Source organism: Dama dama, chromosome 20, assembly GCF_033118175.1.
Source record: "Dama dama isolate Ldn47 chromosome 20, ASM3311817v1, whole genome shotgun sequence".
Taxonomy (NCBI): domain Eukaryota; kingdom Metazoa; phylum Chordata; class Mammalia; order Artiodactyla; family Cervidae; genus Dama; species Dama dama.
In genome coordinates this window covers 82,727,570-82,871,748 of record NC_083700.1, presented here as the reverse complement: position 1 = coordinate 82,871,748, position 144,179 = coordinate 82,727,570, and the positions used below count along the sequence as shown (strand labels likewise).

The following is a 144,179-nucleotide window of genomic DNA, read 5'->3' as shown; positions in this document are numbered from 1 at the left end:
TGCTGGGAGTAAGTTTAAGGCAATGGGGAACCCCTGGTAGCTCTGATGATAAAAAATCCACCTGCAGTGCAGGAGACCTGGCTTTGATCCCTGGGCTGGGACTACCCTTGGAGAAGGGAATGGCAACCCACTCCAGTATTCATGCCTGGAAAATTCCATGGAGAGAGGAGCCTGGCGGGCCGAAGTCCATGGGGTCGTGAAGAGTCAGACACGACTGAACAACTAACACTTTAATGACTGATCAGTAATTTTTTAAAATTACCTCTCTTCACCAGAAAGCTGTCTTGATAGAATTGCCTACCCAGCACCACACCAACAGAGCCCACTGAGACAGCCAATCACCTTGACCAGATCCTAGGCTTTGCAGCCCGAAGACCTGGATCTGCACCTGGGGGTACTCTCCTCCTGCCCTTTATCCTAACTAGCTGTGCGGCCACCAACAATTTTGAAACTTGCTGTGCTGCAGTTTCCTCATCTCCAAAATGCAATTTATAAACACGTTTCAGAGGAGGGTTGTGACAGTTACATTTGATGGGGCAGAGCAGAAAATCATGATAGGGGTTCAATAAATGAGAGCGAATGTGGATAAAATGTAAGCTAGGCTGAGCTGTGTGGTTGCTCAAAATATATTTAGCAAAGGTTTTCCAGTGTCCCCAGAAAGCAAGCAGAAGGTGTGTGTTTCAGTGAATGCATGTGAGATATAGACAGAGAGGGAGGGAGAAAAAGGGGGGGGGGGGGGAAGAAGGGAGGGAGAGAGTGAGACAGGGCACGAGGTCAGATGAGCTGTGTGTATGTGAGAGAGAGAGAGGCTCTCAGGTGACATGCATAGGAAGCGCAGTGTTCACAATATATCTCAGGAAAGAGTTGAGAAACCCATATCCTAACATCTTTTCCCCTGCCTGACAGTTTATAACTTCCTTCCAGTAGTAGTCAGCACTTTTGAGATGCTCACTCATGACAGCACAATGCAGAACAAGGAGCCGCCTCTCACCAGGACCAGAGCTTAATACTCCTGGGCTCTAGTGTCATCTGCAGCAACTCCCTGGTGTCCTCAGGCTGGAGACAGCTTAGTCAAAGGACCATGACTGTGGACTCAAGTATAGGCAAGAAGTCCAACTCCTGGACTTATTATGTGTGTGACCTCGAGTAATTACTGACCCCTTCAGAGTTTCACATTTTCATCATTTGTAAGAATGGAGATGTGGGTGCATGCATGCATGCTAAGTCACTTCAGTTCTGTCCCACCCTTTGCAACCCTATGGACTATAGCCCACCAGGCTTCTCTGTCCTTGTGATTCTCCAGGCAAGGATACTGGACTGGGTTGCCATGCCCTCCCCCAGGGGATCTTCCCAACCCAGGGATTGAACTCACATCTTACATCTCCTGCACTGACCTGCTAGTTCTGTACCACTAGTGCCACCTGGGAAGCTTTTGTTTTCTGTCAACAAGCCTTCACCTAGATGGGGATCCTATTCTCTTTTCTCTTGGCACATTCATTCTTTCTGGGAACCATTATGTTACTGACCAGGTATCACTGAGTGTGGAATCTACCTGGAAGTATGGAATTCTGTTCAATAAGCCATGGCTTTCTTCCTCACCAAGTTTAGCAGTTTGAGACTGAGTATTCCCCAGGTTGATATAAGATATCATATTGTTGTGGAATCTCAGAGAAGGACTGATATCATATCTTATATCAACTTAGAGAATATTCAGTCTGGTCAGTAACATAACATATTTTGTTTTTCAGCATTGGAAATGGGCCCAGAGAATCAAAGTGATTTCCCCCATCACTGTAGAGCTCAGAGTCACGATATCAGGCTGCCTTCTTGCTTATAAAGAAATAGGTTATCATTCAGATGGTAGTTCAAATACTTAAGAGACCGAAGATTAAAGTCCAGCTCTTCTCACAAACCAGCTGTACTCAGGCTGAAACTCTTCAATGCCTTTACTCACATAGAATCCCTTGTTACTGTGGGTCATTGTGACACAGACTTCGGCTTGTCATAGGATAGAAAGATTCTGGCTTTCAAATATAGTGATGAACTAATGAAACACAGTTTCCCTAAAGGTAAGATGGATTGAAGCTGTGCAGGGCATCCTGTGTATTCTCTGTCTTGGCCAGTATTTCCCAGTGTGATTGTAGAACATGAATCTTTTGGATGCCTAGTTATAAAAAAAGAGAAGTTTTGGAAAGGCTTTTAAAGTGTATTTTCCCATTTCCTTAAAGGTCCACAATGAAAATTAAGCATATTAAAGCCTCCAGTTCTAAAGAAATCTGCTCTAAGTTTGTACTTAGTCCACTCCATGTTTCCAATTCATAACTGACTATGGAACTTAACAGAAAACTGTTAACATCCCATAGAAGAAATGTTTTATGAATTATCTTTCTTTGAATTTCTGACATGAACAGTGTTCTGAGTACTTTATTGGTTTTCATGTTAATCTTTGCAACCAGCTAGAGACAGAGACTGGAGAAGGAAATGGCAACCCACTCCAGTATTCTTGCCTGGAGAATCCCAGGGACAGAGCAGCCTGGTGGGCTGCCGTCTGTGGGGTTGCAGAGTCAGACACAACTGAAGCGACTTAGCAGCAGCAGCAGCAGTGACGGAAACATTGTTGATAATCTTTTTATGATGAGAAAAGTGGAGCTCAGAAAGGTAAAGGGATTTGCCAGTTTTGCACAGTCAACGTGCCCTGCTTTTCACTTTATTTTGTTTATAATTTTTAACTCCTGTTACCTTCCCGTGTCTTTACTCATAATGTAATCAATGCCCAGGTTTGGGCTCTCACCATTTCCGGCTGGGATACTTTCCTTATCTTTAAGACCTGGGTTAGAAGTCACTTCAGCTGTGCTAAGCGCTTCTCCCTTGGGTTCTCCCCATAGTTTTTTCTTTTCCTTGATCTCAATATTGTCCACTTTATTTTGAAAGTATCTGCTTATGTGACTCTTCTTCCCAGTAACTTGTAAGCTTCTTAAGAGCAGGTGCTATGTCCTCCCTCTTTACTGTATACCTACTTCCAAGCTCAGTGCTTACTTTAAAGTCATACATATTTATGAAAACTCCTATGGTAGAGATTCGGCATCTCTCTGTTGCACTGAATTGATCTGAGCTGAACCAAAGCCAGTTCTCTCTAACTTCAAAGCCCCAAACATTTCCCATTATACCTCACTGCCTCCCATTCCAACTATAAAAGTTCTATTGCAATGGACCTATTTTTGTTCCCATGGTATTTGGTAATGCTGTAGAGAATTATAGGGAGCAAATTTGGAAGGAGAATAGTTACCTTAAATGAAATTTATGTTACATCACAGGTCATGTTAGCATTCTGTGTATAAATCCCTTAGTACAGAGCAAAGAACAAAGAAAGCTCTAAGCAAAAAAAAAGCTATGATTTAAACTATTGCAATTTCAGAGAATAGGTTCAGTCATTATCAATAATACTTTTATTTCATGCTTTGAGTTACAAATTATATTCCTGTATTTTTCTTGATAACTGTCTTGGCTGTGTAGATTCAGCCTGAAAGTTAAGGTTCTGGTGCCCAGAGCAGTTATATATAAGTCAAAAGCCACTAGTGGGAAATTACTGTGTCGATCAGTTCAGTTCAGTTGCTCAGTCGTGTCCGACTCTTTGCGACCCCATGCACCGCAGCATGCCAGGCCTCCCTGTCCATCACCAACTCCTGGGGTCCACCCAAACCCATGTCCATTGAGTTGGTGATGCCATCCAATCATCTCATCCTGTTGTCCCCTTCTCCTCATGCCTTCAGTCTTTCCCAGCATCAGAGTCTTTTCAAATGAGTCAGCTCTTCGCATCAGGTGGCCAAAATATTGGAGTTTCAGCTGTGTAGATAGGTGGGTTGCAAACCAATAATGAACACTATACCCGCAGTGGAGGTATCATTAGGACTTGGACAGAAGAGCTATGCTTGGAAGTCAAGTTAAATTTCCCTCTTTTCCAGCCTTACTACCTGTGACTAGCACTATCTACCCTATAGGCGAACAGGAGAATGAAGCTTAAGCTTACTTGTTTATTTGGCAAGTTTGCGACCTCAATTCTTTAAGAATAGGGTTATGGAGTTTTAGTGTTTGTGTCTATGTGTCTCTTTCCCTTCTGTTGAAGGCTTTGAGGTGTGCTCTTCAACCCCCACTTCCTCTCTCCCTATATCTGACATAAGCCTTGAATGTTACTATTTGAATAGCCCCCACATTTATCTCTGGCTTCTTCATAAACTCACCCTCTCTGAAAAATTGAAATAGGCTCTTGACTTGTCTTCCTGACCCTGGTCTGATTAAATAAACCACACCAGTTCCATGCTTCAAGATCTCCCATGAAACATAAGAACTACTCGACTCAGTAGGCTAAATTCCTTATCTATTCCAGTGACTCCTCAAGTCATCTCTCTTATCACTTGCCTCCTTCTCCCTGTTCAGGTGCCCAGTTGCACATTGGATTTCTTAACCATTCCCATCTTGAGCCTCCATGCATTTCCACCCTTAGGAATTCTCTTTTACCCCATGTGTTTGGCATTTCCTAGTCATGCTCCAAATATTCCCTCCTCTGTGAAGCTGTTCTTTCTCCTCAAATAAGTGTGCATACTGTTCCTCTGAGCTTCTGCTGCACTTTGCCCCCAGTCTGTTGTGTTTTTTTTTAATGTTTATTTATTTTTGGCTGTGCTGGGCCTTTGCTACATGGGCTTTCTCTAGTTGAGGTGAGTGGGGGCTATTCTCTAGTTGTAGTGTGTGGGCTTCTAATTACTGTGGATTCTCTTGTTGTAGAGCACAAGTTCTAGGGCACACAGTCTTCAGTAGCTGCGTTGCATGGACTCGGCAGTTGTGGTTCCTGGGCTCGAGAGCACAGGCTCAATAATTGTGGCACAGGGGCTTAGCTGCTCTGCGGCATGTGGGATCTTCCTGGACCAGGGATTGAACTCATGTCTCCTCCATTGGCAGGCAGATTCTTTACCACTGAGCTACCAGGGAACCCCTTCTATGTTGTATTGACACAGAGTTCTCGCCCTTTCTTTAGCCAGAAAGAGAGTTCGGTTGTGTGTGAAGGACCGCCTGTTGGAGGAACAAAGGGGTCAAGATAATTACTTGCCTGGTGACACTCTCTCCTCCTCTGTGAGAGTCGCTCGGTCATGTCCGACTCTGCAACTCCACGCACTTATAAAGTCCGTGGAATTCTCTAGGCCAGAATACTGAAGTGGATGGTCTTTCCCTTCTCCAGGGGATCTTCCCAACCAAGAGATCGAACCCAGCTCTCCCGCACTGCAGGTGGATTCTTTACCAGCTGAGCCACCAGGGAAGCCTCCTCTGTGGCTGGAAAGTAAAATTTAGGCTGGATAGACCTTTTCCTAAGGAATTTCCAAGAGGGCTAGGAGGGACTGGGTGACTACCACGAGAGACTGGAAATGGGGAAACCAATTCTAATTACTTGGGCTTGATCTGGGCTCTGTCTTAGAGTTCCTCCCTGAAATTTATTCCATATTCCTTATTCCATATGGAACCTATTCCAGCTCCCTCGAGTAGGTGAGGATTCAGATGAAAGCCATGGCAAGGAATAGCCAGGATGCATATGGTTGGCATCTTTTATGTTATATTTTCTCAGGAGCTTGATGTGACTAAGCAGGCATTTGGGATCCTGGCTCCATCACAAGCACACAGTATAATACCTAGTACATTGAATGGTACATTTTTCTGTGTCTTTCTTCAGTGTTAGACTGTGAGCTTTTCATGTGCAGGGCCTAAGCACATGCCCTTGTTCCAGTCCTGTGCTGGGCCTTGTAGCCATCTCAGCAAAACAGAGTGGAGCTGGCCTGGAGGCTATTGGGGTGGACTTCAGAGACAGTCAGCTTTGCTTCAGATCTCACTTGTACCACTTAATGGCACGTGACCTCAGGCAGGTTATACAGGCATTCTATGCCTTTGTTTCTTCCTGCATCTAGTGAGGATAAGAAGTATCTTTCCTACAATTTTGTTAAGATGATCCAATGAGCCATGTATGGAAAATTTGTGTCTGCCACCTAGCAGGCAATGACTAGATGCTAGTTATTCATAAATTTCTTTCGTTAGTGCATGGCATTTTATCAGCATGTAGTAGGCATTTAATAAATGTAAGCAAATAATGAAGCATTGGATAAAAGTTTTTCAAGGCACTGTATGTATTGACTTGAGGCAGGGTGAAGTTCTACAAAGAGCATGGGTTAGGAGTCTGAATGATGAGTTTGAACTACAGTGCTGCTACCTCCTACTTTCATTAACATGGACAAGTCATTAATCTGTCTCAGCCTCAGTAATATTTAATCCCAGAAGTAGGTGCTATTTTCACCTTCTATTTTATCTGTGTCTCTGCATGGTGTCTGAGGCCCTGTTCTTTAGATAGAGAGCCACTTCCTTATGAATTGAAGCTTTGAGACAGGGAATTCTAAAGCAGGGAACAGAAGTGAGGGCTCTAAGAAGTCTCAAATAACCAGGACCCCACCGCTGAGGACCCCTGAATTCTACCTTCTAAGTGGATATGCTTTGTGTGATTATGACTCATGTTTTTGATTTGGTCATTGGTTTTTACTAAAATAGTAAATAAGACTTGTGTTTCTTACTTGTCTCTATCATTTTGGGTATTTGTGACACCACTTAGAAAAATTAACTGCAATATATTTTGATAAAGGCATTTTGATTTAGTTAATAATCTGAATTTTGAGAATTAATTAATGTAGCTATTTTAATTTTAATCATATTCACAATCCCAGGTAGAGGCTATTATGGGATCTATTTTGATGAAGACTTGAAATAGTTAACACTACCTGGGGCCTGGTAGTAAGAAGTGGGCCGTGGTTGGATGTTAAAGTTTATTGAGTGCTTATTTTATGCCAGTACTTTTCATTATCTGGCATGCTAGTAACTAGCCTATTAAGCATTATTAGACCCATTTTATAGATCAGGAAAGTGGCACAATATCAGTCATGAAGAATAACAGTTCCTGAATTTGAAACCTGATTCATGCTCTTTGGGCTATGATGCTGTTTCTGAAGCAGTAACAATGACTCCCAGACAGGACCTAACAGATACGGCAGGCTCAATAAGCATTTCTGGAATGTTGGATGGATGGGCTGATAGATGGATACATGCATGCATGAATGGATGGAGGGACTGATGGATGGCTGGATGGACTAATGGATGGATAGATGACTGGACTGATGGATGAATATGCCCAAAATTAGCAGCAAGGGAAAATGTGTTAAAATCACTGGAGGTCTGAAAAGGTTTAGGTAGGGTAGGGAGGCAAAAATTGTTTCAGCCACTACCTTAACTGTCAAGTGACTGAGAGGAGGATGGTATCAAATTCAACAAGTGCTGAATGAACCCGCACACATCTGTAGGAAAAGGAACAAGTGTTTCAGATGCCTCCAGTCCCAATTGCTGAGTTGACAAGTTAATTACTCAGCGATCAGGAGATAACTTGGTAGCAGTAACACATGTAACTGTGTAATTATCAGGGGTTCCAGTAGTCGCTGTGTAATTATCAAGTAGTTTTCATGAAACAACATGTGTTTGCTTGTAAATATACAATTAAACGGTGTTGCCACTGTTAACTATAAAACAAAACCAGCATCTGGCACTTAAGGTACCAGCTGTAGGTCGCCACAATTAAACTTTTCTTTAAATAGGATTAACTTTTTAAAAGGCATCAAATAACAAAAACTCACAGTAGCACATTGATCATTCTCTTTTGCTTAAAATGAGACTTGCCTCTTTTCTCATCACACTTTTAAATTTTTTATCTGTTCTTTAAGGTCAAGCTCAATGCCAGTTCTTTTCCTTGTATTATGTAGATTCCTTTAAACAAGATGTAAATTCTTTTTCCTTAAATTCTCTAAACCTCTTTGTATCTCTCATGTCTTTTAATACATCCTACTTAGCTGGGAATTTTAGGCCTATCCATCTATCAATAGTGCCACAAATATTTATTGGGGCCCCAATTATGTACCAGGCCCTGGGCTAGGTAATGAGAATGCTGCTCCTGCTAAGTCGCTTCAGTCGTGTCCGATTCTGTGAAACCCCATAGGCGGCAGCCCACCAGGCTCCTCCATCCCTGGGATTCTCCAGGCAAGAACCCTGGAGTGGGTTGCCATTTCCTTCTCCAATGCATGAAAGTGAAAAGTGAAAGTAAAGTTGCTCAGTCTTGTCCGACTCTTAGTGACCCCATGGACTGCAGCCTACCAGGCTCCTCCGTCCATGGAATTTTCCAGGCAAGAGTACTGGAGTGGGGTGCCATTGCCTTCTCCGAGATAATGAGAATAGTTTTCAACAAAATAGATATGGCCTCTGCCACCACAAGCTTTACAAAATAGGAAGAAAGGCATGCACAAACAAGTAATTGTCAGTATGATATATTTTGTAAAAAAGAAACAAAGTTTAGTGCTATGAATGTTAATTCTCATTTAATCTAAATCAGGGGTCCCAAACTCCAGGATCTAATGTCTGATGGTCTGAGGTAGAGCTGATATAATAATAATCAAAACAAAGACCACAATAAACATAATGTGCTTGAATCATCCCCAAACCATCCTCACCACCAATCTGTGAAAAAATTGTCTTCCATGAAACCAGTCCTTGGTGCCAAAAAGATTGAGGACTGCTGGTCTAAGTTACTTGAAGGTGGTAGCCCCAAGTCCTTTTTCCTCATGTATTCAATAATTATCTATTTAGCAGGCACTTTGTGCAGTTTACTGTGTGTGTGCTAGATATTTAACAGTAAATAAGATGGGCATTATCCCTGCCTGCACTTGATACTCCCAAGTTATCTACCTTTGGACCTGGAGCCTGCCTATAAAGTACTCTGTGTGCATCTGTTCTTGCCAGTGACATTAGCTAACCATCTTAGTACAGAATTATTGTCACCCTTGTCTTCATGCTGTCCAGGAGACTCTAGTGACATATATTGTGAATATTTTTATAGTGTATATGATTATATACTATATATATAGTATATATGATTATATAGTATATAAGATATTGCCCCAGAAGTGAAAACTTAGCTCTATAATTTATTTGCTACTATATTTTCTTAAAGTCCATGTACTTATTATAGAAGTCTTTGACAAAAATTAGGAAAATATACAAAATAATCACCCAAATGCTGCCATTCAGAGGGACCTGATTTTTCTCCCTGATATTTTTAATTTATAATTTTTTCCAAAGGTAAAAATTTTGTGTCCTGCTTTTTTCCATTTAACATTATAGCGTGAACATCTCTGTATATTATTAAAAATCATCTCGGTTTTGACTAGTTTATATTCCATCATAAATACACTATAGTTCTTAAACATTTCCTTAATGTCTGAATAGCATTCATTTATTCAGTCTTTTTGCCTGATGGGCTTAATGTCTGAATAGCATTCATTTATTCAGTCTTTTTGCCTGATGGGCTTAATGTCTGAATAGCATTCATTTATTCAGTCTTTTTGCCTGGTGGGCTGCCGTCTATGGGGTCGCACAGAGTCAGACACGACTGAAGCGACTTAGCAGCAGCAGCAGCAGCATTCAGTCTTTATTTAAAGACTACTTTCAGCATGGTTCTGAGCACTGGAAATATGGTAAAAATGAAAACTGAGAGGGACCCATAAGGAGTTTAGATTCTGAAAGATAGATAATAAATAAATAACTACATGTTAAGGCTGGGAATATGAAGTAAAAGAAGGGGAAGAGGATAGAGATATGGGAGAGACATTAATTTCCATAGAGTATTCAGGGAGAGTATCACTGATAAGGGAATCTTTGAGTAACACCTGGAGGAATGGAATTCACATGAAGGAATCTGGAGCAACAGAGGGAAAGCAGGTGCAAAGGCCCTGAGGTGGGAATGTGCTTGACTTGTTCATATAATGGCAAGGAGGACATTATGACTGCAGGAGAGTTAGCAAAGGGGAAGAGCAGCAGTGAAATCAGAACAGGTGATAACGATAACCCTATATGCAAAACAGAAAAAGAGACACAGAAATACAGAACAGACTTTTGAACTTTGTGGGAGAATGTGAGGGTGGGATATTTCAAAAGAACAGCATGTATACTATCTATGGTGAAACAGATCACCAGCCCAGGTGGGATGCACGAGACAAGTGCTCCAGCCTGGTGCACTGGGAAGACCCAGAGGAATCGGGTGGAGAGGGAGGTGGGAGGGGGGATCGGGATTGGGAATCCATGTAAATCCATGGCTGATTCATATCAATGTATGACAAAACCCACTGGAAAAAAAAAAAAATAATAATAATAAAAATAAATTAAAAAAAAAAAAAAAGAAGTGACAGAGGTATATGGATCACCTAGGGCCTCGCAGGCTGCTGAAGGTCTTTGGGTCAAATAGGAAGCTAAAATGCCAACATTTTAAAAGATCACCCTGGTTGTCATATTGAAAATAGATTGTAGGAAAAAAGATTGGAAAAAGAAGCCCACTTAGAAGATTGTGAGCAATGATGCAGAACTATGTTTTTGGTCTTTGAATTAGAAATAACTTTCAAAAATCTTTATTATAGCATTTTTATAGAGTAAAAAAAGTAATACGATGAGCTCTTATACTCTGCTTCAATATGAAAAGCACATGAGTAATTTTTGTTACCTATACTCACACCTATTACCAACCCCCACACCTTGTTGGATATTAAAAAACAAACAACAACAAAAACTTCCAGAATACAGTATCTCTAAATAAGGGAACACTTACTAAGTAAACTTAATTAAAAAAAAAGAGCAGTGAAGAAATCCCAAAGAAAAATAGTATAGCATTTCTGTGGTCTCGAATTAAATGTTCTGGACATAAAATAACATAGTTGGGAAAGTATTAACATGAAATATATAAAGTTCAAATATACAAAGTTTATATTGTCATATGTAAACGATTCATAGAAACTGATAAGAAAATTTTACTAATACAACAACATACATATGGACAAAGGAAATAAAAACCTTTTTAAAAAAGAGGTAAGAAGATGACACCAAAAATTCTAATCACAGAAGAAATCTAACACGAATAAGCTAAAACCACAAGATACTGCCCCCCGCCCCCCACTATAGCATGCTCCCCTTTTGGAAAGCAAAAGGTTTAGTGGGGAGTGCAGGAAATCTACATTCAAGCACTACTAGAGGGTAAGAAAATTGACTCTATGTCCAAGGGCTGTGGAGTTACATTCTCTTTGCCTCAGTAACACCACTTCCTCTGATATCCATTCTAGTACTAGTTAGAATACAGAAAAATTAGAACCAACTTTAGCACTCAGCTGTGGACCAGAAGCTTGGTTATTTCATTCTGTTAAAAACTTCTTTGAGGCTTTTTTCTTTCTTTTTTAAAAACACTTTTTTTTGGAGTACAGCTGATTTACAATGTTGTGTTTAGCCTCAGGTGTAAAGTGAATCAGCTAAACACATACATATATCCACTCTTTTTTTAGATTCTTTTCCCAGATAGAATACAGCCAGTACAGAGTACTGACTAGAGTTCCTTGTGCTATACAAGAGTTCCTTATCACTTATCTATTTTGTATACAAAAATGTGCATATGTCAATCCCAATCTCCCAATTTATCCCTCCCCCTCTTCACCCCCTAGTAACCATAAGTTTGCTTTCTATATCTGTGACTACCTCTGTCTTATAAATAAGTTCACTTGTACCTTTTATTTTTGATTCTGCATATAAGTGATACCATATTTGTCTTTCTCTGATTTACTTCACTCATTTTGACATTCTCTAGGCCCACCCGTATTGTTGCAAGTGGCATTATTCCATTCTTTTTTGTGGCTGAGTGATATTCCATTGTACATATGTACCACATTCTTTATCCACTCCCCTGTTGATGGACATTTAGGCTGCTTCCCATGCTCTGGCCGTTGTAAATAATGCCACAGTGCACACTAGAGTGCATGTATCTTTTCTTTTTAAAAATATTTATTGATTTGACTGTGCTGGGCCTTAGTTGTGGCATGCAGGATCTTTAGTTGCAGTATGCAAACTCTTGGTTGTGCATGTGAGATCTAGTTTCCTGACCAGGGATCAAACCCCTGGGTCTCCTGCATAAGGAGCTCGGAGTCTAAGCCACTGGACTACAACAGAAATCCTGCGTGTAATCTTCTTGAATTATGATTTTCTTCAGGTGTACGCACAGGGGTGGGATTGCTGGCTCATATGATAGTTCTAGTTTTAGATTTTTAAGGAACTCCCATACTGTTATCCATAGTGGCCTTACCAATTTACAGTCCCACCAACTGTAGGAGGGCTCTCTTTTTTCTCTTCTTCACCCCTTTGAGGCATTTAGACTTAATGTTGAATCACATATATGAACAGTAATTATATTCTATATAATGTTGTTCTGATTCTTTCCTCTATCTAGATAGCTCTTGTAGTCAGTCCCATCTCATTCACAGGACTGTGCCTTCTCTGGAGAAAGTTGGCTAATATTTGGCTAGGCCTATGAAATTTTTGTTTGAAAATTGATCTATGACTGTTGTTTCTCTCCTTGTTTCCAAGATACTACCTAGAAAGCTGATCATCTCTTGTGAGAATTAGATGGTAAATACATGATAGCTCTCCTCCTGTGAGTAACATGTATCTTTCTCACTTTTGAGCCCTGAGACCTAGCATTCCAGTGTTCACAATTCCATGTGAATGAAACCACCATTTATCTGGTCAGGCAAGCCACAAATCTTGATACTTCTCAGGGCTCCCCTCTCATTCAATCCATCAACAATTTCTGGTGGTTTTACCTCCTAAAATTTTCCTAAATATGCTTACTTCTCTTTACCATTATCCAATCCACTTCATCATTTCTAGATAACCTTCTAACTGGGTCCTCCTTCCTGCATGCATGCATCTCTTCAATCCATTCTTTATATTCTCTCTGGAAGAAGCCTTTAAATGCAAATCCAAGTGTGCTGCTCCTCTGCTCAAAACCGAATATTCAGTGTCTGCCCACTGCTCATGGATGAAAATCAGGGCCTTGACCCAACCTGTGACCTGCCTTCACCTGCCTCTCTAAGCCCAACCCAAGCCCAACCCAGCCAGTCTTGGCTGGCTCTAACCATTCTGCATTTTTTTCAGGCCCTCATCCTGGCAAAGCTTTGTCCATGTAGGAGCTATGCATATATTGACATACTTGGCCTTCATTTAGTGTAAAGGACAATACTAGTACTTCCCTACCTCCTAAGAGCCATTTTTATCGATTCTTTGCACCTTTTTCTTCTGTGCAACTCCTTTGCAAATGATTCCTCTCTGGCTACTAGAGCCACATTGCTGGCAGAAAAGTGCCTGTGTATTTAAACTCCCCTCTCGCAGGGGCCTTTAGCTAATGGCTCTAAATGAGAGTTTGTAAAACCAGCAAACTTGCACAGACAGGACAATTCTGAGGCCAGGCTCATTATCCAGAGCCCCCAAGCAGCATCTGGCTGAGACTAGTCTCTGCACAGCTGTGTCTGAGATCACATTGTTGCCTGGCCTCCTCTCTCTGTCTTACTTCCCCAGCCCTTACCCATATCTCTGTGATAAATCTCTAGTGCTGGAGATGGATGGATAAGGAAGCTGTGGTACATATACACAATGGAATATTACTCAGTCATTAAAAAGAACTCATTTGAATCAGTTTTAATGAGGTGGATGAAACTGGAGCCTATTATACAGAGTGAAGTAAGTCAGAAAGAAAAACACCAATACAGTATACTAACGTATATATATGGAATTTAGAAAGATGGTAATGATGACACTATATGCGAGACAGCAGAGGAGACACAGATGTACAGAACAGTCTTTTGTGGGAGAAGGTGAGGGTGGGATGATTTGAGAGAGTAGCACTGAAACATGTATATTATCATCTGTGAAACAGATCGCCAGTCCAGGTTTGATGCATGAGACAGGGTGCTCAGGGCTGGTGTACTGGAATGCCCCTGAGGGATGGGATGGGGAGGGAGGAGGAAGAGGGGTTCAAGATGGGGAATGCATGTACACCCATGGCTGATTCATGTCAATGTATGGCAAAAACCACTACAATATTGCAAAGTAATTAGCCTCCAATTAAAATAAATAAATAAAATAAATAAAAAAGTAAAAGCTACTGCAACTAACAAAAAAAAATCTCTAGTGCTGGAACCTGTGCATTGGAACTACCTTTAGGGAACCCTCCCTAAGACACCTAGATAAGCATGTCCTCACTCTTTAGGTCTCAGGACAAATGTCACTTCTTAAGGATTTCTGACTACCTGAAGTTTTTTACCATGCCAACTGATGAGCATTTCTTCTTCATAGGACATCCCAATAAAAATTTGATACATGTTGAGAATCTCTGACCATAAGCCACTTAAGGCAAGACCATGTGTGTTTGGTTTATCATTGTGTCCCTGTTGCTTGGCATAGTAGCTCAAGAAAAATAAGTCTTTATTAAATGAATGAATACAAATTGACAAGCTGTAAGTGTGATGAACAAGAGTATAATGACAGATGAAATTTTATTACTCAAACCATTTTTACTGAGCAGCTATATACCAGCCAATGTAGTAACTGTAAGTTTTCATAGGCACTCAATAAGTGTTTGTGAAATAAACAAATACGTGATATATGAATTAATTGTACAAGGAAAGTTACAATCTAGTTGGAGAAAATAAAAACACTGGAATGTTTAAAAGTCATGATTTGTTGACATACCCCAGAGGTTGTCTAGTTGGTTGCAAAGTTACCTTAACAAAGAAATAAAGAGTTTATTCTTTTTGGACTTCAGCCAGATGGGCTACTTCCAACGTTATGTGACTATAGATGGCTGAAACTAAGGTAGCTACAAGAAGCTAAAGATCATTATACCCCAACTATTTTCTGTGTCTATACCCTGACTTCTGAGGTTTTACTTGGCACGATCTCCTTTTACAAGTGCTTAGAATTGAAAACAGTTGAAGTTTCATGACTTTATAGTCAGTTTATTTTTAAAGGGTGTTGGGGAGGTCCTCAGTTTGACAAACCTTAAATTGTAAGATCCCATAACCCATATTTTAGGGTGTTCTGATTGCTGAGAGTTCATAAACGAAAATCAGCATGTTAAGTTTGGAGATACTGTTTTCAAATAGAAACTAGGTTTGGATTTAGAGATTCTTACTCCAATTTCTGCCTCTCCTCCAAAGTTACAGAAATGAGCTCTTGCCTTATAATAACATCAGTATTACAGAGTGAACTCTCCTTCTAAAAGCCCCTATTCTAGGCAAAGACAACCTCTTTAACAAATATTGGTTGGTTTTTTGATGAAGGGTTTAGCACATTTACTGTCCTAAGATCAAATTGCACAATGGAAGGTGCTTGAGGATAAATTCCAAGCCAACTTTTGTTGAAACACTTATTCTGGAATATCCTATATTGCATTAAGAAAAGGTGGCATTTGGCCATCTGAATCATTAGCAATTGCTTTGATCTGTGCTTTATTTTGAACTTTTTGATATGACTCAGATTATGTTTCACAAAGTATATTTCAATCATAACATCAGGAAAAATTATTGGGCATATACTAAATGTAGCACATCATGTGTTAGCCTAGGCATAAAAATAGAAAAAAAAATTCCATAAGATGCATATATAAATCAATCCTACCATGTTCCAGTTTTAGCTATTTCCTCACTAACTCAACTGACTTCATCCAAAGGAGGCTCAACAGCACTTGGTATTTACTTTAGAATCATTTTAGGTTTCTAAGAAGTGCTAGAATATCATGGCTAAGTGCCACTGAACTCTATGGGTTCGGATCCTGCTTCTCCACTATGCTTCATCAGAGTTCAGAGGTAAATTGCTTAATCCCTAATTTCTGTGGGAAAATCATTGACCTTATGTGGTCCCAAGTTTCTTCATCTGAAAGCTGATGATAATAACAGTTACCACCTCAAAACCTTTTTTTGGTAAGGACTAAGTGAATTCAGTATATGTAAAGTGCTTAGAATAGTACCTGCAATAATAAGCACTATGTTAAAGAAAAACTTTTATATACACAAAAAACAAAGCCATGTATTAGCTCACATTTTCACTGACATTAATGTGACCCTAGAGAATTCCTTAATGTTTTTCAATTCCTTTTTTTAAACTGTAATATGGGCCCACTGGTCTCCCCACATTGTTTTATAAGGATTAAATGAGCTAATCTAGCAGAATATCACCTTGCCAGCCAAAGCATGTGGCCTTGTACATATCAAGCATTTAGCAATATTTATTATAAGAATGATTGAGGGAGTTGAGTGAAAGAACAATTAATTTCTATGCCACCCCCATGTCATATTCACTGATTCATTTCAAGACAGTTATTTAGGATCTTCTAGGTGTCAGGTACTTTATTAGATCCTAGGGGCTGCCACAATGAACAAGGCAGTCTCTTGTGGACATTTAGAATCTAATATGAGAGACAGCTATTAGTCAAATAAGCAAGCACTTCATTATAACTGTGACATGTACTAAAAACCATGTGAAAGTAGGATGTGTGTATGATCACATTTATTCAGTACGTTTCTCTCAGTTTACAGATAAAGAAAGATAGGGTGGACTATCAGTTGAGAGTGAATCAAGGTCACAGTGTTAAGGTCTATAGGACTTCCCCTGTGGCTCAGTGGTAAAGAATCTGTGTGGGAGCCACAGGAGATGTGGGTTCCAACTCTGTGTGGGAAAGATCCCCTGGAGGAGGACATGGCAACCCACTCCAGTATTCTTGCCTGGAGAATCCCCATGGACAGAGGAGCCTGCCAGGCTACAGCCCATGGGGTTGCAAAGAGTTGGGCACAACGGAAGTGATTTAACACAGCACAGCATAAGGTTTATAGTAAAATTAAGGGTAAAGTTCAGAGAACTTTCCTTAAACCGCCTTCCCTTACACATTCAAAGTGTCCCCTTTATCAACATTGCCCATCAGAGCAGCACATTGCAATTATTACACTTATGATTGCACATTAACACATCATACTCACCCAAAGCCCTTAGTTTGCATTAAACTTTATTCTTGATGTTGTACATTCTATGGGTTTGGAAAAAGGCATAAGAAAATGTATCCATCATTATGGTATCATGCAGAGTGTGATACCTTAAAGATCCTATATGCCTTACCTATTCATCTCTTCCCCATCCTCCAGCTCCTGCAACCACATTATCTTTTTACTGTCTCCATAGTTTTGCCTTTTTCAGATGTCATATGGTTGGAATCAAATAGTATATAGCCTTTTCAGATTGGTTTCTTTCACTTAGTAATATACTTTTAAGTTTCCTCCATGTCTTTTCATGGCTTGATAGCTCATTTCTTTTTAGCATTAAATAATATTCCATTGTTTGATGTATCACAGTTTATCTGTTCACTGACTAAAGGACATCTTGGTGAGTGTTTCTTTTTTCTTTTGAACTCCATGTTGGGTGAAATTGACAGATGGCTACTTACTGTACCTTAAAAGACAGTTAAATTCTGTTTTCAGATCAAAGTCTGGGACTTAGTAATGAGTAAAAGGATGGGGGCAAAACACCTCAAATAAAAACAATCATGGTTTCCAAGAGTTGACTACCTTTCACGTACTAAGCACTTTATCTCCATCACTTGATTCAATCCACATAACCTGTGAATAAGTATTATTGCAAACTAAGACTTAAAGGGTCTCTGAGCAAGATTGCTTCAGGATCACATGGCCAGAAAGTGCAGCAAGCCCTGTCGGTGTGATAATAAAATTCAAGCTCTTCTAAGATAGCCAACTGTTCTTTGGAACAATTTGGGCTCAAATAGCCTCAGAGGGTACAATCTTACAGATCTTGAGGCTTCAGAATCAGTTCCTGAATTTCTAGTTGATGAAGACTATGAATACTTAAATATACATCCTATTGCTTTCTTCTCTTGGTACATTACTTACTTTTTCCCCTCATGTGAAGCTCATGCTTGACATGATGGGATAAGGAGAAAAAGAAGAAAAGAGAATTAAGATATCAGAGAGCATCATAGAGAAATTGGGAAGTGACCACAGAATGTTTTTTGGTGTTCTAAAATTCCTTGATTTTTCCAGGTACCTCTGAATTAGCAGTCAATGGGATAATACTTCATGGAAATTCCCAATATAATGATTATTAACCAACATTATTTACCATTATTAATGGCCTTTTGAAAAGGCCATTCTATTCTACTTTTCAGAAACTCTATTTCCACTGCATGCTCAGTGACTGAATTATACACAGCTCTTTGTGACTGTAGCCCACCAGGTCCTCTGTCCATTCTTTCCAGGCAAGAATACTGAAGTGGGTTGCCATTTCCTTCTCCAGAGGGGTACTTGATAACATTGGTGACTATGTGTCAGGGAGAGGGTTGTGCTGGTCACTCACCTTTGAGGACTCAAAAAAGAATGTACAAGAACTTTTGCTCTGTAGAGAGCCAAAGCTCAACTGTGTAGAAGGAGCATAGATTAATAAGATATCCATTTATTGAGTCATGGGCTAAGTGTTATGCTAAACCTTTACCTGTATATTACATGGATAACTCATTTTCTCAATAACTCATTGTATCCCCATTTTACAGATGAGGAAACAGAAGCACAATGGAGGTAAATAAATAGTCCAAACAAGGTGACACAGGTGGGGCTGAGAATCAAACCTAGATCTGAGACATTTCAAATCTAGCCTGTTCTTTCCCCATGAGAACACATTCAATTAATATTACTTAGGAAGGAAGACAAATTTGACCCACTGGCTGGGTTGTTTTATTTGTTTGTTAAGTCTGGTTTCATTTTTCCCTACACATTGATCAGCTGCTCCACTAACAAACACAAATTTAAAAAGCTCCTAGAATATCTCGCTTTTTTCAGTGACTGTTAAAAGGACACTGGGGAGGAAGGCAAGAGTGGAGTTTTCCAAGATCCATTACTATGTACAAACTGCTCTGTCCCACATCTCTCTTGAAATATCATCACCCATTCAGTTTCATGCTATTACAGTAACAATAAAGCAGCTCTCTGCAAGATATATGGAAAATTCATCATTCTCTGCTAGGGTAGGGGACTTTAAGTGCCAGCGCCAAAAGGAAGAGAGATCATTGTTGTAACTTTAAGCTCAGAGAAAAAATACATATATGGTAGTGATATTAACACACATTTTATGCTTAAACTTTTAAAAAGATCCTGCCAGTTTTTAAATAGAAGAACATGGTAGGATTTAGTCTCCCTGTTAACCAGATTTGTTTAAGCCTGGAAAAGAAGAAATAAAAACAAACCTAGAAGCAATACTCATGGTAATTATTTTAAATAATGATAGACGCTCAGATTCCGAGACAACTACACATACGTGAGAAAGATTTAAGGTTGAAATTAAATAATTTAAAGTGCCTACAATCGTGTGCATGATTATTATCATGTATTATAGTAATGAGGCATCCATGGGAAGTCATTTAAAATAAGAAAATAATGAGTATTATTTGTACTCTGTCACTTCTAGCATTCCTGGAGTCAGCTGGGGAAAGCAGCAGTCAGGGAAAAGAGCCAGGCTAGGGCGAGGAGGCGGTAGCTGCTTTCTTCTTGTTGCTTTATTTTGCTTTTGAGTGGAGACAATCAGTGTTAACTTACTTGTCTCCTGCCAGATCTGATGTGCTCCACCTGAAGCTGAATCTGAGTGCCAGAGCATGCCCTGTGCCATTTTCTAGGAAGAGTCACACAGGATCCCTGTGATGCTAAGACAGAAAGGTTCCATTCAGTGCCTTAGACATGACTATTTCTGTTTCAGTGGGTAGACATAGGAGAGGTTGGTAGTTCTCAAATGTTAGCATGCACCAAAATCACCTGAAGGACTTATTAAAACACTGGATGATGGGGTTAATCCCCAGAATTTCTGATTATGTCTTGTGTTGGCACATGACTTTATGTTTTGAATAAGTACCAATGTGGTTCTGACACTGATGGTCTGAGGACTACACTTTGAGAAGCCCTGATATAGAGGTTAAACAAAACCACAGGTTCTACTGTTAGACAGACCTGGGTTCCTATCCCAGCTCTTCCACTTGCATGACCCTGGGAAGATTACTATACCCTTTCAAAGAATCATTTGTTTTGCTTACAAAGGGCTAAATACTGTGCTGAGTGTTTTTATGTATGTAATCTCATTGGTACCTCAAATCATCAGTATGAAATAGATACCATCCTCCCCACTTTACAGATGAAATGTGAACTCAAACAGGAGGATAACTTGTTTACTACTTGTCACACATACAACAGACGTATCACCAGGCCCAGTAACACATTCTTTAAAATGACCTAAAGTTTTCTTCCTCAAATTTTTCTTAAATATTTGAAACATGTTTTCCATTGGGTTGGGATTAAAGCTGAATGTCAAGAGAAGAGAGGAGAGGACTTCATCTTGATCAGAGTCAGGAAACAGAGTCTCCTCTTTATCTAGAAAAGGACTAAGAAGTATCAGTGTCCTTTGGTAGCTCTGCTCACTGTGTGTCTGAGAAATAGTTCTGAAAAGAATACATCTTTTATTAGATTGTTTTGCTTAATTCCTTGACATTTGATTTGCCTCAAAGTCTTCCATCATCTTCTCACCATTTACAATATTGGATATAAAAATAAAAAATTTTATTGAACCATAAAAATGCTCTAATAAAGTAGAGGTGGTAAATCCTAAGTGTCAGCACAGAAGGCAATTCCATGAGAGCCAAGAGAATGGGCCTGCATCAGGAAATGAAATCCTAGTTAGGGATAATATTAAAACTTGTTTTTTAAAAATAAAACAAATAGAAAACGCTTACACATTTAGACTTACAGAAGAGATATAAAGTGCTGTCTGTGAGAGATTAACCAAGACCCTGGAAAGTACAGACAAACCTCAATGTTTCCACTTGTATGTGTCCTGCACTGATGCTTGGCATTCAAAACTATCTAAAGTCACTTAGGTGAAGGAATTTATGATTGGGTGGCAGGCTGATTGAAATGCATCTCTGCAAATATACTTGGTGTAAACTTACCTGTCATAGACAATGGCACTGTTTTAGGAGGGTTTTCAGATTCATCACAGTCTCCATGGTATTTTCCTTTAATAATGCATCTTGAAAAATAAGACGTTTAGCTAAGGCTGCTAATTCTATGAAACGCTAATCATTTAAGCTGTCTAACCTTGTTCAGGGTAATTATTTCTATCCATTATCCATCATGCTAAGAAATGACAGCTCAGGGACAAGGAGACTTTTCAAGCAAATGCTTTAAGACAGTGTTTTAGTTTGCAGGCACTGGCCAATGTTAATTAAATTATATAAACAATGACTCATGGTATAAATAGAGTATGGAGAAGCTTGCAAGAAAAAATAAGAGTACAATAACTTTAAAACTACTTATTCTTTCCAAAAGAAAATAAAAGGAAGCTTTTATTCTCTGGACTTTGTTTACCTTTCTAAAATTCAGTGATTCAGTGTTGTCAGAATACATTGTCTCTGAAAGTTCCACTTTAGCAGGGGAATCTTTCTGGATTCTATTTTAGGAATCTATTCTGCATTGGAGACATTTTTTTTTTTCTAAAGGGGAAAAAATAAGCTTCTTTGGAACCATAGGACCATGAGTTAAGCCCCTAGACATTTGCAAATAGGAAAACAAATCCCAGTGGATGGGCGATGTAATTAATATTAGCATATACTACTGTAACTGCCAATATTTCTCTAATACACATCATCATTAAGTATAACTGCTAGCATTTCTCTAATACGTGCACTCCTTTCTGTCAGGTTTTGGAAGGTTATGAGTTTTTGAAATTTTGGCCACCAAGTTGGATAATAACCTCAGAATCAATGGCATATATAAAAATGTGGAAATATAACCAGCAGCTATTGATCACGTTCTTTACCATGAGAGGAAAAATATATGATAATATTCCATGTCCTTTAATGGATTATAAAATCCACAGCTTATCAACCTCCTGGAAATTTAGAACTTTGAATTCAGGATGTTGAATCTACATCTTTAAAGAGAAAGAAGCTGCTGAGGTGCCCTTAATTTCTATTTATCTCCTTTTATCCTGCTTCCCTGGTAGCTCAGCTGGTAAAGAACCTACCTGCAATGCAGGAGACCCTGGTTTGGGATTGGGAAGATCCCCTGGAGAAGAAATCAGCTATGCACTCCAGTATTCATGGGCTTCCCTGGTGCCTCAGATGGTAAATAATCCACCTGCAATGCAGGGGACCTGGGTTTGATCCATGGTTTGGGACGATCCCCTGGAGGAGGGCATGGCAACCCACTTCAGTATTCTTGCCTGGAGAATCCCATGGACAGAGGAGAGGAGCCTGGCAGGCTACAGTCCATGGGGTTGCAAAGAGTCGGACACAACTGAGTGACTAAGCACACACAACACATCCTTTTGCCATTCCTAGTAGAGCATAGGAAGAAGTAATGCATCATAAACATACTAGAGACCTTTACTATATGAACATATCCTGCTAATTTAGGGGATTTGGCTAAAGAAGCTTGCAAGGTATGGTCACAATACCTCAGGGACTTCTCTTCCCTATTCTGTCAGTAGTAGTAATTCATCCATGTTAGGCTCAGCGACCCCATGGACTGTAGCCCACCAGGTTCCTCTGTCCATGGGATTTCCCAGGTGAGAATACTGGAGTGGATATAGCCATTTTGTGGATTCAAGTATGCCTGGAAGTAGTAAGAAGGATTGCCCACAAGACTGTACAGTTTGAGGGCTCAATAAACTTAAAAATAACATTCTAAAGAAAGAGAAATTAAAGATCACAAGTTGGGTTAAAAGTGTTGAAATAGAAAAGTAAGTATTATTTCACTTCTCTCATTCAGATTTTCTATTCACACAGTTCCAATCAGTTCATGGTTGAATCCCATCTTTCATTAAACAATGACAAATAAATAATCAGACAAATAAGTGAACAAATAGGTGTAAATTACAGTGTGAACAGAAACTCCTGCAATGAGAGGAAATGATAGCAGTGGCTATGGCAATAATGAAAAATAGAGCTTTTGATATGCAACTCAGCACCCTCAATAGCAACCTTGGCACAGATCTCAATGAGCTGAGCCAGCAGTGGGTAGAGGGATGCAGACAGACTGCACGTTGGTGTAATCAACATCAAACACCAAACCTGGGCAATGTTCTTGATGATGATTAAATGTAGTGTCGGTCAGCTCAGCAAGGACAGAACGTGACATACTAGAGCCATTTCCTTTCTCTTCCCTCATCAGCTCCTTTTCTGCCTTAAAGAGAAGAGCATCTGAAAGGCCAACCATATTATCTTTTCTACTTATGATAGCATTATTAAATTAAGGCAGTGCTATGGGCTGGTATATCTGGATTTTAGCTAGGAGGTTCAAATTCTTCTTATAGGCAACATGGAGAAATACATCTTGGTGATGGTAAAATGTTTGAACTCAAAGTAAAAGGCCTCTAGTGTCACAATTATCTCCATAACAGATTGAAGAAATTTGTGGGAAGGAATCTCCCAAGATAAGAGGGTCATGGTGTACAAATCTGTTTTAATGGCAGAGAAGCAGAATCAAAGAGTGAATGATGTCTGAAAGATGTTTATCAAATAGTGAGGCAGCTGAGAGTAGAAAATGACAATGAAATCAGATACAAAAAGTTCCCATTGCCCAGGACCTTTGGGCTGAATTTAACATAATGAGTGAGGTATAAGTGAAAGAGTGCCTTTTGTTTTTCTAAATATGTAGGATGGAATATTAAGAATTATATATGTTCAAATAGAATAAAGCAAGTTACATTGCACTTTTTTATTATATTCTTAACATTAAATCAAACCTACTTCTCAAATAAATTGCAGATTGTATTCAGTTTGCTTTCTAATTCTTAAGAGATGAGTATTTTCTGAGATAATAATGTAAAAGGATGAAGAATTTTTGTTCTCTATATGACAATCAGCTGTTGCATAGTGAGTCACACTGGTGAAGAAGGATAATTCTCAATTGGAAGTTATCAGCCTATCGGTTGTGAAATTAACACAAACTATCCCCTATATTCTTAGGGTTTTTTTCCACAAGCATTTGCCTCATAAAAACTTCCAAATGTTTGTGGATTTTTAAGATACTGTTCCAATACTGACTTCCAGTTTAATTATGTTGTGGTCAGGGAAGATATTCTGTGTGATTTTAGTCTGTTGAAATGGATTGTGACTTATTTTATTGCCCAGTTGGTTAATAGTGTTGTTCAACCCTTCTAGATCCTTACTGATTTCCTGTCTACTTATTCTATCAATTATTGAGAGAAGGTGTGTTAAAATTTCCAACTATAGTTGTGTATATATTTATCCCTTTAGATTTCAGTTTTTGCTTCATGTATTTTGAAGCTCTGTTGTTAGGTACAAACATTTTAAGCCTGTTACATCTTCTTGATGAGCTGGTGGTCCATTTATAATTATGAATGCCTCCTTTCTTTCTCTGGTACATTCTTTGTCTGAAAAATCTACTTTGTTTCATAGTAATATAGCCATTGGGCTTCCCTTGTGGCTCAGTGGGTAAAGAATCTGCCTACAATGTGGAAGACCTGGGTTCAATCCTTAGGTTGGGAAGATCCCGATAGCTATAATATAGTCATTATAGTTTTCTAATTATCCTTGCATAGTATATCTTTATCTATTTTTACATTTTATTTGATTTTTTTATAGTTAACATGTGTTTTTTTTGTAGACAATATAAAGTCTTGCTTTTCAATCCAGCTTGACAATGTCTGCCTTTTAATTGGAGTTTTGATCATTTTCATTTAATGTATTTATTTAAGTCTAGTATCTTGTTGTTTTCTACTTTTTTTTTTTTTTTACAGTTTTCCTTGCTACATTTTACTGTTTTCTGAAGAAAAGTTACAGACATTATATTTCTTCTCCTGTATGCAATATGTCTTCATCAAACCCTTTCCTGGCTTCTTTTAAGATTTTTCTCATTCCTTGGTTTTTAACATTTTGATTATGGTATGCATTGGTGTGATTTTGTTTGTCTTTCTTGGGGTTTTGATTTTGTTTTTGTTTCTTTAGCTCCTTGGATATGTGGTTTTATAAAACTGATAAAAATTGAATCGTTATTGTTTCAAATCATTTTTATGACAATCCCTTCTCATTTTTCTGGGACTTTAATTATATATACATTACTATGCTTAACATTGTCCCTTTTGTCACTGTAGCTTTAATATTTTTGTGTTTTTTTCCTTGTGTTTCAGTTATGACACATTCTATTGTTATGTCTAAAGTGCTCTTTTCTTTCACAGTGTCTCCTCAACTGTTGACCTCATCTAATGATTTTAAAAATGTTTCAGATATTATATATTTTTAACTCTAGAGATTCTCTTCTATATATTAAATTTCTCCTTATTATGTTTAAATTTTCTTTTAAGTCCTTAGTCACATTTTTAATAGCTGTTTCAAAGTTCCTATCTGCTAATTTTATCAGCTCTTAAATTTCTGAGCCTATTTCTGTTGACAGTTTTTCTCTTGGTTATGAATCAAATTTTTCTGTACTTCTTACACACACTGTAACTTTTAATCAGATAGTTAATTTGTGGATATAACATTGTTGAGGGTATGGGTTTTGTTGTCATTCTTTAAAGATATTACAATTTGGTTTTCATAGGTCATGAAGTCCTTTGCAGATCAGCTTAATTCTTTTGAACTTTAAGATTTTTAAAAAGTGACCAAAAGTATAATTATAGGTCTAACTTAGACTTACTACATAGTCATGATCCTTCTAAGATCCTACTGAGTGCCCTAGGTTCAACAAGGTTTCTGCACTCTGGATGGTTAGAACTTGAAAGTCTTCCAGCTCTGTTTGAGTCCTGGGAATTGTTTAGCTACAACCTTGTAGTAATTGCAAGAGATGTGTGCAGGAGATGTGGGTTTAACCCCTGGGTCAGGAAGATCCCTTGGAGGAAGAAATGGTAACCCATGCCAGTGTTCTTACCTGGGAAATCCCATGGACAGAGGAGCCTGCCAGGCTATAATCCATGGGGTTGCAAAAGAGTCAGACATGACTTAGTGACTAAACAACAACAAAAACAACAATTCTCTTGTTATGCATGTGTTACTCACATTCAGCCAAGTTCATAGAAGTGCATGAAGATTTATTGGGCTTTTTATCTACCAAACTCCTTCTTTTTCATTATTTTACCTTAGAAATTACATGCGCATCAGTCTCTGATTTCTGTCCCCTTTCAGAGAGACCAGTGTTCTGTTTGGATTACTCCTTCCTGTACAGAAAATGCCTCCAGGCAGAAAATTGGAAAATTGCAGGACTTACCTTGTTTGTTTCCCTTTATCAAGGATCACTGTCCTGTGTTGCTAGCTCATCAGTGACAGAAATCAACCATTCACGTAGTTTGTCCAGTTTTCCAGTAGTGTGCTATAAGAAATTAGCTATACTACCAGTTACTCCATTATGATTGAAGCAAAGTTGACATTACAGTTTTTAATCCCTTATCTTGATGTAAGTTTTTCCATTTTCCCATTCTCCCAGAACAAACATATTTTAAAAAAAGCATAGGTAGTTTATTCCATGTACTTTTGACAGTTCTGTTAGGAATACCATACTTGTAAGTTTTATGAATTTCAGTACTTAAATACATCCAAGACTCAGTATTCTTAAACATGAGAATAATATTACTAAGCTCATGAAAATATAAGTAATCAGATATATAAAGCTTGGACTTTAAAGGAAGATTGATAAATGGTTCTTTCACATCATTAGCAGTCACAAAAATTGTCTTAAAAAGAGGCAGAATTTTATAGTTACTTATATTTGTCTCAAGTCAATTGTAAAATAATCCTTATCTCTCCTATAAATCAAACAACCAACTAGATGCAAGTTAAAAACAGTGATCTCATATTACCGTATTTTAATTATTCCCCTGTATCACCAAATAATAAACTGGTTTCCCTCTGTGCCAAAATTTAATTGACTACTCAGGTCAATAATAGTTTTATATAGCACCTTTCAGAAACCACAAGGAATTAAAAACTACACATATAGGATCACTTCAATTTTTTTTTTTTTATCCTTGGCTCTTGGCCACCACTGTATAGCTTGATCCCACACAGGATTCTAAAATGATATTCCGATTTCAAAGCCAAGATACACATGCCATTCTTTTTCTTCATTAATAGGACAGAATACAGACCTCAATAAACCAGTCAACAAACATTCTAAATGCCAAAACAAAACTTATGGACTTCCAGAATAACTTGGCATCCTTATTCTGTTAGGCTTGCAAAAATAAAACCCAGTGAAGATGGAGATGTACTCCAGGGCATGGGAAAAGTGTACCCTCTTCAGTGAGGAAGAGTTTGGTTCAACTTAATACATAAATAACCCAAGAATGTTTGAGATGACTAAAATCTTACAGATTGCCTAGTTCTGTGCTTTTCAAACTGTACATGAAGTTTGGACCAGGTAGGGATGGGGCAAAAGGAGAAGTTAAATTGGCAGGGCCCTAGGTAGTCTCATTTTGTCATGCAGAATACTCCAGTATATTATTTGGGCTTTGCAGTGTGGTTTAGTTGGAAAAAAAAAATAGTGATGTTGCTAATCAAAATTGTTGACCAATCATGATTTAGTCAAATAACCTCATTTCGTAAATGGAGAATGACACCCCAAACGGACTTTATGCAAGTTTATGAAGTTAGTTAGTGGCATTGCTCTGACTGTAATTCAACTTTCTGAACTCCCAGGCTACTGTTTCTCACAGAGAAAAAGGAGGTGTCTAGAGGGCAGGTTTTCCAACTGTTTCTTATTTGTTTTTCTCACTATATTCCAGTTCACGTGCTAGGTTCTAGGGAAATAAAAATAAGGTTAATTTCAAATAGGAAAAAAGCATACCAGAAAATAGCAACCCACTCCAGTATTCTTGCCTGGAGAATCTCATGGACAGAGGAGCCTGGCGGGCTACAGTCTATGGGGTCGCAAGAGTTGGGTACAGCTGAGCGACTAAGCACATTAAAAATAGTTATAATACAATGTTGTGAGTGCATTTTGAATGTAAAGCAGGATGCTACCAGAAGGCAGAGGAGGGACATATAAATCTTACTTGGGGGGGGGTGAGAGGGTAGGTAATATCAGAGAAACATCTTGATGGATATTTAGATATTGGCAGAAAAAGATGAGAAACTTTTCTTCCCGACTGAGGGAACAATATGTGCAAAAGCACTTAGATGAGAAAAAGGTTTGGTATTCCAGAGTGGTGATGTCAGTGAGGGAAGAATAGGAAGCTCTAGACCCTCCTTCACCCCTCAAATACACTGATTGAACAATCAACACAACACAGTTCACTTTGCTACAAATCCAGAAACAGTTGAGAGGCTACTGCACCCAGGGTGAGTAGGAAATCAACCACATCAAAGCTGGTAGGAAAAGTTGAGATGCTCCCTCACAATAATCCCTCCCCCAGCACAGTATTACATGATTGAGGGAAGATGCCCAACTGCCAGATTCTCCCTGGAAGGGGAAGAAGAGGACTGGACCAGAGTCCAATGTTCTGATTTTTGTGGAGGATTTCCAGGGGACTGGTTTCTGTCTTGTCTGAATCTGAGCACTGACAGGAAAAGATCCCAAATTGAGAATCTCTGAGAATATATATGGTGGCATGAATAGCATGTAAGCACTTGTCATGGCCCCTCCCCCTAGTTCAGCACACAGCAAGAGGTAAGAAAGTCCAGATGGAGATCTTCTCTCTAGGGAGAAAGAGAGTTGGACCATGTGTCTAATGTTCCAACTTTCCCAGGGACTGTCCAAGGGCGTGGATCTGTCTCAGCATGCTGATAGGACCTGGTATATTCTAGATGACTGGCAGCAGCTGAGAACCACACAACAGTTTGGACTATCCTGAGAACACTCATGATAGTCCATCCCACAGTCTCAGCAGTGAGCAAGAGAATTAAAAACCACAGGTCACAGATTCTTCTCAGGAAGAGCATGAGTTGGACTGTGCATCCAGTGTCCTAACACTTCGGGCATCTGCCAGAATATCTGAGTCTGTCTCCCCAGTCTCAGAGAACTAACTGCACCTGCTACACCCTAGATGACTGAGGGGCACTGAGAACCAAGTGGAAGGTTTGGACCAGTACCCAGTCACCTGCCAGAGCTCCTCTTTGGCCAGACAGGGATGTATTTAGCAAGACTCCCAGCCCCTGGGTTAGTCCTGGGAATGGCAATCAAAGATTGAAATATATGATGGATGTTTAGACTTTTCAGATGGCTTAGGAACTCGCTTCAGTCTCTCTACTGTCAGAGCATGGAAAGACAGCATGCTCCAGATGTCTAAGAGCAACTGAAAACAGAAAAGGAGCTGGAGGCATGCTTCCAGTTCCAAGGACTCATGGTGTAGCAGACAGACATCAGTGGTGGTTGTTTAGTTGCAAAGTTGTGTCTGACTCTTTTGTGACCCTGTGGACTGTAGCCCTCCAGGCTCTTCTGTCCATAGGATTTCCCAAGCAAGAATACTGGAGTGGGTTGCCATTTCCTTCTCCTGGGGATCTTCCTAACCCAGGGATCAAACCCTGATCTCCTGCATTGGCAGGCATTCTCTTTACCACTGAGCCACCAGGGAAACCCACATTCACTGGAGGGACCAAGAAATTACAAATGACTGAAAGAAACCAGGGAATTTCTTCAACTGGTAATTTATACACACGTGACCAGAGAAAACACATATATAGAGAAGGTTTGAATGGCCCCCAGAATCTTGGGCCAAACTGACTGATGAGGGTGTATTCCTGGATGGGCTCAGTCTGTGCAGATTGAGTGAGGTGGCTGTTCCTTCCTAATGTACAGATAGAAACACAAAGCATGGAATGAAGGAATGAAGGGGTGAATTAATAAATGAGTGAATTAAAGAAAGGAAGGAAGAGACAAGAATGAAAATGGATTCTTATTTTATACCATATTTGCAGACCATACATCTGATAAGGAGTTAATACTTAAAAATATATATCAAATCCCTGCAACTCCATTACAAAAAAAATAATTTAAAAAATGGGCAAAGGACTTGAGTAAACATTTTCCCAAAGAAGACAAATCACAAACAGGTATATGAAAAGATGCTCAACACCACAATTTATAAGGGAAATTCAAATCAAAACTATAATGAAATATCATCTCACATCTATTAGGATGACTATTACTAAAGAAAGAAAAAAAGATAGGTTTTTGGCAAGAATGTCCACTATTGATGGGAATAAAAAACAGGCTCAGCAATTATGGAAAACAGTTTTGAGGTTTTCTTATAAGTAAGATAGAGCTACCATATTACCTGACAATTCTACTACTAGGTATTAGTCCAAAGTAATGGAAATTAGGATCTTGAAAAAATAATTACATGTTCATTGTAAATATTCACAATAGCCAGGCTGTGATTACAATATAAGTGTCCATGGAGGGGCTGATGAGTGTATAAAGAAAATGAGGCATGTGCACACAACAGAATATTATTTAAGCTTATAAAAAGAAGAAACCCTGCCTTATGTAATAACATGGATGCACCTTGAGGACATTATGTTAAGTAGAATAAGCCCAGGACAAATACTGCATGATTCTACTTAGATGAGATATTTAAAATAGTCAAACCCAGAGAGGCAGAGATTGGAACAGTGGTTGGCAGGGGCCATGAGGAGGAAAAAGTGGAAAGTAGCTGTTCAGAGGATGTCATTTCAATTATGCAACATGAATAAATTCTGTAGATCTGCTACACAACACTTTACCAATAATTGAAAATATTGCTTTCTACACTGAAAAAGTTTAAGAAGAAGGTAGATCTCATGTTAAGGGTCCTTACCAAACACACATGCACACATACAAATTTTATTCCAGGAATGGCAAAAAAAGATTAGTGAAGCATAAAAGCAGGCTACAAGGGAGGCAGTTGCATGACAGATGAGAAACAAACAGGTTAGGTCACACAGACCTTGTATCTTTCAACTCAAAGGAGCTGAGGAAGGAGCCACAGTCACCAGAGGTGTCCCACTCACCCTCTCTGGACCCCAGAGTGATGGCCCAGCCCTGGCTGCCCTCACATATTTTGATCATCTGCCTCGTAAGAGATACATCCTATTTCCAAGTCACTGCCTACTTACCCAATACACTGCCTCTGCTCTATTGCTCTTAAGGGATCTTTCTTTAGCTGTCATCTTGAAACAGCTGCTCAGTGAACTCTGGAAAGAGGGTTAAGAAGTATGGAACTCAGATACTGGACTGGTTTCCATCGACCATTCCTCTGCTTGATCTGTAAAAATATTTCAAGGAAGTGGAAAAAAACAGTGAAGGCATGTGTATTTGTGGACAGCCGAGTTCATGTCTTCAGCTATAGAGGCAATGAAGGAACTATTCTGAATCAGGGCTCTTGAGGTGCCAAACAACAGCAGCAACAAAAACACAGGTGCTGAGGATAAGATTATTAATAGAATCAGAAAACCTCTTATAATAACATGTATATCACAGCAATGACATTATTGCTCCCAGTAGAAAAACATGTACGTACTTATCTACACACACAGATGTTGTTTGACTTTATTGCCAAAGGCAAATCACTATGAGTTGAAAAGTTTTGTTTCTCTTTTACTCTGGCTTTGCCATAATTCTGGAACTCCATGATCTCCAGGGTGAAATGTGCTTTGGGTTACAGCTTTGCTTCTTGCTAACAATGTGTTGAGAGGTTATGTAACACTTGAAATTTCAATGTTATGTATGGATGATTTACTTTGCTGTACATTAGAAACTAACACAACATTGTAAATCATCTATACTCAATAAAAATAAGAAAATAAATTTCAGTGTTCATATCTATAAAGTTGAAATAACAGTTAATCCCCTTTTTCCTGAGAAGTAAATCAAATCCAAAGTGGCTCAGTGGTAAAGAATCCACCTGCCAATGCATGAACCACAGGAGATACAGGTTTGATCCCTGGGTCAGGAAGATCCCCTGGAGGAAGAAATGGCAACCTACTCCAGTATTTTTGTCTGGGAAATCCCATGGATAGAGGATCCTGACAGGCTACAATCCATGGGATGACAAAGAGACAGACACAACTAAGTATGCATGCATTTCCATTGCATAATCTTGAGTTGTGTTTAAATTGACATTACACACCAGAAAGTATGGGATTAAGACTCAACTATGTTTGTTCTGGAACTTGTAACTTGAAAAGTGAAAGAAAGTGAAAGTGAAGTAGCTCAGTCGTGTCCGACTGTTTGCGACCGATGGACTATAGCCTACCAGGCTCCACAGTCCATGGAATTTTCCAGGCAAGAGTACTGGACTCGGTTGCCATTTCCTTCTCCAGGGGATCTTCCTGGCCCCAACCCAAGGATCGGACCCATGTCTCCTGCATTGGCAGGCAGGCGCTGCAGGCAGACACTTTACCATCTGAGCCACCAGGGAAGCCATACTTGTAATTTGAGAGCTGGTCAAAACTAATCTTTCTACAAAGCTGACTCTTGAATCAGTATCCACATCCCTCTCTCTGGTGCTTATGACACTGATTTCACTGACACGTTAAACCTGGCGGTTTGGACAAGGCAGCTGAAGGAATACTACAACCATCAGTACCATTAAAAGTGGAGCTGTAATTTAAGTGAGAACCCCATGACATGGCCTGGCACCAGAGGTCAATGATGGATATATTATAGAATCTGAATCCTTTGCAACAAGATAAAAAGAGTACTTGGTCATTCACTAACTTATAAACCTTAGATAATTACAGATCCCAGAATTCCGAAAAATTAAACATCATTAAAAATGGGAGAAAGTAATGAGAGCTATTTGTAAGGCTTCTGAAGTGCTTTTCAGCAGCCCCACATAGAAGGACTGTAGAGATCAGATCTCAATCTTGTTAATGTGAACATTTATCACTCAAACCTCGGCTCTGTTAGCTAATTGAAACCATTTAAACAACAGGACAGTTAAGGCTAGAGGTGTGTGTGTGTGTGTGTGTACATGCACACGTGCTCAGTTGTGTCGGACTCTTTGTGACCCCCATGGACTGTAGCCCACCAGGCTCCTCTGTCCATGGGGCTTCTCGGGCAAGAATGCAAGAGTGGGTTGCCATTTCCTCCTCCAGGGGATCTTCCTGACCCAGGGATCGGACCCGTGTCTCCTGCATTGGCCGGCAGGTTCTTTTCCATTTGTGCCACCTGGGAGGCCCCTAGGCTGTGAGATTTACTGATGAAGTTCAAAGTAACACATCAGGCTCCTTTCTTCCCGAAGATTATAGAATCTTTGTGTTGAAAGGGATATGAGAGAGTCAGGTAGCTCAGTCACCCACAAACACACCCCGCTATAATACCCATTTCTGTGCTTTGTGACCTTTTTTCTTGGGGGGATATAATTTTACAGATACAAAATTCACTAACTTATAAGACATTTTTGCCAGTACCAATTGTTAGAAAAATTTTTCCGTAGTTTATATGACATCTCTCTCTCTCTCTCTCTCTCTCTCTCTCTTTTTTACTTCCATTCATTTGTTTTAGTTTGGCTCTGGACCACAAAACACACCTGCCTGCTCCAATGCGAGTAGCTTTCAGCTGTCTGAAGACATTTCTCAAGTCTTCCTTGATCCTTTCTTTTCCCAGCTAAAGATGTCAGTTTTCTTGGATGTACCTCATGAGATGTGAGTGCATGTGCTCAGTCGCTAAGGCTCTTTGCAACCCCGTGGACTGTAGCCCGCCAGGCTCCTCAGTCCATAGGATTTTCCAGACAAGAATACTGGAGCAGGTTTCCATTTCCTACTTCAGGGGACCTTCTCTACCCAGGGATCAAACCGGTGTCTCTTGTGTCACCTGCATTGGCAGGCGGATTCTTTACCACTGCGCCACGTGGAAAGCCCCCACTTTGTGAGATAGAGTTATCATATTATTCTCCTAGCTGTCCTCTGCTCAATGTAGTTCAACTTCTCAATGTAATAATTTCTCAAAAATGATCTTAAATAATGGAACATACATGTGACCTCTTCTATACACACTTTTTGTTTGTTTGTTTGTCTTTAGTTTTTATATCGACCTGTTGGTTGCTCACATTTCTGGAAAAGCAAAAGTCAGCTCTTGGTTAAGTGAGCAATTATGTTACAAATCCTAGATACATGCCCTTTCAAAACCATTATAGAATTTTTCTGAGTCAACAATCTAGAAGACAAATGAATATCAGAAGAAATTTAGACAGTTTAATATAGTTGATTTTTAAAATATTGAACCAGCTTTGATTCCCTGTAATACATCTCACTTGGTTAACTACACAATTCTTTTTGTAAGTTGTTCATTTCTATTTGATAGTGTTTTGTTAAGCATTTTTGTAACTCTATTCATGTGGGATACTCTTTTGTATTTTTCTTCATGTTGTCTTTGCCTGGTTTCAGTATCCAGGAAATATGAGTTTTACGGAATAAAATGGGGAGTGTCTTCTTTGTATTTTATGAAAGAGGTTGTGTACACTTGGAGTTGTTCTTCTTTGAAGTCTTTATAGATTTCTCTGGTGAAGCCATCTGATCCTTTCCTCACACTATATTCATAAATTAAATCAAAATAAATCAGAGATCTAAATTTAAGAGTTAAAACTTTAAACCTCTGAAAGAAGATATAAGGGAAAATCTTTGTGACTTTAGGGAAGGCAAAAATTCCTCCAGTAGTAAACAAAAGGTACAAATTTGTTTGTCTCAGAACAATCACTAATGGCAGATTGAACCAATTCATATTGGAACATTTGCTTGATAAACAGAGTAGTTACCTGATCCACTTATATTTAAATAAATGTCATACTTTTGATGAGGTTTCAGTTCAGTTCAGTTGCTCAGTTGTGTCCAACTCTTTGAGACTCCATGGACTGCAACATGCCAGGCTTCCCTGTCCATCACCAACTCCCGGAGCCTACTCAACTCAAGTTCATTGAGTCAGTGATGCCATCCAACCATCTCATGCTCTGTCATCCCCTTCTCCTCCTGCCTTCAATCTTTCCCAGCATCAGGGTCTTTTCCAATTAATCAGTTCTTCACATCAGGTGGCCAAAGTATTGGCTATTCAGCTTTAGCATTAGAACTTCCAATGAATATTCAGGACTGATTTCCTTTAGGATGGATTGGTTGGATCTTTTTGCAGTCCAAGGGACTCTCAAGGGTCTTCTCGAATACCACAGTTCAAAAGTATCAATTCTCCATCCCGATCGGGATGGGGAATACATGTAAATCCATGGCTGATTCATGTCAATGTATGACAAAAACCACTACAATATTGTAAAGTAATTAATTAGCCTTCAACTAATAAAAATAAATGAAAAAAAAATCAATTCTTCAGCACTCAGTTTTCTTTACAGTCCAACTCTCACATCCATACATGACTACTGGAAAAACCATAGCTTTGTCGACATTTTAGGAATCAGCGAACTAAAATGGACTGCAATGGGTGAATTTAACTCAGATGACCATGGACCAGAATCCCTTAGAAGAAATGGAGTAGCCCTCATAGTTGACAAAAGAGTCCAAAATGCAGTAGTTGGATTCAATCTCAAAAATGACAGAATGATCTCTGTTCATTTCCAAGCCAAACCATTCAATATCACAGTAATCCAAGCCTATGCCCCAACCAGTAAGGCTGAAGAAGCTGAAGTTGAATGGTTCTATGAAGACTTACAAGACCTTTTGGAACTAACACCCCAAAAAGATGTCCTTTTCATTATAGAGGACTAGAATGCAAAAGTAGGAAATCAAGAAATACCTGGAGTAACAGGCAAATTTGGCCTTGGAGGACAGAATGAAGCAGGGCAAAGGCTAATAGGGTTTTGCCAAGAGAATGCACTGGTCATAGCAAATATCCTCTTCCAACAACACAAGAGAAGACTCTACACATGGACATCACCAGATGGTCAATACTGAAATCAGATTGATTATATTCTTTGCAGCCAAAGATGGAAAAGCTCCATACAGTCGGCAAAAACAAGACTGGGAGGTTACTATGGCTTAGAGCATGAACTCCTTATAGCCAAATTCTGACTTAAATTGAAGAAAGTAGAGGAAACCACTAGACCATTCAGGTATGACCTAAATCAAATCCCTTACAATTATACAGCGGAAGTGAGAAATATATTCAAGGGATTGGATCTGACAGAGAGAGTGTCTGAAGAACTATGGATGAAGGTTCATGACATTGCACAGAAGGCAGTGATCAAGACCATCCCCAAGAAAAATAAATGCAAAAAGGCAAAATGGTTGTCTGAGGAGGCCTTAAAAATAGCTGTGAGAGGAAGAGAAGCAAAAGGCAAAGGAGAAAAGGATAGATATACCCATTTGAATGCAGAGTTCCAAAGAATAGCAAGGAGAGATAAGAAAGCCTTCCTCAGTGATCAATGCAAAGAATAAAGGAAAGAAGGTCTTGTAGGTCTTCATAGAACTGTTCAACTTCAGCTTCTTCAGCATTACTGGTTGGGGCATAGGCTTGGATTACTGTGATATTGAATGGTTTGCCTTGTAAACGAACAGAGATCATTCTGTTGTTTTTGAAATTGCATCCAAGTACTGCATTTTGGACTCTTTCATTGACTCTGATAGCTACTCCATTTCTTCTAAGGGATTCTTGCCCATAGTAGTAGGTGTAATGGTCATCTGAGTTAAATTCACTCATTCCAGTCCATTTTAGTTTGCTGATTCCTAAAATGTCAATGTTCACTCTTGCCATCTCCTGTTTGACCACTTCCAATTTGCCTTGATTCATGGACCTAACATTCCAGGTTCCTATGCAATATTGCTCTTTACAGCACTGGACTTTACTTCCATCACCAGTCACATCCACAACTGGGTGTTTTTGCTTTGGCTCCATTTCCTCATTCCTTCCGGAGTTATTTCTCCACTGATCTCCAGTAGCTTATTGGACACCTACCAACCTGGGGAGTTCATCTTTCAGTGTCATATCTTTTTGCCTTTTCATAGTGTTCATGGGGTTCTCAAGGCAAGAACACTGAAGTGGTTTGCCATTCCCTTCTCCAGTGGACCACGTTTTGTCAGAACTCTCTACCATGACTTGTCTATCTTGGGTGGCCCTACACCGCATGGCTCATAGTTTCATTGAGTTAGACAAGGCTGTGGTCATGTGATCAGATTGGTTAGTTTTCTATGATTGTGGTTTTCATTCTGTCTGCCCTCTGATGGAGAAGGATAAGAGGCTTATGGAAGCTTCCTGATGGGAGAGATTGGCTGAGGGGGAAACTGGGTCTTGTTCTGATGGGCAGGGCCATGTTCAGTAAATCTTTAATCCAATTTTCTGTTGATGGGTGGGGCTGTGTTCCCTCCCTGTTATTTGACCTGAGGCCAAACTATGGTGGAGGTAATGAAGATAATGACAACCTCTTTCAGAAGATCCCATGCACCCTCAGTGCCCCCAGCCCTGCAACAGGCCACTGCCAACCCACACCTCCGCCGGAGACTCCTGGACACTCACAGGCAAGTCTGGGTCAGTCTCTCGTGGGGTCACCGTTCCTTTCTCCTGGTTCCTAGTGCATGCAAGGTTTTGTTTGATGAGGTTTAGCTCTGATTTAAAGACTTATTTTAGAAAAATCAAGGAACTAAAATCCAATTAACTATTAACTCCAAAATGTTAATTTATACAATATAAGATATGTAATTTTAATATTTTGAGTGGCTCAGTTAATAACTATGATTGTATGCTCATGTAAACACAGACTGTTCACTTAAACAAACTGTTGGTAGCTATGCATCTTAGAAGAGTGAAAATAGAGAAAAAATAGGCTTAGTAGGGCAGATTGTTAAACATGAAAATGTAATTTTCAGTAGTAGAAAGCAATGTTATTAGAAGTAAGAATCTAATTGCCTAGGTGGGAAATGAGATTGCTAAATAAATTAAAAGTTAGGTGGAGAGTTAATCTAGGAGGTAGATGATGATGCATGTGGCAAGAGAGGGAATGTGGAAGAGCAGAGAGGAAGGAAGCATGGGGTTTCTACTTTAAAAAATCTATTAGTAATATTTACCTTTAGCTATGGACTTCCATGGTGGCTCAGATGGTAAAGAATCTGCCTGCAATGCGGGAGACCCATATTTGATCCTTGGGTTGGGAAGATTCCCTGGAGAAGGGAATGGCAACCCACTCCAGTATTCTCACCTGGAGAATTCCATGGACAGAGGAGCCTGGTGGGCTACAGGCCATGTGATCACAAAGAGTTGGACATGACTGAGTAACTAAAACACACACATACAACAAATGGTTCTTTCTTTGATAAAAATAATCAAATGAAAAGGAAGTAGGGAAGGGAGAAAGGTAGAGAAGAAAGAACGCTGTAAAGTTGCTTCATTGCACAGATAATGAAAGTAACCTTGCAGGGTAAATGAACTAAAACTAGCTGAATGTTATGCAAATAGGTATTTATTACCTGGAGTAAAAATTATAGTGACAGCATATTATGGTTATAAAGCAGTCTCACATAACTTAGGCAAAAATAAAATTCCTGTTAGATGATTTCACATTATAACCAAAATATTAGTCATTATTGATAGCCAAGCTATTAGTGTGTAAAATGCATATATAGAAACGAATAGTAACAGTGAACATTTATTTATTTATTTGCCACTTATTATATGCCATGTAATTTTCCTAAATACTTATTTTCAAAACTAAATCTCCATGTAACTTTGGAAATAGTAATTATTATTATCCCTATTTTACCAGTTAGGTGATAAAATGTTCACATTAAAACCTATGACTAGGTGACAGGGCCAAGATTCAATCCCAGGTAGGCTTACTTGGTATTCCATGAATATCAAGTGGAACAAAGCAGTATTTCTAATGTAGCTTATTACTCTGCATAATGCACTATACTATATATAATTAAATTAATACATGAAATATTAAAAGAAAAAAATTTCATTATTTCATCTCCATTCCCTATTTCTCTATTAGAATTTTATTTATTCAAGTAAGTTAAAAGCATTTTGGTTAATGGAGGGTAGGAATTATTACTGGAAAATTCAGATCATTTTTATTTATCATCATTGTTTTTATGGCATATTTGTTAATATAGAAAGTTTTCCTTGACCAACAGCATAAGTTATTTGTTTACTATTATGAGCTTTCATAGCATCCCATACTTTTCCTTTATGACAACTAACTATAACTCAAATTTTAAAATTAAATTGTAAATGTCTGTCTTATTTTCTAAACTATAAGTTTCAGTATCCTGAAAAAAGATAAGGTATACTAGGATACTGTTGCCTAGTATCCAACACTATGGGTGTTACATGGCGTATATTGAACATTTGCTAAATAAATGAAGAAATATTCATGTGAATGTAGTGACATTTTAGCTAATTCTCTATGAAGCTACATTAACTTGCTTTTTTCCTTTGCTATTATATTATAAATAATGCCTAAATGAATATCCTATACATACATCATTTACATTTATCTGATTATTTCCTTATGATCAATGTCTGAATGTGAAATTCTTGGGTCAGGAATGGTGTGCACATTGCCAGACCTCCCTTTTTATTTATTATTAATTTGTATTCCCATCTATAACATATGCATTTGTTAAGGGCAATGTTAGCTGTTTAAACTGATAAACACAAATCTTAGTGGCTTAACAAAAAGGAAAATGTATTTCTTGTTTATATAAAGTTTATTTCATGGTGGATTTCATAGTGAGAGATCATGTAGTCACTGAGACCCAGGTTGATGTCATCTGCCAGTTTTCATATATGGCTACCAAAATCTCCATCGCTTTCTAAATCCAGCCTGCAGTTAGAGAAAGAAGAGAGTATATGTACATGTGTTGGGAGTAGGAGTGAAAAGGACAGGGCCAGTTGTGATCTTGGCCTAGGAGTGGCACATGTTACTTCTGCTAGATGTCATCATTCAATACTCTGTCAAATGGTACCTGTGTGCAAAAAAGAAATGTGACGCAGCTGTTTACACCAGAGGAAAGAATCGCCTGCACTGACTAGCTAGTTGCTATCTGCTGGGGTATGCCACACCTTGTCACAACAGTATAGAAGTGATCTCTTAAGCCTTCGTCAATATGAGGGGCTAAAAGATGACCTGTCTCCCTTTCATTTGTGGTTTCAAAAAATCTCTCAAGAGGTTAAGCCTATTTTATTATGTACTTTTAACCCTTTTTATGTCTTCTTTGGAAATTACTGATTTCCCCCCCTACATTGGACACCCTTTATTATTACTTCTTTACTTTTGCCTCATGTCCACCTTTGGAGTCAAACTTATTCTGATTGTAAAGCCTATTCCTTTCAGCAGCATTATGACCCAATATCAACTGAATACTTATTTCCAAATCCTGTAACTTTGAATATTGTTGACGGAGAGCTTGAATTCTAGAATCAAATTGAAATAGTAGATTTATACCAACTAGTCAGGGCTAGATGATCTGTAGACCTGACTGCTAACCTGATTCTTCAGAGGGTGAAGAGTCAGTACAAAAGATAGCAGATTAACCAAGATGGTCAAAGATAAGTCAAAATCAGGTCATGGATGGTAATGGAAAATTAATAGTTTAGAAGAGAAATGAGGAGGTCCCTGGTCTATAAAAACAAATGGGGCATCTATAAAGCAATTATCCTTCAATAAAAAAATAATTAATTAAAAAAAGAAAAAAAAAATGGGGGGGGTGCTGACTTTCCTTAGTGTGTTTTTACTGGCAGAATAACACATTTAATTTATGAATTTAATTACACACACATTTTGAATTATATAGTATATAAAATAATGGCACAACTTAAATATATTGCTTTTTCCATGCTTACATTTCTTTTTTTTTATGCTTACATTTCATAAAATAATTTTATTAGAACTCTTCACATGCATATTTGACCTAAACGTTTTTATAAATACTAGTGCCATTTTTTCCTTTTCTTAATTTTTCTTTAACCATATTTTAATACTCTAAGCAGCCCCCCAACATTTTTATATCAATTCCACTGGTATAGGAGATTTACATGCTGTTTCTACTATATCAATGGTTCCCTTGTAAGCAGGTATGTTTAAAACTCTGAAGTTAATCTCCCTCCTCTGTTGATAATATCAGATTTTATATGTTGAAGCCCTAATCTCTAATGTTGCTATTTGGTGGCAGAGCTTTAAAAGGTGAAGTGAAGTGAAGTGAAAGTTGCTCAGTCTTGTCTGACTCTTTGCGACCCCATGGGCTATACAGTCCATGGAATTCTCCAGGCCAGAATACTGGAGTGGGTAGCCTTTCCCTTCTCCAGGGGATCTTTCCAATGCAGGAATTGAACCGAGGTCTCCTGCATTGCAGGCAGATTACAAAGGTAATTGAGGTTAAATAGGATCATAAGGGTAGGACCCTAACCCAGTATGCCTAGTTTCCTTAGAAGAGGAAGAGACAAGAATGCGCATGTGCAGAGGCAAGGCCATATGTGGACACAACAAGAAGGTGGCAAACTAAAGAGAGAGGCCTCAGGAGAAACCAAATCCGATGGCATGTTGATCTTGGACTTTCAGGTTCCATAACTGTGAAGAGATAGAAGCCAGAATGAATGAAGCCATTCATTCTGCTCATTTTTTTTTAATACTATTTTTAATTGAATGGTTTTAGATTTACAGAGGAGAAGGCAATGGCATCCCACTCCAGTACTCTTGCCTGGCAAATCCCATGGACGGAGGAGCCTGGTAGGCTGCAGTCCATGAGGTTGCTAAGAGTCGGACATGACTGGGGGACTTCACTTTCACTTTTCACTTTCATGCATTGGAGAAGGAAATGGCAACCCACTCCAGTGTTCTTGCCTGGAGAATCCCAGGGACGGGGGAGCCTGGTGGGCTGCCATCTATGGGGTCACACAGAGTCGGACACAACTGAAGCGACTTAGCAGCAGCAGATTTACAGATAATTTGCAAAGCTAGTACAAAGAGTAGTTCCATACCCCTCACCCAGTTTCCTCTACTGTTAACATCATTCTTTCTTTATATAGTTGAATGTAGTTAAAATATTTACTTTCAGCTGTCTCTTAATATTTTATTATTTTCAGTTAATTAGTATAAAATTCTTTCCACTTATTGTATTTGCTGATTCTCCCTTTTGGTGGTATATTTCCTCTTTATGTTCATTCACTTCTAAAACATTTAAACTATTCTTCAGTGAAAATTGTGTTGCTTGGATTTTCACCTGTGCTTGGATTATAGAAGTAAAACTGTGTGATAGATTTTCACTTGCTTACTTATCTCATAGGTTTTCCACATTTTCCACTCCCGCGTCCCCATTATTTCTCAGATGGGATTTCGCCTCGTATGAGATGTGCAAAAGGCAGGCTTTCTCACCCACATAGTGCATAAGCTTGTGGTTCTGAAATTTAATAGATAATTCTTTTTTTGCTCACTAATCAAAGCAGATGATGTTTCCAGGACACCTGGAATAGGTAAGCAGGGAGCTTGGGTTCAAACTCTACTGTGTTTGAGGTCCCTTAAACTCATGAAGAAATTAAAATTCCAGCTTCTACTTTGACATCCCCCAGCTCAAGCGTATACTTTAAATTTATTATTTACAGTTTTTTCTATCCTTTCTGCTTTTTACATTGGGAATTTGGAAGGTAGTTGAAGCTGGTTAGCCCACTGCTGTCTGTTCAGTTCATTATTTTAACTGGATTTTGAATCTGCTTATTGGTTTAAAGATAATTCCTCATCTGCATAGGAATATAACTTGGACCACATGATAAAAGAGAAGAGTTCATCTTGCTCTCAATATACTGAACATACAGGTGAAGATATATGAAGTATGGTTTAAGATGGCACATTCAGGCCTTGGAGTGGGTGATTAGCATGTGACTAAAGTAATCTAAAGATTAACTAAATCTAATTAGTAAAATTATTAGTAATTAGTAAATCTAACTAGTTTAATTAATCTAAAATAAACTAAAGAACTTAGTGATAAATGAAGCCATTATGACTAAAATGTACATTAATTAATAGACTGTTAACCCATGAGAACAATGACTGAATCTGCATTTTTTACTGCTTTATCCCCACCAGCACCGAGAACATCACTCAGTGAGTGCTCAATATGCATTTTAAAAATATTTCTAAGCAATTGCCCTTATTCATTCCTCATCCTTCATCTCATTTGGCACTTGGCTATCCCGTCTATCAGTGTTGCCCCTTGTTTTCTCATTTTCTCATTACTTACTTCATTGTATTATGCTTTGTATCTCATTCAATGTGAATCAGTAATATAAAGATGTTTATAAGAATTACTGACATATTCATATGAAAAGAGTATTAGATTTGTTAATTTCTAAGGTTCAGTTACAGATAACAGAAACCACTCTATTTTGAACAGAAAGTGATTCAATAATTTTGTTTAGTCACTAAGTCATGTTTGACCTTTTTTGCGACCCCATGGACAGAGAAGCTGCCAAGCTCCTCTGTCCATGGGGTTTTTCCAGGCAAGAATATTGGAGTGGGTGGCCATTTTCTTCTCTGGGGGATCTTCCTAAGCCGGGGATCAAACCTGTGACTCCTGCATTAGTAGGTGGATTCTTTACCAAGAGGCAGGTATATTAGAACAACTCCCTAAAACCACCATACAATTTCTAGCCTTCCATTTTACCTCAGCTATTATCAAGAAGCTGGAGCATAGGGAATCCCTGGTATCAAATGCTAGTTCCAGGATCTTACTGCTTTAGTCTCCATTCAGGCATCTTGAAGTGGCTATAGCCCATTATTGACTCCAAAATAATATCACCTTCACTGCAATTTGGATATCAGGAAGCTTCTACCAGAACAGTTGGCCCTTTGGTCAAATGAGCCTACTGGTACTACAACTTGGAGTTAGATAGACCTGAGTTTAAATTCTTTTCCTCTTTTATCTTAGACATGTAAACAGGGAAATACCATTTTACATCTCGGAACCTCAGTTTTTTCCTCTCCAAAATGAATATTGTAATAATTCATAAGTTTGTCATAAAAATGAATGTGTTCCTAGGAACAATATCTGATATATAATTGATACACCAAATGCAATAGTTACCTTCCTAATGTTGCCTATGCCTTAAGCTTACTCTGAGTGAGTCTTTCTGTGCTTATATTGGCTTCCCCAGTCAGAAAATACAATTTATGATATTTTTCTTCTTCATCCTATAGGTTTATTATGAGAGTCTAGTGAGAGGGTATATATGAAAAACAAAAGACTGTGAACTGTTAGGCAATATTATTTCTCTTATAGGCTGACTGGACTGCTGTAATTGATATGTTTTCTCGTTGATTTTTTTCTTTTTCTTTTTAATTGGAGGATAATTGCTTTACAATGTTGTGTTGGTTTCTGCCTTACAACAGTGTGAATCAGTCATAAGTATACATATGTCCTCTCCATTTTGAGCCTCCCTTCCTCCCGCCACCCCATCCCATCCCCCTACCCCTACTCCATCCCACCCCTCTAGGTTATCACAGCACACCAGGCTGAGCTCCCTGTGTTAAATAGCAACTTCCAACTAGCTATTTCACGTATGGTAATGTATATGTTTCAGTGCTACTCTGAATTTTTCCCACCCTCTCCTTCTCCTGCCATGTCCACAAGTCTGTTCTCTATACCTGCTTCTCTATTCTTTCCCTGAAAATAGGTTTATTACCATTTTCTAGATTCCATATATATGCATTAATATATGATGTTTGTTTTTCTTTTTCTGACTTACTTCACTCTGTGTAACAGATTCTAGGTTCATCCATTGCTATAATTGATTTGACCAACCAGGTCAGTCTGAGGGAATAGTCAAGTTCTTTATAAAATCATTTCCTGTATTGCTTTTTTTTCACTGACAATAAATCAAGTCAGTCAAAATTGTTAATACTGACAAATGTATATACATATATATGGGTTTGTCTCTAGAAAGACAAATAGTAAAATTGTAAGAAAATTATATCTATGAGGCAGGCTTAAAAGAACAGATTGTTCAGCCTATAAATATGATTTATAATGAATCTTTAAGTATAGAGACAGGTCTTATTTCAAGAAAACTCAGTATCTGAACACTGATGTTTACAAAACCCAAATGAGGGGATAATCAATCACTCCACAAGAGGACTCTTCACCTCCCAAACAGGTTCTCTTTCACACAGGGGATATCCCAAATAGAAATCAATTCATTTTATAAAATTTAATTTTCCCAAAATGTTTCAGAAAAAGGAGGTCCATCTGTCTAAATGCCTCTTACACTAAGGATGGTCACCATCTGTTTTCTAATCCCCACAGGATAGCAAATAAGAGATCGAATTCTAAAATGTGAACTCTAAATTGATCTAGGGAAGAATTTCATGTCTTGTTGTTAATCATAAGTGCAGGTTAATGAAGGCAAGGTATGGACTTTGCCATGTCTTCAAAAACGAAATTACCTTCTCTGTTTTCTTTAGGAAACTGACTTAGAAGTGGACCTGTCTAAAGACTGAGGGAGATGCTGCTGCTGCTGCTGCTAAATCGCTTCAATCGTGTCCGACTCTGTGTGACTCCATAGATGTCAGCCCACCAGGCTGAGAGTCCCTGGGATTCTCCAGGCAAGAACACTGGAGTGGGTTGCTATTTCCTTCTCCAATGCATGAAAGTGAAAAGTGAAAGTGAAGTCGCTCAGTTGTGTCTGACTCTTAGCGACCCCATGGACTGCAGCCCACCAGGCTTCTCCGTCCATGGGATTTTCCAGGCAAGAGTACTGGAGTGGGGTGCCATTGTCTTCTCCGTGAGGGAGATGAGATGATCTTTAAGGTTCCACAGGCCCTAGGAGGCCATACCTTCTCCCCGTGCCGAGTATTCAGAGCTATTTGTGAGAAGCATTAAGAGAGACTGTGCCATATGGAAGAAATTCACAATTTGAGATGGTATATAGAAGACAGTGTAAATATGAAGGCAGTTGAAGGGCTGGATGACATCTCTTTAGCAATATGCTTTCTGAAACCCAAGACACCTGTTTTGCCAAAATGGGTAGGAAACCTGGAGGGAACATGCTTTCTTGTAAAGATTTTCCTGGAGATTTTCACTTCTTCCCATCTTCCTATTGAGCACAATTCAGTGTGCACACAGGTACAGAGATTATAGAGCAGAATAGAAAAGCTTAAAGAACATTCTATGAATGCCTAATGTCAGCAACTGAATTCAGATTTGACTTTATTCATTTTCATATTTGATTATTGGTTTAATCTAATGAGATTAGAATTTACAATCATTGATCTTTTCCTCCTGAAAAACCAGCTCTTATCACTGCTTATCTCTGGTGGTATGCTGGTAAATAAATATGTAATGACTGGCTCTCTGAGGGAAAACAGACAAAAAATTTTAAAAGCCTTAATTTTTAGTGTTGGCCAATTTCCTTGGTATAAATTGTTCTACCATGGACAATTTCAGACTACCAAGAAGATGGCCATAAATGGGGAGCTGTGTAGAGTGGCTCAGAATCAGTTTCCCTGAATCAACTACAGATACACTGTATCTGTAGGTGTTTGCTATGCTCATCATTGCCCTGTAGCCTCATGCATGCCTTATCTTGACTGTTCCTTTGTACATATATCTCTGGCTCTTCTATTTAAGTGCTTTTATCTTTTTCTGATTCATCTCTGTCTTCTACTTCTCCTACCACAATGCCTGGCAATCTGACTGCTTGAAAAGTATCTTTTGAGAGAATGGCTGAATGGATGATCTTTTAAATTCTAAATTAAACCAAAGTTCAATGATGAGGAGTCAAATCTTATAATCTTATTAGCATTTTCCTGAATTCCAAAAGACACCACTTCATCAACTCTACTTGTGGTATCTTAACCCTACTTTTGCCCCTATACTGGGCAGTAGTTTAATCAAGAAATACGTACAGCCCCAGAACCAATACACTATTAATAATAACATTTCTGAGATAATTGTTTACAGATGGCATGTGATCCAGTTCTGTCAACAGTATACAGGTGTGAATTGGCTAGGAGACTTTTGACAAAGGTCTCCTCCAATGTAAACAGAGTTGCACTAAAGAAGAGTCCCTAATCTTGTCTTTTCATAGCACATGGGCACGTGATGTTCAGATCTGAGCAGACCCTTGATGTTTTTTAGTGAAATCCAAGAAAATCATAGAGAAACTGATCTAGAACCTTAACACTATTGGCCTGTTGAATTCTTAAAACCCAGACTGCCTGCCCCTTGACTTCTTGTTAGACAAGCTAGTAAATCTATACTGTTTAAGCTACTTTTCATTGGGTATTCCATTATATACAATCTGAAAGCCTCCTAAGTAATGTGCTGCTGCTGCTAAGTCATTTCAGTCGTGTCTGGCTTTGTGTGACCCCACAGATGGCAGCCCACCAGGCTCCCCCATCCCTGGGATTCTCCAGGCAAGAACACTGGAGTGGGTTGCCATTTCCTTCTCCAATGCATGAAAGTGAAAAGTGAAAGTGAAGTCACTCAGTCATGTCCGACTCTTAGCGATGTCATGGACTGCAGCCTACCAGGCTCTTCCATCCATGGGATTTTCCAGGCAAGAGTACTGGAGTGGGTTGCCATTGCCTTCTCCACCTAAGTAATGTACTGCCTTATAAATTCCATAGACTCTGCTACTTTTCTATGATATGCAAGTTCTCCATTTTCTGGTTTCTGCCTACCTTTGCTTCCTTCCTCTTCATCACAGTCCAAGCCACTTAAGGCTTTTCCTAAATGTCTCATCTGGCTTCTTGTCTTTGCTCAAGTATTTTCTTCTTTTCAGAACACATAGCCTAAAAAAGAGAGTCTTAGAGTCAAGAAAAACCATGCACTGAAAATGTTCATAGAGGAATAATAATAATATTTATTTTCAAAAAATGATGCAAATGACATTAGTTTTAAGACCTGAGACATTTCTCACTTCTTTTCAATAATATTAAATTTGATTTGTGTATTAGTTTGCTAGGGTTTCTGTAACAAATTAACATGTGCTGGGTGGCTTAAACAATAGAAATTAATGCCTTATAGTTCTGTAGGCTCGAAGTCCAACATTGTAAGCTTTGAGGGAAAGATGTGGTCCAGGCCTTCCTCCTTGGCTTGTAAAGATGGCTGTCTGCTCTCTAATGTCTCTTCACATTATCTTCCCTCTATGCGTGTCTGTCTAGAGACTTCCCCTTTTCATAAGGATATCGTTCTCATTGGATTAGGACCAACTTTAGATGACCTCATTGTAGCTTGATTATCTCTATAAAGTCTGTCTTCAAGTAAAGTCACATTCTGAGATACTGAGATTAGGACTCTGGCATATGAATTTTAGAATTCAACAATTCAACCCTGATAGTTAGCTAAATGTGCTTAAAAACATTTTTTTTTTCCTACTGTGTCAGAAATGCTTTTTCATGGAAATATTTAAACATATTAGATGATGCTAATGTCATGAAGAGGGTCTCTGGCCATCTAGGAAAAAAGTAGTTGAGGACTAGCGTCCAGATTATGGGAATCACTTGTTACTGATAGGGGAAAGAACTGTAAACTGACTGGAAGCTCACATACTATGGCTTGCCTTCTAAATTTTTTTAGAATGACGCACAAGGAAGAAATACAAATGATGTAATGTTATTTAAAATGATATCAGAATGCACCATAATTTAATTGCATATACTGCTGAATTGAATATACATTAGCACAGTTTTTCTGCAGGCAAAAGTAAGAAAAATCTTTAACAATTTAGAAACATTTCTAAAAATCTTTAGAAATCCCACTTCTGATTTTTCTAAAGAAAAATTAGAGATGTGCACACAGGTGCATATACCAGAATGTTTATTATAGTGCTTTTTATAATCACAAAAATACTAACCATAAAACAAAATGAAATCAACTAAAATGCCTAAAAAGGGGGACTGGTTAAGTGTACATCTATACAATTAACCACTATGCAATCTTTAAAAATCATGTTGCAAAAGTATTTAATATCATATATTGATATATATATGTGAAAAATAGCTGAAAATATTATATAAAATATAATTCTATTTTTGTTAAAAAATTAGAGTAATTATTTCCAAAAGAGTGATGAATTAAATCATTGCTACACAGTGTTTATACCTGACTGTTGGATTGGGAGTGATTATTTTTCTTGAGCTTTTTGTTTTGCTTAAGGCATCTATTATTCTTTTAATTTAAACAAAAATATTGTTTTATATTATGTTATATATTGTATATTGTGACCATTTATAATGATTAATCCCATCTTTTTACAATCATCCTGTTTGCCCCCCAAATCACATTATTTTGGGGGAATGACTTGTGTTTTTAAAGCTATTTCTATTTACTTCCTAAAATATACATTTGAGTCCAATTTGCCTAAAATTTCCATGACATATGATATTATGGCAATAATGAAAAGGTTGTAGAGAATGGAAACATAGAATAACCATTTCAGAAACATCTGTGGAGACAATATACCTCTTAAAGAGAATCTCAGACCACTTGCCTCATTTATGAAAACACATTTTTCCTCTAATTTCCATTTTTCATATTCAAAAAGGAACTAATTAGAACCATTACTCTTTCCCCAAATTTAATAGCCTGTTGTTGCAAATGGTAGGATGATAGTCTTCGAAATTCTAAAACTTCTAAATATATTATAGTTTAGTGTCATCACTTTCTAATCTCAGTGGCAGTGTAATACTATCAAATGATATAAATGCTTATATACTGCATTATAAGGCTTCCCAGGTGGTTCCATGGTAAAGAATCCACCTGCCAGTGAAGGAGATGTGGGTTTGATCCCTGGGTCAGCAAGATTGCCTGGAGAAGGAAATGGCAACCCACCCTGGTATTTTTGCCTGGGAAATCCCATAGACAGAGTAGCCTGGTAGGCTACTGTCCAGGAGTTAGACACAACTTAGTTGAGCATACATACTGCATTATGGTGGTAGTATTTGTAAAGATAGTTCATATATTTGTGCATTTTATGAATTAGAAATATTTTCACATTTATTTCATTTTCTCTTTCATGCAGCCCCCAAGGAGCTGCAAGTTCCATGCTAGAATGTATTCTATATGGTACCTGGGTCCATGTTGGGTAAGAAGCTTGACATTGAAGAGTCAAATGTGCAAACATGTCATGCATTGTCAGCCCAGGGAGGGGGTAGCCACCACTATGCCTTTCCAGTGATGCTGCAGGGAGCACAACCAGGCCTTTCCTCATCTGTATCCAGATCGCAGTGGGGACAGAAAGTGACTTGGGGGTAAGGGCAGGAAGGGAGAAGACAGGCCAGATCCAGAGTGCCTGTGGTCAAGAACCCATCTTAGGGAGGTAGTTGGAGATGGAGCCACATATGATTTGATGTTTAAATCCAGGGCATATGCCCCCTTATACCAGGCTTCAATTCAACACAAATTCAAAGATAAATTATAAGAATTTCAAGAAGGCAAACACAGAGCATTAATCCCTAAGCCCAAGAACTTCCCTGGCTATCCAGTAGTTAGGACTCCATGTTTCCACTACAGCGGTTGAAGGGTTGATCCCTGGTCAGGAAACTAAGATCCCACATGGTACATGGCACTGCCAAAAACAAACAAATAACTCCCAAGAACAGAGCCCTCTTGAGTATGGTCCCTGTATGATTGCGTTGTTCACACGCCCATGAAGCAGGTTCTGCTGGAAGTGGCAGGGCAGGAAATACAACTTGGGTCTTTCAATCAATGATAGCTAGCTAGATGGTTGAGTCTTATCATGTGCCAAACACATTGAGTATATTAACTCATTTAATCTTCACAACCAGTTTATTCATGGAAATACTATTTATCACATCCATTTTCCAAATAAGGAAACTTCCAAATGTTACACAATTTAAAAGTGGCTGAACTTGAACTTGGAGAAGAGTCTCTATTCTTAGCCAATAGGATATATTGCCCAAGAAATCTAAAATAACTTTACTCAACTGCTGAGGAATTTTAATACTGAGCATCCTTATTCTTGATTTTAGGAAAATTCATCAGGATTTGTATCTTATTCCATTTAGTGACATTTAAAAGTTCATCTTTACAAGATATATAGTTTCTCCCAAATCCTTGTTGCTGTCCACATGGAACTGGATAATTATTGAGCTTTATGTTTTTGGTTCCTTCTTCTTTCTGTGGGAGAATCAGAAAGACTAAGCACTGCCTCACCACCATTCCTCCAAGTCTTGTTCAGCATGGTTTTGATTCCTGGAGAGTGGGCACTTTACCAGTCCTCAGAGCAGAATTAAGACACTGCGTTGTGACTGTTATTTTTAATTAAGGACTAGGATCCTGAGTTTAAAAACTTAGGTACAATGAGGAAGAGCTTTGGAATTCCAAAATCCAAAGCTGCTGGGTGAGAGCATTTAGTTTTTTGGGGAAAAGGATCCAGGATTTGCATTCCTTTCTCATGGCACCCTATAGATATGCAGATTTAACTAAGAACTCCCTATGGCCAACTTTGGGCAGACAGTAATAGAGAACTCTGTAACTGAAAAAATGATATAGTCTTTGACACTGAACATTCAAGGTGACTAGCATGGACTGAAGACCAGGATGTTTGTCCTGAATGTTCCAGATGGTGTTATGCTTTCAGGGGACCACCTTGGGTGAGGGAGAGAGCCCCAACCCAAGACTGAGGTGGGATTTAGGCTCAGAGGAGATTAAATGATTGCATAGAAATTAGAAGTATAGTATTGCTATATACCCCAAGTTCCTTAGCACACCAGAGTTATAGGAGGAAGCAAATCAGGTCAGTTGCAGTATATGCAAGCTCCTATTGCCTTTTTGCTTCAAGTTGGCTCAACTTACTGTTGTGAGTATAGACCTGAGAGGATATATCTCACAGGTAGTGATTCCCGTCTGGATGAACTGAAGAATGAATTCCTTTTTTCATTCCAAGTTTTCCATTTCTTTCTATACTTTTTTATTCACAAGGAAAAGCAAACACAAAAACACAGAATTATGTAAAAGCATCAGTAAAATGAAAGAAGGACAGAGGAAATTTGTATTTATGGTGCAATAACTATAAGCAGACACCTGAAGTGCCTTATCTTAATTAATTTTCAAAAGGTATCTGAAATTTAGCTCTTTGTTTTTGTACCCATTAAAAACTTGAGGCTCAGAAAGATATTAGACTTCGACAGAGGTCATTCACCCTGGAGGTAGAAGTGATAAATTCCTATCAGAACCTGGGGGAGTTCAAAGACTAATTTCTTTCTTCTGTTACAAAAAGAAAGACAAAATGAAAACAAAGAGAAGAAAAATCTTTTTGGTGGTAGAGACTGAAAGTCAAAGAAAGACCTGTGTGAAGGACTTAGTGGGATGATTTTAGGGAGAGGGAAGCTGAAGTTTGTTGATTGACTCTTACACTGTCCCCAAGATTCGATCTCTGACTGATTCGCCTTATACATGTTAACCTATCCTCCAGCTCTATTTTGTACAGATCCTTCAAAAAGCCTAATTTCTTGCACTGAAAAATATGAATGCATGTACTTCTTACATGTAATGTTAACAAAGGAATAAGCAGAAATTCAGCTTGCCCCAGCCATTTAATCCTGATCCAATTCAGCCTAGTTGCAATCCAATCTAAGTGCCTAAAAGATGCCCTTACAGACACAAGGCAAAACTTACTTGAAAACAACTTGAAAAATTAAGGAAACCTTACATGTCGGATAGTAATAACTTCCTTCCTCAAGTCATTTCAATCTTAAAGAGCAGATATCCCACAACTCAAAAGGCCCATATATAAAATAGTTAGCCCTTCCCAAGTGACTAGGAAATGTGCATGTAAAAGAATCTTATGCAATTATGTTCAGGGAATATTAAACCTTAATTAACGTATTGGTGATTTCAATAATAAAATGCCCAATGTTTTCTAAGAATAAGTGGGAAAAATTAAACCAATGGTTAGATTTATGTCTGAATAAAGCAAGCACGTTGTCAAATTCATCAGGGAAATCTCTCAAGCTATATGTGTCCTTGGCTCTATAGTACTCCCTCCCAGAATGCCAGAAAATTCTGTCAGTGACGCTCTGCATTTGTAAATTGTGACTATCGCAATACATTTAAATTATAGATGGGGCATTTTCTGGTGAGCTGTGAGCCTGGAAAGTGACCCGAGGTACAGAATCCCTGGGTTTGCCTAATCTAGTCACTTGTGTATATCTGTGCGTGTGCCTCAGGGTATAAGACTAGAGATGCAGTGGGAGTACGGAGGCTGGGGTGCTGGGTTTAGAGGAGGAGAGAAGCAGCTGCATAGAAACATATAAAAAACAAAGAGCCAAAAAAAAAAAGATTTTTTTCTTATGAATATATTTAACGTGTTAAGCAGATTCTGGCAATTTCCTGATGATTCCAAAAGAAGCCTGAGCTGAGATTTTCACAGAGAGTGTTCCAGGCTCTGAATCGTGTACCTCGTGTATTGAATCACATCTGCTACAGAGAGGAAGCAATGAATAATTAACTCGGCCTCCACATCACCGCCATAGATTACAGTCATCTTGACTGCTGGACTGCCTTGCACAACATAAACCATTTAGAAAACTCAGTTACTCTCTTTCTTTCTAAATTTGTCTTGCTATCACTTACCATTGTAGAGGGTAAATCTTCCTCTAGTTTTAATTAAAGCATTTAAAATAATTTACATTGAAATCATATGTGCTTGGGTCTGTCAGAATTGATGCTTTAATAACATGCCATCCCTTTCTCCATTGCCCTGAAATCTGTTAAAATTACCACTAATCTAATTGGGAACAAAGTTGTCAAATGCATGCAGCTCTGACAGTTTGTCTTTCTGCAAACTGCCGACAGATTGCAAGTTACGCATGTGTTGAGCAGATGGGTAAGTTAAAAGGAACACCACAAAAAAAAAAAAAAAGCAATTTATTAAATCACCTGGAACCAGCAGCTCCAGTCCAAAAATAGTGAGAATGAAATATAGCAGGAGCTGGGAGAGCTGGCACTAGAATATACCAGAAGGTACCGGTTACAAAACAAGATAAACATTTGGAGATGCCTCAGCTGTGTTACAGAATAATGAGGAGTTATTTAACCCGATATAGATTACCAGCCAAAATTAATTTAGGGTGCAGCTTTTTTGGAAAATGGTTTCCAAAGTGATTGCCTTAACCCTTTAATGTCTTCTCATTATCATGGGAAGACAGGCACGTTTTCCTTCTCTCATTCTTATAGGCATCAACTCACAGCCACATACATAAATGCACCCACACTTTTGTATACACCACACACTGGTATACATATACACATACATCAAACATATGCATATGCACATCTGTACAACCACATACTAAAGTGTAAGTACATACACATGCATACATGTGATCTTGTGTGTGTATATGTATACATGCCTATGAGATATATGTGTACATGTACATCAGACTCAACCCTGTCATCTTTTATCATGTGTCTATGTCTACTCTATCAATCGATCTACTCTATCAATCTATCTTCTACCATCTATAGTTATGTTCACGAGGGACTGCTTGTGTTACGTTTTCTGAAGCAAGGAGACATGCATGCCTGGGTTATTCAGCCTATAGCTGCTCTTACCATAATTGCTTTCATGTGTTCTATGGGGAAACTATCCAGGCAGGAGATTGGGAAGCTGTTATGTAAGCCTGGGGGAGATTTTTATGAGCGGAGGGGAAGTGGTGCCTAATGTCTTCTTTTCAGTGGGGCTCCATACAACTACTCCATACAATACTTCGGCCACATGATGCAAAGAACTAACTCATCAGAAAAGACTTTAATGTTGGGAAAGATTGAAGGCGGGAGGAGAAGGGGAATGGCAGATCATGAGATGGTTGGATGGCATCACCAACTCGATGGACATCAGTTTGAGTAAGCTCTGGGAGTTGGTGATGGACAGGGAAACCTGGTGTGCTGCAGTCCATGGGGTCACAAGAGTTGGATACAACTGAGCGACTGAACTAAACTGATACAGCTACTCTGTGTGATCAGAACTTTCCAGAGGTGTTTGCTGAAGACGTAGATGACTTAGTAACCATCACATGAAGAGGACATGTTTTAACAAATATTTGTCTCATTTAGGCAACCTGGGCCTGTACAAAAGCATCAGTTCAGTTTTTAAAAGGCAGGGAATCCAAAGTAAAGATATACTCTGTCTTTCTATAGTTCTTGACAGACACAGAGGCCTAGAAAATGAACTCTCTTTCTTTTCCTGGAACAGACCAATACAATTACTTTAAGAAGAGTTTCTTTGCAGGAAATTTAGGTGATTTGTGATGAAGAGCCAAGAACTGTTAGTACGCCCGAGTCCCTGAGAGCAGAGAAGTGGAATTCAGAGACTAAATATCACTGTTCTGCTTGGCTTGCTCTCCACATCCCTTGGCTTCCTAGGGATGTCTTCCACTTTCTTGCTTTGGGCAGCCACATACTCTGATGACTCACCAATCTGTATGTCTAGTCTTTGTTTTTTTCACTTGGAGTCAGAATTCTATATTAAAATATCTGTGGCAATCACTACATGAACATTTCTCAGTTCTCTCAAACTCCATGGATTTGAACTTGAGTTCCTCGGTTCAGTTCAGTTCAGTCGCTCAGTCGTGTCCAACTCTTTGCGACCCCATGAATCTCAGCACACCAGGCCTCCCTGTCCATCACAAACTCCTGGAGTTTACTCAAACTCATGCCCATCAAGTCGGTGATGCCATCCAGCCATCTCATCCTCTGTCGTCCCCTTCTCCTCCTGCCCCCAATCCCTCCCAGCATCAGGGTCTTTTCCAATGAGTCAACTCTTCGCATGAGGTGGCCAGAGTATTGGAGTTTCAGCTTCAGCATCAGTCCTTCCAGTGAACACCCAAGACTTATCTCCTTTAGGATGGACTGGTTGGATCTCCTTGCAGTCCAAGGGACTCTCAAGAGTCTTCTCCAACACCATAGTTCAAAAGCATCAATTTTTCAGCACTCAGCTTTCTTCACAGTCCAACTCTCACATCCATACATGACCACTGGAAAAACCATAGCCTTGACCAGATGGACCTTTGTTGGCAAAGTAATGTCTCTGCTTTTTAGTATGCTATCTAGGTTGGTCATAACTTTCCTTCCAAAGAGCAAGCATCTTTTAATTTCATGGCTGCAGTCACCATCTACAGTGATTTTGGAGCCCCAAAAAATAAAGTCTGACACTGTTTCCACTGTCTCCCCATCTATTTCCCATGAGGTGATAGGACCAGATGCCATGATCTTAGTTTTCTGAAGGTTGAGCTTTAAGCCAACTTTTTCACTCTCCTCTTTCACTTTCATCAAGAGGCTTTTTAGTTCCTCTTCACTTTCTGCCATCAGGGTGGTGTCATCTGCATATCTGAGGTTATTGATATTTCTCCCAGCAATCTTGATTCCAGCTTGTGCTTCATCAAGCCCAGCGTTTCTCATGATGTACTCTGCATATAAGTTAAATAAGCAGGGTGACAATATACAGCCTTGACATACTCCTTTTCCTATTTGGAAATAGTCTGTTGTTCCATGTCCAATTCTAACTGTTGCTTCCTGACCTGCATACAGGTTTCTCAAGAGGCAGGTCAGGTGGTCTGGTATTCCCGTCTCTTTCAGAATTGTCCACAGTTTATTGTGATCCACACAGCTGAAGGCTTTGGCATAGTCAATAAAGCAGAAATGACCTCAATTTCCCCTCAAATTCACTTTTTTCCCCCTACATTCAGTATGTTTATTATTCACATCAGTTTACTCTTTATCATCCAAGCTAGAAACCTAAGAGTAATGCTAAAGTCATCATTTTTCTTCACCAGCCGTTGACAGTCACTAAGTCTCACAAATTTGGAACATCCTAATGTTCTTTAAATTTCTGCTTTCCACTCTGTCTCATCTATAACATCTCCATGTTGGACTCTCCTCATTTTTTACATGCATATGAGCATAGGTCTTCTTTTCTCCTCCAAATCATTTTCCACATAGTTGCTATGGTGACATGTAAAATTCAAATCAGACCTTGTTACTTTTCTCCTAGCTATGCTGGACATTCTGTTTGCCCCACCAGATCTGTTCTCTACCCTGCTCCTTATTGCTGGAGGTTGAGGCAGAGATTGACTATGTCTCTTCCAAAGGCCACAGATCCTGTTGAGTTTTCTCCTTTGCTTATGACTTCAGCTGGAGCCCTCTTCAGGACCTGAGAAGGCCTTCCATCTCTGTCCTTTAAAGCCTGGAGTGCTGTTGTTTCCTCTGTTGCTAAATCCAGGATGCTTTCCCCAACCCCATTAGTTCCTCTTTAACCCTACAAATAGTCCCCTTACTTTCCTCAATTTCGTCTTTACAGGTGCCATCTAATTCCTCCTGGGGTCCCGACAGATACAATTGTCCATTGCCGACAAAATAAAAATTTCAAGTTCATCATATGACCACCAAGTCGCTTTAGAATCTAGTCCTTGACAACTTCTGCACTCTCGTGACCCTGTAGTTATATACCTGGGCTCCCTGAACACTCTGTACTGTTCCACACTTCTGCGCCTCTGCTCTTGCCCTTTCCCTTGTATGGAATGTCCACTCAGCCCCAAATACTGTCCCACAGCTATACTCTCTGTCTCTTGCCTCTTTTTCCTTAAGGATGAAACACAGGTATCACCTCCTCCAGAAAGTCTTCCATGGGCCTTAGTGTTCCCATCCCCAACTGTGGTCAAAAGGTTTTATGGACTCACAATGAATACTACATACACATAAAGGGCTCTGAGAAGTTGCTTGCTAAGCATATTTGTTAATCTATCTAACCCTATTTTTCCCAAAGTCACTTAACCCACCAAATTAACTTTCAGATCTTTTTTTCTTTCTTCCTGCTTTCCTTCTTTTCTTCTTCCCTCCCTTCCTCTCTATTTCTTCTTCCTCTCTCTCTCTCTGCCTTATATTTTTCCCTTTCTTCCTTTCTTTTTTTCTTTCCCTTCCTTTTTTTCTGTCTCCCAATGGTTTATTAGATTATCTCATTTAATTTTGACAATGATTTTATAAGATAGGTCCTATTATTATGACCTTTATTTAACTGAAGAAAATGAAAATCAGGAAAATTGAATGTTCTTCAATGGCAAATCAGCTAGCAAGTAAAGGAGCCAAGATGTCAATGTAAAATCTTTAAGCTCTATCCTTAATGATAATATTACAAGCAAAATTTGGTTATGTATATCTTTCCAGGTAGCGCTGGTGGTAAAGAATCTGCCTGCCTGCCAATGTAGGAGATTTAAGAGACATGGGTTTGATCCTTGGGTAGGGAAGATCCCCTGGAGGAGGAAATGGCATCCCACTCCAGTATTCTTGCCTGGAGAATCCCATGCACAGAGAAGCCTGGAGGACTACAGTCCATAGGGTCACAAAGAGTCAGACACAATGGAAGCAACTTAGCATGCAGGCATTTCTTATAGCATATGTGTGAATAAGTATATATAATCCCCACATATAAATAATAATAACCATATAAGAATTTCTCAAAAGTAAAGAGCCAGGTAGTATGGTTTATTTATTTGACTAAACTTAGTATTCTGCCTGCCAGCCAGGGTTATATTCATGAGCCCTCAATGTGATATTTAAGATATAACAAATTAATAATACTTGCTCAGTAGTTCAGTTTTCAATACGACACTTTCTCACATACAACTTGGAAATAAGAAATATTAAGGTCCCCAATATAAGTATAGAAAAATCCAGAAATAGTAAGCACATATTTTTCAAGAAGACTCAACATATTTTGAACAATGTAGTCCTAGCCAGGAAACTTCAGTTGTCCACGGAGAGAAAGGTGAATTCCCAGGCAGGAAAATGTAGCTCTTCTGAGACCATTTAAGGACAGAGATCACCCATTATTATGAAGATCATCATCATCAACTAAGGAGACAATTTTCTTGCGAATGTAGAGGGTGGTAAAGAAGAAAGTGGCACCTAATCAGCAAGTCACATTTATGGTTTAAATCCTCAGTACCTTGATTGGTGTTTTGTCCACACATTATTATCTACTAACGTTCTAACAGCCAATTAAGGTTAACAGGAAGAATTCCTTGAGGGAACTGAAATGCAACATGCAATTGTAAGACTTTATTATGCTATCCATTAGGGTAATAGGCAGTTAAAAGTCTATATTAAAGCCATCTTGTCACCCACATGCCCACTTGGACATGAATTCCTATATTTCCTAAGCAAGAGTGTACATCAGAATCACAAAGGAAGCATTTTTTAAAATATTTATTTACTTGTTCATTTGGATGGGCCAGGTCTTAGTTGTGGCACATGGGACCTTCGGGCTTTGCTGTGGCATGGGGGATCTTTAGTTGTGGCATACAGGAGCTTTGGTTGTGGCATGTGGACTCTTAGTTGTACCATGATAACTCCTAGTTACAGCACCTGGGATCTAGTTCCTTGACCAGGGTTTCAATCTGGGGTCCCCTGTATTGGGAGCATGGGGTCTTAGCCACTGGACCAGCAGGTAAATCCCCCAGGAAAGCATTTTCAGTTCAGTTCAGGTCAGTCACTCAGTCGTGTCCAACTCTTTGCGACTCCATGGACTGCATCATTCCAGGCTTCCCTGTCCATCACCAACTTCCAGAGAATGCTCAAACATTTTCGATGACATCAAGTCAGTGATACCATCCAATCATCTTATCCTTTGTCATCCCCTTCTCCTCCTGCCTTCAATCTTTCTCAGCATCAGGGTCTTTTCCAATGAGTTAGGTCTTTGCATCAGGTGACCAAAGTATTGGAGTTTCAACCTCAGCATCAGTCCTTCCAATGAATATTCAGGACTGATTTCCTTTTGGATGGACTGGTTGGATCTCCTTGCAGTCCAAGAGACTCTCAAGAGTCTTCTCCAACACCACAGTTCAAAAGCCTCAATTCTTTGGTGCTCAGCTTTCTTTAGAGTCCAGCTCTCACATCCATTCATGACTACTGGAAAAACCACAGCTTTGACTAGATGGACCTTTTTTTTTTTTTTTTTTTGCCAGCAAAGTAATGTCTTGGCTTTTTAATATGCTGCATAGGTTAGTCATAGCTTTTCTTCCAAGGAGCAAGGAAAGCATTTTAAAAAGACACAAATCTGAAATTAACAGCAGAAGATTCTGATTCAATAGTTCTGAAATGAACACTAGCTTTTACTTACTGGAAAATTTCCCTAGGTGAATCTTACCTACAGTAATCTATCTAAAAGGATGGGCTGGGTTATGCTGCAGTAACAGAAATTCCCACCAAAATCTCAGTGGCTTTACATTATTATGACAGTGTATGGCTTGCTCATGCCACATGGAAAGTGTAGGTCAGCAGGGATATTAATCACCCTAGTCACCTAGCGATCCACACTAACTGAAAGTTCATCTAGATAAGTCCTGTTATGGAGCATAACAGAAGTGAAAAGGGAAGGGACAAATCGTGCTCTTAAAGGTTCTGCATGGAAATAACACTACTCACATTCCATGGCTGGTGCAAGTCAAACATCTACATTTAACTTCAAAGTAGTGGAAGACTGTATTCTGCCATGTGCCTGGAATGGGAGAGACCTGGAAATATTTGTGAACAATGTTAATGGATGCCCAAATCTCTGATTAAGGATGATTGATTAAGTTCAGCCTCTTTAGTTTATAAGAAAAAAAAAAGAGAAATTAAGTGAATTTCCAAAATTATACAGTTTATAGGCCTTGAATTAACATAATGGTCTCCTTGCTGCATCTCTTTTCTTAAAGTATCCCAACTAATGTAACCTATTTCTCTTGCCACACATTTTTTTCTTCTTTCCTTCCTTTTGTCAGAAATTTTTGAATTTGAAAAAAATTTCTTCCCTAAACTTAGGGAAGAAAAAGAAAATTTCTTCCCTAAACTTAGGGAAGAAAAAGAAAATTTCTTCCCTAAACTTAGGGAAGAAAAAGAAAATTTCTTCCCTAAACTTAGGGAAGAAAAAGAAAATTTCTCCCCTAACATGACTTAAGGTTTGTAATTTATTTGATGGCCATTTTAAATAAGATGTTTTTAACCCCACTTAGAAACAGTCCACTTTCATGATTTATTACAACTTTCTTTCTCTGGTTAATTAAACTCATTTCTTAGGAAATGACTCATGGCTAATCACGCTAAGAATAAAATTAGTTATATTGCCCTCTTTGTTATAAAATGAGTGTAAATAACCTTTAAAGCAATTTTTCTAAAATCAAAAAAGCATGTAATAGTCCCCAATTCAGCAACATTATGTAAAATAGCAGACTCTCGGGGAGTAGTAAATCCAGATGCTGTCCTATTATTTCATGAAACAGGGCAGAAATTTACATTCCTTTATTATTAAACCAAACTCTATCAATTGACTCTCTTTGTGGAAATACTCTCTTTTAGAGGGTTAAAGTATCATTAAAACATTCCTAGACTAAAACCTGTTGTATGGTTTCTTCGCCCACTGGAGAGATATAAAACCATTATGTTTAAGTATCATAATAGCTAACATATGCTCATTCTTAGAAATGACACCGCCATCTGGGTTAAGGTCCGCTGATGATTTCAAATGATACTCCAGCTTTCTTCAGGTAGAGAGAGGCCAAACTGTTCCAACTTTAACTACCTTGTTGTACTAATGAAAAACAATAAAAGGTTACACTTATGTTTGCCCTACTTACTGGAGATCAAATACTGATTTATTGATAAATTATATTATTATCATAGTAGCTGGAATGCAGAAGACAAGCCAGATAGGTGCTTGTGTTGAGAAAGTGAGTTGGGGCTCAAACTCATCTCTCAAAATTACTCTTTTCTAGCAAGGCAGATCATGGATTTTCCTGGTTGGCAGAAGCACAGTTGTACAGTGAAAAACACCCCCACCCCCCCAAAAAAATTGTGTTCAAATCCTGACATTTGTTAATTGTGGAATATTGAACATGTTACTGAATCTCTCTGAACCTCAATTTTCTCAACTATGGCACAGGAATAATTTTATCGATGGTAGTGGTAATTCTGTGACTGTGGAGTCTCTAGCAAAGTACCTCTTTCACATAGTAACAAATAAAGAAATTATTATTGTTATTATCTTTGCCTCTATCTATTCATCTGTATTTCCTTTCACATGGGCACAGAGAAGGGAATGGCAACCCACTCCAGTATTCTTGCTGGGAGAATTCAATGGACAGAGGAGTCTGGTGGGCTATAGTCCACAGAGTCACAGAGTCCAACTTAACACAGGGATACAGGGGCACAGAGAAGCAAAAAACGTTAGGAACAATGATGCTGTCAGTATGCAGAAGTGAAGTGAAATCGCTTAGTCGTGTCCAACTCTTTGCAACCCCATGGACTGTAGCCCATCAGGCTCCTTGGTCCATGGAATTCTCCAGACAAGAATACTGGAGTGGATTGCCGTTTCCTTCTCCAAGGGATCTTCCCGACCCAGGGATCAAACCTGGGTCTCCTGCATTGTAGGCAGATGCTTTGCCATCTGAACTACCAGGGAAGCCCCAGTATGCAGAAGGAGAAGCCAAATTGAAAGGATGAGAAGCAACAATCATCTTACACACCATGTATCGATTCCTAGAATGGCTTTCTAATGTGACAGAATCCCTGGACAATAGAAACATACCTCTGTAGATAAAGCAATAGCCACATCAGTTTATCTTCATGTAAACCACCTCATCATTGACTATCCTTCAAGGGCATTTGGTGAACTCTTACTGATAAAACCATTTTAATCCCTTTCACTCACTGAAGTCTAACTATATGAGTGAGTGAGTAAGGGTGGGGGTGGAGGTGAGGAGGATGGAAGAGTGGAGGAGGGGAACCCTCTCACCTGACTGCTTCCTCACTGGCCCCTTGCCTATTGTCATGCACACAGCAAACCTTCTGGGCCAATCCATCTGACTGGCTGTGCAGGGAATGGGGCAGCCTGGATAATTGATGGACTCAATCTGACCAGGCACAGGTGGCACGGAGACGGCATACAGCAGCTTCTCGGGTTTGCCAGTGCCATCTGTTGCCATGAGAACATCTGTCGTCAAGGTCACCCTGTCACCCTCTGTTAAAGTTACAGGTTTGGTGAGTAGGATAATGTCACCTAAGAAGACGGGGTATGGAGGTTGGGGGCTGGGAAGGAAGAGAAAGCAAGACCAAGATATACAAAGACAATAAGAAATCTTATGAGAGATGAATATTAATAATAGGGAGAATTACTGGATCAGAGAGTCGAAGGAAAGTACGTAGGATTTTAAAGAACTTCTTTGCAGAAGGTTTGCCAAAAGAGTATTGTCATTGCTCTCTCTAGCTAAAACATGAGCTCATTTTAAAGAGTAAGAACATTTTAACCAGAGGCATGACACACATTTGTAAGAGAAATATGACAAGTAATCACAATAGGATTTACTTGTAAAGACAAGCACTTTTCTCTCTGCTTGCTAACTCTAAAAACCAATTTTTGATATGCACCTCTTGCATAAGTACATTTGATTAAGTGTCTGTGAGTGCATGTGTGTGAGCACGTGTGTGCATATTCACAGCATGTTCAGGGAGGGAACAGTAGAAGGGGCGTTGCATTTATCAAAGTATTTAACTGGCATTTGAGCTTTGCTCTGCTGTCAGGGAGAATGACCCATTTGTTAATAAAGAACAATTAAGTTAATAGACTCAAATGAGCTGATGGACAAAGTACTGTAATGAAGCAAATGCAATATTGGATTTTTAAGCAGTGAGTATTACACGGAGCTGGACCTCCAGCAGCAGTGGTTCAGCTCTCCCTCCCTATGTTTGTTGCTGATGCTTTTTAAAGCAATTTCACCCAGTGGCAAAGAAACATCATTCCCATCTGTTTAGGAAGTGTGGCTTTGCTTATTGGACCAATATTGCTGGCACTGTGGGCTTTCAGGGACTTAATGATGATCGTTGAATGGTGAGATGAGAGCAGGGAGATAATCTGCTTGATTTTATGAAACGTATTCACATCTGCCCCCATCAAACCTAAAGGGCAGAAGATGGAAATTAAATGGTTTTTCAGCAAAAGGGTGGGTCAGGGAGAGAGTAGACAAAAGAGTAAACACCTGTACTTTTTAGTTGGGTCACCAAACACCATAAAGAAGATTAAAATGGGGCTCTTGGAAAGAAGCAAAATCTTTCTGGCCAACTGCAATTCTGGTTGTTGGATGTGTGGAGGGCATGTCCAGTTCTGTGTGTCCCCTGAGTCAGTTGTTTAGTGTTTTGATGGTAGAAATGGGACAGCTGTTTGGTAGTGACTAAAAGTAGCTCTGCCCCTACTCAGTATTCTAGCTCAGACCAGCAGGGGAATGCCTCTCTTGTTATCTCTTCCCGAGCCTCTTCTCCTAGTCTTACAAGACAGGTAATGTCAACTATAGATGAGAATTCAATCATAAACACCGATTGCTATGGTCTGGATTTCCAAATTACTTAGTGATATACACTTGGATCGGCATTACAAATATAGCAAAGCATTATTTCAATTATTTGGCCTCATAAGGTTCACAAAAATTAATTTTCCTTATAAGTAAAGTCTTTTCAGTATAAAAGTTCTTCAAGAGCATAAATAATTTGTGTATGTGCTCAGTCATGTCCAACTCTATATGACCCTATGGGTCGTATCAGTCCCCTCTGTCTATGGAATTTTCCAGGAAAGAATACTGGAGTGGGTTGCCATTTCCTACTCCAGGGGATCCTTCCAATCCTAGGATCAAACTCATATCTCTTGTGTTTCCTGCATTGGTAGGGGAGTGCTTTACCACTGTACTGCCTGGGAAGCCTAAAGTGCTTTAACATTATTCCTTTTATTTCAAGTGGACTCTTTTCTAAATGATGATACAGTGTAAGAGCAAATGGGTCTGGACTGCTAAAGGGACATGTAATCCTACTAAAGTCACTTTGTTTTGGAACGGCTGCCCTAGGTGCTGTGCTTTGCTTAGTCACTCAGTTGTGTCCAACTCTTCGGGACCCCATGGACTGTAGCCCGCCAGGCTCCTCTGTCCATGGGAATTCTCCAGGCAGAAATACTGGAGTGGGTTGCCATGCCCTCCTCCAGGGGATCTTCCCAACCCAGGGATCGAACCCAGGTCTCCTACATTGCAGGCGGATTCTTTACCATCTGAGCCAATGGGGAAGCCCCATACTGTTCATCCAAATCCAGATTCTTCAGTGCAGCTGATTTGCATATGTATATTGCTCCTTGCATAAAAGCAAGTCACATTCTTAGTTTTCCCATTTGACCCCAAAGTCCTAGCTCACTCTTGTTTTGTCAACTCTGGGCCCTAGTTCTGTACTCTGACAGTTGTCTCTGGTGCCTTCAGACCTGCTGATCTTAGCATTTCACTTTCTAGGACTTTATCCTTTGTTAATGGGGCATGTTGGGGAAATAAATGAGTACTGTGTTTTGTGGCATGGACTTCAAAGTTACTCTGAGCACCTGGCAACTTACAGCTGAATGACCTCAGGAATGTTTCCTAACATTTCCAAGCCTTGGATTGCTGTCTGTAAAATGGGATTGAAAATGGTAATCAAGACAGAAATCCTCATCACCCTGAGACCAAAACCAGACAAAGACAACACAAAAAGAGAAAACTACAGGCCAATATCACTGGTGAACATAGATACAAAACTTGTCAACAAAATTTTAGCTAACAGAAGTCAGCAACACATCAAAAAGCTCCTACACCACAATCAAGTTGGATTTATTCCAGGGATGCAAGGATTCTTCAATATATGCAAATCAATCAATGTATACATCATATTAACAAATTGAAAGATTAAAAAACCATAGGGTAATCTCAATAGATATAAGAAAAGCCTTTGAAAAAAATTCAGTACCCATTTATGATTAAAATTCTTCCAAAAATGGGCATAGAAGGAACCTACCTCAACATAGTAGAAGCCATATATGACAAGCCTATAGCAAACATTATTCTCAATGGTGAAAAACTGAAAGTATCCCCCCTAAGATCAGGAACAAGACAAGGCTGTCCACTTTTGCCACTATCATTCAACATAGTTCTGGAAGTCCTAGCTACAGCAATCAGAGAAGAAAAAGAAATAAAAGGAATCCAGATTGGAAAAGAAGAATTACACTTTCACTGTTTGCAGATGACATGATACTGTACATAGAAAACCTTAAAGATAGTATCAGAAAATTATTAGAGCTAATCAGTGAATTTAGCAAAGTTGTAGGATACAAAATCAATACACAGAAATCACTTGCATTTCTATATACTAACAATGAAAAATCAGAAAGAGAAATTAAGGAATCAATCCCATTCACCATTGCACCAAAAAGATTTAAACATCTAGGAATAAACCTACCTAAGAAGACAAGAGAACTGTACACAGAAAATTATAAGACACTAATGAAAGAAATCAAAGATGACATAAACAGATGGTGAGATATTCCGTGTTCCTGGGTAGGAAGACTCAGTATTATGAAAATGACTATACCACCAAATGCAATCTACAGATTTAATACAATCCCTATCAAATTACCAATGGCATTTTTCACAGAACTAGAACAAAAAATTTCGCAGTTCGTATGGAAACACAAAAGAGCCCGAATAGGCAACACAGTCTTGAGGAAGAAGAACAGAACTAGAGGAATCAACCTTCCTGATGTCAGATTAAACAAAAAAGCTACAGTCATCAATAGAGTATGGTACAGGCACAAAAGCAGAAATATAGACCAATGGAGCAAGACAGAAAGCCCAGAAATAAACCCATGCGCCTATGGCTAACATTTTTGACAAAGGAGGCAAGAATATACAATGGGGCAAAGATAGTCTCTTCAGTAAATGCTGCTGGGAAAACTGGACAGCTACATGTGAAGGAATGAAATTAGAACACTTCCTAACACCATACACAAAGATAAACTCAAAGTGGATTAAAGACCTAAATGTAAGACCAGAAACTATAAAACTCTTAGAGGAAAACAGGTAGAACACTCAATGACATAAATCAAAGCAAGATCCTCTATGACCCACCTCCTAGAGTAATGGAAATAAAAACAAAATTTAAAAAGTGGGACCTGATTAAACTTAAAAGCTTTTACACAGCAAAGGAAACTATAAGCAAGGTGAAAAGACAACCCTCAGAATTGGAGAAAATAATAGCAAATGAAACAACTGACAAAGGATTAATTTCCAAAATATACAAGCAGCTCATACAACACAATATCAGAAAAACAAACAACCCAATCAAAAAGTGGAAAAAATACGTAAGCAGACATTTCTCCAAAGAAGGCATACAGATGGCTAACAAACACATGAAAAGATGCTCAACATCACTCATTATTAGAGAAATGCAAATCAAAACTACAATGAGATATCACCTTACACTGGTCAGAATGGCCCTCATCAAAAAGTCCACAAACAATAAATGCTGGAGAGAGTGTGGAAAAAAAGGGAACACTCTTGCACTGTTGGTAGGAATGTAAATTGATATAGCCACTATGGAAGATGGTATGGAGATTCCTTAAAAAACTAGGAATAAAACCACCATATGACCCAGCATTTCCACTCCTAGGCATATACCCTGAGGAAACCAAAATTGAAAGAGACACATGTATCCCATTGTTCATTGTAGCACTATTTACAATAGCTATAACATGGAAGCAACCTAGATGTCCATTAACAGATGAATGGATAAAGAAGTTGTGGTATATATACACAATGGAGTATTACTCAGCCATAAAAAAGAACACATTTGAGTCAGTTCTAATGAAGTGGATGAACCTAGAACCTATTATACAGTGTGAAGTGAGTTAGAAAGAGAAAGATAAATATTGTATTCTAACACATATATACAGAATCTAGAAAAGTGGTACTGAAGAATTTATTTACAGGGCAGCAATAGAGAAACAGATATAGAGAATAGACTTATGGACGTGGGGAGAGGGGAGGAGAGGGTGAGATGTATGGAAAGAGTGACAAGGAAACTTACATTACCATATGTAAAATAGATAGCTGACGGGAATTTGCTCTATCGTTCAGGAAACTCAAAGAGGGGCTCTGTGTCAACCTAGAGGTGTGGGATGGGTTGGAAGATGGGAGGGAGTTTCAAAAGGGAAGTGATATATTTTTACCTATGGCTGACTCATGTTGAGGTTTGACAGAAAACAGCAAAATTCTGTAAAGCAATTATCCTTCAATAAAAAATAAATACATAAAAGACAGAAACCCTAAGGATTAAATGCTTGACATATTGTCTGACATATAGCAAGTGACAAATAAATGGTACATCTTAATATTAGCAATCTTTAGCTTAACCTGTTTTTAAAAACTCAATGACATTATTTCTTGAATATAAATATTTTAAACACCCAACTTCACCTCAGGAATCTTGCATCATCTAGTTCCTTCCTCAGAGCAAGAGTTGGGTCAAACTTCATTCTCTAATACATTGTGATTGATTTAGGTAAGCATGTCTTTTCATCCATAAGCCTAGAAAATGAGGGGGGGCAGTGCTCTCTTTAGTAGTTCTCAGCCTGTACTCTGAAGAGTCTCAGCCTCCACAGAAGGGACATGCTGTTGGTCATACTTCATGGGGAAAGGGTGAGCCTAAAAAACATCCATGCGGTTCTCAACTGTAGCTCCCCTCTCCCAGTTGTTTGGCTTATGTATAGTAGACCACCTGAAATACTATTCTGTGGCTGAAAGATTTGATGGTACCCAAAATTGCCGGCAAAAAGAGAAGGGGTGACAGGATAAGATGGTTAAATAGCATCACTGACTCAATGGACATGAATTTGAGCAAACTCTGGGAGGAATGAAGGATAGGGAAGCGTGGTGTGCACAGTCCATGGGGTGACATGGAGTCAGTAAGTCAGACATGGACTGTCTGACTAGTGACTGAACAGCAACGAGATCTCATTCCTCATTAATAGTCTGATTTCTAGTTCAGGGGTCCCCAGCCTCAGGTATCTAATGCCTAATGATCTGAGGTGGAGCTGATGTAATAATAATAGAAATAAGGTACACAATAAATATAATGCACTTGAATCATCTCCAAACCATCCCTCCCATTGCCAGTTCATGGAAAAATTGTCTTCCACGAAACTGGGCCCTGGTGCCAAAAAGTTTGGGGACTACAACTCTGGACAATGACCAAACAGATTTCAACTAACCTATCAGAGGAAGCAAACATACTGTAATGAAGATGCATATCTTATTATTTCCTTGGTAATTCAAGGGGCTGATTATGAGCACTGAAGTTCTGAAATGTTGTGAGGAGAGGACATTAGGCTATACGGGGCTCCTTCTTTCCTATAGCAACCAGCCTCAGCATGTGTGTGTCTTCAAATGTTTGTGTCAGTCAGATGTTTGTCTGCTTCCTTTTTGCCATCTTCCTTCTGTCTTTTAATTTGCTTCTTCCGGTGTGCTGTCAAATGAGACATTAAATAATGCGAACTGTTAGTTGTATGTGCAAACTGAGAGTAATGTCGTCCCATGAATGAGGACATCAAGGTTTACCCTTAGCAAAACTGTTGCATGAATTTTGCTAATTGACTGTATATTAGCTTTATTTAAGGGACTTATTTTCTCTAGAGAGGGGGCAAGCGGACAAATACTTAGTTATCAGTTGGGACTGAGGGAGCCCTAATTTGCAGAATTTGTTGATTTCTGTGGTATAAATAATCCCACTGTAGCTGTCATTGTGGTGTGAACATATACTTTGTTGCACATGGAGTTGGGGTGAGATGGGCACAAACTATCCCCAACCATGATGCTCTTGAAGGGACTGTCACCTGAGAGCTTTGTGTAAAGTAACCTACTACTCTGCTGGCATTACCAGTCACTGGAATATTTACAGCTATTTGATGTGTGGGACCTCAGAAAGACCATAGCACCCTTATACAGAGATTTGCTTCTTTTTAAAAAAAATATTCATTTGTTTATGACTGTGCTGGGTCTCCATTGCTGCAAGGGGTTTTCTCTAGTTGTGGTGAGCAGGGGCTCTACTTTGCAGTACGTGTGGACTTAGTAGTTGTGGATCTGGACTCTAGAGCACAGGCTCCATAGTTGTGGCCCACAGGCTTAGCTGCATCTCTGCACGTGGGATCTTCCCAGACCAGGGATTGAACCTGTGTCTCCTGCATTGGCAGGTGGATTCTTTCCCACTGAGCTACCAGGGAAACCTGAGATTTGTTTCTTTTTAAATTTTAAATTTATTGATAGTTTATACTTACTGGACACTATACTACACACTTTATGTGAATTAGCTCATCCAAACATATAATAATCCTCTGAAATGGGAACTGGGGTTAGCCACATTTTGAAAGTGGGGTTTAGAATGGTTGAGTAACTTACCCAATATCCCACAACAAGTAAGAGATGGGTTAGAAATTGGGATCCAGATAGTCTGGCTTGAAACTCCATGCTTAACTTTGAAACAACAAAGCACATCCAACTGATATCATTTTTTAACCAATAAACATGTGAATACCTAGTAGATGATTATCCAGCCATTACTAAACATAGTTTCAACATGTAACTTATAATGATCTCATTAGTACAGGTCCACGAAAAAGGCCATATATAAATATTATTATTTTGGCAAAGGAAAAGAAGAGAGATGTAAATATTTAAAACTTTTAAAATTTTATGTTGATCCTTTTAACTGTCTCCTCTTTTCTGTATTCCCTCTTCACTTTTTTTTTTTTTTTATTAAATTTGCAGTCTCTATTACTATGCAAGTTACAAAGTATGCCCAGTACAAGTCAATAGATGTCACCATGTAAAAATGGAAATAAAAACAAAAGAGAAAATTAAAGTTTGATTATTTTCATCCGTGTTTATTCATTCCAAAGCACCATCATAAGAATATTGGTCTGTAGATGTTGTGCTGGTGACCCTCACACAGTCGCATAATTTAAACAACCATGAATACAGTGTCACAGTATAGAGGGCTTCTAATTTAATTGAGTTTAAAGTAGGCCAAAGTCGGTCATTTATACTTCTCTGCATAGCATATACTTACAATTAGTTCCCAGAAAATAAAAACAAAACATAATACTCAGAAGGATGAGCAGTCCCTTCTAAAGATGAAAATATTCCCCCAATGATGTATTTCAATGTGAATCCACTGGAATGAAAAATTGATGGAACTAAATGTCATTTATATAATCAGAGAATAAGAATACATCTAAGTTGATAAAATCAATTCCTTTTACAGGTGGCTCAGCAAAATGGTTGGCTTTTACATGATGCAATTTTTCTCCCTTGCCATGATTCTCAATAACCTGCTTTCCACAAGTATCAAGGAAGCAAACAAAAACTAGGTTAGTATGGATCTTTCCACGTATACCACAGCCATTTTTAAATATATGAGGGAGGGTGTGTGTGTGTGTGTGTGTGTGTGTGTGTGTGTGTGTACTGGCTTCACTTTTGCCAAAATTGTAGAACTCTAACCTCAGAAGCACACACCAGTTAGCAGGGTCAGAGACAGTTCAGATGGTGAGGGACTACACCTTTTTCCCTCTTATCCTGCCTCCTCCCAGCCCCAATTAAAACCAGGTAACCCTATAATCTGCTCCTGGTAGTCTCAAGCTAATTAGACTTTGACAAGAATGCAGACAATGCTCAATTGCAGAAAATTAACATACACATTTCCCTACATGTACTTGGGGGAAAGGGAGAAATAAAGCCACATGCACAATCTTTCCAAAAACTCAGCCAGAACTCATTCATAGCCACATACTTCATGTCACATTAACTCACCCAGCCTGACGCCTAGGGCAACACCCTCCAGCTGACTGGCAAGGTTAGGCTTTAGCTTTTTAATAACCTTCTTAAACATATAGACCTTTATATCCAGGATCTAGGAAGCACACAGATGATTACTGAGGATTAATGGATCATCCAAAGTGCCAGTTGGCACGTTTTGAGTAAAAAGTGTAACAAATGCAGCTGTTTACTAATAAATAAAGCCTCAGCTGTAAGAGAAATAAATTAGATGTGTTTAATTGGTAGGCTGCAAAACTCCCCTCTTTATTACAATGCCGCTTCTTGTTATTTTATGATGTCAGGGTAGATGGCAGACTGACAGAGTGTTTATGAATCACAGTTTGCAGATGGCACTCTTGGTTCTCGGCAGCTATGAGCACAAGTAGCATGAGGCCTCAATAGTGGTTTTTGCCAAAGACGACCCCCTGAGAATTAGCTGTCTCCATTTCTCTCGTGCCCATCTCTTTCCTGGCAGAGCGCTACTTTCACAAACCCACCTTCAATAAACTGACTGCCTGGCAGGGAACTGAAGAGCATTCATACTCAAGAATGCCCTCGTCTCGAGATGATTTCTTTTTCATTGTGAAGGGGGCCTGGGCAATGGTTCTCAAAGCAGGCTTCCTGCAGTTTCTTCCAGGGAAGATGACTGAGGATTCTGCAGGAAACAAACCCTTCCCACTCACTGGGCTTTCCACGCCCACCCTCCCCCAGCTGACAGCAGTGATTTCCCATCTCGCCAGCACAGCATAAGGTCGTTGCACTTGGGATTCTGAGCTCCCCTAACTAATGACAGCTTTGTCGTTTCACAGCTGGGGATGGAGGGAGGAGGGGTCATCCCAGCCCATGGAGCAGAGGCTTCACAGCTTCTGTACTCCCTGCATTCTCCCTGGTCCAGAGACTTCACAGCTTCTGTACTCCTTGCATTCTCCCTGGTCTCCAGTCACTTCTATGATTGGGGCACAGCACACAGGAGACAGGCAGTCATCATTGTCAACAAATTTGAACATTTTTTGTCACCAGTAAAACTCATAATGGATTTTATTCTATTGGTTTCTTTCATTAGAAAATTGGAAATAATCAAGCCCTTTTGGAGAGAACAGACTGTAGTCTCTGCACATACTAATTGTAGTGCTAAGATTAATGATAATAGTAATAATATCAGGAGCTACCATTTATTGAGATGGGCTAAAACCACTGTTGTAGAAGTACCTGATGATAGTTTAAAATGCATCAGCACTATTTCTGCTTTATCTTCTTGTTTCCTTTTCCTGCCTTGCAGTGTTCATTAATGTGAGCCCTGGCCATGTGTCCACAAAGCCTTGAGAGAAATCTGAGATCACTGCCATCTCCCTTCCTTTATTCCATTGTGTCTGGTGGGGATCTGATGGAGGGATCTCAGCTCTCCAGCTGTCTCATGAAGCTTGAACTAACATGGCTCCTGAAGGTCAACTTGGGCTAGGTAGAGAAAGCACACAAACAAAAATACAATTTGTTCCTTGGTTCAATTCAGTTAAGTTGCTCAGTCGTGTCTGACTCTTTGTGACCCCATGAACCACAGCATGCCAGGCTTCCCTGTCTATCACCAACTCCTGGAGTTTACCCAAACTCATGTCCATTGAGTCAGTGATGCCATCCAACCATCTCATCCTCTGTCACCCTCTTCTCCTCCTGACTTCAATCTTTCCCAGCATCAGGGTCTTTTCAAATGAGTCAGCGCTTTGCATGAGGTGGCCAAAGTATTGGAGTTTCAGCTTCAACATCAGTCCTTCCAATGAACATTCAGGACTGATCTCCTTTAAGATGGACTGGTTGGATCTCCTTGCAGTCCAAGGGACTCTCAAGAGTCTTCTCCAACACCACACTTCAAAAGCAGCAATTCTTTGGCTCTCAGCTTTCTTTATTGTTCAACTCTCACATCCATATATGACTACTAGAAAAACCATAGCCTTGACAAGACGGAGCTTTGTTGACAAACTAATGTCTCTGCCTTTTAATATGCTGTCTAGATTGGGCATAACTTTCCTTCCAAGGTGTAAGCATCTTTTAATTTCATGGCTGCAATCACCATACGCAGTGATTTTGGAAACCAAAAAAATAAAGTCTGACACTGTTTCCCCATCTATTTGCCATGAAGTGATTGGACTGGATGCCATGATCTTCGTTTTCTGAATGTTGAGCTTTAAGCCAACTTTTTCACTCTCCTCTTTCACTTTCATCAAGAGGCTCTTTAGTTCTTCTTCACTTTCTGCCATAAGGGTGGTGTCATCTGCATATCTGAGGTTATTGATATTTCTCCTGGCAATCTTGATTCCAGCTTGTGCTTCATTCAGCCCAACATTTCTCATGATGTACTCGGCATATAAGTTAAATAAGCATGGTGACAATATACAGTCTTGATGTACTCCTTTTCCTATTTGGAACCAGTCTGTTGTTCCATGTCCAGTTCGAACTGTTGTTTCCTGACTTGCATACACATTTCTCAAGAGGCAGGTCAGGTGGTCTGGTATTCCCATCTCTTTCAGAATTTTCCATAGTTTATTGTGATCCAGACACTTCATTGGTTGGTTGTTTTCAAAAACACTTTTGGAAACCTTAGGTGGGAAAATAATCAAACTTAGATTTTTCATTTTAGATAAGCCTCTTATTGTTCCCAAGGGATTTATTTAAAACAAAGAGATAGCCTAGTCATCTATGTTATATAAAATATGAGTGAATCCCTCTGAAGATCAAGCACAGGCAAGAATTTTGCCCTTACCACTTTCACATTGTACGGGAGTTTCTACCTGGCAAAAGATAATATATTAATATGTACATGCATACATCAGTTAGTATATAAAATTGGAGGCATCTAGATTGAGAGAGAAGTTATAAAACTTATCTTTACTTGCAAATGACATGATTTTATATGTAGAAAATGCTAAGGAATCTATAAAAAATAATTTTTTTATATGTTATCAATGAACATTCTGAAAATGAAATTAAGAAAACATATTTATAATGGTATTACTCAGAAAAAAACATATAAGAATATACTTAGCAAAAGATGTGCAAGTGTGCTGGGAACTACAGAACACTGAAAAAAATAAAGATCTAATTAAAGTGAGATATGTTCATAGGTTGGCAGAATTGATATTGTTAAGATAGCATTTCTCCTCAAATTGATATACAGATTCAGTTTAATGCCTGGCAAAATACTTAAACTGGCTTTTTTCCCCCCAAAACTTGACAAACTGGTTCTAAAATTTTTGTGGATATGCAAAGTAGAATAAAGATGAAAGACTCATACTTTCCAATTACAAAATTTACTATTAAGGTACAATAACCAGGACCATGTTGTGTTAAAGGAAGATTAATATATAGGTAGATGGAAGAGAACGTAGAGTTTAGAACTATGCCCTTATATTTATGGTTAACCTTTTTGACAAAGGTGGCAAAGCAATTCTATGATCTTTTTAGCAAATGATGCTAGACACTTGGATATACACATGCAAAAGGATTAATTTAGATGTTTACCTTACACTATATGAAAATTTACTCAAAATGGATCAAGGACCTAATTATAAGAGCTAAAACTATAAAACTTCCAGAAGTAAATATAGAAAAAGTGGAGTAACTTGGGAGGAAGAAAGTTTTCCCAAGGAGATGACATTGAGCAGAAAATTTATTTAAATAAGGAAATAAATAATGCACAGTTCTGGAGGAAGAGTGTTCCATGCATCAGGCAGGTAAAATAAAAGTTGTAGAAGGTTGGGAGTGAGATCAAGTGAGAAGTGAGATTAAAAATTATGCATTTTTAAGGAGCAAGAAAACTAGGTTACATAATGACACTGAGACAAAGATCTCTTAGGGTCTAAAAAGAACTATTTATTAAAAAAAGGAACAAATCGGACTTAATCAAGATGAAACGCTTCTGATTTTAGAATGATATCAGTGAGAAAATGAAGTGTTATGCTAAAGACTGGGAGGAAATATTTGCAAATCTTATATTTGGCAAAGACCTCCTATCCAAAATATAAAAAGAATTCTTACAACTTAATAATCAAAAGACAAATAGCCCAAACTAAAAAATGACCAAAAATTTAAAATAGACACATCACAAAAGAAGATATATAGGTGGTCAACAGGTACATTTAAGATATATATCATTGGTTACCATAGAAATGCAAATTAAAGGCACAATGAAATGACTAGATCCACTAAGACAGTTACAATTAAAATGGATTACAAAGTTTTATCAAAGGTTTAGAGCAACTGGAACGTTCATGGATTAACATAGATAGTGAAAATGTAAATACATAAAGGTTCAGCAGGTTTTTATATTTATCAGTTTAGTTCAGTTCAGTCACTCAGTCATGTCTGACTCTTTGTGACCCCATGGACTGCACCACGCCAGGCCTCCCTGTCCATCACCAACTCCTGAAGTCCATCCAAACTCATGTTCATTGAGTCGGTGATGCCATCCAACCATTTCATCCTCTGCTGTCCCCTTCTCCTCCTGCCTTCAATCTTTCCCAGCACTGGGGTCTTTTCCAATGTGTCAGTTCTTTGCATCAGGTGGCCAAAGTATTGGAGTTTCAGCTTCAACATCAGTCCTTCCAATGAACACTCAGGACTGATCTTTAGGATGGACTGGTTGGATCTCCTTGCAGTCCAAGGGACTCTCAAGAGTCTTCTCCAACACCACAGTTCAAAAGCAGCAATTCTTTGGCACTCAGCTTTCTTTATAGTCCAATTCTCAAATCCATACATGACTACTGGAAAATCCATAGCCTTGACTAGATGGACATTTGTTGGTAAAGTAATGTCTCTGCCTTTTAATATGCTGTCTAGGTTGGTCATAACTTTCCTTTCAAGGAGCAAGCATCTTTAATTTCATGGCTGCAATCAACAAATGCAGTGATTTTGGAAACCAAAAAAATAAAGTCTGACACTGTTTCTCCATCTATTTGCCATGAAGTGATTGGACCAGATGCCATGATCTTAGTTTTCTGAATGTTGAGTTTTAAGCCAATTTTTCACTCACCTCTTTCACTTTCATCACGAAGCTATTTAGTTCTTCTTCCCTTCCTGCCATAAGGGTGGTGTCATCTGCATATCTGAGGTTATTGAGATTTCTTCCAGCAATCTTGATTCCAGCTTGTGCTTCTTCCAGCCCAGCGTCTCTCATGATGTACTCTGCATATAAGTTAAATAAGCAGGGTGACAATATACAGCCTTGTTGTACTCCTTTCCCTATTTGGAACAAGTCTTTTGTTACATGTTCAGTTCTAACTGTTGCTTCCTGACCTGCATACAGGTTTCTCAAGAGGCAGGTCAGGTGGTCTGGTATTCCCATCTCTTTCAGAATTTTCCACAGTTTGTTGTGATCCATGCAGTCAAAGGCTTTGGCATAATCAATAAAGGAGAAACATATGTTTTCCTGGAACTCTCTTGCTTTTTTAATCATCCAACAGATGTTGACAATTTGATCTCTGGTTGCTCTGCCTTTTCTAAAACCAGCTTGAGCATCTGGAAGTTCTCGGTTCATGTATTGCTGAAGCCTGGCTTGGAGAATTTTGAGCATTATTTTACTAGCGTGTGAGATGAGTGGAATTGTGCGGTAGTTTGAGCATTCTTTGGCATTGCCTTTCTTTGGGATTGGAATGAAAACTGACCTTTACCAGTCCTGCGGCCACTGCTGAGTTTTCTAAATTTGCTGGCATATTGAGTGCAACACTTTCACAGCATCATCTTTCAGGATTTGAAATAGCTCAACTGGAATTACATCACCTTTACTAGCTTTGTTCACAGTGATGCTTCCTAAGGCCTACTTGACTTCACGTTCCAGGATGTCTGGCTCTAGGTGAGTGATCACACTATTGTGATTATCTGGTTCATGAAGATCTTTTTTTGTAGAGTTCTTCTGTGTATTCTTGCCACCTCTTCTTAATATCTTCTGATTCTTTTAGGTCCATAGCATTTCGTTCCTTTATTGTGCCCCTCTTTGCATGAAATGTTCCCTTGGTATCTCTAATTTTCTTGAAGTGATCTCTAGTCTTTCTCATTTTTTTGTTTTCCTCTATTTCTTTGCACTGATCACTGAGGAAGGCTTTCTTATCTCCCTTGCTATTCTTTGGAAGCCTACATTCAAATGGGTATATCGTTCCTTTCCTCCTTTGCTTTTGGCTTCTCTTCTTTTCACAGCTATTTGTAAAGCCTGCTTAGACAGCCATTTTGCTTTCTGCATTTCTTTTTCTTGGGGATGGTCTTGATCCCTGTCTCCTGTACAATGTCATGAACTTCTGTCCATCATTCATCAGGCATTCTGTCTATCAGATCTAGTCCCTTGAATCTATTTCTCACTTCCACTGTATAATCGTAAGGGATTTGACTTAGGTCATACCTGAATGGTCTAGTGGTTTTCCCTACTTTCATCAATTTAAGTCTGAATTTGGCAATAAGGAGTTCATGATCTGAGCCACAGTCAGCTCCTGGTCTTGTTTTTGCTGACTGTATAGAGCTTCTCCATCTTTGGCTGCAAATAATATAATCAGTCTGATTTTGGTGTTGACCATCTGGTGATGTCCATATATAGAGTCTTCTCTTGTGTTATTAGAAGACAGTGTTTGCTATGACCAGTGCATTCTCTTGGCAAAACTCCATTAGCTTTCTCCTGCTTCATTCTGTACTCCCAGGCCAAATTTGCCTGTTACTCCAGGTGTTTCTTTACTTCCTACTTTTGCATTCCAGTCCCCTATGATGAAAAGGACATCTTTTTTGGGGTGTTAGTTCTAGAATGGCTTGTAGGTCTTCACAGAACTGTTCAACTTCAGCTTCTTCAGCATTATTGGTTGGGACATAGACTTTGATTACTGTGATATTGAATGGTTTGGCTTGAAAATGAACAGAGATCATTCTGTTGTTTTTGAGACTGCATCTAAGTACTGCATTTTGGACTCTTTCATTGACTATGATGGCTACTCCATTTCTTCTAAAGGATTCTTGCCCACAGTAGTAGATATAATGGTCATCTGAGTTAAATTCACCCATTCCAGTTCAGTTTAAATCGCTGATTCCTAAAGTGTTGATGTTCACTCTTGCCATCTCCTGTTTGACCACTTCCAATTTGCCTTGATTCATGGACCTAACATTCCAGGTTCCTATGCAATATTGCTCTTTACAGCATCGGACCTTGCTTCTATCACCAATCACATCCACAACAAGGTGTTGTTTTTGCTTTGGCTCCATCTCTTCATTCTTTCTGGAGTTATTTCTCCACTAATCTCCAGTAGCATATTGGGCACCTACCGACCTGGGGAGTTCATCTTTCAGTGTCATATCTTTTTGCCTTTTCATAGTGTTCATCGGGTTCTCAAGGCAAGAATACTGAAGTGGTTCGTCATTCGCTTCTCCAGTGGACCACATTTTTTCAGAACACTCCACCATGACCTGTCCATCTTGGTGGCCCTACACGGCATGGCTTAGTTTCACTGAGTTAGACAAGGCTGTGGTCCATGTGATTAGATTGGTTAATTTTCTGTGATTGTGGTTTCAGGGTCTGTCTGCCCTCTGATGCCCTTTCTCAGCACCTGCCATCTTATGGGGTTTCTCTTACCTTGGACGTGGAGTATCTCTTCACTTTGCTGCTCCAGCAAAGTGTAGCCGATGCTCCTTACCTTGGATGTAGGATATCCCCTCTTGGTGGCTCACTGCTCCAGCTCCATGCAGCCACCACTCGCCGCTGTATATAATTAAAAATATACTAGCGCGTGTCCCAGGAATTCTAAAACTATTTTCTAAAGATAAATAAAAACATTTCACCCACAAAACACCTGTATACAAATGTTCATAGCAGTTTTGCTCATAATAGCTCCAAACTTAAAGCATTCTAAATATCTTCATCAGATAACTGGGGAAAAACATATTTTCTATTCATACATTAGAATGTTACTCAGCAATTTAAAGGAACAAACTACTGATTCATGCAGAAGCATTAATGATTCCCACCAAATTTATGCTGAGCAGAAGAATCCAGGGTAGATACAGTGTGATTTCATTTATATGAAGTTCTAAAATGAGCAAAACTAATTTATAGTGACAGAAAACAAATATGTGATTATCTTCAGGTAGGGGAATTGAATACAAACTATCTTGAAAACACTTCCTGGGAAAATATTAATGTTTTGGAATTTGGAGAACAAGTAATTACATGAGATTTTTTCATTTGTCTATCTCAGCAACCTGTACACTTAAAGTGTTATAATTTATTATTTTAGAACTAAATCTCAATAAGGGCTTCCCTTATGGCCCAGCTGGTAAAGAATAGCAACAGTTAGAACTGGACATGGAACAACAGACTGGTTCCAAATAGGAAAAGGAGTATGTCAAGGCTGTATATTGTCACCCTGCTTATTTAACTTATATGCAGAGTACATCATGAGAAACTCTGGGCTGGAGGAAGCACAAGTTGAAATCAAGATTGCTGGGAGAAATATCAATAACCTCAGATATGCAGATGACACCACCCTTATGGCAGAAAGTGAAGAAGAACTAAATAGCCTCTTGATGAAAGTGAAAGAGGAGAGTGAAAAAGTTGGCTTAAAGCTTAACATTCAGAAAACGAAGATCATGGCATCTGGTCCCAAACTCTTCATGGCAAATAGATGGAGAAACAGTGGAAACAGTGGCTGACTTTATTTTTTGGTTTCCAAAATCACTGCATATGGTGACTGCAGCCATGAAATTAAAAGACCCTTGCTCCTTGGAAGGAAAGTTATGACCAACTGAGACAATATATTAAAAAGCAGAGACATTACTTTGCAAAAAAAAAAAAGTCCATCTAGTCAAAGCTATTGTTTTTCCAGTGGTCATGTGTGGATGTGAGAATTGGACTATAAAGAAAGCTGAGCACCAAATAATTGCTGCTTTTGGACTGTGGTGTTGGAGAAGATTCTTGAGAGTCCCTTAGATTGTAAGGAGATCCAAACAGTCCATCCTAAAGGAGATCAGTCCTGAGTGTTCACTGGAAGGACTGATGTTGAAGCTGAAACTCCGATACTTTGGCCACCTGATGCGAAGAACTAACTCATTTGAAAAGGCCCTGATGCTGAGAAAGATTGAAGACAGGAGGAGAAGGGGACTACAGAGGTAGATATGTTTGGATGGCATCACCGACTCAATGGACATGAGTTTGGGTGGACTTCAGGAGTTGCTGATGAACAGGGAGGCCTGGCGTGCTGCAGTCCATGGGTTTGCAAAGAGTCGGACACAACTAAGCAACTGAACTGAACTGAACTGAACTGATATCTCAATGGAGTTGATTTAAAAGTAAAATTAAAAATTACCAACCTGAAAGACAAGAAATCTTGAAATAAACTTACTTTTAAAACAGGCACTAAACATAAAAAATTTTATTACATCTCCTAAAAAATTCAATGATTAAATATTTCCTATATTATATAAAATTTCAAGATCAGATAAAAATATATAAAACTTACCAACTTATTTTATAAGCCTAGTAAAATTCTGATACCAAAAATGAATAAAACTTGATAAAAGGAAATGAAATTTGATCAAACTTTTTAATGAATATGCTGAACAAGCTAAAAGAATATCAAATCAAGTAGTTTAATGACAGTAACAGTAACACCAACACGTAGAGTTTATCATCAAAATGTAAGTATTTTTCACAGCCAAAAATTGTTTTAAAATGTAACTTACACCTTTAAACAATTTAAAAAGAAATAACCAAATTATCATTTTAAAGGACCACTGGGAAACATTCAGTAAAATTTAACACAGTCCTGATAAGTTATTTTAGCAAGCCTCCTCCTTCATTCCTGAGACAAATTAATAAGATAAGAAAAAGTAAAAAGATGTTTGAGTCTGTATTACTTCCAGCAATATAGTTATTATTATACACAAATTTAAGAGATTCAGCTAAAAATTTATTAGAAGTAATAAAAGAGTTCAGTAAGTTAGTTTGACATGTGATTGATAAACAGGAGTCACACATTTTCTATCAGCAATGCATTTTTTAAAGTTTAGTAAAAAAGACACATTACATTAAAAATCAAAAAGCTAAATATTACCTTGAATACTTAGGAATTAACCTAGCAAAAAATATGTGAGACTCATATGAAAAAAATTATAAAATTTTCATAGGGGCTTTTCACACAGAACTGAATAAATGGAGAGGTACTTACTCTATTTTGTAAAGCTATCAATTATAACTAAATTCATATCTGAGTTAAGTATACCTTGAAGAATTATTGCACAAAATAGCAGAAAAATTTTTTGCAAAGAAGGCGTATAATTAAAATTTCCTACCAGACTGAAACAACACACACACACACACTTAGGTAAATTGAATTAGTTGCCTAATTAACATTGAATATTTTCTTACTTTTACTAAGGTTAGCCTCTGCCTTACTCAAGGCAATGTGTTCATATAATAAAACACATTTACTAACCTCTCTTGCAGATAGGAGTGGCCAGGTATCAATTATTATACATATTAATCTCATTAGACAGGGATTTTGGGAAAGCTCCTTAAAAGAAGACATGCTCAGATCCATATATGCCTTCTTCTCTTTGCCATCCTTCTCTTTTCTTTGTCTGGAATACAAATGTGATTTTGAGGGTGAAGCAACAATCTTGCAGCCATGAAGTAGTGAAACATGAGGATGAAAACTACACTCAGGATGGTCATGCAAAACGTGAGAAGGCTCTGTTCTTGATATCAAGAAGGCCTGTTTCAGTCTTGAACTCTCAAACTTTTGGCTTCTTTGTTTTTGAGCACAATGAATTTCTCATTTCATTAAACTACTGTAGACAGTTTTCTGTTAACCTGTGATGTAAAGAAGAATGCAATCTCTAAGTGTAAAATGCTTCAAAGTTATAATAATTAAAATATTGTGAATTATGATATTAGTGCTAGAATAGACAAATATGTGACAGTTCATAATTTACATTTATAAATATAAATAATATAGCATATATGCTAGAATATATATACTATTCTTGGTTACATGTTTTATATATATATATATATATATATATAGTCTCGGGTGAAATAGGCATTGAAAGTCTGTACCATATGTGGGGCAGCTCATTAAGAGCAGCCAACAGATGAAAATATATTTCACCAGGACGAATCTGACCATCTTTGGAAGCATCTGCCATGTTCTGAGAGCCTCCCCCCTCCCCCCTTGTCAGTGCAGCAGCACAGTGATCTCCCTTTTTGGACCATGGTTGCTCTTTATATACTCTGCCCTTCACACTGTAGAGCATCCCCAGCTCATTGCCCTCTATTACCTAATTTGCTCATCCTTGTTTTTCATCACTATCTGCCCATGAAATTTTTGTCCTGCCTCGCCTCAAGCTGGTGTCAAACGATTCCTAACATTGGACTTTTCACAATTGGTAAATCCTTGCTGACTAACTCCTTAACTCAAAAGTCAATTTTCCTGATAATATTCAGGATTCCATCCTCTGCACTCCTTCCTGCCACCCATTTATGTTGATTGATTAGGTCAGAAAGCCCAAGTTTTCATTTAGTTCTTTTTAACACCCTTGTCATTTAAGTCCATTAGTATTTGAATAGTGGATTTTAAAATATTATATTAAGTTTTATTGCTTTTTGACAAAGGCAGTTCAAGAATAATTTCTGAATGTCTTATAGAAACCATAAAATGTCAGAGTTACAAGGGCCCTTAGAGATCATCTGCTATTGCCTCTTAATTTACAGATGGAGTAACTGCACTCAGAGAAGGGAGTGATTTGCCCATTGATGAACATCTCATTAGTGAAGGTGCTGAAGATAAAACCGTAGAACTTTCTTGATTTTCATATTAATTTCTAGTTGTTTGGGTTTTCTTCCCTGCTAAGGGCCACCCTACTTCCTTTTTTTCCTATTACCATTAAGTAATTACTCTTTTTCACTATCAGGAGGAGATAGGCTCATAGATAATAATTCCAGTTTCTTTTTCCATCCTCTCACTTGCTTTTCCCAGTACACAAGGAATGATTTATCTAATTGGAGAAGTGGCAAAAACCTAACATCTCTGCTAAGTAGAAGCTGAGTCTTTGAAATGGCATTTCAGCAGTGTTGGCACATCTCTTTCTCATTCTTTTGAACCACCTGGTTATACACCTAGTGAGCTGCCATGCTTCTGCTCTCCATAATGCCAGAGGATCAAACAAGAGACCGAGCTCTGCTCCACCACTGCCAGCTAAAATGCATCGTAAAGTCAGCTTCCTGTGGGTCCTGATTGGTGTCTTTAGAATGGGGGTAGGAGACCTTATCATAATTCTTCCATTTACCTTTACTAGTAATAAAACTAAGTGTACTCCAATCCTTATTTTATTCTTTGTATCTGTTCATGAATGACTAAAGCTTTGAAGAGGAGGAGAAGTGATGTATTAAGCTTCCTCTAATAGCTATTATTTGTTTCTTTGTTTTGAGCACCTAGGCATCAGGTTATACATGGATTTTAGGGCTGGCTGTCAGAGAGGGGAAATGTTTGGAGCACTACAAAAGCTGAATTACTTGGTTAATTACAACAGCAGTCTAAAATGAAAATTTAGATATATTAATCTACTTAAAGTGATTCTACAGATTTCCACGCCCGAGTGTTTTCCAAATGGATTTGAATGCCCTGGGGCTGTACGATATGGTACTGAGAGACAAGAATGCTGTGTCAGAATATCTGTTTCTGTTTATTTTTATAAGTTTCCTAGTTTCTTTTTGAATTTTTTATTTATTTAAGAGATTTTGTTTCTTTTAATTTTTATTTATTTGTTTATTTGGGTTTTGGCTGTACTTAGTCTTTGTTGCTGTACAGACTTTTTCTCTAGTTTTAATGAGCAGGGGCCACTCTCTAGTTGTGGTGTGTGGGCTTCTCATTGCAGTGGCTTCTCTTGCTGTGGAGCATGAGCTCTAGGGTACACTGGCTTCAGTAGTTGTGGCACATGGGCTCTCGAGCATAGGCACAAACGTTGGGATACACGGGCTCAGTTACTCTGCAATATGTGAGATCCTCCTAGATCAGGGAATGAACCCGTGTCTCCTGCTTTGGCAGCAAACTCCCCACCAGTGAGCCACCAGGGAAACCCTTTTTTATATATTTTATAACATACATAATCTATCAGAGCAATCCATGTTAATTTTATACATTGAATATGCATATATTAGGAATGAAAGCCCAAAGCATTGACTCTCAAGGGTAACTGATCGCCCAAAAGTTTGGGGACCTCCAATCTTGTGTTTCAAATTTTTCCTAAGAAATAGCTTTTTTGCTATCAGTTTGACACTTTGGCCTCATTTATTTCCAATCCTCTTCTTTGAAATTGTTCTTTTAATAAAATTTATTTTTTAAACGTCTTATATTATATTGTAGTTGATTGACAGTGCTCTAAGAGTTTCAGTGTACAGCAAAGTGATTCAGTTATATATATGTGTGTGTGTCTATCTATTCTTTTTTGAATGCTTTTCCCATTTAGCACAGGGAACTCTGTTCAATCTGTATTTACTGAAGCTTATTGTGTGCCAGGCACGGTGAGAGGCGATGGAGAACATTACTGAAGAAGAGGAGCAGAATCCTAATCCTCATGGAGTTTACTTTCTACCTGGGGCTTCGGGGAGAAAGGCTGATCCTGCCTTGGGGTCCAAAGAAGTTCTTCTTAAGAAAATGGTATTTGAGTTCAGAGGGATAAGTTCTTTCTAGCCCCCATGTACAATAGCCCACGAGGTTCCTCTGTCCATAGAATTCTCCAGGCAAGAATACTGGAGTGGGTTGCCATTTCCTTCTCCAGGGGATCTTCTCAACCCAGGGATCAAACCTTGGTCTCCTGCATTGCAGCCAAATTCTTTACCATCTGAGCCACCCGGGAAGCCCCATTCCTAGCCATAAGAAATTACTACTGGAAGTTCCTAGAATTTGTTACACTTCTTCCCTGGGTTGGTCCTCCTGTTTTGAAAACTTTCTCCAGCCCCCACACCCACTCTTTCATATAAATTCTCAATCTTATCTAAGATTCTTGTGGAAACCCACTCCATCTCTGTGCTACTTACGTTATGGTACTTACTCCCTATGTCAAAAATTTCTCTGCATATATTGGCTTTTGGCACTAGTCTTGTTTGTCATTGGCAGCACATTTCTTGGAGTATATTATGTTAAATTGAATGCAAGCTCCCTAGTATTCAGTCATATCAAACTATTTTCTGTGTTATTGTACAAAATATTGTCTGTACATGGAAAGTTCTTTCCTATTTACTCATCTGCTTAAAGCTGAGTTACTCCACAGTATTTAAACCTTCTTGGGGCCACAGTAAGTGGTGCTCTTTGCTTTCTTTCCAGACTTTGCAGATGGCCAGAGTATTGGAATATTCTACAGAATAAGTAATTAATAATATTGTAATTATGTGTTTACTGGTCTATTCCTACAAAAAATCATGAGCAAATTGATGGGACAAACATTTCTTACATTTTGTATTTTTTCCTAATATTCAGTTGTACCTAGCACTTAATATGTCCTCAAAAATGATGGTTTGAGTGGAAGAATAAAAGAATGAACATTACTGTCATAACCTATAAGGTAGCTCTAACATCTAATTTCATGTACAAGGGATCAATTCTTATTGCTTATTTCTACATGCTGGAGAGAAAGTTCTCTGTGTGTGCATTTATACGTACGTATATAAACATGGGGTGCCTTCATCTTAGTGTATGACTAAGGGTTAATGATGTACATAATCTGTACTAGTTTTTTCTTCCTTCCTGCCTGTCTCCATTTCTATAATTTAAAGTACACTGTGAAAAAGGCCTTGTCTTATTTTACTACCATGTCTTAGCTCCCAATAATGGCTCATAGTAGATGATAGGTAAAAATTATTTTAAAGGATAAATAATACTTATTTAAGACTTGATATGTGCAAATAGTTTGTCTGGAATCCTGCATATACTTCATCATTCAATATTTGCAATATCCTTGTGTTGCTAATGAGCCAGTTGAGGTTGGGAAAGTGAAGTGACAAGCCCAAAGTCCCCTAGCTGTTAAGTGCTGAGGCAGGCACTCAAACCCAGGACTCTCTGGCTCCAAAGTCTACATTAAAAGTGAAGCCAAATTATCCTTACATTTAAAAAATTGCCCTTGAGTACATTTCTTAATTAATCCCACCTCTGTTTTTAGAGAAAAGAAAGCTGTGAACCAAGAATAAATTATATTGCCTTGTAAACTGTGAACTGCAAACTTGTGAAATAGGGTAGATTAATTGTGACCAGAACATGGTTCCAGCCCAGGCATGGATGGCTCTCACAACAACTTGGAGATGACAGGGGAGGAGAAATGTGTCCACACTGAGCCCAGTCTTTCTCCACTTCATTTCTGGAGGACTGACAGCAAAGCAGCCTTTCTTACGCAGCTGGCTAGGCTGGGAACTTGTCCAAAGGCTTGAAGGTGACTTTGATTCTTAGTGGTTTGGCTTCTAAGGGAGTAGGGGAAGGCCATGCCTTGTAGCACGTGGCCCAGCCTCTGTCTGACTTTGGCATTTTGTGCAAGAAACTTTTTTCTTTCCAAACAACACATCCTCCTTCAGACCTCACATCCAGAATCAGTTTTGTTCCAGAGAAATAACAAGTTTCTCCATGCTCCCATGGCTGCTGACTGTAACCAAAGGCAAATGTGAAAGGCAACTGGATCCTGGGTTGTCCTGTCACTTTTTTGGCCATAGACAGTGGATGGTGTAAGGTTATATGTTGTTTCCTTGGCAGCCTTGAGCCTGGTTAGTGGCAATGGAACTTGCAGATGAATGATTGTGAACATTCACACAAGAGTGTACAAAGGGAGAAGAGCTCTTGAAGCAAAGAAAGAAACTCCAATTTTACCCACTCTTGATCACTACATACATTATCTGATTTGAATGCATTTAGTATGTTCATTTATCATGCTTCAACTCTACTGTATGCATATACACACAAGGAAGTATAGTATATAGTCTCTGAGAACATGTATGTAACAGAAACTTACATGGAATGAGCCATGTGAAAATTTGGAGAGTAGTTACCAGGCAGGGGCAAATGTCAAGGCTCTGAGGTGAGAGCATCTCTGTGTGTTCCAAGGGCAGCCAGCCATCTAGTATGTCCAGAGACGAGAGGAAGAAGGGAATGGTGGTAGGAGATGAGGTCCAGCCAGAAGCCAAGGGTTAGAAAACCCTTGTGCCTACCTCTTAGACTGTTTTCATCCATATAATGGAAAATCCTTGGGAAGATTCTGAGCAGGAAAAGGGCATGATTTGACTTTTGTGCTAAAAGGAGCACTCCAGTGGGGAGTGGAGAATTAACCCTTGGGAAGGTGAGAACAAAAGCTCATGGAGAAGTGAAGAAGCTATCACATCACTACAGCCTAGGAGAGACCAGTGCTGTCTTAGACTAGGGAGTAGAGGTAGAATTGGATGACAAGAAGCTTCAGGATTCAGGAAATGCATTGAATGTAGACCCTGAAGGATTTGCTAATATACTAGATAATGAATGGAATGGAAAAAGAGAAGCTACTGATGACAAGATTTGAGCTTAAATTGTGTACATGAAGGTGAGGAATAGGGTAGGAAAGGTGTGAATCTGGTTTGAAGTGGAAAATCAAGAGCTCTCTTTCAACGTATTAGATTGAAGATATCTATTAACCAGCCCAGGGAAATGTTAAGTACGCCGTTACATATTTAAGTCCTGAATTCAGTTGGGGCTAGAGATAAAAATTTATAGTTAACACTATGTATTTAAAGTGATGGAATTGGATGACATAATCTAAGAATTAAATTCAGGTAAAGAAGAGAAATCTTAGAAAAAAAGGACTGATCCCTAGGAGCTCCATCCCTAGGATGGACTTGGATGACAAAATCTAAGAATTAAATTCAGGTTAAGAAGAAAAATCTTAGAAAAAAGGGACTGATCTCTAGGTTGAATTATTATTCAACCCTAAATAATTCAACCTATCTTTTGGTGGGCCATTTTCTTTGATCTAATAGGAAATTCAAAACGTATAAGACAAAGACTTTGCCCTCAGAGAAGAGAAGCAGGTGAACTGCAAAGAACATTGCCAGTGAGCACTAAACCACCCTGCCTCTTACCAGATGTGCGATGCTGAACAAACTGTGCTGTATTCTTAGTCGCTCAGTCGTGTCTGACTCTTTACAACCCCATGGACTGTAGCCCACCAGGCTCCTCTGTCCATGCGGATTCTCCAGGCAGAAATACTGGAGTGGGTTGCTATGCCCTCCTGCACGGTATCTTCCCAACCCAGGGATCGAACACAGGTCTCCCACCTTGCAGGTGGATTCTTTATCATCTGAAGCCCAAGAATATAGGAGTGGGCAGCCTATCCCTTCTCCAGGAGATCTTTCTGACCCAGGAACTGAACTGGGGTCTTCTGCATTGCAGGCGGATTCTCTACCAGCTGAACTACTAGGGAAGCCTGTTGAACAGACTACTTAATCTTTTTGACTTTTACTATATCTGTCTTAGATGAGATGCTAAGTATCTATGTCAGCAGTTTTATGAGAATTAAGTTACATATCAAGTGTATGGTAGCCTAGAAGTTCCAAGTTCTTTCTCTTCAAGGAATGCTCATCTGGGGGGCACTGTTCCCCCATACTTGTTCTCCCACCTAGTCCAGACCTAAGTTGCATCAGGGTAGGGAGCACTTTTATCTTGTTTTTGTTTCTAGTGTGGTAGGTTCTTGATAATTATCTGAGGAATAAATTAAATGTGAAACCAGTAAGTGCATTTGGATAGGAGTTAAGTGTCTGGATTTTTAGATGAATCAAAGTAAATTTAGTTCCCTCACCTCAGAGAATTTCCATACAGCCCAGGCACTTCAACAGAATGATACTCCAAGAGAAAAAAAGCAAGAAAAAGAATACATCATCCAAAATGAACGATATAGAACTTTTTTCCCAACACTGTGTTTACATGTAGTTCAAACATGCTGCACTACTTTTACATCATTTAGAGCAAGGTAATGCACATAAATAAAATAAGTATATAATTTTTAAAAAGCAGAATTTAAAAAATATTTAATTAAAATCACTACTAATAATGAATAATAATAACTAATATTTACTACTAATAACTAACAATAATGTATTATGTTTTCTTAAAAATTCAGTGGTGACTCTCCGACATAATTCACAGCAAGATCCTCTATGACCCACCTCCCAGAATATTGGAAATAAAAGCAAAACTAAACAAATGGGACCTAATGAAACTTAAAAGCTTTTGCACTACAAAGGAAACTATAAGTAAGGTGAAAAGACAGCCCTCAGATTGGGAGAAAATAATAGCAAATGAAGAAACAGACAAAGGATTAATCTCAAAAATATACAAGCAACTCCTGCAGCTCAATTCCAGAAAAATAAATGACCCAATCAAAAAATGGGACAAAGAACTAAACAGACATTTCTCCAAAGAAGACATACAGATGGCTAACAAACACATGAAAAGATGCTCAACCTCACTCATTATTAGAGAAATGCAAATCAAAACCACAATGAGGTACCATTACACGCCAGTCAGGATGGCTGCTATCCAAAAGTCTACAAGCAATAAATGCTGGAGAGGGTGTGGAGAAAAGGGAACCCTCTTACACTGTTGGTGGGAATGCAAACTAGTACAGCTGCTATGGAAAACAGTGTGGAGATTTCTTAAAAAACTGGAAATAGAACTGCCATATGACCCAGCAATCCCACTTCTGGGCATACACACTGAGGAAACCAGATCTGAAAGAGACACGTGCACCCCAATGTTCATCACAGCACTGTTTATAATAGCCAGAACATGGAAGCAACCTAGATGCCCATCAGCAGATGAATGGATAAGGAAGCTGTGGTACATATACACCATGGAATATTACTCAGCCGTTAAAAAGAATTCATTTGAACCAGTCCTAATGAGATGGATGAAACTGGAGCCCCTTATACAGAGTGAAGTAAGCCAGAAAGATAAAGAATATTACAGCATACTAATACATATATATGGAATTTAGAAAGATGGTAACGATAACCCCATATGCAAAAGAGAAAAAGAGGTACAGAAATACAGAACAGACTTTTGAACTCTGTGGGAGAATGTGAGGGTGGGATATTTCAAAAGAACAGCATGTATACTATCTATGGTGAAACAGATCACCAGCCCAGGTGGGATGCATGAGACAAGTGCTCGGGCCTGGTGCACTGGGAAGACCCAGAGGAATTGGGTGGAGAGGGAGGTGGGAGGGGGGATTGGGATGGGGAATACGTGTAAATCTATGGCTGATTCATATCAATGTATGACCAAAAAAAAAATAATAATAATAAAAAAAAATAATTAAAAAAAAAAAAATTCAGTGGTGAGCAGTATATAGCAACAACACACAATGGCATTTCTGAGGGATGCTTACACATCTGTAGTACCCTAGTCTCAGGGTCCCAGAGACCAACTCAGTGACTCACTTTTTATCCTCTTTCTTTGCTTTCTTCTCAAGCCTAAAACTCTGCTATGGACAAATGACTCCTGCCATCCCTGTAGCTACTTGCATTTTGTTTGTTTGCATTTTGATTGTTGTTTGTTTAAATGCAAATCGATTTAGCTTCCCTTCATTCTCTGAGTGTCCTGCCCTCAGATCCCTCCCCAACTCTTGAGTCTTTATCTTTTTTTAAAAAAAAATTATTTTGGAGTATAGTTGATTTACAATGTTGCATTGGATTCAGGTATACAGCAAAGTGAACCAGTTATACATGTACATATATCCACTCTTTTTAGATTCTTTTCTCATATAGGTCATTACAGAGTATTGAGTAGGGTTCCCTGTTCTATATAATAGGTCCTTATTAGTTGTCTACTTTATATATAATGGTGTGTATACCTACTGTCTCTCTTGATGGAAACCTTTTTTCTTAGGAGTCATAGCAGGGGAGAAGTTCCGTGGCTTGAGCTTGCTCTTATAATCCTATAAGAAAAGTTAGAAAGATTGATTACAGAAGAAAATGCACACTTCTTAAAGAAATGGGATTTAAATCGAACCTGGGGATGTGTCATAATCTCTAAGGGGATGGTAAAAGGGCAGAGGATGTGTAAATGGCCTTTTCTCTTCATGTTCTCACTGGCATTCATTTCCTCACTGTACCAGTCTGCTAGGGCTGCTGTAAGTACCGCAGACTGGCTGGCTTAAAAACCAGAAACGTATTTCTCACAGTTCTAGAGACTAGAAGGCCAGGATCAAAATGGTTTCTTCTGAGGTCTCCTCAGCTAGCAGCTGACTGTCTTCTCCCTGTGTCTTCACGTGGTCTTTCCTCTATGTGTGTGTCTGTGCCCTAATCTCCTTTTCTTACAAGAACACCAGTCATATCAGATTAGAGCCCACTCCAGTGACATCATTTCAACTTAATTACCTCTTTAAATAGGCTTCCCTGGTGGTGCTAGTGGTAAAGAACCCACCTGCCCATGCAGAAGACTAAGAAATGTTTTTTTGATTCCTGGGTCTGGAAGATCCCCTGAAAGAGGGCCTGACAGCCCACTCTAGTATTCTTACCTAAAGAATCCCATAGACAGAGGAGCCTGGTGGGTTACAGTCCATTGGGTGACAAAGAGTTGGACACGATTGAAGTGACTTAGCACACACATACCTCTTTAAATAGATATTAGTGCTTAGATCTTCAACATATAAATTTTTGGGAACACATATAAATTTTGTGTTCAGCTCACATAACCCATGTAGGAGGTTTTCCCCACTGCTGCGTCTGTTTACTTTTCCACTTAGGAAGAAAAAAATAGGACAGTAAATTAAAAAATAAAAGATTGAGTTAGTGCATAGTATGACTATCTATTGGGCCCTGTAGTGGATGGAGGTTTGAAAGAATATTAACTATGCTTCTCACCAAACTCTAATCTCTAGAATTTACACTTCTTATTCACAACTTATTAATGAATGAATGAAGAAAAAGAGAACTTTCAACTCTCTTGGCATATATTTTCCAAAACAATTTATTTCTACCCCTAAATGTCAAGAATCTCTATTACTTTAAAGAGGCTGACAAAAACTTCTCTGTTGAATTGGGAAAATCTCAAAATTAGGCAGCCAGATCCTTCCTTTTGCCTTGAGAAGTTTTGAGGAAGAAAATAGGTCAGCATTAATGAAGGCAATATATTCATCTTGACAAATTGGTCTCTTTGTGTTCTTTGGCTGTACTCAATGACAGAAATTTAAGAACAGTGTTCAGATGAAGGAGGTAATAATCTGTCTGCCTGAAGTTTGGGGTTTGGCTTGCTTCTGCATCATCTGTAAAAAGTGACATTGGCAGAGCAAGACATCTTCAGAGGTTGATTGACTGCAATAGGAAAGGACTGTAAACCAGGAGACATTTAGAATGGTGGAAAAACTGAAACAATATTTTTTTTTTTTTGTTACAAAGGGGCAGGGGCAAAAAATAAAGCTCTCTCTTTTTACATATTTAAGGGAGTCACATAGAGGGAGATGGGAACTAAGACCATGTGTCTTCAGAAGGCAAATTTAGAACCAGTGCATGGAAATATCAGGGAGCAGATGTGAGTTGATAAGGAACAATTTCCTAAATCAGCTGCTCAACAGTGCTTCCAAAGGTAGGAGGAGGGCTATGGTTAATGTTCATTGTGCTCTCAATATTTTTATGCGTTTTCCAGTCTTTTTCTTTGAAGAATTGTAATTGATGTTATAACCAGAGAAGAAAACAAATACATATTGTATTAATAATGTGAAGAGAAGAGAGAACTAACATTTTTTGAGGAGATATTATTTGCCCAGTATTTGACATATGTTACTGGATAAAGCAGTAATAGTCTAAATTTAGTTGGGTATAGACATGAAAGATTTTTTTTTTCTAATCACTCCTCCCAGATGTCCCACTTTTATCATCCTCTATTAACTCTTGTGATGAGTGCTATGATTTTCCAATCACTTTAAATTATTAAAAATTTAGTCCAATATAACATTAAATTTCAAACTGATTAACCATCCCCTCCTCACCTTCTGGTTCAAGTTTGACCTATGGCTCTAGAGAACTACAGCCAGGTGGTATATGTATATGTGTTGGGGGTGCGATCCATGCTTCCACATTTTCATTCCTCACCCTTCTCCCTCCTCTCCATCTTGTTCTGCCTCCAGAGGAGGAAGGGTTTAGAGGAAGTGGGGAAAAGTACTCATATTTAACTAGATCTGCGGTTATGTCTTCTATCACATGTTGTTACTCCTCCTCAGCAGATTGTTCTGTGTGGCAGGTGTCTAAACAAAGGCTTTCTTGTAGGACTTCTATGTATTTTCTTGCACAGTTTTACAGTTTGTATATTCTATACCTACTCTGTTTTTGCACCATGCCATACAACTACACCAATACAACTGGAAATATACTTCACCCTCTTACAGCCAGGTATCCCATTTTTCTCATGCTGGTGTGGAGTTGCCCTCTGGGGTGGCACGGGCATGGGGACTCCAAATCACCTTCTCTGGAGTCTATGGATCCTCAGGAAAGTTAGCCACTTTTATCACATCAAGTGGTGGGTGTAAACCTGTTTGAAGTCTCCGTTCTGCACCCTACCATCTTCCTATAACCCTCTTACTCCTTTCTCAAAGAGGCCCTGGGTGGATCAAAACTCCATCACATGAGCAGTTGTCTAAGCAGGGATGGGGTGCAAGTCTTCCCCCCTTGAAGGTAATCCTATTTCTTGGCACTGATTCTCTTGGCACCTCTCTCATCAGCTTTGGGATGAAAAAAAAAAAACAGCAGTATTCCGCCTACTAAATCAACTACTCAGAACTCTCATGATGCTCACTTCCCCCCCATCCCTTCACCCCCATCATTTACCTTCTTAAATTTGAGGAAAGAGAGAACTGGATGATCATAGGTGATATCAGAGGTATTAGCCTACTTCTCACTGAGCACTGAGAAAGGCCCAGGTGTTGGCAGCTTTTTGGCTGTTCTTGCCCTATAATATCGGATACTTTTCCCCCTCTGTTTGGAGTCCTACTTCCCCTTCCAACTCTAACAGAATAGAAAAATTCCTGCTTATCATCCTTGATATATACCAGATAACATTTTGTTCAGTCGCTAAGTCATGTCTGACTCTTTGCAACACCATGGACTGCAGCACACCAGGCTTCCTGTCCTTCACTATTTCCAGGAGTTTGCTCAAATTCACGTCCATTGAGTAGATTATGCTATCTAACCATCTCATCCTCTGCTACCTCCTTCTCCTTTTGCCTTCAATTTGTCCCAGCACCATTCTTTTCCAATAAATCAGCTCTTTGGCTCAGGTGGCCAAAGTATTGAAGTTTTAGCTTCAGCATCAGTCCTTCCAATATTTAGGGTTGATTTCCTTTGGGATTGGCTGGTTGGATCTCCTTGCAGTCCAAGGGACTCTCGAGTCTTCTCCAGGACCACAATTCGAAAGCATCAATTCTTTGGTGGTCAGCCTTCTTTATGGTCCAATTCTCAGATCCGTACATGTCTAATGGAAAAACTTTGAATACACAGACCTTTATTAGCAAAGTGATGTCTCTGCTTTTTAATGTGCTGTCTAAGTTTGTCATAGCTTTCCTTCCAAAGAGCAAGTGTCTTTTAATTTCCTGGCTGCAGTCCCCGTCCACAGTGATCATTAAAACCTATGAAGAAATACTCTTACCATTTTATTTACAAGGACTTGAGATTCCAAGAGGCTAAGAAAGTACCTGCTGTTGCTCCCCATAAGGGAAAGAGTCAGGGTTTGAACCCAGTCCTGGTTGATTTTAAGATTTTCCTTTGTCTACTCTACCAGTGATGGCCATCTACATACAGAGTTGTGGATGTGGCTTTTGTTTAGAAGGCCCAGTTTTTACCATGACTAGTCATCTCTTCTTGGAGAAGGAAATGGCAACCCACTCCAGTGTTCTTGCCTGGAGAATCCTAGGGACAGAGGAGCCTGTTGGGCTGCTGCCTCTGGGGTCGCACAGAGTCGGACACGACTGAAGTGACTTAGCAGCAGCAGCAGCAGTCATCTCTTCTTAGACTTTGGTTCCTCCTGTTCAAAAGAGACGCAAGTATAGTGTCTATCCTCAGAGGACCAGGTGGTGCTAGTGGTAAAGAATCTGCCTGCCAATGCAGATTAGATATAAGAAATGCCAGTTTGATCTCTGGGTCAGGAAGATCCCCTGGAGGAGGGCACAGCAACCCACTTCAGTATTCTTGCCTGGAGAATCCCATGGACAGGGGAGCCAGGCAAACTGCAGTCCATGGGGTCATACAGAGTCAGACATGACTGAAGTGTCTTAGCACGCATGCAAAGGTTATAATAAACCTAATATGCTTAGCCCTGAGTATACACACACAATGCTCTGGGTTCTCATTCTGCACAGAGTTGGCTCAGGCAGATAGTACTACTGAATACATCAAAAAAGGTCTTCTAATATACAGGACCCTACCCCATAACCCTCTCCCTATGCAAATAGAGGAGCTGACTGACTTCTGCTTATAAGGGTAAGAGCTTCTAGATGCAGCTTCTGTTATCAGCCTGCTTCCATAGAGCTCAGCAATGGTGAGTTAGCTTTCTGCAAAACTACTGACAACCATAAGGAAATGAGCCTTCATAACCATCCCAGGTTTGTCTTTCAGCAAAATAACTGACAAGAGTAAGGAAATGAGCCTTCATAACCATTCCAGATTTGTCTCTCCTTGGGAGTTATAACAATTGCTGTAAATTTGCTAAAAATAGTCATGATCCACATGGTAATGATAGTGATAATATACGTGGAGGATTATACATAGAGCTACACATGAATGTGTTCCCTGTGCTTGGAAAAGGTTTAACTGATGGCTGGATGGCTATTTCCCAACCATCTGAAGAGGGGATTCCAGCACTGGGTCAAAGGTTGAAGAGAGGACCTTTAGGTTTCTATTTAACTCTGGATATCTCCCAGACTACTGTTGACTTGACTTGGTTTGTGTGGATCCAAGCCTTCCTTCTGGGCTTAAACCACTCCACGCTGTTTCCATTTTGAGCCAGCAAATCTACCCCATCCCCAAGGGTGTCCAGTTCATCTACATCACTGAATGTTAATTCTGACAAGAAAGAAAAACAGAGCTCATTCTTTGAGCCAAACATACCACATTTGTTTTTCCCTTCCCCAAATATGCAGACAGTTTATTTAGAGAACCAAGTGGCTCAGCTCTTGTTATATATTATTCCTAATAGACATGTTTGCTCACATCCTGCAACTGCACTGTGGGGGAGCTATGAGATGATTTCTTCCATTTTTCCGGATCATATTTAACACAGATGTAAACCAGATTTTTGGTAGTGTGGCAGAGTGTCAGAATGATCACTTCCTTACACTCTAGAACCAATAGGCATTCAGCCTTGCCTAACAGATGTACTTATTGGATACTTTTGGATTCACCTATCACTATTTTTTACCAAAAGCAACACTGCTCAAGGGCCAGATCAACACAGCCTCATTTCTTTGGGCTTACAAAGACTTTTCAGGTTGGTTTAGTGTGAACTGCTGGTGAAGAACTGCATCTGTGAAAGTTAATGTCCTGTACCTTAGCCCGGATAAATAAATCCATCTTTTATTGGCACCATGTAGACTTTCCATTTTTTTTTGAACATTTAAAGTTCTTTTTTGTGCATTAGGAGCATTTTTCAGCCAAGGCCATCTGATTTCTGAAACAGTTTTTGTATGTTCTCAGTTAAGTAGAAAAGGCAAAGATGAAAAAATAATAAAAAGAAAGGAAAAAAAAGAGAGAGAGAAAGCCAACCAACTACACTGAGAAACATTTAAATCCATTTCTCTATAGGCTAAATTTCCTCAAATACAGAAAAAGCCAAGATGTTAGAAGCTTGTTTTTTTAATTTCTTTTTTTAAATATTAGTATTTTTTCAATTTATTTTTATATCGGTAGATGATGTGAGACTCATTACATTTTATAGGCCTGAACAAAATCTTACATTTTCTTACTAATATTATGCAATGACATAATGCCATTTGTAGAGGTGTCGCATAAAGCAATTGACTTTTACTGGCTTCTGATGGCAGGACTTGCCATTTTAAATTCTGTTTTATGTAAGCATTTTCCAAATTTATCGACCTCACAGGATTTCTCAAGTTGCTTAATTATGGTAGGAAGAAGATATCTCTGTGGCCTGATACAAGAGCCTATTAAAGCCCCTTTTAAAAAAGGAATATAAGAAGTGAGGAGGTGAATGAAGTTAACATGTAATAAATGCTTACTATGGACTGGTGCTAGTGGTAAGGAATGCACCTGCCAATGCAGGAGACGTAAGACACACGAGTTCGATCCGTGGGTCGGGAAGATCCCCAGGAGAAGGGAATGGCAAACCACTCCAGTATTCTTTTCTTTTTTTTCATTTAGTTTTATTAGTTGGAGGCTAATTACTTTACAATATTGCAGTGGTTTTTGCCATACACTGACATGAATCAGCCACAGGTGTACCTGTGTTCTCCATCCTGAACCCCCCTCCCACCTCCCTCCCCATCCCATCCCTCAGAGAATCCCATGGACAGAAGAGCCTGGTGGGCTACAGTCCATGGGGTCACAAAGAATCAGACACGACTGAAACAACTTAACACAACAGACATAGGTTGGATGTTAGAATGTATGGATAAAAGAAGAAGCACCTACCATGAAGTATGTACTGCTCTGACAATACTCTGGAAGGTGTATTTAGTTTCTTAATTTCACAGGCAAACTGAAGCTCGTATTTTATACCCAATGTCACAGCAGCTATTAAGTGGAGGTGCTAGGATATCCACTTAAGTTTGACTTGAAGTCCATGCTATAAAGTCACAAAAGGTAGTCTTGCTTACTTAATAGTGCCTCAGACTCTCAGGGGAACCCTTTGAAAGTGGGCAGATTCTCCCTTTGAGAATTCCTACCCAGAGGATGAAGGTTTAGGTGGACCTATACAGTAGATTAAAATATGGAGATTTTTGTTTATCACCATGATCCCTACTCATTTGTTTCCAAAGTTCAATTAAAGGAACTCTACATCACCCAAGGAAATCAGTCTACATTTTGAAGAATGTTATTAAAAAATTATGCAAGATATGAGAGGTCCCTAAATCTTGATATTCCATCCATGTGTTACTGAATTCCTTTCCTGGAGAGTCTGTCTTTTTCTTTTCAGCTAATCCTGCAGCCTCCACACCTGGCTTAACCAGCTTCTTAACAGAGAGAGGTACAGCAGAAATACTGATCGGAAAAGGAATCCAGGTCACACAAATATTAATGTTCTACCAGACCTAAGAGATTCCCTAATAAAGTTTTGATTTTTATACTGGAAAATTTTGTGGCCCTGAAAGGGAAAATAAAAACCTAATTTGAAGCTTTTGTTGATAATCTTCTATTTATCCATCCCCATCAGTTGGAAATAATGCTTTGCCTTGGATAAAGCATACATGCTTACAAACTGATGGTCACATTGCCAACTGCAATTTCTTGGGAGGGGCCATGGTTCCTAGCTCTCGAGTTTACCACTCTCTTATCAATTATCACAAGGATGTCATGGATCTATCTTGCTAGCATTGACCTCATTTTTTCTTGGGTGTTTCCCTCACCTTCTGCTCTCCTCAGGACCATCTTTTTCTCCTAGTTCAAAAATGAAGCAAAATACAGATTTGGAGAATTTTTCTAATCCTGTGGTTGAGGTAGAGTCTCAAGTTTTTGCATGCATGCCTGCAGAGTCTCTGAGATTAGATAATTCTCAGACATGGGGGAAGAAAAGTGAAAAGGGAAAGTAGTGATTTAGATAGCAGAAGGATACATGGGAGGAACTAGATAAGAATTCCTTTTCTGAAAGACAGAAAGAGCAACTTTCATTGGGATCCAAGGGGAAAAAAATGACAGGAATATAAACAACAGAACAAAGTCTCCTTGAGCAGGGATATTTCACTTGATGGACAGCTTGCCCTTCAACATTACTGGGCATGGTTAGTCCCAGTCAGTGTGAATTGACTGTGAAGAGAGAGGGATGCTGGATGACTTGATAAGGATAGAGGCATGGAGAAAGAAAATGGCCCCCTAGCCAATGTGAAAGTAAGCAGTTGGAGTTGTAATTTCCCTGAGTGGTGCAACAGTGATACCAACATCATCACACAGGATATGCGCCTTCCTCCCTATTGTGAGCAACTGGTGGGAGAACTGTGTCATCCCTGTGTGTTCCCAGCCAGCTGTCGTCGTTTCTCACGTTCAGCAGGCACTTGGGAAAAGTTTGTTGAATAAGTGAGACAATGTATGATGTAATTTGCCCAAATTAACATGGCGAGTTTAATGATCTGACTAGGATAGAACGCAAGCTTCAGACTCAAGTCCAGTAGTTCTTCCAAACATTCCTGGTCTTTTCAGTGGCACAGAAGGATAGATAAATAAAATAACATACAGAATTCCTCTGATGGAAGGAGGGGTTATAGAGAGCACAGTTTAAAATGCATTTTCCTATTTTAACTACTGATGATGCCCAAGGTTAACCCCTCTCAGTCCATAACTCTGGCTCCCAGGAAGTGTAACTTCTTGAGCACAGAATATCTTTATTCAGTTTACACTGACTAAGCCAAAGTTGCATTACGATATTGAAGTTAGATGGTACTTGTGACTTTGAGACCTATGATTTGAGATTTTCTCTTTCTAGGTTTTTTTTTTTTTTTTCCTTTTTCTTAAACAAGCATGTGGTTGCAGAGATGTGGTCAGCCCTAAGGAATTCCAATATCTGCTAGAAGAAATGAGTGTTCCCTGAAGGTTACAACCACATCAGCTAGGCTGATAGTTCAGTTCCTAAACATGGAAGAAACATTGAAGACCATTTGGTTCAGAGGTTCTCAACTGGGAGTAATTTTGCCTCCAGGAGCCATTTGATAATGTCTGTAGACATTTTTGTTTGACAGTTAGTGGGTGGTAGTCCTGGCATCTAGTGGGTAGAGGCCAGGGATGCACAAGACAGCCCCTACAACAAAGAATTATCTCGTCCAAAATGTCAATAGTGTTGCTATCACAAAAATCTAATCTAGTCTTTATATCTTTCCAGAGTAGAATCCATCTACAGTGACTCAGATGTGAATATTCTAGCCTCTGGTTAAGTATGTCAAGGTCTACTGTTCACTGTTTCACTGGCAGCTTGTTCCACTCTAGGACAAATGTTAGTTTAATGGCTTGTTGATGGTGCCCTCAGAAACTGAATGCATATTATCTCATTGTTTCTTAATTATCTGATTAGTACATACATCTCAGGCTTCCCTGGTGGCTCAGCAGTAAAGAACCCACTTGCCAATGCAGCAAAATCAGGTTTGATCCTTGGGCACAGAAGATCCCCTGGAGAAGGAAATGGCAACCCACTCCAGTATTCTTGCTTGGAAAAATCCCATGGTCAAAGGAGCCTGGTGGGCTACAATCCATGGTTTTGCAAAAGAGTCAGATGTGACTTAGTGATGTGTGTCTCACTAACTGGATGGTGAGCTCTTTGAGGGGCTAGGCCTAGTTCATATTTATCTTTACACTCCCAGATTCTGCATGATGCCTGATATCTCCAAGAATTGCTAGGTAAAGGTTCAGTGAGTATGGAAATGAATTAAAGAATTAGAGGTATATTCCAAGCTATACTTTTTCTCAGGAATGAAATTCTCATGCTTAGATTATAGGCAGTGAAGCTCCAGGCAATGAAACTTGTCTCTGGAACAGGAAGTAGGAGAGAAAGACCACATGCTGCTTCAGGTTCCATCTTGCCTTTTGCCTCTAGGCAATCATTGTGAGTCTGGAAAGCTATACATACAAATTCTTACTTTGCACTTTTCTTTCACTGTAAGTAAGTCTATAAAAAGTGCCAACACTGGGGCAAATGGAAAATATTTTATAATCAACAAGTTTAATTTGCTGAGTGCTTTGCATTAAAATCGCAGAAGTAAGTTGGGCTGGCCAGTTCCCAAATTCCATTGCCAAAATGAGAAGCACTTTCTCAATGTTGCTTTAAATGGCCACAAGCCATTGGACCACTGAGCTTGGACAGATTTTAGAGGAAAGGAAAGAGCATGGAAACCAAATCTCCCATGGGGTTGAGAAGACCAGAGTAATAGACCACATTTTTTCAATTTCACTTTAAAGTCAGTGAATAATAATGGTAACTCACATTTGTAAAGAGCTTACATAGGACTCTTACATCTGTCCACCTTCCCAAACTATAATAAATGTCCACCTAGGAGGTAGGGGTTCCAGAAAATATGAGAAACCACAGGACCGTATGATGGATTTTTTTTTTTTTTAGAGAACCAAATGTTTTTTAAAGAAAATGTGGGGCAATTTGTTCTATTAAAACACTAACATATTGTGGAATAGAATCCACCATTGGCCTGGTGTTTTTAGATATAATTATCTTCAAAGAAACTCTGCATTCCTGGTGGGGGTGATTAGAGCTGTATTTCCTGACAATTTTCTCAATTATGTTTGTAAGAAAACAGGGGGAAAGTTGACACAATTTGGTACACAATATCTCTTTTAATTTCACAGCTCATCCTTTTGGGTTTTTTGGACTTTTCTTTCATTCTCTCATGTTCAGTCTTCAAACACATTCTTACACATTCTCCAAGGCTCAACTCAAGTATTTGCTATAGTCTTCTTGAAGATTTCCTTGACTCCTGGCTGGGACTTCCTTCTCCATGCTCCACCTGCCTGCATTGAGTCACTTCTTAAACTGTGGTGTAATTTGCTGTTTATATGTCCATCTTTCCCGATAGACAAGAATCTTCTGGTACGAGGGAACCATATCTAAACCTCGACTCCCCTTATGGTGACATTTTTATAGAAATAATTTGCAATGAATTCACCTTATAATCAGACTATGATAAGCTGCTTTCCAAATATTTCTAAGAGACTCTGACTATAGTTTGCTTTCCTTTTTTTTTTTTTTTAAATTACACACTTTGGGAAGGTTACTTTCCATTTATAGTTATTATAAAATATTGACTATTTTCCTCATGTAGTATGATACATCCTTCAGCCTATCTTGCATCCAAGAGTTTACATCTCCCACTCCCCAACCTTTATATTGCCCCCTGCCACTGGTAACCACTAGTTTGTTCTCTGTATCTCTGAGTCTGCATATTTTTTGTTATATTCACTAGTTTCTTGTATTTTTTTAGATTTCACATGTAAGTGAAATCATATAGTGTTTGCTTTTCCATCTGATTTATTTCACTTAACATAATACCCTGCAAGCTCATCCCTGTTGCTATAAATGCCAAAATTCCATTCTTTTTTTTTTTTTTTTTACAACTGAGTAGTATTCCATTGCATATATATATATATATATATATATATATATATATATATATATATATACACACACACACAAACACTGTATCTTCTTTATCCATTTATCTGTCGATGGACACTTAAGTTGCTTCCATATGTTGGCAATTGTGATTAATGCTGCTATGAACATCAGGGTATATTTATCTCTTCAAATTGTGGTCTCTGCTGTTTTCTTTTTTTAGATATATATTCATGAGTGAAATTGCTGGGTCATATAATAGTTGTATTTTTAGTTTTTTATGAAACTTCCATTCTGTTTCTGAGAGTGGCTGCACCAATTTACAATCTCACCAGCAGTGTAGGAGGGTTCTCTTTTTTTCACACCCTCTCCAGAATTTATTTTTTTATAGTCCTTTTGATGATGGCCATTCTGACCAGTGTGACGTGGTACCTCATTGTGGTTTTGATTTGCATTTCTCTGATGATTAGTAATGTTGAGCATCCTTTCATGTGCCTGTTGGCCATATGCATTTCCTATTTGGAAAATGTCTATTCAGTTTTTCTGACTGTTTTAAAATCATGTTTTTAGGTGTTTATTTTTGGTGTTGAGTCAATGAGCATTTATATATGTTGGATAGTAACCCCTGTTGTACCATTTCCCATTCAGTAAGCTGTCCTTTTGTTTGTAGTTTTCTTTGTTTGGAAAAATTTTTGTTTAATTAGGTTCCATTTGTTTATTTTTGCTTTCATTTCCTTTACTTTAGGAGACAGATCCAAAAAATATTGCTGCAATTTATGTCAAAGAATGTTTTGCCTATGCTTTTCTCTAGTTTTATGCTATCTAATCTTTCATTTGGGTCTTTAATCCATTTTGAGTTTATTTTTGTATATGGTATTGAATAATGTGCTATTTTCATTCTTTTATATGTAGCTGTCCAATTTTCCCAGTACAAGTTATTGAAGAGATTGTCTTTTCTCCATTATATATTTTTGCTCTTTCTGTCATAGATTTATTGAGTATAAGTACATGGGTTTATGTCTCAAACTCTCCTGAATCTTCTATCTAATTTGCTTTTCTTGGTTAATCAATTTGTATTTGAACAATATCTACTTACTGAGATTCTAGTGTGCATGTGACCTTGTGTTTGGGTTTGGTTATATAAAGAATATTTTAAAAGTGTAAGAAAATAACTGAAATAAGTAGAGTGTTTACTGTGTGCTGAGCACCATGGTAGCATTTTGTAATTATCATCTCATTTAGCCCCTGCCACACCTTGTGAAGTACTATTGATTCTATTTTGCAGATTAGGAAACTGAGGGCTGCACAATTAAATCACTTGTTCAAAGTCATGCAAGATGGAATCCTTATATTTGGATGGAAGTTTTAATTTAAGGCAATATAGTATGTCTACACACACAAATGGTTTGTCCTTTCCTTCCACGGTTATTTGCAGAGTTGTTTATTATGTGCCAAAGATGTACCCAAGTAAAAAGAACAGAATTTCTGGGTCCTGGATCATTTTCTGTAACCTAATATCTGTGTGACTTTAAATGTGGGGTAAAGTCTGTTTTTCTTTCTTACGTCCATTCTCTTCCAGCACAGAACATATTCCCAATATCATGTCCTGCCTGAGTCCTGTAAGACTGACTTCCATGGATTGCTCTCTTAGGTCTCTTACTGGCTGCTTTCTGGTTGGGTGCATCAAAGGGTAAAAAAGGTAAGGCATTTCTTCATGTCCTGCTACCTCATTTACTCATGCTAAACTGAGGCTTGAGAGCTCCCTGTTCTTGGAAACTGAATGTCAGGAGATGGCCCTCCTATAGGTATAGCTCTTTGCAGGTTCTGGGAGCAACTCCCCAACCTTGTTCCAGGCAGAGAGGTGCTAATACTTCTCACATTATAAGGATCTCCTGGAGCTTTACTATTTCTCCTATTGCCCTTAACCCTGCCCACACTCTGTAGTTGAATAGGCACCTTCACTGAACTTGCTTCAAACAGCCTATTGAGTGTACCATTTCTGTTAGAACAAAGGCTGAAACATGTCAGGCTGCTTCTTTTGTCTGGATCTCAAGTTTTCTCATCCATAAAATGGGGGTAACACCATCTTATTCACAGGAACTTTGTGAGGGTAAAATATGTTAAAAGTAAACAGAAACTTTGTAGAAGTTGTTGTCATTGTTCAGTTGCTAAGTCTTGCCAACTCTTTGCAACCCCATGGACTGCAACATGACAGGCTTCCCTGTCCTCCACTATCTCCCAGAGTTCACTCAAATCCATGTCCATTGAATCAGTGATGCCATCCAACCACCTCATCCTCTGCCACCCCCTTCTCCTCCTGCCCTCAATCTTTCCCAGCATCAGGATGTTTTCCAGTGAGTGGACTCTTCACGTCAGGTAGCCGAAGTATTGGAGCTTCAGCTTCAGCGTCAGTCAATATTCGGGGTTGATTTCCTTTAGGATTGACTGGTTTGTTCTCCTTGATGTCCAAGGGGCTCTCAAGAGTCCAGCACCACAATTTGAAAACATCAATTCTTCGGTGCTCAGCCTTCTTTTTGGTCCAACTCTCACATCCATACATGACTACTGGAAAAACCATAGCTTTGACTAGATGGACTTTGTCAGCAAAGTAATGTCTCTGCTTTTTAATATGCTCTCTAGGTTTGTCATCGATTTTCTTCCAAGGAGGAAGTATCTTTTAATTTCATGGCTGCAGTCACCACCTGCAGTGATTTTGGAGCCCAGAAAAATAAAGTCTGTCCCTGTTTCCACTGTTTTTCCATCTATTTGCCGTGAAGTGATGGGACCAGATGCCAAGATCTTCATTTTTTGAATGTTGAGTTTTAAGCCAGCTTTTTCACTCTCCTCTTTCACCTTCATCAAGAGGCTCTTTGGTTCCTTTTCACTCTCTGCCATAACTTTACTTCAACTTTGTAGAAGTTTGTAGAAGTACTGCTAAAATATTTGTCATCACAAACTTCTTCTTTTAAATTAGAATTTGCACTTTCATTTTCCAAGTATATACTAAAAATCTATTATCAGTAAGGTCCTGTACTAAATGCTTAGGGAACTCCCCTAAGCAGAGAATTAATTAGAGGTGGGAATAGGCAAATTAGGCTAAGAGAGGAAAGAAGAGTCTTAATAGAGAAAAAGAGATGACATTGCTATTAGAGAGTAGTGGGATTTTTGCTTGTTGAAGTTGGGGATAGGTGTAAAAAGGTGCTGGGGGTGGGGGGAAATGAGTTAGGGTTGTGCAGAGGTTGGAGAGAGCAAGGCATAGGCATATTCAGGGTGAGTGAGTAAATCACTTTCATGGAAGATGAGGCTGGGATAGAGCACTGGGCTAGATTTTTAAGGTCTTTATAAAGTAATTATATCCTTTATCACCTGGATGAATAAGAGGGAAACAAATTACAACATATCTTAATATCTCTTTCCTACCATGGCATCTGTCCTGCGAAATGCTTTGCATCGAAAACTAAGTGATTTAGATGGATTTGGATGTCTTTGCAATGTGATTCGATAGATTATCCTAATGCATTTTACAGCAGATTGAATATTAAAATGGCCAAGAAAGGATTTGACTGAAAATAGATAATTTATACCAACTGGTATCTTTTTAAACATATATTTATTGAAACTCTGCTATGGGACTTTATCTTGGGACCTAAGAAAGTAAAACACACACATACAGAGTTCATTTATTTGGGGCTCCTCATGACTTTATTCCTGCTCTCCCACCCCAAATGCTCCTAGCATCCCCAGTCCAAATGCTTCTAGGGTCAAGCAGAAGACCTGGGGTGTATTTGGCAAAAAACTGAATGACTTAAGATATAATTTATTTTTTTAATAATTTTTATTGGCATATAGTTGATATACACATAAAGACACACACACACACACACACACATACATACATATACATATCCACTCTCTTTTAGATTCTTTCCCAGATCAGTCATTGCAGAGCAATGAGTAGAGTTCCTTGTGCTATACAGTAGGTTCTTATTAGTTATCTATTTATATATACTAATGCGTATTTGTCAATCCCAACCTCCTAATTGATCCTTCTCTCCCTTTCCCTTCTGATAACTGTAAGTTTGTTTTCTACATCTGTGACTCTATTTCTGTTTTGTAAATTAGCTCATTTGCATTAGTTTTCCTTTGAGTCCACATATAAGTGATATTAAATGATATTTGTCTTTATGTGTCTTGACTTCACTCCATAGATAATCTTCAGTTCCATCCACGTAGCTACAAATGGCATTATTTTATTCTTTTTTATGACTGAGTAATATTCCATTGTGTACATGTACCACATCTTCTATATCCACAGAGCTCCCCAACAGAAATTTCTGTGTTGGTAAAGTTTTGCATTTGTGTGTTCAACATGGAAACCAATAGCTTGTTCTCTTTTGAGAACTTGAACCACATCTAATGCAACTGAGGGGCTGAATTTTAAATTCTATGTAATATGATTTAATACAAATTTAAATTTAAGCAGCTCATTTGGTTAGTGGCTACATGCATGAGACAGTGCAGGTCTAGAGAGAAGTAGTCACAAGTGGGAAATCCACAAAAACTTCATTCATCATATTTCCATAACACTCCACAGTTGACAATCCTTTTCCATATAGCCTAATTGCTACAGCTTGAGCCATGATTTGGCATAACGTTCTAGGCCTTCCCATGAGTTCCTACCATGTTGTTCCACTTTTAAAATATTATTTAATCCATGTGTATTCAACCTCTCTCCTAGAGGTGAAATGGGAGTCGCAGGAGATGATTTTGCAGTTGTAATTACTGTGATTCACTGACTGTGTTTACACCTGCTAAGTTTAAAATAGCGCAACTGTAATTTAGCAACACCTGTAGTCAGTCTAAATAATTATAAAAATGCTTAGTAAGCCTGTGGTGTTTCTGAGAGCAAGTTGCTGTGTGGCAGACCAAATGACCAACCTGCTAAGAACGTCTACTCAACAGATCAGACGGGCAAGCATAATGTGCTTATTGTTATTATATTTATTTGAAAAATCATGTGCATATATACATAAGACAGAAAATATGGATGGTAAAAAAACACAAAAACTTCCCTTTGAAATATAGCACCAAGGAAGCCTTTCCTAGTTAAGCATCCTAACCTAATGCAACCTGAAAGTAACTGAATTTGATACAGCTCAGAATAAAAATCTATGTTGCCTTGAAGTAAGCCTGAGATAAGCTGAGGGTTTTCTAAACTGGTTTATCTAACCATATGGAAGCTATTTTTGGTTCTCTAAATATTCCATGGTCTTGGACATTGCCACTCCTGTGGGAGTCCTGTTTCTCCATCCAGAAATGCCCCTCATCTCCTTTGTTGACTGGTGGATATTAGCTTGGCTTGTCCTTCAAAAACCAGCACAGGGACTTCTCTGGTGTTCCAGTGGTTAGTACTTCCCCTTTCAATGCAAGAAGTGCAGGTTCAGTCCTTAATTGGGGAGCTGGGATCCCACATGCCTTGTAGCCAAAACCAAAATATTAAACGGAGGCAATATTGTAATAAATTCAATAAAGATTTTAAAAATGGTCCACATAAAAAAAATCTTAAAAAAAAAAGGCAGCACAAATAGTACCTTCTTTATTGAGATTTCTCTGACTTCCCAATAGACATAGTAAGATATTTGCCTTGGGAATTAGTACATACTTCAAAAACAGCAAATGAATCATTATGGATATTTGTTTTTTCTGAGTAGGGACTATGAGAATGTGAGTCCAATAAGGTCAGGAACTGTATTTAATTAATTTCTATATTCTCAAGAATCATTATAAAGATCAATAATGCTTACTTCAAAGTTGCTAAAAATAAGAACATGGGTCACCATTCAGAGCTAGAATGTAATTTCAAGTTAGTTTTTGTTTGCATACAGTGATGTGTGATTAGAATAATCCAGAACAGAGATGATCCCCAAATGTTTGAGGTTAAATACGAGAATATATCATTTGAATTAAGGACTTTTGCCTTTTTAACTCTGTTTTGCTTAAAATAATGTTAGCATTTATCTCTTCCCTCATTAGCAATGCTCTGAGACTCCACTAATCGACTAACGTGAAATAGTCTGTATCCCTTACCACTACTACCATCACCTGCCAGGGATTCTTACTTTTAATCATTCTCTTTGAGTATTCCAAAGGATGGGGTTTTCTTTATAAAATACACTACTGAAATGTGGATTCCATGAGAATCAGAACAGTTTTGATTGCTGACACAATCCATAATTTACCTAGTTAGAATGTTAAAGGTAATTAACAAATATAATCAAACTTGCTTATATCTTTACACTCCCTCATTCCACCATCCAGTACAGACACTACCCTGCTTAATTGGCCAGTATGACTCTTGTCACTCACAAGCTTTGCTGCCTATGCCACCACTTGGCCTCCTTCTGAACTCCTCTAGACAATAGCACTCCAAACCCCAGACCACTATCCATTCCACTGCTGACTGTCTCTATGAATGAACCTCTAGGATTTCATCACCACCAGGCTTACTCTTTCCACTTGACATGGCCAACTTTTTCAGCAGGAGTTTCTATAGCAGAGCTGATGCACCCCTGTGACTCCATTCCTCTTTCCAAATGACTCTTCTTCCTGGAACATTAAGGTGACTAGGATAATGGTGGTGGGTTTATCTTTGGGTGAGAGAATGCGCAAATGGAATCTGCTAGTGTAACAGAAAATGCAGCTCTCTCCAACAATCAGGCTCATTTGGTTTTGTCCATTCAACCACAATTTGTTTTTGTGTGATTTTTTTTTCCATCTCTATTTTCTTATTTAGTTCATGTCCCTTCAGAGATCTTCAATTTGTTTTATAGCTATGCATCTGAGTTTATGCCCTTCTTCATGAAGCTCCTAGGTCACCTGAAGGCCAAAATATCTATCTGGACATCTCTTTATGTCCTTTCCAAAGTGTATCCACAGAGAGAAATCAAATGACCCCAAGTGTGGTTTATGGAACAGAAGCTTGAATGGAGTAAAATTGAAAGTCACTGTGAATAGTAATGAGGTTGTTAAGGTGGTCACTATTGTTAAAGAGGTGATGCTGTAGTCAGAAATGAAATGGAGTGGGACCCCTTAAGTTCCTAGTTGTAGTATGTTATAAGCCAAAGGAAAAAAGTTGCAGGACTCAGTTACCGGACAGAACTATTTTTATAATAGTGATTCACAAACCTGGTGGAGCATCAGAGTCACCTGTGGGTCTTAAAAAAAAGACATTTCAGAAATTCCCTGATGACCCAGTGGTTAGGACTCTGTCAATGCAGGGAGCGTGGGTTTGATCCCTGGTCAGGGAGCTAAGATCCTACAAGCTATCTAGTGTGGCCAAATAAAAAGAGACATTTCTAGAATGCATCTCGGGATTCCAAAAAGTCTTTCACAGTGATAGAGCTCCATTAGCATGTCCTGGGCTCTGGGAGGCTGGTCACAGAAGTCCCCTAGAGTAGTGCCTCTCAACTTTTACGTACAGGGAACATAGAAAATAGTAATGCTTAATGCTTGCACAGCGCACTGAAAAGAATAAACACCGTAGCCTGGGGCCTGAATAACTATCTAAGGAGTCGCAGCTGTTCCAGAGCCAATATGGAAGCCATATTGCTGGGAGGATTAATCTTGGCACATTTAAATTTGTGTGCCACTGCACATGCCCAGTTGGGAAGCTTTGACTTAGAGAAAGTTTGACCCATCTCAATCCTCCGGTCTATTCAATATCACATCTGAATGAAGGTAAATTAGCTTCTTATTTCCATACTCCTGGAATAATATGTCCTTAAAGAAGGTGGAAGAGAGCTGAAAAACTGTGGAAGGAAAGTGACTCCAAAATACAGCTTTCCATGGATAAATTCACAAAACAATTGTATCCATGAAGATACCCTAATAGCTGAATAACTGAAACTTTCATTTATGTTTTGCTTATTTTCATGTTTTGCTCAAAAATTTACAAGCTCAAATTCCTTACCTTGGCATTCAAAGCTCTCCTTTGTGAAGGACTCTATTTCTAAGTGTATTTACTTTTGTCTTCAAATCTAAATTCTAGCCAAAAAGATTCCATATGTTTACTGCTCAGTTCAGTTGCTCAGTCATGTCTGACTCCTTGCAACCCCGTGGACTGCAGCACTCCAGGCTTCTTTGTCCATCACCAACTCCTGAGCTTGCTCAAACTCATGTCCATTGAGTTGGTGATGCCCTCCAACCACCTCATCCTCTATCATCCCCTTCTCCTCCTGCCTTCAATCTTTCCTAGAATCAGGGTCTTATCCAGTGAGCCAGTTCTTCGCATCAGGTGGCCCAAATATTGGAGTTTCAGCTTCAGCATCAGTCCTTCCAATGAGTATTCAGGACTAATTTCTTTTAGGATTGACTGGTTGGATCTCCTTGCAGTCCAAGGGACTCTCAGGAGTCTTCTCCAACACCACACTTCAAAAGCATCAATTCTTCAGTGTTCAGCTTTTTTTTATAGTCCAACTCTCACATCCATGCACGGTAACTGGAAAAACCATAGCTTTGGCTAGATGGACCTTTGTTGACAAAGTAATGTCTCTGCTTTTTAATATACTGTTTAGGTTGATCATAACTTTCCTTCCAAGGAGTAAGTGACTTTTAATTTCATGGCTGCAGTCACCATCTGTAGTGACTTTGGAGCCCACCAAAATAAAGTCTTTCCCTGTTTCCATCGTTTCTCCATCTATTTGCCATGAAGTGATGGGACCAGATGCCATGATCTTTGTTTTCTGAATGTTGAGCTTTAAGCCAACTTTTCCACTCTTCTCTTTCACTTTTATCAGGAGACTCTTTAGTTTTTCTTTGCTTTCTGCCATAAGGGTGGTGTCATCTGCATATCTGAGGTTATTGATATTTCTCCCGGCAATCTTGATTCCAGCTTGTGCTTCATACAGCCTGGCATTTACACAGGATGTACTCTGCATATAAGTCAAATAAGCAGGGTGACAATACACAGCCTTGACATACTCCTTTCCCAGTCTGGAACCAGTCTATTGCTCCATGTCCAGTTCTAATTGTTGCTTCTTGACTTGCATACAGATTTCTCAGGAGGCAGGTCAGATGGTCTGGTATTCTCACCTCTTGAAGAATTTTCCACAGTTTGTTGTGATCCACACAGTCAAAAGTCAAAAAAGATTCCATAGGTTTACTGATGGGAGTTGGTATTGTTTAGACTCAAAAATTCTTAAATCATTCATCCTTCATGATCCAGCGCAGAGTTCAGTACCCTTATTGAAAATTTTCTGGTCTTTCCATCCATAAAACTTATTTCTCTAAGATTTCTGTAAACTCTTATTTGAGCCTCTATTCCTCTGCTTATCATGCATTATGTTATATTATATCTATTTCTCCATGACCTGACTAGTGAGAGTTAGAAAGTCTAGGTTGAAATCTAACATTTGCCCACTTACTGGATGGATGACCTTTTAAAACTTATTTAAATTTGCTGAACTTCAGTTTCTTAATCTAACAGATTAAATGAAAGAGTATCTGTCATGTAGTAGACTGTTGACAAACAGAGGTCTCAGTTCTCCATCTCATATCCTTGCCCTTGCAAGTGACTTTTAGGTCATGTATCAATAGATGGAGTCTATATCCCCACTCCTTGAATTTGCACTGGTCTTGAGACTTGCTTTGGCCAATAGAATGTGACAATTTGCAGAGTGTACATGTTCTGAACTTAGGCCTCAAGAGACTACATGCTCCCACTTGCTTTCCTCGAATCCTACTTAACTGTCACTTAAGCCAAGGCTAACTTCCTGAAGCATATGAGACCACTTAGAGCAGAGATAAGCTGTCCCAGCTGAAGACACTGTAGGTCAGTTAGCAAACAGCTGACTTAACAAAGTATGTATAAGTGAATACAGCTGAGATGAAAAGAGTCCCCACTCCTTCCTCAACCTCCACTGAGCCCAACCCAAATTACCAAATCATAGACTTGTGAACTTTAATATATGGTTATTTTAAGCTAATGGTGCCAAAACTTTAGCTTGCTTCAGAATCACTTTGAAGGTTTGTTAAGACACAATTACTGGGCTTTTCCCACAGAGATTCTGATTCATAGATGAGGTCCTTAAACTGAATTTCTAGTAAGTTCTGATATGATTTTTAAATCAGGTGGTCTAGGTCCTACATTTTGAAAATAACTGTTTTAATCTGCTAGGTTTTGAAGTAGTTAATGTAGCAAAAGCTACTGGGTAGACAGTGCTATCGTAAATCTTAGTTATTATGAATGTGAAGTCTGGCAGATAGCTGGCACTGAAGTCTAGTTATTATTATGTTGTATTTCTTCAACTAGCCTGTAATTTCCTTGAAAAACAAAGAGTATTATCTAGTGAGTATATCCTTCTACTATCTATCTCTCAAACTGCAGTAGCTTGCATGTGGTAAACATATATTTTGATTCAGTACCCTACACAAACAACAAGCAGGTGTCATACAGAATTTGTCTTTAATAACTATTCTCTTTCATAATTTGGGAAGATTTTCTGAAGATATTTTCATACCCTTTAATCACAAAATTCTTTCTTGTTTCTTATATTCATATATCTATTAACTTTTGTTAAAAATAAATAATAGAAGGCCACAGTTTTATTATGGAATCACTGAAAATGTATATAGTGCTATAGTACCTTGAGGGGTTGAGGATTCTGGTAAGAAGATAGTGTAAGTAATCAGGGATGGGAGAAGCCAATAAGAGAATGAATAGATTGGGAGAAAATGGAAAAATTAGTGGCCTGGAGATCTCTGAGTAATGAGTCTTAAGACAGTTATAGTAGGAATACAAATGTAAGAGAGGAGGAAAGGAAAGAGTTATGGTCAGAATGTAAACTATTAGAATTTAAGGTTTGGAGAATGAAGCTTATTAAATAATTCTCAGGAATATGATTTTAAAACAGATCCCAGAATGATTCTGACATATAAGGTTGTAGTTATCATCCTCTTTAATCTCATTGAAAGCCATGGTTAAGAGACAAACATGATACCTACTTCTGCATGGGCTGAAAACAATACCTATTATATTATTTTATATTTCCTACAAAATTTCATGTAAAGAATTTCTTTCCAATTTAGTGTAAGGAAAAAAAAAGACAAATTTGTCTTTCCTGAGGAATTGCTATATTTCTTCCTTTATGGTATTGAAACTTAGAAAATTCATCATGGTCACCTCTTCCCTGTGGTTGCTGAGCTGCTGAGTCAGGCCTGAATCTCAGCCATTTCCACATTGTGTTAAGTCCCAATCCTCTTTGTTCTCAAGGCCCCTTGTGAATCCCACTGTGTTACCACTGACATATCATATTTAAGTTACTCATTAAATGTTACTTCTTCGTCATTTTATTGTAATCCCCTAAAAGCAGGCACCTTGGCTTTTATATCAGTTCATCTGTAGAAACTAGCATAGTGCCTGCTATGAAATAAATTTATAGGGAAATTTTTTGCTAAATTATTAATTAAACACTGACAACTATTAAATACAAGAATTGCATTAACACTAATGGCTAGTAAGTTTATTCTTATCTTCTTTCATGATTTTAATTTATATATATAATTGTAATATTCTACTAAACTATAAATATATATGAATCTATTAATGTTATATGTGTTTCATGGTTGGGTATTAGCATGAAATCCTCTTTTCTCATTTCCTGTACCTCTCCCTCCATGTAGAGGGATCTCAGTTAGTCTTATATCTCTGGCTTTCCCTCTTTCCCTTTATTTGGTCTATCTAGGGAGTTAGAGAGAGATAGAAAAGTAGTAAAGTGAAACTCTTAGTCATTCAGGTGTGTCCAACTCTTTGAGACCCCACAGACTATAGCCCACCAGTTTCTTCTGTCCATGGAATTCTCCAGGCAATAATACTGGAGAAGGATTCCCTTCTCCAGGGGATCTCCCTGACCCAGGGATCAAACCTGGTTCTTCTGCACTGCAGGCAGATTCATTACCATCTGAGCCACCAGGAAGCCTTAAGAGTGACTTATCCAATTGGTAAATCTGAGAATTCATCAGCTATGTTCTGAAGATCAAGTCCTCATTTTTAAAGTTTCACTGTTTAAATCATCTAGATCTGTGTTTACTTGGAATATTCCCTTTCATTCCTCCATCCACACAGATCTAGTTTGTCCTCTGAAAGCTTGAATGTATGTGTGTGCTTAGTCACCCAGTCATATCTGACTCTTTGTGACCCCACGGACTGTAGCCCACCGGACCCCTTTGTTTATATTCTTTGCACTTTCATTTCTTGGTTCTTTTTTTAAAATCTTCTGTCATGTCCAGCAGGAACTAGAATTGTTTCCTAAACCCCCATTTTTTTCTCACCTATAAAGTACCATTCAATTACTCTATCTACTGCTTTTGGCCCTGGACTATTTCTGAGCCAATGTATTTCCTAAGACTAAGACATCACAAATATGCTTCTTCAATGAATTTGTGATTTATTTTTCCTATTTTCTCTGTATAAGCAGACTTACATCTAACTTGATAGTGTCCCACATTTCTTTTTATTTGCCCACTAATAAAATTTACTTTGTTTCAAAGGGTAGATCAATAATCTGATTCTCCAATGCTTACATATATAAGTAGCAGGTATTACACTGAAGAGCACCAGAGATAATATAAAAGCAGACAAACCATGTAATTCCAACCTCGTCTTGGTTTTGCTCTAAATGAAGGTCAAATTTATAATCTGAGGTCAAAAAAATCTTAGAATGGTATATAGATTTAGTTGATAAATATATTCAGTTCAGTTCAGTAGCTCAGTCGTCTCCGACTCTTTGCGACCCCATGAATCGCAGCACGCCAGGCCTCCCTGTCCATCACAACTCCTGGAGCTTACTCAAACTCATGCCCATTGAGTCGGTGATGCTATCCAGCCATCTCTTCCTCTGTCGTCCCCTTCTCCTCCTGCCTCCAATCCGTCCCAGTATCAGGGTCTTTTCCAATGAGTCAACTCTTCTCAAGAGGTGGCCAAAGTACTGGAGTTTCAGCTTCAGCATCAGTCCTTCCAATGAACACCCAGGACTTATCTCCTTTAGGATGGACTGGTTGGATCTCCTTGCAGTCCAAAGGACTCTCAAGAGTCTTCTCCAACACCACAGTTCAAAAGCATCAGTTCTTCGGCACTCAGCTTTATAAATATATTAGGTGATACAAAACTGTATTAGCCAGTATAACTCTAATGTCTGAATGCAGTGTATATAAAAGCTATTTAGTAAAGGGCTGTAAATGGCAACCCACTCCAGTATTCTTGCCTGGAGAATCCCAGGGACAGAGGAGCCTGGTGGGCTGCTGTCTTTGGGGTTGCACCGAGTCGGACATGACTGACGCAACTTAGCAGCAGCATCTGTAATAAAAACATGTGAAAATAATCTGAATGAAATATTTTATGATTCCATACCCAACCCAGGGGTTTTTGGAATCACCAAAACAGTGCTTTCCTTTGTGGCTCAAGTTCTTAAACAATGAGTCAACTGATGGAGCCCAAAATATTTATATTGATTCCATCTTTACTTCCATAAGACTAAGTCGGGAGACAGAGAATACATGGGACTGTGCTGTGTGCTTGATCACTCAGTTGTATCTGACTGTCTGCAGCCCCATGGACTGTAGCCCACCAAGCTTCTCTGTCCATGGAATTTTCCAGGCAAGAATATTGAAGTGGGTTTCCATTTCCTACTCCAGGGAATCTTTGTGACCTAGGGATCTAATCCTCGTCTCCTGAACTGGCAGGCAGATTCTTTGCCACTAGTGCCACCTGGGAAGCCCATAGGTGGAACAGTAGACTCTAATATTGATTGAGATTACATAGATTTACTCACTTAATTCAGACATGGCCAAAAATCCACAAGGCTCCTCAAGTGGGTCAGGACCCTATGAATAAGTGGCAAAAGTGGCATGTATGGACCCTTGATGTTACGTGCTCCACAAGGAAAAAGGAAGGGGGTACACTGAGCATACTCAGTTTACACTTGCTGAAATTACCCATCATACTCACGTATATATCACTCTACTTTTCCTGAACCAGAGTGTGTGAAGAGAGATAACATTCAGAAGTAAAGTGAGGGTTCCCTTTTCTCCACACCCCCTCCAGCATTTATTGCTTGTAGACTTTTGGAAAGCAGCCATCCTGACTGGCGTGTAATGGTACCTCATTGTGGAAAGGGAACCCTCTTACACTGTTGGTGGGAATGCAAACTAGTATAGCCGCTATGGAGAACAGTGTGGAGATTTCTTAAAAATCTGGAAATAGAACTGCCATATGACCCAGCAATACCACTTCTGGGCATACACACCAAGGAAACCAGATCTGAAAGAGACATGTGCACCCCGAAGTTCATCGCAGCACTGTTTATAATAGCCAGGACATGGAAGCAACCTAGATGCCCTTCAGCAGATGAATGGATAAGGAAGCTGTGGTACATATACACCATGGAATATTACTCAGCCATTAAAAAGAATTCATTTGAATCAGTTCTAATGAGATGGATGAAACTGGAGCCCATTATACAGAGTGAAGTAAGCCAGAAAGATAAAGAACATTATAGCATACTAACACATATATATGGAATTTAGAAAGATGGTAATGATAACCCTATATGCAAAACAGAAAAAGAGACACAGATGTACAGAACAGACTTTTGGACTCTGTGGGAGAAGGCAATGGTGGGATGTTTTGAGAGAACAGCATCGAAACATGTATATTATCTATGGTGAAACAGATCACCAGCCCAGGTTGGATGCATGAGACAAGTGCTCAGGCCTGGTGCACTGGGGAGACCCAGAGGGATTGGGTAGAGAGGGAGGTGTGTGGGGGGATCGGGATGGGGAATACATGTAACTCCATGGCTGATTCATGTCAATGTATGACAAGACCCACTGCGGTATTGTAAAGTGATTAGCCTCCAACTAATAAAAATAAATGAAAAAAAAAAAAAGAAGTAAAGTGAGAAATGGGGGGAAAGAGGCTGAAATTAATCAACAAATAATAAAATAAATTTAAATGAAAGAATGGAAAAAATAATTGGAAAGATTCTACTGGCAAATACATATATTTAAGTAGGAAAGACTTTTCTGAAATCTCTAGGTATTTCCATTAGAATAGTATACTGAGTACTAAAACAAAAACCTTATCAAAGTATTTGTGGTTGAATTGACTTTTAGTAACACCTCTAAAGACCCAGGCCATTGCCTGAGCGTAGCTCAACAGTAACAGTATGAGCAGCTGCAATCATACAAAGTTAATCCCCACAATTATAAATTTAGAATTGCCCGTGAAGCACCGTGCTATTATGACAATAAAGACAACAGAGGAGTTGACATTATGAGCTCTTCTGATGCACCAGGCATGTGCCTTGTGCTGTATTACTGATATTACCACACTTGTTCAGTCTCTAAGTTGTGTCTGAATCTTTGCAACCCCATGAACTGCAACATGCTAGGCTTCCCTGTCCTTCACTCTCTTCCAGAGTTTGCTCAAACTCATGTCCACTGAATCAGTGATGCCATCCAACTGTCTCATTCTCTGTCATCCCCTTCTCCTCTTGCCCTCAATCTTTCCTAGCATTAGGGTCTTTTCCAATGAGTTGACTCTTTGCACTAGGTGGCCAAAGTATTGGAGCTTCAGTATCAGTCCTTCCAACGAATATTCAGAGTTGATTTACTTTATGATTGACTGGTTTGATCTCCTTGCTGTCCTAGGGACTCTCAAGAGTCTTCTCCGGAACCATACTTATTACTCAAAACAATCCTCTAAATTAAATATCAATATTCTCATTTTATAACTAGGGAAAAGAAGGCAAAGTAACATACTAAATAAAGCTCATAAAGCTGAAAGCAGTAAAGTCAGTATCTGACCCCAGATTGGCTGACTATAAACCCAGTGTTCTTTTGCATATGCCAAAGTAAACACATCTGTAAATATTATAGGGCTGGATTACGAGAACTCTAGGACTTCTGACTTTCTATGTTTCTATGACCTGATGGTGTGAAAAGTTCCTGCTAGTTAAATGCTACCCCAGATCATCATTTTCTTCTTTCCTGTTTTCATTCTTTCCTGTTTCTTTTCTATTTGAAAATTCCAATGGGCTAATTGGAAAGGTCTTGCATAAATACAGTAAAAGTCATTATGAGGTTATCCAAAGGACAAAATGGGGAGGAGGGTGTGCTACAAGGGCAAAATGATTATTAGCTTGAATTACAACCTGGTTGGACATGCTTAGGGCTCAGTAGGGGAAACATTATATGCCAGGACACTGCTAAATAGACTTTACTTTAAATTTGAAGACACAAGATAATTTCAAAATGAAAGATAAATATTTCACAAATATATTCTTAAATCTCATCATTTGAAAGACATACCTCTGAAAAATTTTGTGGACTCTGGATCATCGTCATTATAGGAAATATTCCAGGCAGTTCTTAAAATATATATATATTTTCCCAATTTAACTGATGTTGCTCTGGAAAGACCACTGGATGTGGAAGGTAAGGGTTTGGAGCTTACTGTGTGAAATAGGATATGTTGGTTAGTCTCTCAGCATCAATTTCTTCATCTGTTCAAAAGGTTACATAATATGTTTCACAGGCTTATTATGAATGGTCAAGGGGAAAAAATGTATGTTAAAGTGCTTGGCTCAGTGTAAGACCTCTTCAGTTCAGTTCACTCATTCAGTTGTGTCCAACTCTTTGCAACCCCATGGACTGCAGCATGCGAGGCCTTCCTGTCCATCGCCAACACCCAGACTACTCGAACTCATGTCCATTGGGTCAGTGATGCCATCCAACCATCTCATCCTCTGTCGTCCCCTTCTCCCATTCTCAATCTTTCCTAGCATCAGGGTGTTATCCGGTGAGTCAGCTCTTCACATCAGACGGCCAAAGTATTGGAGTTTCAGCTTTAACATCAGTCCTTCCAGTGAATATTCAGGACTGATTTCCTTTAGGCTGGACTGGTTGGATCGCCTTGCAGTCCAAGGGACTCTCAAGAGTCTTCTCCAACACCACACTTCCAAAGCATCAATTCTTCATTGCTCAACTTTCTTTATAGTCCAACTCTCACATCCATACATGACTACTGGAAAAACCATAGTGTTGACTAGACAGACCTTTGTTGGCAAAGTAACGTCTCTGCTTTTCAATAAGCTGTCTAGGTTGGTCATAGCTTTTCTTCCAAGGAGCAAGTGTTTTTTAATTTCATGGCTGCAGTCACCATCTGCAGTGATTTTGGAGCCTAGAAAAATAAAGTCTGACACTGTTTCCACTGTTTCCCCATCTATTTGCCATGAAGTGATGGGACCAGATGCCATGATTCTAGTTTTCTAAATGTTGAGCTTTAAGCCAACTTTTTCACTCTCCTCTTTCACTTTCAACAAGAGGCTCTTTAGTTCTTCTTTGCTTTCTGCCATAAGGGTGGTGTCATCTGCATATCTGAGGTTATTGATATTTTTCCTGGCAATCTTGATTCCAGCTTGTGCTTCATTCAGTCCAGCATTTCCCATGATGTACTCTGCATATAAGTTAAATAAGCAGGCTGACAATATACGTCCTTGACATACTCCTTTCCCAATTTGGAACCAGTTTGTTGTTCCATGTCCAGTTCTAATTGTTGCTTCCTGACCTGCATATAGGTCTCTCAAGAGGCAGGTCAGGTCATCTGGTGTTCCCATCTCTTTTAGAATTTCCCAGTTTGTTGAGATCCACACAGTCAAAGGCTTTGGCATAGTCAATAAAGCAGAAGTAGATGTTTTTCTGGAACTCTCTTGCTTTTTTGATGATCCGACAGATGTTGGCAATTTGATCTCTGGTTCCTCTGCCTTTTCTAAAACTAGCTTGAACATCTGGAAGTTCACGGTTCATGTACTGTTGAATCCTGGCTTGGAGAATTTTGAAGTAACTGATATATTGTATTAAAATCAATTGTGGTACATCACTCATTTCACTTCAGTTCAGTCATTCAGTCGTGTCCAACTCTTTGCAACCCCATAAATCGCAGTACAGCAGGCCTCCCTGTCCATCACCAACTCCCAGAGTTTACTCAAACCCATGTCCATCGAGTTGGTGATGCCATCCAACCATCTCATCCTCTGTCGTCCCCTTCTCCTCCTGCCCCCAGTCCCTCCCAGTATCAGGGCTTTTTCCAATGACTCAACTCTTCGCATGAGGTGGCCAAAGTACTGGAGTTTCAGCTTCAGCATCAGTCCTTCCAATGAACACCCAGGACTGATCTCCTTTAGGAGGGACTGGTTGGATCTCCTTGGTGGTACATCATTACATTTCTTCAAGTTCTCAGATAACTTTCTTGATAAGTGCCATAGTCTTATAGAAGTCTGAAAATAATTTGCATTCATTCAATCATTCAATAACTAATCAGTTTTTGGGTGCCTATGATATGCTAGATTCTGTATTGGCTCCTATGGATGTAGAAATTAAAGGGATATCTTCAAGTTGCTTATGATTGAATAGAGAAGAAACAAGAAAATAATAGCCAACAATGTGAAACATCCTGTGGTAGAAGAAATCCATCTGAAAGAACCCCTAACCATAAAAAAAAAAAAAAAAAAAATCCTAAATCAGATTGGTAAGTGGAATCTTTCCTAGCCAACTAAGGAGATTTCTGTTTTTGGTCAAATCACGTTTTTCTTACATGACTCTGACTCTTATAGCTTGAAGATAGAAATGCACAAAGGACTTGGGAACAAAAAACCCTAAATTTTAGTTCTGTCATTTAGCAGTTGTCTGAATGGGCAAGTCAAAATACATCTGTGAATTTTAGTTTTTCCTTCTGGCAAGCACATCTTTGTGTGTGTGCCTGCATGAGTGTATAACTTAAAAGGAATGTTCATTTATGTAACATTGCAAAATGGCTAATCAAATGACTAAATTCAGAAGGTCAATATTAATAGTACTGGAGTTTAACTGTAGAAGGGTAAGAAAAATCTATAAGTTTGCTTCACATGTGGCAGTGAGCTGAATGGTCACCACCATAGGTCTAAGATTGATTATATATGTACCATTATTTAATGCCAACTGAGGTCTCAATTCTGCCTCTTGAAATCAGTGATGGGGTTTCAGGCAGAGATGACTAATAGAAGGTATTCATGCTGACAGCCCTTCAATGCCAGACAGGACTAGCCCCCGAGTTAGTACCCTTAGTTCAAATGCAATCTCAAAATCCTTTCTCAACACTTCTACTCCAGGTAGTCACTACCGGTCTATCAGAGTTGGCTTTCAGGTTGAAACTTGTCATTACAGATTCACAGTTGGATTCTGACAGTCTCTCTGGCATGGCTTAGGATGCTGCCTTTTAGCTATCAGTATAATGCCTGGAACCTTGCAGAGGGCTGGAGGAAATATTAGGAGGAATAAAAATTTTACACATTCATTATAAAAACTCTCAAAAATCAAAGATGGTGTTGTCTTTGCAGCTGCTGCTCTCCATTCCCTAGCTTCCTTAGTTCATTCTGAGTTTTCCAAAATGTCTTCTATCTATAATTATCTGCTGTGTATTTCTAATAATATACAGGATTGAAAGCCATTCATAATAGTTTAGCCATTTAGACTATATTTTTGAATATTGACTGAGTGCATATATACATATACACATTTACAGTGCACATAGTTATATGTGTGTGTGTATGTATACATGTATATGTAGATTACACTTATTTCGAGGCATTTTATATTGCTGATGTTATTGAAGAATTGATGCTTTTGAACTGTGGTGTTGGAGAAGACTCTTGAGAGTTCCTTGGACTGCAAGGAGATCCAACCAGTCCATCCTAAAGGAGATCAGTCCTGGGTGTTCATTGGTAGGACTGATTTTGAAGCTGCAATTCCAATACTTTGGCCACCTGATGCGAAGATCTGACTCATTTGAAAAGACCCTGATGCTGGTAAAGATTGAGGGCAGGAGGAGAAGGGGATGACAGAGGACATGGATTTGGGTGGACTCGGGGCGTTGGTGATGGACAGGGGGGCCTGGCGTGCTGCAGTCCATGGGGTCACAAAGAGTCAGACATGACTGAGTGATTGAACTGAACTGAAATGAACTGATGTTATTGTAACTGTACTACAGTCTATATTTGCTTTATATTATATAATATAAACATACATAATATCCTTAGCTGGTGTATTAGTTAGCTTGTGTTGCCATAACAAGATACCACAGACTGGGTGGTTCAAACAACAGGAATTTAATTCTCATGGTTCTGTAGGCTAAAATCCAAGATCAAGATGCCAGGAGAGCTGTGTCCAGTGAGGACTCTTTCCCTGGCCTGCAGATGGTGCCTTCTCTGTGTCCTAACTTGACCTTTACTCTGTGTATTAATACACACGGAAATCTGAAAGACCTGTGAGATCTGGTATCTCTTTTAAGGACAAGAATCCTATTGTTAGGTTATTAGAATTATTAGAATTAAGGTCCTACTCTTATGACTTAGAACTTATGACAGAAGAACTATACAGAAAAGATCTTAATGATCCAGTTAACCATGATGGTGTGATCAGTCACCTAGAGCCAGACATCCTGGAATGCGAAGTCAAGTGGGCCTTAGGAAGCATCACTACAAACAAAGCTTGCAGAGGTCAGAGAATTTCAGCTGAATTATTTAAAATCCTAAAAGATAATGCTGTGAAAGTGCTGCATGCAATATGCCAGCAAATTTGGAACACTCAGCAATGGCCACAGGCCTGGAAAGCTCAGTTTTCATTCCAACCCCCAAGAAGGGCAAGGCTAAAGAATGTTATAACTATGACACAATTGCACTCATTTCATATGCTAGCAAGATCTTGCTCAAAATCCTCCAAGCCAGGCTTCAACAGTGTGTGAAGTGAGAACTTCAAGATATTCAAGCTGGATTTACAAAAGGCAGAGGAACTAGAGATCAAATTGCCAGCATTCATTGGATCATAGAAAAAGCAAGACAATTCCAGAAAAAATCTACTTCTGCTATATTGACTATCCCAAAGGCTTTGATTGTGTGGATCACAGCAAACATGGAAAAAACTGAAAGAGATGGAAATACCAAACCACCTTACCTGCCTCCTGAGAAACCTGTATGCAGGTCAGGAAGAAACAGTTAAAACCAGACATGGAACAACGGATTGGTTTCAAAATTAGGACAGGAGTATGTCAAAGCTGTATATGGTCACCCTGCTTATTTAACTTATATGCAGAGTGCATCATGTGAAATGCTGGGCTGGATGAAGCACAAGCTGGAATCAAGATTGTCGGGAGAAATATCAATAACCTCAGATATGCAGATAACACCACCCTTATGGCAGAAAGTAAAGAGGGATTAAAGAGCCTCTTGAAGATGAAAGAGGAGAGTGAAAAAGCTGGCTTAAAGCTCAACATTCAAAAAATGAAGACCATAGCATCAAGTCCCATCACTTGATGGCAAATAGATGGGGAAACAGTGGAAATAGTGACAGACTTTATTTTCTTGGGTTCCAAAATCACTGCAGATGGTGACTGCAGCCATGAAATTAAAAGACACTTGCTCCTTGGAAGAAAAGTTATGACAAACCTAGAAGATGTATAGAAAAGCAGAGACATTACTTTGCCAAAAATATCCATATAGTCCAGTCGTCATGTATGAATGTGAGAGCTGGACCATAAAGAAGGCTGAGCACTGAAGAATAGATGCTTTTGAACTGTGGTGTTGGAGAAGAATCTTCAGAGTCTCTTGGACTGCAATAAGATCCAACCAGTCAATCCTAAAGGAAATCAACCCTAAATATTCATTGGAAGGACTGATGTTGAAACTTCGATCCTTTGTCCACCTGATGTGAAGAACTGACTCATCAGAAAAGACCCTGATGTTTGGGAAGATGAAAGGCAGAAGAAGGGGATGACAGAGGGTGAGATGGTTGGATGGCATCCTCGACTCAATGGACGTGAGTTTGAGCAAGCTCCCAGAGATGATGAAGGACAGGAAAGCCTGGAGTGTTGCATTTGATGGGGTCACAGAGTCAGACGTGACTGAACAACTTATGACTTAGAATGGGACACAACTGACAGACTGAGAACTCACTTATGACTTCACTTAACCTATATGACCCTCTTATAGGGCCTATCACCAAATACAATCACAATGAGAGTTAAGACTCCAGCATGTGAATATTACAGGGGCATGATTCAGTCCCTAGTATATAAAAATACACTTTTTATTTATTGACTTTGTATCATGAATCTTACTGGACAGTTATCAACTTTAGTAGTGTTTTTATAGATTGCATAGGATTCTATATTTAGTTTTATATTCTTAAAATGTTTTTGGTTTAATCAGGCTGTCTACAGATAGAGTTTCATTTCTTCATTTTAAATCTGATGGCTTCTACTTTTTATCTAGACTCCTTGCATTGGTTAGTAGCTCCAGGATAATATTATCAGTACCTTGTTCCTGAATTTAAGGAGAAAGAATTCAACATTTTTCCACATAGTGTACGTTCAGTCAGTTCAGTCACTCAGTCGTGTCTGACTATTTGCGATCCCATGAATCGCAGCCGCCAGGCCTCCCTGTCCTTCACCAACTCCCAGAGTTTATTTAAACTCATCTCCATCGAGTCAGTGATACCATCCAGTCATCTCATCCTCTGTTGTCCCCTTCTCCTCCTGCCCCCAATCCCTCCCAGCATCAGGGTCTTTTCCAATGAGTCAGCTCTTCACATGAGGTGGCCAAAGTACTGGAGTTTCAGCTTCAGCATCAGTCCTTCCAATGAATATTCAGGACTGATTTCCTTTAGGTTGGACTGGTTGGATCTCCTTGCAGTCCAAGGGACTCTCAAGAGTCTTCTCCAACACCACAGTTCAAAAGCATCAATTCTTCGGCGCTCAGCTTTCTTCACAGACCAACTCTCACATCCATACATGACCACTGGAAAAACCATAGCCTTGACCACACAGACCTTTGTTGGCAAAGTAATGTCTCTGCTTTTTAATATGCTATCTAGGTTGGTCATAACTTTCTTTCCAAGGAGTAAGTGTGTTTTAATTTCATGGCTGCAATCACCATCTGCAGTGGTTTTGGAACCCCAAAAATAAAGTCAGCCACTGTGTCCACTGTTTCCCCATCTATTTGCCATGAAGTGATTGGACCAGATGCCGTGATCTTAGTTTTCTGAATGTTAAGCTTTAAGCCAACTTTTTCACTCTCCTCTTTCACTTTCATCAAGAGGCTTTTTAGTTCCTCTTCACTTTCTGCCATCAGGGTGGTGTCATCTGCATATCTGAGGTTATTGATAGTTCTCCCAGAAATCTTGATTCCAGCTTGTGCTTCATTCAGTCCAGCATTTCCCATGATGTACTCTGCATATAAGTTAAATAAGCAGGGTGACAATATACAGCCTTGACGCACTACTTTTCCTATTTGGAACTAGTCTGTTGTTCCATGTCCAGGTCTAACTGTTTCTTCCTGACCTGGATATAGGTTTCTCAAGATGCAGATCAGGTGGTCTGGTATTCCCATCTCTTTCAGAATTTTCCACAGTTTTTTGTGATCCACTCATTCAAAGGCTTTGGCATAGTCAATAAAGCAGAAATATATGTTTTTTGTAACTTTTTGCTTTTTCAATGATCCATTGGATGTTGGCAATTTGATCTCTGGTTCCTCTGCCTTTTCTAAAACCAGCTTGAACATATGGAAGTTCACAGTTCATGTACTGTTGAAGCCTGGCTTGGAGAATTTTGAGTATTATTTTACTAGCATGTGAGATGAGTACAATTGTGTGGTAGTTTGAGCATTCTTTGACACTGCCTTTCTTTGGGACTGGAATGAAAACTGACTTTTTCCAGTCCTGTGGCCACTGCTGAGTTTTCCAAATTTGCTGGCATTTTGAGTGCAGCACTTTCACAGCATCATCTTTCAGGATTTGAAATAGCTCAACTAGAATTCCATCACCTGCACTAGCTTTGTTAGTAGTGATGCTTTCTAAGGCCCACTTGACTTTACATTCCAGGATGTCTGGCTCTAGGTGAGTGATCACATCATCGTGATTATCTGGGTCGTGAAGATCTTTTTTTTACAGTTCTTCTGTATATTCTTGCCACCTCTTCTTAATATCTTCTGCTTCTGTTAGATCCATTCCATTTCTGTTGTTTATCGAATCCATCTTTGCATGAAATGTTCCCTTGGTATCTCTAATTTTCTTGACGAGATCTCTAGTCTTTCCCATTCTTTTGTTTTCCTCTATTTCTTTGCATTGATCACTAAGGAAGGCTTTCTTATCTCTCCTTGCTATTCTTTGGAACTCTGCATTCAAATGGGAATATCTTTCCTTTTCTCCTTTGCTTTTCACTTCGGTTCTTTTCACAGCTATTTGCAAGTCCTCCTCAGACAACCATTTTGCCTTTTTGCACTTCTTTTCCATGGGGATGGTCTTGATGCCTGTCTCCTGTACAATGTCATGAACCTCCATCTATAGTTCATCAAGCACTCTGTCTATCAGATCCAGTCCCTTAAATCTATTTCTCACTTCCACTGTATAGTCATAAGGGATTTGATTTAGGTCATACCTGAATGGTCTAGTGGTTTTCCCTACTTTCTTCAATTTAAGTCTGAATTAGGCAATAAGGTGTTCATGATCTGAGCCACAGTCAGCTCCTGGTCTTGTTTTTGCTGACTGTATAGAGCTTCTCCATCTTTGGCTGCAAAGAATATAATCAATCTGATTTTGGTGTTGACCGTCTGGTGATGTCCATGTGTAGAGTCTTCTCTTGTGTTTTTGGAGGAGTGTGTTTTCTATGACCAGTGTGTTCTCTTGGCAGAACTCTATTAGCCTTTGCCCTGCTTCATTCTGTACTCCAAGGCCAAATTTCCCTGTTACTCCAGGTATTTCTTGATTTCCTACTTTTGCATTCCAGTCCCCTATAATGAAAAGGACATCTTTTTTGTGTGTTAGTTTTAAAAGGTCTTGTAGGTCTTCACAGAACCGTTCAACTTCAGCTTCTTCAGTGTTACGGTTGGGGCATAGACTTGGATTACTGTGATATTAAATGGTTTGCCTTGGAAACGAACATAGTGTATGTTAGCAGTAGGTTTTTCCTAGTACCCTAAGTCAGGTTGAGAAGTATCTTTTCTATAATTAATTTGTCAAGAGCTTTTTTCTTTTTTTCATTTATTATATTAGTTTCTTTTAATCACTTTTGAATTTTATCAAATGCTTTTCTTCCCCCACATACTTAAATGATCATATTGGGTTTTTGTTTTAATTTTACTCTTTTCATAAGGTGATTTACATATTGATTTTGTTCATTGTTATTTCTGAATTCTACATGGTTGTAGTATATTATTATCTTTCTTCAGTTCAGTTCAGTCATTCAGTCATGTCTGACTCTTTGCGACCCAATGGACTGCAGCACGCCAGGCTTCAATATCCATCACCAACTCCTGGAGTTCATTCAAACTCATGTCCATTGAGTCAATGATTCCATCCAAACATCTCATCCTCTGTTGTCCCCTTCTCCTCCCACCTTCAATCTTTTCCAGCATCAGGGTCTTTTCCAATGAGTCAGCTCTTCATATGAGGTGGCCAAAGTACTGGAGTTTCAGCTTCAGCATCAGTCCTTCCAATGAACACCCAGGACTGATCTCCTTTAGGATGGACTGGTTGGCTCTCCTTGCAGTCCAAGGGTCTCTCAAGAGCCTTCTCCAACACCACATTTCAAAAGCGTAAATTCTTCGGCACTGAGCTTTCTTTATAGTTCAACTCTCACATCCATATATGACTACTGGAATAACCATAGCCTTGACTAGCCGGACTTTTGTTGGCAAAGTAATGTCTCTGCTTTTTAATACATTGTGTAGGTTGGTCATAACTTTCCTTCCAAGGAGTAAGTGTCTTTCAATTTCATTGCTGCAATCACCACCTAGAGTATTTGGAGCCCCCCAAATTAAAGTCTGTCACTGTTTCCACTGTTTCCCCATCTATTTTCCATGAAGTGATGGGATCAGATGCCGTGATCTTAGTTTTCTGAATGTTGAGCTTTAAGCCAACTTTTTCACTCTCCTCTTTCACTTTCATTTAGAGGCTCTTTAGTTCTTCTTTGCTTTCTGCCATAAGGGTGGTGTCATCTGCATATCTGAGGTTATTGATATTTCTCCCGGCAATCTTGATTCCAGCTTGTGCTTCATCCAGCCCAGTGTATCTCATGATGTACTCTGCATATAAGTTAAATAAGCAGGCTGACAATATACATCCTTGACATACTCCTTTCCCAATTTGGAACCAGTCTGTTGTTCCATGTCCAGTTCTAATTGTTGCTTCCTTATCTGCATGCAGATTTCTCAAGATGCAGGTCAGGTGGTCTGGTATTCCCCTCTCTTTCAGAATTTTCCACAGTTTGTTGTGATCCACACAGTCAAAGTCTTTGGCGTGATCATTAAAGCAGAAATAGATGCTTTTCTGGAACTCTTTTGCTTTTTTGATAATCCAATGGATGTTGGCAATTTGATCTCTGGTTCCTTTGCCTTTTTTAAAACCAGCTTGAACATTTAATTTAATAAAATTCTCAAGAATTGTATATATGAGAGATATTGATTTTTAGTTTTATTTTCTTACCATGTTTTGGATTTAAACAAGTAATATTTGCTCCATAACGTTAGTCAGAAGATGTACCATCTCTTCAGTTTTCTATACTATTTCTTGAACTATTGATCAGTTGGTATATATACATTTAATGACTGATAATTATATGTTCAGGCCACTCAGGCCGTTCTCTTGCTCTCTGTACATCCCCTGCTCAATCAGTCCCTGGTTTACCTACACCATACTCAGTATTCAATCCTCTCAATCATAGGGCAGTAACTACCTACCTGCTTTCCCTCTGCCCCAGCTACTGGTTTCTTTGGCAACTGATGATTCAACCTGATGTCAATTCTCTCCATAAATGGTAGCCTCTTTCTCCCCTGAGTAACAAAGACTTGCTGCCTTGTCTTTCCTAGTCTTTCCAACACACTGCCTTGTGTTCTGTCTGCCGGACACAATGGGTTGTTGCTCCAGAATGATGCTTCAGACTTGTAAGATTTCCTATCTCATAGATTATCAATGTCTCTGTTGCTCTCTCTGCGTTCTTTCTTCAGTCTAGTGGCTGGGCAATTACAAGGTTTGCAGGACTGCAGAGGGCAGTCCAACAATGGTATTCACCAGTGAAGCCATCTCATCTTGCATATTAGTGGAACACTATTAGATGCAACTTTAATTTCCTTAAGATATTTGGCTATTAAAGATATCTGTTTCTCCTTGAGTGATCTTTGGTAGCTGTGTCTTTCAAGTAATTTTCCTATTATATTCAAATTGTTCAACTTATTGGCAAAATGTTCATAGTATTCCCTTTCTTTTAAGTGTCTTCAGACTCTGTAGAGTTGTTTTCTCTATAATTTCTGATATTAGTATTTTTATATTCTCTTTTATCTTTATTTAGTCTGGATAGAGTTTTATAGATTTTATTTACTTGTCATAGAAAGAGTTTGGGGTTTTTTCCCTATTTTTCTGTTTTCATTTTCATTGATTTTGCTCATTTTTATTATTTCCTGCCTTTGACTTACTTTGAATTCAATTTGCTCTTCATTTTTCTATTTAAAGGTGAAAGATTATACAATTGTGTTGAGACTTTTTCCTATTATAATCACTCAATACTATAAATTTTCCTCTAAGTACCATTTTAGTTGCCTCAAAATGCCATTTGGAGGCATTTTCATTTCCATCCAATTAAAAATATTTTCTAATTTCTATTGTGTCTTCATATTGTGTATTTAGAAATGATTTTTAAATTTTAAATATTAATATTTGAAGTAGTTTTCATATATAATTCTATTATAAATTTCTACTTTAATTCTATTTTGGAAAAAATAGGCCTCTTATGACTATAATCTTCTTCAGTTTATTATGAATTTTTTTATGACCAACAGATGGCCTATCGAAGTAAATATTTTTAGTGCTCTTGAAAAGAATGTGTGTTCTGTTTGGAATATTGTAAAGTCTCCTATATTCTTCTATGTTCAGGGCTTCTCTCATAGCTCAGTTGGTAAAGAATCTGCCTGCAATGCAGGAGACCCCAGTTTGATTCCTGGGTCAGGAAGATCCTGTGGAGCAGAGATAGGCTACCCACTCCAGTATTCTTGGGCTTCCCTTGTGGCTCAGCTGGTAAGCAATCTGCCTGCAATGTGGGGTACCTGGGTTTGATCCCTGGGTTGGGAAGATCCCCCAGAGAAGAGAAAGGCTACCCACTCCAGTATTCTGGCCTAGAGAATCCCATGGACTGTATAGTCCATGGGGTCACAAAGAGTCGGACATGACTGAGCAACTTTCACTTCACTCCTATGTTCTTAAGTCTCTGATATTCTTATTAAACTTCTGTCTACTTGATCCATCAATTATTGAGATAGGTATGTTAGTCTCTAGCAATAATTATAGATCTGTTTATTTCACCTATTATTTTTATTAGCTTTGCTTTGTTTTAAAGTCCTGTTTAAACAAAGGTAGAATCATGTCCTTAATGAATGTATCCTTTGATCATTATGAAATATCACTTCTTAATATTATCTATTAATAAGATTTGTCACATAAGAGACTTTGCAAAAATGAAACTCAATAATGGATTAATTTTAATGGAGGGAAAGAATCTTGATCTTCAATTACCACAGAGAAACAATCTTATAATAGATTGAAAGAGGCCTAAGGTGTAGGAAGTTATGGCATGAGGTATTCATCCTAGAACAGATTCTTTCCTACTTGAAGTTCCATGGAGCCACCTTTTCTATAGGGCACTTATTAAAAAAAAAAAACTTTTAAATTGAAATATAGTTGATTTACAATTGTGTCAGTTTCAGTTATATAGCAAAGTTATTTAGTTATACATATAGAGTTTTTTTCAGATTTGGTAGCCTTAAAGCTTTTTATAAAATATTGATTTTAGTTCTCTGTGCTATACAGTAAGTCCTTGCTGGTTATCTATAATATATATATATATATATATATATATATATATATATATAAAATAGTGCTTATCTGTTAATCCAAAATTTATAATTTAACCCTCCCCCACTCTCCCTTTTGGTAACCGTAAGTTTTCTATGTCTGTGGGTCTATTTCTGTTTTGTATATAAGTTCATTTGAATCATTTGTTTTAGATCCCACATATAAGTGATATATGTTTGTCTTCTTCCTCCCTTTATTTAGTATGATCATTTCTTGGTCCATTCATGTTGTTTCAAATGGTTATTATTTAATTTTTTTATGACTAATATTCCACTGTATAAATATCCCACATTTTCTCTATCCATTCATCTGTAGATGGACATTTAAGTTGCTTCCACTGTAAATAGTACAATTGGCTATTGTAAATAGTGCTGCAATGAACATTGAGTTGCATGTATCTTTCCTAAGTATGGTTTTCTCCAGATATATGCCCAGGAGTGGGATTTCAGGATCATATGGTAGCTCTGTTTTTAGTTTTTTTTCAAGGAAACCCCATAGTGTTTTCCATAGTGTTTTCCAGAGTGGCTGTATCAATTTACATTCCCACTAACAGCACAGGAGGGTTCCCTTTTCTCTACACCCTTTCCAGCATTTACTATTTTTAGAGTTTTTGATCATGGCCATTCTGACCCATGTGAGATGATACCTCATTGTAGTTTTGATTTGCATTTCTCTAATAATTTGCAATGCTGAACATCTTATCATGTGTCTATTGGTCATCTGTATGTCTTCTTTGGAGAAATGTCTGTTAGGTCTTCTGCCCCCCCTTTTTTATTGGGTTGTTTGTTTTTGATATTGAGTCATATGAATTGTTTGTATATTTTTGGAGATTAATCATTTGTCAGTTGCAAAAATTTGCAAATAGTTTGTCCCACTCTGTAGATTATCTTTTTGTTTTGTCTATGGTTTCCTTTGATATGCAAAAGCTTTTAAGTTTAATTAGTTCCCATTTGGTTATTTTTGTTTCCATTACTCTAGGAGACAAATCTGAAAAGATATTGCTGCAACATCTATCAGAGTGCTCTGCATTTGTTTTTCTCTATAGGGCACTTCTAAGGCTTTCCATTAGAATGTCCCTCCATGGCATAGGGACTTGGTCTGTCTTATTCATCATTGTATGTTTAGCATCTAGAAGAGTGTCTTGCACACAGTAGGCACATACTAAGTATTTAATGACATATGTACACATCTTAGGGTGGCATTCAAGGTCTCTCACAATGGGCCTTAGTCTCATTTACCATCTCCCTGACCTTGTGAATCCTGTTTAGGCTATGGAATGACAAAGAATGGGAATGAGTCATCAGTATCAGATCTTCAAAGACAGAGCTGCAAACAACAATGGTTTGAAAATCAACATACTAGAAAAAGACAGGACAAAATTTTAGCTATCTGGCAGGAAATATATTAAGTGTTTCTAAAGAGTTATATTAAGAGAGATGTCACTGCTGGGTTAGTGCAGTTAAATCCATTTGGGGTCTTTTGGGATCAAGGAGTAAAGGAAAAGATTAGGTGTAGCTTATAGTTGGGTTGTAGGAAGTGACTCATTAATTTCCTTAACATTGGCCATGGTCAATGTTACTTTTACTAAAGGCCAAGCTTGGTTCTAGTGGGCTATCAATACATTTAAAGGCCGTCTGAGTTTGGCTCTAGAAATACCACCCTCAAATCACATGGCACATCACATGGAACTACTTGCCATTCCATGACCACTATACACATTCATACCACCTTCACTTTGCTCCTGGTTTTCCTTCTGTCTAGAAAAACCTTTCTCCTTCATAACTGCTTCCTGACCTCCTGGCTGGTGAAATCTCCTTTTCTTGTACTTTATGACTCAGAAAAATTAATACCTGTTTTGGAATCTTTTTCTGGTTGCCTTCAAGCAAAAATTTCTCCCTTCTGTTTTTCAAACCTTTTATATCTTGTACCCTTATATCAGTTATCATATTGTTGTTTTGTTGCTACGTTTTGTCCTACTCTTTGTGACCCCATGTACTGCAGCACACCAGTCTTCCCTGTCCTTTAGTATATCTCCCAAGTCTGCTCAAACTCATGTTCATTGAGTCAGTGATGCTATCTAACCATCTCATCCTCTGCCACCCTCGTCTTCTTTTGCCTTCAATCTTTCCCAGCATCAGGATCTTTTCCAATGAGTAAGCTCTTCACATCAGGTGGCCAAAGTATTTCAGCTTTAGCATCAGTCCTTCCAATGAATATTCAGGGCTGATTTCCTTAAGGATTGACTGGTTTGATTTCTGTGCAGTCCAAGGGAATCTCAAGAGTCTCTTCCAGCACTACAGTTTGAAAGCATCAATTCTTCCATGCCCAGCGTTCTGTACGGTCCAACTCTTCCATGCATGACTACTGGAAATAGCTTTGGCTAGATGGACCTTTGTCAGCAAAGTGATGTCTCTGCTTTTTAATATGCTGTCTAGGTTTGTCATAGTTTTTCTTCCAGGGGGCAAGTGTCTTTTAATTTCATGGCTGCTATCACTGTCTACAGTGATTTTGGAGCCCACCAAAATCAATCTTTCCACTTTTTCCCTTTCTATGTGGCATGAAGTGATGGGACTGGATGCCATGATCTTCATTTTTTGAATGTTGAGTTTTAAGCCAGCCTTTTCACTCTCCTTTTTCACATTTGTCAAAAGGCTTTTTATTTCCTCTTTGCTTTCTGCCATAAGGGAGGCATCATCTGCATATCTGAGGCTGTTGATATTTTTCCTGGCAATCTTTATTCCAGCTTGTGCTTCATCCAGCCCAGCATTTCACATGATGTACTCTGCATTTAATTTAAATAAGCAGGGTGACAGTTATACAGACTTAACATATGTACTCTTTTCTCAAGAGTACTCTTTTTTGAACTAGTCTGCTGTTCCATGTCAGGTTCTAACTGTTGTTTCTTTACTTGGATACAGGTTTCCCAGGGGCCAGGTAAGGTGGTCTGGTATTCCCATCTCTTTCAGAATTTTCCACAGTTTGTTGTGATCCACCAGTCAGAGGCTTTAGAATAGTCAATGAAGCAGAAGTAGATGTTTTTCTGGAATTTGCTTGCATTTTCTGTGATCCAGTGGATGTTGGCAATTTGATCTCTGGTTCTTCTGCCTTTTTGAAATACAGCTTGTATATCTGGAATTTCTCAGTTCATGTACTACTGAAGTCTAGATTGAAGGATTTGGAGCATTACCTTGGTAACATGTGAAATGAGTGCAATTTTGGGGTAGTTTGAACATTCTTTGGCATTGTCCTTCTTTGGGTTTGGAATGAAAACTGACCTTTTCCAGTCCTGTGGCCTCTTCTGAGTTTCCAAATTTGCTGGCATACTGAGTTCAGCACTTTAACAGCATCATCTTTTAGGATTTTAAATAGCTAAGCTGGAATTCAAACACCTCCAGTAGTTTTGTTCATAGTAATACTTCCTAAGGCCCACTTGACCTTACACTCCAAGATCCTAGCCTTAGGTGAGTGACCACACCACTGTGGTTATCTAGATCATTAAGAAGTTTTTGTACAGTTCTGTGTGTTCTTGCTACCTCTTCTTAATCTCTTCTGCTTCTGTTAGGTCCTTGCCATTTCTGCCCTTTCTTGTGCCCATCTTTGCATGAAATGTTCCCCTGGTATCTCCAATTTTCTTGAAGAGATCTCTAGTCTTTCCCATTCTGTTGTTTTCCTCTCTTTCTTTGCATTGTTCACTTAAAAAGGCTTTCTTATCTCTCCTTGCTATTCTCTGGAACTCTGCAATCAGTTGTGTATATCTTTCCCTTTCTCCTTTGCCTTTTGCTTCTCTTTTTGTGTGTGTGTGTGTGTGTTCCAAGTGCTTCTCTTCTTTTCTTAGTTATTTGTAAGTCCTCCTCAGACAACCACTATGCCTTCTTGCATCTCTTTTTCTTTGGGATGGTTTTGTCCACCACTTCCTGTTTGAGCCTATGTCCATAGTTCTTTGGACACTCTGTCTACCAGATCTAATCCCTTGAATCTATTCATCACCTCCACTGTATTATCATAAGGGATTTGATTTAAGTCATACCTGAATGGCTTAGTGGTTTTCCCTACTTTCTTCAATTTAAGCCTGAAGTTTGCAATAAGGAGCTCATGATCTAAGCCACAGTAAGCTCCAGGTCTTGTTTTTGCTGACTGTATAGAGCTTCTCCATCTTTGGTTGCAAAGAATATAATCAGATTTTGTGATCTAACTCTGCCACTATGCTCACCTTTTCTTCCTGTAATTGATTTCTATTGATAATTTCATTCTTTCTGATCAACAAATGCTTTGTATAATTTCTATCCTCTTAAATTTAATGAGATTTTTTTATGGCCAACCCTGGAGAAAATTCAATCTGCATTCAAAAAGAATATGTATTCTTCTATTCTTGATGGAATGTCCTATAGATATTTAAGTCCATGTGGTCTAATGTGTCATTTAAGACTACTATTAGCTTATTGATTTTTCCATCTAGATTACCTGCCCATTAATGCAAATGGTGTGTTAAAGCTCTCTACTTTTGTTATTATTGTTATTATAGAGTAAGTTATGGTAACTTCATTTCAGCATTTTTATCATTTTGATAAATCCTAAACTATACTGAGGGCTTCCCAGGTAGTGCTAGTGGTAATTTGTTATTATTGTCAATTTATCCCTTTATATTTGTTAATGCATGTTTTATATAAATAGGTGTTCCTGTATTAGTTGCAAATGAATATGATATTAATATTCCTACTTCTGTATTTTAGCACTTTGATTTGCATGAAATACTTTTTTCCCAATGCTTCACTTACAGGTTTTTGATTTGTAATTATCATGGGGTTCCTATATGTTGACCTATAACTATATAGATCTATATCTGTTTCTGATACTCATTTAAGTTCAAACACAATCTAAATGATATAATTTTTTTGCTCCTTTCCCAATATTTTTATTTTTAACGTAAAATGACATATTCATGTTTATCCCTTTTAATGGTTATTGTAGTTATATTTGAGTTTACAAATTTGTCATTTTATCTTTGTATGAGCTTACATGGTTGGTCCTCAGCTTTTACTGATCCTCAGCCTTGACTGTATATTTTCCTTTACCAGTGAGATTTTCCCTTTCCTATACATAGTTATTTTATTTCTTATTGTAGCCTTTTCTTTTCCTTTTATAGAAGATGCATCAACAGTTCTTTTAGGGTAGTTTCAGTACTGATGAACTCTTTTAGCTTTTGTTTATCTGAAAAGTTTTATTCCTCCCTCTATATAAAATGATAATCCTGCTGGGTAGAGTAGCCTAAGATTTTTCCCTTTCAATACTTTTAATGTATCATGCCGCTCCCTTCTAGGCTGGAAGCTTTTTGCAGTAAAATCAACTGGTAGTCTTATGGGTTCCCGTAAATATGACTCTCTGTTTTTCTCTTGCTGCCATAAGAAATTTTTTTTAAATTTGCCATTTTAATTATGAAATTTTTTTGTGGGTCTGCTGGGTTTATCTTGTTTGGGACCATTTGTGCTTTATGTACCAGCACATGTTTCCTTCTCCATGTTTTGGTAGTTTCCATCCATAATTTAAACATATACATTTTTACCCCCTTCTATCTCTCTCTTCTTTCTGGAACTCCTGTGATGCAAATATTGGCGTGTTCAGTGTACCAGATGTCCCTTAACCCATTCTCATTTTTTTGTTGTTGCTGTTTTACTTATTATGGTGTAGCTACTTTGGTCTTAAAATTTATTTCATGACTGTAATGAAGCCTAACAATTTATTCTTCTATCAAAAATTGAGAGGGTACAATGCATATATTGAGAGAGGATACAATGAACATAGTGAGAGATTCCTGGTTTTGTTTAACTTGCATAAACTGAATAAATAATCCACAGAACAACGAATCCAAAAAAAAGACCAAAACTCCCTGAAAAAACCAACTTCAGTAGTAGTTAAAAATGTAAATTAAATGAATAGTGCAATGCTGCTTCTCACTCATTAGAAAGGCAAAAATTTTACAAAGTTATAATAACCCGTGCCTATGAGGATGCAGGCACAGGTTATTATGACAATCACTGATATATTACTGACATTTTAAATGCAATTTAATAATAGCTATTATAATAAAATATATGCATACCCTTTGACCTAGTAATCCTACTCCTGCAAGTCTATTCTATAGAAAAAACTTTGTGAGGATATATACATATACTGAATGGTCTTTTCAGGATTTTGTTGTTGTTGTTTAGTCACTTAAGTTGTGTCAGACTCTTTTGTAACCCCATGGACTATAGCCTGCCAGGTTCCTCTTTTCAGCATTAATTCTAATTTAAAACACCCTGGTTGAAAATAGTATCCATCAATAGTGGTTGCTAAATGATTTGTTAAGTGAGAAATGCAAGATAAAGGGAACAGTGTGTGGTGTGAACTTTATTATAAAAAAGAACAAAGACATATAAAAAATGTTTGCTTAGGACTCTCCCTGAGTATGGAGAAGCATATGGAAAGATGTAGATTCCTGGTGTCTATTTTCCAGAGTTGGGGTGGTGGTATGAACTGAGGAAGGATAAGGATACAAGAGATGGCAAGAGACCTCAGAGGAATAACTGATGTTAGATTAATAGAAAAACTAGAATGTTCTACCTATGATGTTGTAAAAATATATAAAAGTAAGTTCTAGAAAGTGACATGGAGAAGCTGATATCGATCTGAAAATAGAGTAAGTTATGGTAACTTCATTTCAGCATTTTTATCATTTTGATAAATCCTAAACTATACTGAGGGCTTCCCAGGTAGTGCTAGTGGTAAACTGCCTATCAGTACTGGATATGCAAGAGACACAGATTCGATCCCTGGGTTGGAAAGATCCCCTGGATTAGGCAGTGGCAAACCACTCCAGTGTTCTTGCTGGAAAAGTCCATGGACAGAGGAGACTGGTGAGCTGCAGTCCATGGGTCCACAAAGAGTCAGACAGGATTGAATGACTGAGCACAAAATATACTGAAACAAAATTTGCAAGAAAGTTATTTTGAAGAAAACTGTTGATCTAATTATAAAAATACCTTTGGGTATATGTATATTTTTTGAAAAATCAAAGCCAAGAAGGAACATACACACACACATGCACGCACACACACACAACTTTCTTTGTTTAAGAAAGTATGAGCTCCAGCCACCAACACCACAACACACAGAAAAACGTCCTTAATTTGGCTACTGTTCTACTCCTGCATCTCTCCACACCAACACCCTAAACTGATCAACTCCAATCCTCTAGTTTGTCAGCTCCTTGAAGACAAACACTTTGTTTCTTCATGTTTGTAATCATTACACCTGTCAATGTAGGTATTCAGTAAATACATAATGAATTATTTGAGAGGAAAGGAAATAGAAATGAAAGAATACCATTTGAGGAATATGAACAGGAAACATATTTCTGAAAAATAAAATTGAAAAATATGGCCCAACATAGCCATTTCCTGCTTGACAATGAAAATTAATGCAATACATTTGTATTTTCTAATGAGGGTAGAACTAGAATATCCAAGGTGTGTATAAATAAAGGTGGACTTGATGAATGCAATTGCACTGAGTCAGTTACAAAAAGACTACTGCATCCTAGAAATGCAAAACAATAGCTGACTTTCAATAAAACAATAGTGTCCAAGGTCACAATGTATAATTGACCTACTTATAATCTGGTCTTTGATTTTAAAAATCTATATGTAATTCACTTTCATTTAATCAGTTTTCCCAGAATTGTGAAATGCTCTCTAGACTCGCTTTTTTCTTACTTTAAGTATATGATTTGTTCTACTGCTGTCTCTCTATCATCCCCACCCCCAGCTCTGCACCACCCAGCCCCTTCTCTCAGCTGGCAAGCACAGACCCCAGATGCCACGTGTGGAAGATATTTTATCTGCTGCATCTGGTTCCTTAGCAGATTCGACAAGCCTCTGTGCTGGCAGCCTCAGAAATGCCTTTGGGCTTGTCACATGGTGAAAACTCCCAACTGGCTGTCTGAATTGCCAACCACGCTTTGGCTCACTGGAGAGAAGGGAGAAATTGCGCTTTCTGTCCTCATACTGATAACCTCTCATGTAAGTGATCAGTGGGGTCTCATGTGAAGAATAATCCTAAAGGTAGCCCCCACTTGAGTTAAGTTTCATCCTCTTGATGCAAACTCACAAGCAGTACATAACTGAGTTTTGTTTCCCTAGCCAGGGAGGAAATTCCCAGCAATTTGGACTTTAGCATATCTACTCGAAACTAAATTTAAGAGCATCCTCATATTAGAATTGGAAGAAAAATGAAGAGTCAGCTAATCCACCCCCTTAATTTATCTGATGAAGAAACTCAGGTTCTGAACACATAGGGTATTCGGCCAGGGTACCGAGCAGGACAAAGGAAGAGATTGATCCTGGGTGAATCTTGGGGTGGGGGAGTCTAAAAACAAGTGAGAGCAGGAGATTTGCTTGTAATTGACAGACTGGAGAAAAGCCTTGGAGATAGTGTGGCAGAGAAGTGAGCCCAGCAGACAGGGAGATCCAACTCCTATGCTATGATAATTCTGACACTGGTTAAGGTCACATTGCTTGGATGTGGCAAGTTATCTAACCTCTTTAAGGCCCAAGTTCCTTCAACTGTGCCCCGCCCCCCCAAAATGAGTTAATCTCAGAACCTACCTTGTTTGATTGAGGATTAAATGAGATAGCGTGTAATGTAACTGACAAGGATTAGGCATCTGTTCACTTTTTTTTCTAATACATTTTTATTGAGAGTTTATCATGCATATATATGCTAAACACTTGATAAATAGTGATTATTATTAATGTAGTTGATGAAACCAGTAAATGAGGACAGGCTTGTAAAACTAGGACAAGAGAATGAATCTTCTGAGTGGTTGCCTGCTGCGATGCATGTAGGCAGCAACAGCATCCTCTCACAGACATTCACATACACTGCCACGGGGCTCCAGTTCCCTCAGCTGCAGTGAGCTCTGGTTTCCAGCAGGGGACATCCACAGCTCAGACAAGGGAAAGCCAGGCCAGCTCAGCCTTAGAGATGATGAATGAAAATGATAAAGCAGAGACAAGCCTGACACTGGCCTGTGATGATATTCATTCCATAAAGATGGGAGTTCTGGAAGGGATGAACCCCACAGTTTTCTTGAGCACTGAGCTTACAGGAATGTCAGTGAATTTCAACTTCTCTTAATCCTTTATTTACAAGTTTAGGCCCTGAGAAAGACTTTTGTTTAGGTTAATAGGGAATAATTCTCCTTTGCCCAGGGCAGATCAAGAGAGCTGCCCAAGTCACCAAGAGAGTTTTGGTGACTTTAACTCACACAAGGTCATCTTGGGAAAACACATCCTGAGAAATATTATAGCGTTTAGGATGTGTATTGGCTGATGTTTGGATCCTAGAGTTTATTTATCATCTGTTCAAGAGTCAGAGAGGTAATGACTAGAAGGTAAATGTACTTTGGGGGCAGTGGTAAGCTGATAAGTAATTAACAACCAGCTCTCTGAGAAAAAAAAAATGTATGCCTGTGTACATGTATGTGTGTGTGTGTGTGTAAAGCTGCTGATATGTTTTACTGATATATAGGATATATGCTATGCAATTTACATAAAGTATAGAAGAATCTTTATTATAAATTCCATGTAGCCAATCGATTCTCATAGAATACTTTAGTTGATTGTTGCTGAACTCTTGCATCCACAACTAACCTATCTTTGCAATTCAATCATAATCTGACAAAATTAGACTGCAAGTATATGCTTGATTTCTATCTGGTTCAGCAAAGAAGTCATTCACCTCATTGAAGAGTGAGTGTGGTGGTGACATAAATGTTGGTTAATACATTAAAATGTTGGTCATTTATATTAATAAGGAGGACAAAAATGAAGCAACAAAACATGTTGAAACTTCATATGTTTATTAATGACACGATCTAAATCTTTGTTAAATCCTCTAATGGTATTTGAATACCAAAAACATTTCCTCTATTACTTGTTTACAGTGTAACAGGAAACACACAATTTTGAGTTCATTCTTCCTTATTAACCTATCAATTCTAGTCTGGAAAAACCAACAAAACAATAAATCAAGCCTTGATTTATAGCATTCACCATTCCATAGTGTAAATACTCCCACTACAGACTTCACGCTATCAACATAGTATCACTGAACAGAGTTGGGAAGGGATAAGCAGTAGTATACCGTTATATAGTGTTTCCATCATACAGTTATAACACACACTCTAAGCACAAAGATAATAATAGAATGTAGCAAAACAATTAGGAACCTGAATTTTAAGTGTTAACCTTTTTTAGTCATATGGTGGTTTAGTCACTAAGTCGTCCCTGACTCTTGCAATGCCATGGTCTGTAGCCTGCTAGGCTCCTCTGTCCATGGGATTCTTCAAGCAAGAATACTGGAGTGGGGTAGACATTTTCTTCTCCAGGGGATCTTCCCAACCCAGGGATTAAACTCGAGTCTCCTGCATTGCAGGTAGATTCTTTACCAACTGATTTACAAGGGAAGATATGTGTCTTGTATAATTTTTTTTTTTCCTTAGGTGAGTCTACCCTGAATAGTATTTAGCACATAGTAACATTTAATACATAATTCTAAAGGAAAGAGAAACCAGGAGCCAGAGAGGCATTTTGAAAAATACTTTATCTAAAATGTTTTTTAAAAATTATTGAACAGCTATCTTATGAAAAACGCCAAGCTAAAAGTTTTACGTGGATTAAATCATGTAATTCTCACAATAATTATAAAGGGTATGTCTGTATGTATGTATGCATGCATTGTTTCCCCCAGATGAGTATCTCTAACAGATGAGAATCTGAGGCTTAGAGAAGGAAAGTGATTTGTTCAAGTTTACCCAGCAAGAAAATGCTAGGGCTGGAATAAGAAAACTGTTGACTGTAACGATTATGCGACAAAGCAGTAACAATAACAAAATGTCAGTGTGAAAAACACAATGAAAAAACTGGTCTGGGAGGAACCCTGAAATTGACAGTGAAACCTAGCTCTGGCTCTGCTCTGTGAATTTGAACACATCATTCCACTTCCCCAAATTTGTTGTATAACAGAGGCTGTGACATGTACCCCATTCCATTTTAAAGCCAGGACACAGAGGCAGAATACTTGCTAAAGAAGATGGCATAATCAGGTTTGGCCAAATTCTGGATTCTAGAATATCAAAATTGGAATCGACCACTGTGACCAATCCTCAATCACTCCATCCTAGCACCATTTGTTCTTGTACTCTTCATCTCAGCAGAAGTTATCAGATTGGAACAAAAGGGCAAAGAGGCTAAATTCCCTGTTCAATTTACAAATCTGTAGTCAAGGTGTAAGATAAAGAAATTTGGTCTTTTCCCTTGACTATCCCAAGGTTCCGCAGTCAGGCAGACTTGTGGGTAGAAGTCAAGTCTGCAGATGGACAATGTTGAGTCTTTGGGAACAAATACCCTATGATTGCTGGTGCTGGAGAGCAGCACAAAACCATATGAGGGCTTTCTGGGGGTACCATTTTCCATTCGAGAAAATACTGGGGATCACTTAGAAGATGACTGAAACTTCTCAATGTGGTCAGATGGGGATGGTCTGCTTACAATATATAGACCATTGTTTAGTAACATATCAACCTCTTCCACTATCCAATCATGGAGACAATTTTCGTTCCTTATTTCCACTGGTCCAAAGCTCTTGTTTTTAATATAGTGTGGGGCCCTGGGCATAGAATAATGACCCTTGCCAGGGCCAAGCAGGACTAGACAGGAGCAACTTAAACTTTATTCGGAGTCTAGATATTGGTGGAACGCATCACACACACCTCAGCCCAGCCCTCCCACCACCTCTCATCTAGCATTCTGTGCACAGAGAATTGAACTCGGCACAGGGACTGGAATATAGAATGTGTTGAGAAAAATATTTATAGAGCAAATGGATAAATGCCGACATAGAATCAACAATTTCACTTCTGGATATTTATCCAAAGGAAGTAAACAGTAACTGAAGAAGATATTGTTGTTTAGTTGCTACATCATGTCTGACTCTGCAACCCTATGAACTATAGCCCACCAGGCTCCTCTGTCCATGGGATTTCCCAGGTAAGAATACTGGAGTGCATTGGTATTTTCTTCTCCAGGGAATCTTCCTAACCCAGGGATCAAATCTGCATCTTCTGCTTGGAAGGCAGATTCTTTACCACTAAGCTATCTGGGAAGTCCCAAGAAGACACATGCACTCCTATGTTTATTGTAGCATTATTTGCAAAAGCCAATACATAGAAGCAACTTACATGTCCATTGGTGGGTGGGTAAGAAAGTGATGTAT

The 144,179-nt window shown here is 38.7% G+C and overlaps 1 pseudogene; it reads left to right on the top strand.

Annotated features, from left to right (window-relative positions):
* The first annotated feature begins 60,697 nt into the window (after window positions 1-60,697).
* Window positions 60,698-60,794, top strand: LOC133041867 (small nucleolar RNA SNORA26; annotated as a pseudogene).
* The last annotated feature ends 83,385 nt before the right edge of the window (window positions 60,795-144,179 follow it).